This window comes from Helianthus annuus, chromosome 5, assembly GCF_002127325.2.
Source record: "Helianthus annuus cultivar XRQ/B chromosome 5, HanXRQr2.0-SUNRISE, whole genome shotgun sequence".
Classification (NCBI taxonomy): Eukaryota; Viridiplantae; Streptophyta; class Magnoliopsida; order Asterales; family Asteraceae; genus Helianthus; species Helianthus annuus.
In genome coordinates, this window is record NC_035437.2 from 155964126 (window position 1) to 156108304 (window position 144179).

Genomic DNA, 144179 nt, shown 5'->3' on the forward strand with positions numbered 1-144179 from the left:
AAATGGGCATTGAGCATTCTGTTGGGCTGTAATGGGCTCCGATGGGCCACCCACGCACACACACTTATTAGATAACATGTTATATGGGGTCGCACGAGTCTTATGTGGGTCACTAACTTAGTCGTCGCACACATTCTGGTATCGAAGAATTTAATGTTATGTGGTTTGTATAAATGGAATCATTAGGTTAATCCGCGTATGAACTGAATACATGATAAGGGAATACTTGATGGTGCTAAGCTGATGTGTTAACTGATTGTGACTTGAATTACATGTGTGTCTTACATGTACAATAAATCGTGTAATATGTTAAATGTATGTGACTCGGTGTTCATTATGTGACTACGTGATAATTGATGCAAAGTGATACTTGTGTGGTTTGAAACGTGGCTAGATAGAATGAGATTCTAACTGTTAGTGGTGACCACAATAGGAACTAATTAATCAACTCGGAACACGTAACGTATTCTACCGAGCACTCTAAGGTGAGTTCACTGCACTTTTCTCAAGCATGCGTCCCGGTGGTTTGGGACAACTGGTAAACATTTGGAAGGGAAACATTGGGTAAATAACTTAATCGGTTTTGGTTATTGCCTGGAGGGCAATGGGGGTGATTAGTTGATAGCGCTATTAGGTGGGAAACCTCACACCGGGCCGTAAGGACGGGCGTGAACTAATTATCTGGGTATGGCTATGGTTGTTAGAGGCACACTCCTCGGATACATATGGGCACTCTCCCTAGGGTATCTAACGAAGGCAACATAGCAAACGGTCGTTAAGGGGTACCCACTCCCCGGATACTTATGGGCACACTCCCTAGGGTATCTAACATGAGCAACATCGAAACATCAACTATCATAACAACAAACAACATAACGTCTTGTAAACTGTTTTACTCACATGACTGGTAACACAACTTGGTAAACAAACACAAACCTTGAACTCACCAGCGTTGTCTGATACACTTGTTGCATGCTCGCAGGTCGTTAGGTATCTTGGATTTGGGGAACTTGCTGTCTGGAGTAGCTGGAGTGGTCATGGGTCGACAGGAAGGATTTATGTGACTGATTTCTTGATACTATACTTTGGTTTTGAAACAGTTTAATTTCGTTTACTAATTGCTTCCGCTGAACTTATTGATTTTCGTTTAAAACTTGTTGAAGATGTTTTCATTAATAATGGGGATTTTATTTATAACTTGTATGGGTTCAATGTAATTGATGGCTCGTTGTTGGTATGTCACACGCCTAACAGGGACACTCCCTATGTGGTAATTTGGGGGTGTGACATAAAATTTATAAGGTTGAAGGAGAAAATCACATGTGACATTATTTAGAATATTTTATTATAAGTTAGATAGATTCAAAAATTATATTACAAAAAGTCAGAACCATCACGTCTTAAAAGACTCATATTCTTGTAACTCTTAAAGTACAAAGTCGGTGGTATATTTGCCACATGTCCCCTTCAGTTTAAAGAATTTTACTTTTAAACTTTTTATTATTACTTTGTATTTACACACTTTCAATTTTGAAAATTATAATTTTAATCCTAGACTATTGTTTCATTTTACAATTTTATAACTACTTTAATAATTTGCATTTTTAACCCATACACTATTACTTCATTTTACATTCTCTCAACCTTTGAAATTTACCTTTTTAACCCCCAAGTTTGAATTCCGACACCACCTTCTCAACTTTTAAACTTTGGATTTTTGTCCCTTGCACTGTTACTATATTTTTAACGGCACCACCCTCTCAATTTTAATCTTTGTGTTTGTACTCCTTTATTATTACCCCCTCAAGTTTTAAACTTTGTGTTTTTCTCCCTTTCAACTAATACTCCATTTTTAACGCCACCACCCCTCATGTTTTAAACGTTGCGTTTTTAGTCCTTGCATTATTACTCCATTTTTACCGCCACTACTCCGTCAAGTTTTAAACTTTACGTTTTTTTCTTTTTGTACTATTACTCCATTTTTACACCTCCACAACTTTGAAAATTTCATACGGTTAATGCATCACATAACGCTTATGGTTGCAAAAGACGCTAGGCTAGTGGCGGATCTACAAAAAACCTAAAGGGGCAACGTTTCTATAAAAAGGGGCAGCGAAATCGAAAAAACGTCAAATTTTTCCAAAATTTACACTAATTTTACACTACCGCCGAAGCGTCAAGGGGCAACGGGCGTTGCCCCTTGTTCTATGCTAGGTTCGCCCCTGCGCTAGGCGCTTCCTAGTCGGTCGATTGGGGAGTTGAGAGTACTCGGTCTACGCGGAGAGTACTCGGACATGTTAAATTATAAAGAAATTACTTTTTGGAGATTAAATATATGTCAAATAACACAAATTTACTAATATTTATAACAAAATACGTGAAAATGATATTCATTCTTTAATATGATAGGCATAAAAATTATGTTATAGTATCATTTAAGTCAAACTAGGCCCGAGTTGACCTACTAGATCCAATTCTGGCCAAGTTTGACCGCGTTTGACCGACTTCGAGTAATTAGGCGGAGTCAAAGAAAGTCGCCTCTGACCTACTAGATCCAATTATGGCCGAGGTTGACCGCTTTTGACCGACTCCGAGTAACTAGGCGGAGTCAAAGAAAGTCGACTCGGCAGCCTGCCTTGTAGCGACTACTCGGGGAGTACTCGGCCTTGGAAACCTTGTTTTACAACTATGCTTAGACTAATACATTAGATGTTTGCAATTTTCCCACGCCGCAACGCGGGTCTAATTGCTAGTTTTATACAAAAAACCAACACATTCTATTCATCTGATGGTCAACGAACCCTTTTGACCCGAAAGAAATCCATAGTCATGCCTTACGATTACAAGTTCCGGTCCAACGGGGGACGGGGGAAGTTGCATACGTTGTTTCTTTGCCATTTGCTACCTATTATTCTAGACTTTTTTGGTCAATTACAATAGTACCCTTTCAGCTACCAATTAAATCATTACCCCCATTGTAGTTTAACCTTAGTCCAGGGGCAAAAGTGTATTACAACAATCTATATATGACTTCTCTCCAAAGTCTGCGCAACAAGTCGCATTTGAAATTTGAATCACTCATTATTACAATTATTATTCACCAAAACTTAAGTTCTAGCAGATAAATCTTGAAGAAATTTAACAACAGTTGCAAAGGGATTGATGGAGAATTCTCGGAACTCGCTGATACCGAGCTTTCTCTACTCGTCTTCTTCGCTGAAAAGCGGATTTAATTTTGATCAGGGGATGGCTGATCAAGTGAAGTTGACTGATGGTTCGTCGTTTTCAGTTGCAGCATCTTCGGCTGTTGCGAAAAGAGGTTTTGTGGTGCAGGCTCCAAGTGAGCCCGGTGGTATTAAGATGTTCTCGCCGGCTTATTATGCGGCTTGTACAGCAGGTGGTACTTTGGCGTGTGGGATCACTCACACGGCGATCACTCCGTTGGATGTTGTGAAATGTAATATGCAGGTAAATATCATTCTCGCTCCCAGGGCAGGCCCGAAGGAGGGCAGGGTGGGTGACAACCCTCGCCCGCTCTCCCGGGCCTAAAATTTAAAAAGATATATATCTTTTAAAAATGGTTAATGCCCTTTAAGGGACATTTTTCGTTACATCAGCGTTATAATGTCCCATGTAATGATTAAAGTCTGAGGGCGTCACACATGGCCTAATAGTCCATGCATTCGTTATAATATTAATTTGTTTTGAAAGTAATCTCTTTGTTTATTTCTGCTTCCGCTCTACGTCAGTGTTATTTATCTATGTTTGATTTACAGATTGACCCTGCAAAGTACAAGAACATTTCATCTGGATTTGGGGTATTGCTCAAGGAGCAAGGACTCAAAGGTTTTTACAAGGGCTGGGCACCAACACTATTGGGTTATAGTGCACAGGGTGCTTCCAAATACGGGTTTTATGAGTATTTCAAGAAAACATACTCTGACATCGCTGGCCCCGAGTATGCTACCAAGTACAAGACTTTGATCTACCTTGCTGGTTCTGCATCGGCAGAAATTATCGCGGACGTTGCTCTTTGCCCGTTTGAGGCGGTTAAGATTCGTGTCCAAACGCAACCTGGATTTGCTAGAGGTTTGTCGGATGGTCTTCCAAAGATTATCAAGAATGAAGGTGTTGCAGGGTATGACATTGTTCACTTCATTAACTAATTTGAAAACTTTAAAAACCATATTTGTTTATAAAAAGATTCAGAGTTTGAGGATTAATTTTTCTAATACTTTCATATGTTTTACAGGCTCTACAAGGGGCTGGTTCCACTGTGGGGAAGACAAATTCCATGTGAGTTCATAATTATTGAATTTCATGATTAATTGTAGTTTATTATCGTTAGACCATGTGTAGTGGTTAAAGAAAATAATGCCCCCACCATGGGGCATTATTCGACACGTGTCATCCCAGTCAGCAGCATGGGGCGTTATTGCAAAAGTGACGTAGTGGGAATAATGCCCCTTCCAATCATTAAAAAGAATAATAAAAAAAACAAAAAAAAACAAACTATTTATCATTGGCCATGCCCCCACCTTGGACCCACTCCCATTTGCCACATGCACTCCCATTGGCCACATGCACTCCCAGTCAAACCTCAGTCAAACCCCATTCAGCGTTATGATAAAAACGCCAACTTCAAGTTTTTGAATTTCTTTTTTAAAAAACGCCCCATGTAATTGGGGGGGGGGGGGCGTTTTAGGGCGTTTTTTTTTTCAATTTTTTTTAAAAATCACGCCCCACTACGGGTGGTCTTAGCATCACATGGCACAAAACATATCGGTTCATGTCTCTTAGATTTTGTCTACATTTATGATTTTATCGATATAAACCAGTTATAAGTAGAGAATCGTCAGAATTGCATAACATGCTTGTAGGTAGTGTTGTCCAGGTATAATATGAGAGAAAAAGAGAGTAAGGTAAGCGGTTACAATAGAATATTCATTGTTTCAATATTGATACAATGAATAATATAATATTGACATATATTCTGATAGTTACATAAGTGTCTTATGTGTCACATTTTAAGCAATAGTTACACATGTTGATATGGTTTTAGCAGTTCTCTACTTCTAAGTGTTTCTATATTGAACAACCCTCTATGCATAAAGTCATGTATATTTATTGTTTGAGTGCCATTTTTGGTAATTAATGAACTCTATGTTGTTCAGATACAATGATGAAGTTTGCATCTTTTGAGACAATAGTGGAGATGATGTACAAACATGCGATCCCTACACCGAAAGAGCAATGCAGTCCAAGTTTTCAGCTTGGAGTGAGCTTTGCTGGTGGTTATTTGGCTGGTATATTATGCGCTGTTGTTTCTCACCCGGCGGATAACTTGGTCTCTTTCCTCAACAATGCTGAAGGTGCTACAGTTGGAGATGTGAGTATAAACCCTAAGTCTTAAACTTTAAACCCTCTAAAGGTGATCAATATTGAAAAAAATAGTTTTGACCCGTTATGTTATTTATGGGTCGTTTCTTATATGTTATCTCAAACGGGTAAAATATATAGAACTTTGAAGGTAACGGGTCAAATGGCATTTTAAGTTCATTAAACCTTCTAAAGTAATAGGAAATGAGGGGTATGGTTAGTAACCATACAAACTGTTACTTTCATATAAAAAGGATTTTTTATTTAACGGATATACGGTTGTTTATGTAAGTTATTCGCTAGCTATAACAATAAGTTGGTTAAATAATATATTGTTTGAATAAATATAACCACTATCGAAAAATATAACTTTGTAATCGTTTTGACACACAGATTATTTATTATAGAAAAACAAAAAACTTAAGGGCGTTTCGGATCAACCCAACTCAAAAGTTTCCATTTTGACCCGTTACCCAACCCTTCTACCCACTCAGTTTGCCACATCTAGTTCTACACCTCCATTGTGTATGCATATTTCATAACATGGTATGCAACCGTTTTGCAGGCTGTCAAGAAACTCGGTTTATGGGGTCTCTTCACGCGTGGGCTGCCTCTTCGTATAATCATGATTGGAAGTCTTACTGGAGTACAATGGGGTATCTATGATTCGTTTAAAGTCTACGTCGGGCTGTAAGTTTCCACCTTGACATATTTTTTTAGCATTACAATTACCTCAAATTTGTATATTTATATATTTTTTGTTGTTCTTTTAGGCCGACTACTGGTGGTGCTGCTCCTGTTGCTGCAAAGTAAACCATCATGAGTGATTATGCAAACATGTTACCAAATGTATCTGATTCTTAGGAGAGCAAATCTCCAACTTTTTTGTTGTCTTAGTGATTTTAGCTCATGCCATTATTAGACACTGATATTTGTTGCAAATAAGCACCTTGTGTGTGTTTTCAAATTCCAGTCCTTTTCTGTATCTTTTATTACTATTTGTATTTGTATTTCATTTTTAAATTCTTTTTGATAAAGTCTTGTAAGATTTGAAAAGATATCATATCCAAATTTTTGCATATTTTTGTGTTTCTATTGTAATTTGAAAGTAAATCTTCATTTTGCAACATTACATAGAGTGGTGGTTATGTGTGGGCGCTCGGGGGGCAAAAGTGCAATGATACTAACTTTAACGTTATTTTACTAATTTCGTGAAAATAACGTTAAAAGCGGCGGATGGTTAATCATGCATCATGTGGTGAACTCCAATTTGGTTTATCATTACATGAGACCGTAGCATAGTTACCTAAATCGCTAGGGTTACCACGATCCACGTATTGGATCGCGGTGTACCCAATCGCAGATCGTAAACGATCCGGAACGTCATGGTCCGGCGATCCGAGTTGAATCGGTACGGCGTTCCAGATTGATAAGGTCCGGCGCTCCGATTTGTTAAGGTTCGGCGCTCCGATTTGTTATGGTACGGCGAATTTGTTACTAAATGGAGTGTAAGGTCGCCGGATTTGGAGTGTAAAGGCTTGACTGCTGCAAGAAAAGTGATGAAGAAGAAGACCTAATCTATGCACGACGGAAGGAAAAGTTATTTAGAAAACCTAATTTTAGTCTATGTTGTGTTGTAATATGGGCCTTTCTTATAACTAAGCCCAATATTTTATTAAAGGGCCTAATTGCCTAAAACACAAATAAGTAAAGAGAAATTATGGAATAATAAATAAGTAAAGAGAAATTATGAAGTCTAAAAGCTATAATAATTAATATGGAAATTTATATTTTATCTAATTTTACGATGGAAATTTATATATTTATTTATTTATGATGGAAATTTATATTTTTATCTAATTTTGATTATAATATTTTATATGTTAAGTAATGATTTTGGTATATTGAACCATATTTCATGGTACACCGAACCGGTTCGTACCGAAATGACCCGACCCCCCTTCGTACCGAATACACCTAATCTAGCGAATCGCGTACCCGGTCCGCGTACCCGTACCGGAGCGTACCGCGATTTAGGTAACTATGGACCGTAGTTAGCGGTTCGACCCAAAATTTTCATCAAGCTTGACCAAGAACACCCCTATCATTTACTCCCCTAACAAAGAAAGAGCATTCCAGCGACTTCTTAAAATCTCATCCAGCCAGCAAACATACTCAAATGAAATCCAAAAATTCAAATCAATTCTTTATAATAATACTCGGATAATCCAGATTCTCTCTCCTAAACAATGAGATAAAAGGACTCATAAAACTTCTTTCACTAGACAGCCAAACAAAATTATTCATTCTAAGCCATAAAATGTTGCTACAAACTTAGAATATTAAACTAGAAGTATCAAAGCTAGCGTTGACATTGTTTAATACCTTCCAGAAGGGATGATTTCAGCGACAAGAAGGTTTAATCCTCTGCTTCTGAGCTTTTGGCTTCTTTAGGAGATGCGAAACTCCTGCTAAGCTTAGATCTTGTCCAGGGATCCAACGGTGGTCTTTGAGCGGGTTGTGGGGCCGGAGGTTTTGACTGTCGAAGCTCGTTTTCCCTGTCTATGAACCTGTTGGCAATTAACAACATTTCACAATAACAACTTTGTTTATGAAAGCACTATCATTCTTCATGAATTCAGAAAATTGCAAAAAGGAACTTACTCAATATATGCCATTGGTGCAGCATCACCAACTCTTATTCGAGTTCGAAGCACTCTTGTATACCCTCCTGCCCGATCTCTGCACCACCAATATATTGTTTAACCACGGTTAATATTGAGTAAAAAACTTAACCAAAGGAGAGGTTTAATCATTAATGTTCACTTGTATCGGTAAGCCAACTCGGTAAATAGTTTGTGAATAACATCATCTCCTCGCACAAAGGCAGCAGCACGCCTGGCAGCACAAAGTGTACCCTGTAAAAGTTACAAGACAGTAAGTAAATGAAACGACAACTATTCAAATTTTTCGAATTCTTCTATAAATAACGAAAGAATAATAAGCATATTAACAAGCTTATACTTCCCATTAAAGAAAGCACTGTAACTTTCATAAGTGTTGAAACTTCTGCATCATCCATGAGGTTCATGATGGAAAAAAATATGAAACGTATAAAAGGTTCCAAGCTAGACATACCTCTTTCCCAAGTTGCACCATGTTATCAGCAAGTCGTCGAACTTCTTTTGCCTATACCAATTAAAAAAAAGAGATGAGATATGTAACACACTATTTTTTAAAAGAGTAAGTTACAAAATGTTGATTTATAAATACGCCGGATCTTAAATTGCGCCAACGTGGGACATTAAAGAACGCCAAGTATCTATTTTGTATTAGCAATTTAGCATGCTTTACAGCTATGACTTTATTCAAATATAAGTATAAAGTTAACATGTGTATACAGAATTTGGATGTTTACGCTTAACAAATAACAATCAAGTAAAGTAATTTCCACTAGAAGATCATGAAAATCCATTTATTTACGCTGCAAACTAGCTGATAAAGAAAACAGTACATGAACCAAACACGAAGCTTTATAGTCTATAATTTATCTCACACTATGATAAACCAGTATCGATTCAACAATGCAACTTTACTAAAACAATAAAAGAAAAACCAATAAGCTAGTTCACCTTGGCAACAGTAGTTTCAATTCGTTCATGCTTCACCAGCTGAGAAACCATGGTCCTGCGAAAACACACACACACATTTAGCATTTTCTTCTTAGGTGGCATGCTGCAATGGTCGCTATATGCAAGATGAAAACGAAAATAAAAAACCTGAGCATGGATATTCGATGTCCGGTAGGACGATTGAGCTTCCTGAACTTCGTCATGATGCTCAAGTCTTTACAAGAATACGAATTGTAAAACACCTGCAATGTTGACCACACTAAGTTTGTGAGATTGAAAGTACTCGTCATGATGATAAGATTCAAAATTCAAAATTACATATTTCATGAACTAATTCCGTCCAAATTATAAACAAACATCACTTAATTTTGCAATCAAATGGAAGGATGAGATACAGAAATGTTGTACCTCAGTCAAAACCCTAACGGAAAAGTAAAACAAAATTAATCTCCGTAAGGGTGTTGTGTGTATGTGTGTGAGAAGAGTGATAACGGCAGGGAGGAGAATTACTAACCTGTGGAGATGATGCTAATCGTCGTTACTGGTGTGGGCGAGACGGCGGAGCCGATGCTAGGAGCAAGGTTTATAGAAACCTTCCTCAAGGTTGAATTAGTGACAGAAACTACCCTGTTGTTTTCAAAACTTACAAACTTGGCCCTTGTTTTTGTTTACTCTTGGCATCATTATAAGTGACATGCTTTAAAACCCAATGAATACCAAGTGTGCGTGTGTCTATATTAAAACCCTATGAATACGAAGTTTTTTTAAATTTGGAACTCAGTATCGGTGGATTATTGGTACTCTCCGGTACCTCACTGTTGTGGTTCCAACCGATAATCGATTGGCCAAAGAAACAAGACGGAAACCGGATAGAAATTAGAGAGAAACTTAGATCAATATTTTTCATTCATACTCCAAAATGAAAACGTACAGAAATATAAATAGATAAGTTGCATGCTACAATTCCTAAAAAGATGGACCCACTACTAACAAACTCTTAACTAATTTTGGTCAGTAACAAATACTACTTTTTCAACGGAAATGTGATGATAATGGTTGCTTCACAAGTAGGAATGGTTCACCCCATGCACAAAGCAAGAACATGGACCACGTGCCTTGACCACTTCAAGATGATTCAAAAACCAACTAAATTGATAGGCAAGTGGACACGTAACAATCCACCCCACTCGAACTCGCCTTGTCCTCAAGGCGAAACTTCGGATAGACCACGGTGGCCGCCATTCGAGTCGGACAATCACATATAAAGCGGTCTCACCATGACTCCATAATGGTCGCCACTCACGCTTTGCGGTGGAAGTCGGTTGTACCAGGGAGATAAAATTGTGGCCCGCAAATGATGTTGGTGTTGCAGCAATTTTTGATGCACCCGGTTCCGGTAACGACAAGGTTTTTGGTGCAACAGATTGTGGTAACGTGGCTCGTTTTGGTGCTGATATAGAAGGTGAAGAGGCCCTGTATGGTGGTGGTGTTTGCAGTTTTAGGGCGGATTTAGGTGCCGGTGTGGCTGAAGAAACTTGTCTTGGTGGTTGTGCGACAGCAGAAGTGGGTGATGGTGAAGTGTTTAGAGCTGGTTTTGGGGCTGCAAGTTGGTCGAAGGTGGTGAATTTTGTGGCTGGTATTATGGCTGTTGTCGTCGGCAATGGTTCGGGAGCGGGTGATGGTGGTACAGGAGCGGAAATTGGTGGTGGTTTAGAAAAAATGGGTGAGGTTGCCCATCTTCTAGACTCGTTTTTGAGAAGACCAATCATCTCAAAAAGCATCGACTCGATTCGATCCATCGACGCATTCCATTCACGAGCGTCCATGATTCACGGGTGGATCACGGTGGCTCTGATACCACTGTTGTGGTTCCAACCGATAATCGATTGGCCAAAGAAACAAGACGGAAACCGGATAGAAATTAGAGAGAAACTTAGATCAATATTTTTCATTCATACTCCAAAATGAAAACGTACAGAAATATAAATAGATAAGTTGCATGCTACAATTCCTAAAAAGATGGACCCACTACTAACAAACTCTTAACTAATTTTGGTCAGTAACAAATACTACTTTTTCAACGGAAATGTGATGATAATGGTTGCTTCACAAGTAGGAATGGTTCACCCCATGCACAAAGCAAGAACATGGACCACGTGCCTTGACCACTTCAAGATGATTCAAAAACCAACTAAATTGATAGGCAAGTGGACACGTAACACTCACACGTACATGACCCGATCTTAGTTTTTCAGTAGACTCCTAAATGAAGCCATATGCAAGTAATAAAATACATACTCCGATACATTCAAGGGTCGTTAAACTAGGGATTAATGTATACTCGAAAGTTTGAAATGGCGAAGAAGAATTGGTTGGTTTTAGCAATAGTAGCCACTCAACGAACCAGAGTGACGAGAGAAGTACCACGTGTATGGTCTTTTACTTTGCAAATGTTGCCATATCATGTATGTCATAGAAACAAAATACCGTAGCCTTATCATTGTGAGAATCAAACATATCACTTATCATTGTGTGAATCTAACATATCACTTGACATGACTAGTTATTTTTTGGGTTTTTATATTTTACTTAAATTGTAACTTTAATCATACTTGTAAAACAAGGTCTAGGAGGCCGAGTACTCCCTGAGTAATCGCTACAAGGTAGACTGTCGATGTCTGAATACTCTCCGCTTAATTTGAGTACTTCCCGAGTACTCTTCGCCCAGGCAGAGTACTTCCCGAGTACTTTTAACTCCGACTAGGAAGTGCCTACCGACTTTTGTGAACATGACTTTAGTTTTAAATAATTTTAGTATATTGGGTAGGGCTTAGTGTATGATAAGCTTTATATTGGAATTTAAATGAAAATAAACAAAGCATAACGGTGCATTCAAGTTTTTTATATACATTATCTTTACAAAGTCATAAAAAACAAAATGACATGTTACATAATATATAAAAATAAAATAAAGGCCGTCAAAACTCAATACATGTGTTTCGTTTTGTAAATTAGACTATCTCTAACGTCACCACCTTCTTCATCCCCGCTCGATGTCACATCCCCTTGCTCAACCCCTCCTCTTCCACGGGCTCCTCTTCTCTCTCCTCGCCCTCTCAAAACAATTCCACCCTTGTGTAAGTGTCTCTCCCGCATCTCCTTTGCCACTTCTGAACGGGACGACCCTTTTGGATTGATGCCTACTTAATGAAAATTTCCATCGTCGGAGGTAAGGCAAAAGAACGATGGAATAAAGAAAAAAATCAGTTTCCAATGCACTCTCTTGGGTTTGCTACAAGAATTGTTAAAGAAGAAATTGCAGTCTATTGTGATTTTTCTAATAAACAAAAACACTTAAAACATTTTAATAAAAACTGTTGTAAAAAACTTACTGAGTTACCACAATTATCTTTTGTCTGTGAACCAACAAGAGATAAAGGTTATTTCAAAAAGAAATATAAAAATAAATATAAAACAAAAACTAAAAAACTGAAGTAATAAACTTTAGTGAAAACGAAAAAGGTTTTGTATCAGATTATATGATTATCTCTGATCAACTAACAAAAATTAGCAAGCTTAAATTCAAGCTTGACACAAAACAAGTTTTTAATCAACCAAAAACTTTACAAAGTTTAGTTTCTAGAGCCTTTTCTAGAAAAAATAAAATACTTTTCATTTGTAATCAATATGTGTGTGAGTAGTCTCCTTGTTAGTCAAAATGACAACTCCATTTCTCGACAACTTACTACAACTTTGTCATCTATACTTTGGGTATGGCATCTTTGCCAAATTAAAAATTATGAACGACATTGTTTGTTCAAACTTACTACTGGGCTCCTCTTCTCTCTCCTCGCCCCCTCAAAACAATTCCACCCTTGTGTAAACCCCCCCCCCCCCCCCCCCCAGTCCCCCATCTCCTTTGTCACTTCTGAACGGACGACCCTTCTCCTTTTGCGTTGAAACAATATTAGGTGCAAATAGATAATCAGATTTTTATACCCTTGATTATGACCTATGGTCCTATTTTAGATCCTCATAAATTGAGAAAACTTAGGGGGCGAGTTATAATCTAAAACATACTTGAAGGGCGATAACTGTTACTTCCTCTCTAACTATAAAACCCCTGCTCTTTGCAAATCAGATCGAGAACACACATCACCCCCACTCCACGATTTCATACACCGACTGTATAGTAGCGCAACTCTACTTCAATCTCCGACGAACTAGGGTTTCAAATTCGTTCAAATTCACACTCAATCGAACTAACTGATCACAGATCTCAACAGATTATCAATCTAACAGACTCATAGATTATGAGGCTCTTACAATTCGCATTCATTGTCGCATTAGCATCTGGATTTGCAGCTATTTTCATATACATCAGTGGCGTTTCGGATCTAAGTATGTTTCCTGTTCATCTCTGTTAGTTTTGTTATGATTTGTTGAGTTTGTTTAGTTTGATTTGATGTTGTAATTGGTAATGTGAGTAGACAGGACGTTGAACGTTTCCGATGAAGAAACTGAAGCGTTGCAGTCGTTGCAAAGTGGATTTCAGAAGTGTGTGGTGAGCTTTTAGTGTGATTATACTGAATTTCTTATTGAGAACTTGTAATGGAATGCTTATGCTTATTAGTATAATGGTTAATGGAGTAGTTGCAAGTAGTTTATACGGTTATAAGTTGTTACATATGAACTTGTATGGAGGTCTGTAGAAAGTTGATTGGGAATTTACATTGTTTGTATAAGTTATTTTGTGAAGTCTTCAAGTCATGAAGACTGAAGAATAGAGGTGATCGGCTATGTGTTATGATAGATTGAGATGTAGATGTTTGTTTATTAATCAAGGAAATAGAACCATATGAAAGTTAAATAGCATGTACTTTAGTTATTTCAGAGGCTTGATTTTTTACACGTAGTTATCAAAGGCGCAAGGCGCTCTTAGTGTGCAAAGGGTGAGCCTAGGCGCAAGGTGCTTAAAAACGAGGGATCGAGATAAGCAAGGCTGATAGCATTAACGTACCAGGTTTTAGGGTTTTAGACGTGTTCTAGGCTTTTCTAGGGCTAGTTTAGGCCGGTTACAGGCCATTTTGGATGGCAGCAAAACCTTTTCCCTGCGCCTCGCTTTGCTTGAGGGCCTAGACGCGCACCCAAAGGGCTTTTGACAACATAGGTTTTACAGTCTACAAATAAATAGAATTGAGGTTAAAGCCCTAGTTCTAAAGGATACATGGTGTTCAACTGTTCATTCACTATATGTGTTGCCAACTCTTCCCATATCACACTCAGGGTTGTCATATATGATTAGAAGCTTATGTGGTAACTATTAGAAGAACAACAATGTCCCCTTATTTTGTTAGCTTTTGTGTTTACTTTGTTCAAATTGGTTCAGGCGGCAAATGGGTTAGGGCTGCAAGCTATCGGCGGCAGAGACTACTGCAAAGTTACACTACAATTTCCCAGTGACACCATCCCTAAATGGGTAGGTTTTTAGAAATTTTGAATGTTTGTTAATCTAATCTGATTAATGAATCTCCCAAATGCATAACTATTGCCTTACTTTTGGGCCTTGGCTAATAATGTACAAAGGGCTATATGGTTCATAATTAGTTTTTTTCTCTTCATGTTTATCTTCTACATATATCATTATATCTTTCTAATTGGTATCTTAATTGGTTGATCTTTGATAGAAAGACCCCAAGACTGGAAATGTGGAGGGCTTATCTTTCGAGTTTAATCTATGTGAAGCAGTTGCCACATGGGAGCAGGTTAGTCTCTGATGTGTACTCAGTTTTATTATTTTTTGGTCAATTTTAAAGCTTTCTCTTAGCAAAATCGAACCACACTAGTAAAATCCACACATGATGCCACCTCATCCAATACAAGAAAAACATAACACATGATGTTGATTCATCTGCTTTGAAATTGAATATGTCACCGATTGCCAGTTTACATTATACAATGACACTTTTACGTCATACTTAAGTTATCCAACATATATGGAAGTTTGTTAAGCCAAACGGCACAAACATACTTGAAAGTTGAAAGTTGATCTTTGGTATTAAGCAAAGATCAAGGTCCTGTATAAGTATTTGCATCATTGACCGGGACTTTAAAAGGAAACTGACATGAAGTTGTTTAGTTTTGTATTTTTTATATTTTTTCTTCCCAAATGTTCATCTTGTACTGTTATTTTTTATGATTCTTTGATTATTCATTACTCGAGCTGTCCAGGTTCGGAATAGTACAACCATTCTCACAAAGGAGTTTATTGATGCTTTACCTAATGGATGGACAGATTATGCATGGCGAAGGATTAATAAAGGATTACTTCTGTAAGTCTCCAAACCATTTGTAAAATACGCATGAAATTATGTGTTTGATGTTCTATCTTAAGCCGTGTCTGCCTTTAGTTCAGGATAAAGAATCATAATTGCCAATATAACATCTCTTGTTTAATCTCTACAAATGTCCAGTTTTTTTCTTTTTTGTAAAATTAGTCTTTCATATAGCTAATTACCAGCATGCATTGGTGCACTCCTACTGCAGTAACAACTGTGCAAATAAAACTCTTTGCATGGAGAAACTATCTTTGGTACTACCGGAAACACCACCATATGTCCCCCGCCAATTTGGCCGCTGTGCAGTAATTGGTAACTCTGGAGATCTGTTAAAAACAAAGTTTGGGAAGGAGATTGATGGTTATGATGCTGTTCTCAGGGAAAATGGTGCACCAATCGATGTATGTATCTATTACATTGAATTTTAGCGTATAGATTTTTTGGATGAAAAGAAATATTCTTCAAGATGGTGCATTAATCCAAATTTCAGTATATACTTATTAACCCCCCCTCTCATATTGCAATGCAGAATTACACAGAATATGTGGGTAAAAAGAGTACATTTCGCCTACTCAATAGGGGTTCTGCCAAAGCTTTGGATAAAGTTGCCGAGTTATATGGTATTTTATACTTGTAGCTTTACATGTGTATTGGTATAATTCCAGTATATTATTACTGGAAGCATACTAAGAGTTTCATATTTTTACAGAAACTGGGAAAGAGGTACTGATTGTTAAAACTACAATCCATGACATCATGAACAAAATGATTCGGGTGAGTACAATCTTTACATGGCACACCACTAGGATCTATAACTTTAAGTTTACAGTAAATGAAAGTTTTTTATGTATCCTTTGGGGTGACACATGATAATTATCTAAGTTAAATGATTAAAACAACCTTACCAATTTACATTATATATTTGAATTCTCCTTTTATCATTGATGGTTATTACACCTGTTAATTGAATGCTGCACTTGTCACAACCATTAATGAATGTCATGTACACCCTTAAAGTTTTAATAAGAACGTGGAGTAAACATATCTTTTTCAAATATTAATGTTAATCTCTCCTTGAATTTTTGAATTTGATTACTAAGAAGCTATTTTTTTGTTTGTTAAATCTACCCTTCCATATCCCTGATTTTCAAGTTCTGAATGTTGTATTGTAGGAAATTCCAATTCTCAATCCCGTATATCTCATGTTAGGTGCATCTTTTGGATCAGCTGCAAAGGGAACTGGGCTCAAGGCTCTTGAGTTTGCTCTGTCAATATGTGATACTGTTGACATGTATGGGTTTACTGTGGATCCAGGCTATAAAGAATGGTATACAATCTTCTTATAAACTTCTCTCCACTCGTTAGGCTTGTTTATAATAAGAAATTATTGGTTACCAACAATTGTGGTGCGGCATCTTGATCGTACGCCAATGCGCATGTACGATATAGATGATGCGGCGTGCTATATTACTTGCCTTGGGTTGTATTAACAGACTTAGTGATTTACTTCCTGCCATTTCTGGAACCATCCTAAATAGAGCGGTGAAATTGGTGGCTCTGGAAATGGGCCTAAATGGGTTATATTTTGGTAGAGTGAATTTCAAGTTTTGTCCTTTATCTTTAGGTCACTTTGCAAGTTTTGTCCTTTATGTTTAAATTTGACGAGTTTTGTCCTTTATGTTTAAAAATCAAGCACGTTTTACCCTTTATGTTTAAAAATCAAACACGTTTTGTCCTTTATGTTTAAAAAATCAAGCACGTTTTGTCCTTAAAAATCAAGCATATAGGACAAAACGTGCTTGATTTTTAAACATAAAGGACAAAACTCGTCAAATTTAAACATAAAGGACAAAACTTGCAAAGTGGCCTAAAGATAAAGGGCAAAACTTGAAATTCACTCTATTTGGTATGGGCTGGATCGGATTGATCAACAACACGTTAATGTCCAATTTGAATAAGACGAATAAAAAACTTCAGGGACTAAATCCATTGAGAAAAATTAATGACCTAAGAAATAAATCAGGAAAGTTGATTGGCTCATAAACCCAATTAGATTAAAATTTAAAGAGTAGAATGTCATTTTCATCCATGAGGTTTGGCCAGTTTTGCGACTTTCGTCCAAAGGTTTATTTTTTCGGCTTTTCGCATCTGGATTCAAAAGGTTTAAAATCTTGCCATTTTCATCCAGCTCGTTAACTGCATCCATTTTTTTCCCGTTAAGTCAGGGGTATTTCCGTCTTTTTGTTAACTTAAAAAACGCATATTTGGCCAAACCTTAGAGACGAAAATGGCATTTTATTCTAATCTAAATTTTGCATAAAATGATTTAGAAAGTTGTATGGGTTTTGACCCGTTTGACTCATTTTCTTTTGAACTATTTTTTTAGTTTCTCCCGTTTTAGAATAGAGCATAACCAAAATCAACTCATGCGTAAGTTAATGTGTCAAAAGTGCCACCTCTAATTCTAGAAATATTTTCGTTTTCGTGATACCAATGAATACAATGTCAGAAGTTATAGCAAGTATCTCTTATGAATGATCTTAGCAATGCTGCTTTTGCTTACAGGACAAGATATTTCTCTGAGTCTCGACAAGGTCATACCCCGTTGCAGGGTAGGGCTTACTACCAGATGATGGAGTGTTTAGGAGTAAGTTCTTATAATTCACCTACTCCTAGTTCTAGATTATTATATACTGCTTTTAGGAGATAAAGCTAGGGCTGCAAAGGAACCGAACGAATACAAACAAGAAATATTTGTGTTCACGAACTTGTTTGTGTTCGTTTGTTAAGGAAATATATATGTTCACGAAGTGTTCACGAACTGTTCATGAACACTTACTGGACGAGATTTTATGTTCGTGTTTGTTTGTTAATTTTAGGCAACGAACGCAAATGAAAGTTCGTGAACACAAATGGAAACATACAAACACAAACAAGTATTCATGAACAAAATATATAATACACTGATATTAAAAATTTTATTTGCCAGAAATTTGAAGTATTTTAAATAAAAAATAAATAATAGATACACTAATGAACTACCGAACACAAACAAACATAAATGAACACGTTCACGAACATGGATAAACAAACGCGACCTCTGTTCATGTTTGTTCATTTATTAAACGAACGAACACAAACGAACTTCCCACTGAACGGTTCACGAACTGTTCGCTGAACGTTCAGTTCGTTTGCAGCCCTAGATAAAGCCTTACCTTCCTCTAAAATAACTTTGAAATAACAGCCTGTGATTCTCCCAACCAAATTGTTATAAACATGATGAATGTGGAGATGCGGTTTTCCTTCTTGATTCTTGTGGATCTAGAATATATTTTTGCTTTTCTAGTAATATTATTGCTGCTTGTTAAAAGTCGTTTTTTTTTTCACTCTCGCCACGCTAATTTGTTGTTCCAATGTGTCATACAAGCTTATCAAAATCCATTCTCCGATGAGAGCTGACCCGAACCGTGTTGTCAAATGGGTGCCAAGCCAAAGTACGATCACTCTTGCTAGACTTGCGTCAGAGAAAATGCTGAGGTATGTATCATTTGCATCGTGTAATCGTGTAGTCTTTAGAATAATGATGTTAGTCTTTGAATAAAACGTTTTCAGAGGTTGTATTATGTATGCATTAAAAAAAATAGACTCATGGGACTAATAGAATTTGTTAATTCAGTGATTAGACATTGAATATTAGAATTTGTTCACCAAACACTAAATAAACACTTACAAAATGTAAATCCAGACTCCCCCAAACCCTCACCGACCCTAACATATTTGTTTGTCTAGAAGCAACTCATGTTTATCCCTTGCTTGTAAGTGGTATACTTCTGTGAAAATTAAGCTTGGCAAAATGGGCGGGTGGGTCAGTCATATATCGGTTAAATGGGTTTGGGTCAAACGGGTCGTTCTAAACATGTATCCATTTGGTTTGAATCAAAATAGGTTCTCACCAAAATGGACCCGGGTTGAAACATGTCGTTTCTGAAAAAAGAAAGGAGTAAAATGCCATTTTCGTCCTTGAGGTTTGGCTAGTTTTGCGACTTTCGTCCAAAGGTTTGTTTTTTCGGATCTGGATCCAAAAAGTTTGAAATCTTTTCATTCGGCTCCTTAACCCCATCTATTTTTCTCCGTTAAGCCAGGGGTATTTCCGTATTTTTGGTTAACTTAAAGGGCAATTCGGTCTTGTTCAGGGGTATTTGCTCTTTTTACATAAAGTGAAAAAGACCGAATTGCCCTTTTAGTTAGCAAAAAGACGGAAATACTCCTGACCTAACAGAGAACATTGGATGGAGTTAACAAGCTGGATGAAAATGGCAAGATTTCTAAACTTTAAGAATGCATCATAATTGCCTAGTGTAATGAGAATTTAAATGCACAATTCATAGTTTTCCGTAATCCAAACATGATGAAGTGATGCTTCATTACCGTAACAGGTGGGTTGGAGCAGGGTCCGATGATCCACTGGCATCTTGTTCCATCATCAAGAAGAAACTCCACAAAAGCCGATTTCCATCACTCAGAAAAGCTGCTATTGATCATCAAAAATACGTGAAAGAGACCACAATGTACCCTTTGGAGCATAGCGTTGGACACAGTCAACTCTGCACCGTGTCAAACAGCTGAACCAACGTTTATCATCACCTCCATATACAGAAACCGCAACACATCACCGACACTGTGGCTCAAGTTGATCGAGCATCTGCTACCAAATACCCATTTTTCAGTAGTGTAAGTTTCTCTATTTCATCATACTTCGGGGTGTTAGACATGTCGGGGCTGGCATGTTGGGGTTGACTTGAGCACTACCCGGTTAACCTTGAGTATTTATTTATTATTTTTTTCCATACAAATACTCTTGTCGATTTACAACAAAAGATATAAAAATACATAACGTAATTATGTTGAAAGTAAAGAACATGATGCTCATTTATCCTTTTATCATTTAAATTTTGGTATAAATTAGTAAATATTTCCATCCAGTTTTATGTTGATTGCAAACCATACAAGTGAATACCAGTACCGGTGCTTATAACTATTTAATAAATAGTATAACCGCGTATGTAGGTTTTTTTAGGTTAGCGAACTAAAGTTATTAGAGAAAAATATAATTACTAATAATTTAATTGGGTTAAAGACGTATATGGTTTATAGTCTAATGGTTGAAATTATTAAAAAAAGTACTATTTGATTAATAGTAAAATTCACTAACAATGTAAGTTTGGCATTTGTTACTATAATATTATAGTAATATCCATCAATTTAAGTTGTGACTTAAAACATATGTTTTTATTAACTTTACAAAATTAAACGTGTTGAACGATGAACATGCCAAATCAACTGGAACAAGACCTGCTACTCTGCTAGGCTAAAATGTTTTTTTTTTTTTTTTTTTTTCTCTGGATTCAAGCCAAAGCTAACCTGCCCTAGAATAAATTCAAACCTATGAATTTGTGTTGGTTCATGTGGTGTCAAAAATTCACACAACAACCGAATCATGCAATTTAGTTTCGGTTTTGTATTGCATTTTTCGGGTTGGCGTTTCTGACCATGCCAGGAGGCAGTTTCGGCTTCATTTAGCACTTGTAAAATATGTTTATTATTATTGATCTTTTCGTATGGAATCCAAACAATCAAAAGGTTCTAGCATCATTCGATTAACACCATGTACTTTCTTGTTCGGCCATAGGTTTAAGTTTGATTTAGTGTTGGAATGTTTCATGCCGCTACTAATCAGAGTATAGCGGGATCTTATATATTTATGAACTTTTTATTAGGGTCTAATTATATTATCAATTTATCATGGAGAGAACTGTGAGAAGATGAATTTATAGGAATTTCTTTTAAGATTCTATTATTTTTTTTTTCAAACGGGTTGAAGCGTTGAAGTGACTTAACATAGTGATAAAATAGGCATCAAGACCTTGTTCTGGTGTCCTATACATAACATTGTTTTGAGGAATTCGTGTTTAGAGTTGTATTTTTGTTCGCTCCCTTGAATGATAAGGTTTTGAAAACCTGATATATATCCCAGCAGTTAAAATATGACAATCATGTCAGGTTGGAAATATCGTTTATTTTGTTTATCAATAACTAAAAAGTGAAGTGATTTAGCTAACATAAAACCCTGAAAAGTACACCGAGTTCCCTTGTACAAAACAATCAAAACAATCCCTTATATACAACCAATCAAAACAAAACATGTGTAAATGTCGGCTAAATTTGTGATGGGGAGGAAATTTAGCCCTCGCTGGGGTATGGTGGGGCTTGGGTTAGGGCTTGGTTGACACGTGGAATGGGGTGGTAGACATGGGTTAAACCCACATTTAACACGGTATGGTGGGGCGGGGGTTTGGGGCGTGGGTTTTCGTGGGCTGACCCGCTGGGCTGACCCAATATTATTTAAAAAACATTTAATTTTTTTAATATTTTTAAATAAAGAAAATTATAAAAAAAAAATCCTAACTTTTATATTTGTTTTTTTATCTCTTCTCTCAACGCCAAGACTAGTTCTAACTCGTCACCTTGTAGGTGATCAATCGGCTGGGATAGAATTTTCAAATCATCCCGTCTTTGTTTCAGGGCATCTCTAGTTTCTTTGCTCCTTCGTATTTCGGTCCTTTGATGTTGGAATACGTTGAATGTATCCAACTTGCATGAAATGTCATCCAACTGGTCGCTGTATATTCCCCTACGCGAGGCAGAACTCCCAGCTGAAGGCGATGCCGTTTGTTTTTTAGCACGCCTTCTTGAGGCATTTCTTCCATGCTCAGGCCGGTTTGGGCTTGGCGAATCATCCAAAAGGTCCTCAAACTCTTGATCTCGTGCATCAGATTGGGCTTGGGACAAGGCCCTTGACCTTTTGGAAGACGAGTTACTTTCGCTACCAATGGGGATAGTCGCCCACTTCGGATGGAATTTACAAATCTCCCAACAATGCATGAAACGGAAGTCGGTCTTCATATTTGCTTTGAATGCGACCACTGCATTTGTCAAAATGTCGGCTTCGGTTTCACCACTTTTAGGGTTTTGCTTTGCTTTATTTAAAAACCCACTAAATTTTGTAAGTTGGGTGCTTATCTCGCTCCACTTTGAGGATAAGCTATCGTTTTCACGATAAGTCTCCTTACCCATTTCTTCATGGAATAGTCTACTAACCGATTCCCACAGGGCGGTTCGATGCTCAGGCCGAACTCTTGATCTCGTGCCGTTTGTTTTTGAGCACGCCTTCTTGAGCCATTTCTTCCATGCTCAGGCCGGTTTGGGCTTGGCGAATCATCCAAAAGGTCCTCAAACTCTTGATCTCGTGCATCAGATTGGGCTTGGGACGAGGCCCTTGACCTTTTGGAAGACGAGTTACTTTCGTTACCAATGGGGATAGTCGCCCACTTTGGATGGAATTTACAAATCTCCCAACAATGCATGAAACGGAAGTCGGTCTTCATATTTGCTTTGAATGCGACCACTGCATTTGTCAAAATGTCGGCTTCGGTTTCACCACTTTTAGGGTTTTGCTTTGCTTTATTTAAAAACCCACTAAATTTTGTAAGTTGGGTGCTTATCTCGCTCCACTTTGAGGATAAGCTATCGTTTTCACGATAAGTCTCCTTACCCATTTCTTCATGGAATAGTCAACTAACCGATTCCCACAGGGCGGTTCGATGTTACGAATTTCCTATTTTAATAAAAAAATATTAATATATTACAAACTCATATAAAAAATAACCATTCCATTAATATAAACAAAGGTTAAGAATACCTAAAATTGAATGTTGAGATTGTTCACACCAAGCCCTCGCCAATGCAACTTCTTCAGCATAGACCCATTTTTGTTGTTTTCGTTTGGCGGTTTCAACTATTTTATCCTCCTCGGTTTTTTTCTTATGACTTCTCTTTTTGATGGGTTTCGACGCGGAAGGACCATCATTGGGTGGTTGAGTTTCGGGAACGGATTCGTTTTGTGAAAGGTCGATGGAGGTTGGTGAAAGGTCGATGGGCGATTGTGAAAACGGGGTAGGTATTGAATCTTCGGTGTGTGGGAAGTTAGTAAACACACGATTCCCGATATACGATGCATAACTCGCCATGTCGGGCATAGGAGAGTGTATGAAAAATGGACGGGCTATTGGACGAGTGGGTGGTGGGCTAGGATTATTTTCTTGGAATCCATACGGGTTGTTCGGGTCATAAGGACGGTTGTAAGGATGCATTTTTTCGTTTTCTAGAAGGAGAATTGAAGATGTATAGAAGATGTGGTTGAGTGTGGTAAAAATTGAAAGAAAAATGTGAGTTTTATAGTGAAAAAAATGGAAGAAATTTTTTTTTTTTTAATATAGCCGTTGGCCAACGGCTAGCCCAACGGCTCTTTTCTTTTGGCCATTCACAAACCGCCATGTCACCTTGCTCCCCCGCCCCACGCCCGGCTTGAAACCCAAGCCCCAAGGGGCCACGCCCCAACCCAAGCCCACCCGGGGTGGTGCCTTGGGCGTTTTCCCCCAAACCCACGCCCCAACCCAAGCCCCATACCCCATGACCTAAGATCCCGCCTTTTGTCACTGGCTGAAATTTAACCCGTGTTTTTTTGACGTAGGCTTAAATTTAGCCCCTGCTTTTTGTTGGTTGCTTAAATTTAGCCCTCGCTTTGAGCGGTCAACTAAAGGAGGCCATGACACGTGTTTTGTATTGATTGGTTTTCTTATGGACCCTATTGTACATTTCATTGACTTTTTGTCGGTTGAATTCATGCCTTCTTAACTAGCTCTACTTAACCATCACTAGTACTTTAGTGGTGACTATAGGTATTTAAGTTCCACTTATGGTGGGTCCGGGTGAGTTTTCCCCTTCAGGTCTCAAGTTCGAGTCTAGGTGATAGGGGTTTCTCATTGAGGGGTTTAAATTGGGGATCTATTGTGCGAGGGAGCTCTCTAGCACGGACCCGGTTAAGACAACGTATGCTAGATCTCCCAACATTCGCGAATAATTCACACCTTTCAAAAAAAAAAAAAAACTAGCTCTACTTATGTGGCCTTTTTTACTGGTTATTTTTGCATGCCTACATTTAAAAAAAAAACTAAAAGTCAATGCCTAATTTGAAAAAACGAGAGCCCTCGTCAATCTCTCTTTTTCTTTCTGTTGTGCCTCATCATGTTGCCTTGTGCTTCCTTTGTTGTGTATGAATGTATGATTTTCTTGTGCATCCTGATCTTGTACCTTGTGCGATCTTGTACAATAAAGGGCAAAATTGTAATTTGAGTCGGTGACACTATAGCCACCGACCTTTTATTTTAAGAATATATAAATATGCGTTTGGTGATTTTTCCTTATGAAAACACCCTATCCGGTTACATAACTTATAACAAAAATACTTATAAAGATTTGGTGATATGAAATTAGTTTAGTCGGGTCTCTTAGATGAGCTATATTTAGACCACACGGTGTGGGCGTCGAAACCTGGCGTTGTTGTCAGTCCATGCCCACTTTTCCATCCCGTGCCCTGCGTTGTTAACGGCGTTGTCCACTGGGCGACAAGATTTCCACCAGTGTTGTACGTTTCTCCGCGTTGACGTGGCACGTGTTGATTCGACGTAGAGGCGAGCCGTTTTAACCCCAACGGTTACTTTCTAAAAATTAAAATTATTTACTTTCTAAAATTCAATTTTTACATCTATAAATACCACACACCACATCTTCACCCCACACCTAAACTTTTTATAAAACTCTACACTTCCACACCCAAAACCGACACAAGAAAACGACACCATACAAGTCGCCCTCATCAACTATCGGCATGAGGTTGGACGTGAATTCAGACACGTTTCGGAGTGGCAAATTATTAGGTTTTTTTTATATATAAATTATGTGTTTTTTAAATTTTATATTATGTTATGTTTATTTTGTGAGTTTTTAGTTTTTATTTTAATTTTATGTAATGTTTTTTTAATTTTAATGTTATGTAATGTTTATATATTAATGTTATTAGTTTAATTTCTAGTAATGTTTTTATAAAATTTAAATATATTTTACAAAATTTGAATTATAAAAAAATAATCAAAAAGGTTGTGCCACATGTTGGAAAACGCCTTGCATCAAACGCCGCGTGCCACAACTCCGGTTTAACCACCACGCCATGTTATGAGGTTCGGTCCCCGTAGTAATGCATTATGTCCCGTCTTCAAGCTCCACCACACCGTGTGTTCTTATTTTTGATAGATTACAAGTGGAATCATGGTCTGTATTATACTATTATGAAAAGATATGGCAGTTTGTTCTTAAGGTGATTGTCATTAATTTTTGGTTAATATACTACCCTAGGCGGTTCATCACACAACCAACTTTTTTTTTGAAAGGAAAACTTCATTAAGAAACACGCCTCCGACCCAAACGGGCAAAAAGCCAAACAACACACACCCTCGACCCAATCGGGCAAAGGGAAGAAAAAACAACTACAACATATACATAGGATGTTTACACCAATCACCCCATCTAATATAATTACATGACAATCTATTCTTCAACCAAGCAAACCCATTCGACTTAATCTCCCTCACTACCTCCTGCGGACTGCGTTTGATTTGATTGAAAACCATCTCGTTTCTTCCTTTCCAAATGCTCCAACACGAGATAATAACCAACCCTTGGATGATAATCTTAGCCTTCTTTCCAATTTGAGAATATTTGTGAATTTCCAGAATGTCTTTGAAATCGAAAATATAAATCGGGGGAATTTTGCACCAAAAACTAATCTCCGCCCAAACCCGAATCGCCACTGAACGCGCCGAAAAAAGATCTTCCACCGTTTCCTGAAACTCGTTACAAAACGGGCACATAACGGATGTAATATCCACATTCCTTCTTCTTAAGTTCACTCTCGTAGCAAGTCTGTCCAGATTACCTCTCCAAGCCACAATGTTGCATTTGATTGGCACCCATTTACACCAATCGAAATTAGGAAACTAACTATTTCCCCTTTCAGCAATCAAACATTTTTTAACAGCCTTCACCGAAAAACCATCTTTGCTATCTTCAGACCAGACCCACCCACCTGTCCTTAGAATTGTTGAGATTCACTTTGTTTAGGGTCTCCCTACATTCCTGCCACTCCTTTAGCTCTACGTCTGACTCAGGCAATCTAGACCATTTCCAATCAAAATCACCATTTCCCCTGTTCCTTTTTAGTCTATCTGCAACCCTGCAAGTTTTAAACAATTCCAACCCAAACAAGTGTGGCCATCTTTCAATAAAAGGAGTATCTCCTTCCCATGAGTCGATCCAGAACCTGATATCCTCCCCGTTCCGAACTTTACCCAAGACCAAATGATTTAAACCCTTCCCTTTGATTTTAATTTTATATATCGATTTAACAATGTTTTTCCAACACCCTCCCAGATTGCCGTTAAAAGGAATGTAACACTTCTAGTTTATTTTACCGTGACAAGCATCGATATTACTTTCCTTTATAAACTTTGATTTTCAACCATGTACCTCCATCCCCATTTAACCAAAAGGGCTTCATTAACTTCTTTGAGACGTCAAATACCCAACCCACCCTTTCTTGTAAACCACAAAGGATGAGCTCATGATTTGAAAAACTTGATTCGTTATCGTTACCAATTTTACAACGAATGATTGCAAAGAAACACAAAAGTCATGATGTACCTAACTAGTCTAGAGGTTGAAAATTTGATAATGAGTTTTCTTTTTGTTTTTATTTTAAAATGTAAACGTAGTTTATAAAAGTTATTGCATAAATAAAGTTTAACAATTAAACTTCCACTTTTATTTAATTAATCTATTATATTTATTTAATTAATTAAATTATATAAATTTGTAAAAACATTACTTGATTCCCAAAACATCCTCCTAAATTTCTTACTAGCCCTATAAACGTTTACCTAATCTAAGTCTATTTATTAAACAATATTCCATGAATTTCAATAGGATAACTCTTTGGGTTTTCCCACATCTCCACTACAACAAGTTTTGGTGTGTTTTGCTTGCTAACTCAGGTGAGTTTACATAGCCCTTTTTCATTTAAACTTTTGGGTGAAACATGTTACTTTTAATTATTTATGTTAACTTTTTATCTCTACACTTCTTGTCATAAACATAACTTTAGGAGCTTATAACTTAGTACAATCATTAACTTCGGCCAAACCCACTGTAGTAGATTATAGCGCTATAGGTCTAACAAACCCATACCCGTATAGATCTAGGGATGATTGAAACAGCAACATACACAAAGGTTAACTTTTCGCAGTTCCTTGTTTGATTGTGCACCCCAATTGACATGCTACTTACTTATTTTAGCAAACCTATGTATGCTCGCCAGCTTTTCGAAGTTGACCCCTTTATTTTTCCACATGTTTCAGGAAACAATGCATGATGATTACCAAAATATCACATCTAGGATGCTTTGGGACTTAGAATAATTTTAACTTGATCTAGTTATTTTGTTTATATTATTTGTTTTCTTATATGGATGATCTTTAAATTGATTAATAAAAATATCTAAATTATTTTTAGTTGATCATGAGCTATTGAGCAATCTATTTACGTGACGCTCCGATACTTCCGCCTTCGTTTGGGGTGTTACGTAGTTGAATTTATTAGTTGAAATTATTTCAAATATGTCTACATTCAAATTAATCAAATCACCACTTACAATAACCGTATTAATGTAATCAATATAACTTAAACCGGCCAGTTTAAATCACCACTTACAATAACCGTATTAATGTAATCAGTATAACTTAAACCGGCCAGTTTATATCAATAATTAGTTATAGTTTCAACTTTATCCTTAAAAACCGAACCGGTACATACTCACCCTATATATAACACATTTTCACTAGGATTAATTAAGTTGTCGCTATTTGTAGTTGCTTAATACTATTACAAGTGAACAAATGAAGATCGTGGTACGAGAATCGACCATGGTGATTCCAAAGGAGGAGACTCCAAAGATAAACCTATGGTGTTCTAACCTCGACCTAATGGTCCCAAACGTCCACACACAAACTGTCTATATCTATCGTCCCAATGGTGCTGCTAACTTCTTCGATACAAAACCGATGAAGGACGCTTTGAGCAAAGCTTTGGTCGCTTTTTACCCGGTGGGAGGCCGGTTAAAGGAAGACAAAAATGGTCGGATCGAGATTGATTGTCAAGGACAAGGCGTGTTGTTTGTAGAGGCGGAATCCGATGGTGTGATTGACGATTATGGTGATTTTGCACCTACACCTGAGCTCGCGAAACTTATTCCAACCGTAGATTACTCCCAAGGAATTGGATCATATCCGTTACTAGTCTTACAGGTAATTAAAAACGTGTCCATGCATGACACAAGTCTTATTTAATATGACTTCATTGTGGTGCACTGTTATGTCAATGAAAGCGGTTCAAAAGTATTCATACAGACCGGTTATGTAGCCGGTTCTCAATCCGGTTGTTTTGATTTTGTTATGAGAATAGTAACTCAAATATACAAACATTTTTGCATGTAAATTTGGGCAGGTTACTTTTTTCAAATGTGGGGGAGTTTCCCTAGGAGTCGGGATGCACCATTATGTCTGCGATGGGACATCCGCGTTGCACTTCATGAACACGTGGGCCGATATGGCTCGAGGTCTTGACCTCACTATATCTCCATTCATTGACCGGACCCTCCTTCGCGCTAGGGACCCACCACGACCAGTCTATGACCACATCGAGTACCACCTTGGTCGGCCAATGAAATTGCCACTCGAAGCCCAATCACAAGAAAAAGCAGTCTCGATTTTCAAGTTAACACGAGACCAACTCAATACGCTCAAAACAAAATTGAGGGAGGATGGCAGCCCAATCAACTATAGTTCCTTTGAAATGCTCTCAGGTCATGTTTGGAAGTGCGTGTGTAGAGCACGTGGCCTTCCTGTCGATCAGGAAACCAAGCTCTACTTTGCTGCTGATGGGCGGGCCCATCTTGAGCCCGCTCTACCAGCAGGTTATTTTGGAAATGTTATCTTCTCAAATAACGCCACATCAACAGTAGGCGAAATTCTATCGAATCCTAGTTGGTTCGCTGCCAGTAAAATCCGTGAGGCTGTCGTGAGGAGGACCAACGATTACCTAAGGTCAATAATCGACTACTTGGAACTTCAACCTAATATGTTGTCTTTGGCAGGTGCCACCATGGAGACTTATAAAAGTTCGAATGTTGCTATAACCACTTGGGCTTGGCTACCGATTCATGATGCTGACTTTGGATGGGGTCAACCGGTATTCATGGGGCCCGGTGGGGTTGGTATTGAAGGAATATCAACTGTGGTACCTAGTCCAATTAACGACGGGAGCTTGTCGATAGTCATATCGCTACAAGCTGAACAATTGAAGCTTTTCAAGAAGTTCCTCTATGATATATAACATGGTATATACTTGTTCTTCAAAACAACTACATGCTTTGGCTTGGTTTAGTTTAGTTTGAGCTGCCACTTTCTACCTCTTCCAAAAAGTAGGATGTGCAAGTTTGAATTGTGTGTGTATTGTGGTTGTTGAATAAAATACTATTTAACTTTACATGTGTTCATTTGGTTAACGTTCAATATTTTATGTTTAAGTGTCCTGTTTAAGGAGGGTATTGATAATTACAATTATATCTTTAATTGTAAAATCATGTCCTATATCTGGCCTAGTACTCATTAGGTACCGGATACACTAATTAGTTTGTTAAAAATACGCCTCATACATTTTCTTTCATTCCATTTTAGTTTTATATGGCTTTATTTTTTAACAATTACAACAAATTAAAATTAAAATATGATAAATTAGATACATATTGTTATAGATAAGACATCATGCATAACAGAGAAATTTCGTACGAAGTGTAGGAGACAATCATGATCACACATTTGTTTTTCTTAATTTAAGAAGGAAAAGGTATGATGGTCTTTTCTCCCTTTAACTAGTTTCCTCCTTGATTTTCAAACGACTATAATTTTTTCATATGTTAATATTTTTTTAAAGGAATATTGGATTTTAATAATCTCAACTATACGTCGTTGGCCACCAACAGTTCCAATTTCAAAATTAACCACTGGCAGTCCCAACTATTAACATATTGGCCTCCAATGGACCTTGAATAACAGAAACCTAACGCCGTTAGTCTCCGGTCGCCGGAAAAACATTTTTGGCCAGAAAAAGGTTCCTAAAGGTCCGATCTATGGTTACAAAGAGGTTTGGAACGAAAATGTTGAGTTTTTCTGGCCAAAAAGTTGAGTTTTCCAGCCAAAAAGAAGTTTCCCGGCGAAAAAGGAGATTTCTAGCGACCTCAATAATTGGGGCTTTTAATAGAAAAAGGTTCCTAAAGGTCTGTAATAAGGTTACAAAGAGGTTTTGGACGAAAATGTTGAGTTTTCCGGCTAAAAAGGGATTTTCCGGCCAAATACGTTTTTCCGGCGACCGGAGACTAATGGAGTTAGGGTTCTGTTAGTCAGAGTCCATTGGAGGCCAATATGTTAATAGTTATGAATGCCAGTGGATATTTTTGAAGTTGGGACTGTTGGCGGCCAACGACGAATATTTGGGATTATTAAAATCCAATACTCTTTTAAGTTACACTGTATTAACGAGCATTTCATTATCTTTTATTCGAGCAGCCTATTGCTATAGTGTTCTTAAAAATAATTTACAAGACTCTGAATATCCATTACGTGATTACGTGATTTTGAATATCCATTACCCATTACGTGATTTTGAATACCCGGTACATTACTACTTGATTTTTGAATACACATTACGTGATTACACATTCAACATAAATCATTACGCATTCAATGTAAATTTATTACGTGATTACACATTCAATATGATTTGTTATAACTAATGTCAATACAATTATGCTTCTTACGTGATTAAACATTCAATAATAAAAACTTGATTGTTTATGCTTTATTACGTGATTAAATCTCTAATATATGACATTATGTTGCTATTATAGGTTGGTTTGGCTAATGTTTTATATATAATTTATCCTTAATACGTGATTATATCTTAAAAATTAGGTATTCCATATCAAATATTATGTATTACATGTATTGTTTATATGTAATTACGTAATCACTCAGTAGGGTTTCACAAAAATATTATAATGAAATCACGTAATCACGAAATGGGTATTTAAAATCATGTAGTCATGTAATATACATATTCAACTATTGTTACGTAATTACGTAACCACTTAGTGGGGTTTCAAATAAAATACTATAATAAAATCAAGTAATTACGTAATGGGTACTCAAAATCACGCTGTCACTTACTAGGTATTCAAAATCACGTAATCACATAATGGGTTTTCAAATCCTTCAATTTTTTAAAGAAAAATATAGCAATAGGCTGCTCGAATTAAAAATAATGAAATGCTCGTTAATACTGTGTAATTTTTATAAAAAAAATATTAATGTATTAAAAAGTTATAGCCAGTTGAAAATCAAGGGGGAAGTGGGTTTATAAGTCAACAATATTTGATTTTCCCATTGTACCATTTTCCTCACTTGTTCCCTTGTTTGTTTTTAGTTAGGTCATGTGTAGTCATAAAGCCCTTTGGTGGAGGTTCTGCGACAAGTGACGAAAAAGTGCAAGAGAGGGCTTTATGAGTTTTTTTATCATAATAGGGTGTAGGGGTAAGGGGGTATATAACCCCTTCAATTATATATACATATGTATGTAAATAAGTGTGTGAGTGGGGGAAGAAGGGGCATGACGTGATATTTTTCGTGGAGAATCAAAATTTCTACCCAATAGCGTCGGCTGTAATGGTGTTACTAGGCGCTATAGGGTGCTATGACCATCTATGGAGCCATATCATGTGCCATTACGGAGGGACTTATGTGAATCAAGGGCCATTTAACCTCAACCACTGATCTTGCAAATCAAGGGCCAAACTTTTCCCTCCTACACTTCGTACACTTTTTTCCTCTTGTATAATAACCTTTCTCGTTATAACTATAAAATGTTTGAAATATCTAAAATATGTACATTTCATGATGTTATAAATCTCAAAATATAACTCATACTTTATCACATACAAATATAAATAATATCATCAGAATAGAAATCCTAAAAGAGAAGTTTATTTTTCACGTAAGAAGCTGCTAGAATGAAGCGTTACAGGTTAAGATAAAATAAAAAGTTTTCAGGTATATGGTTTGGGTTAGCGGATATATAATTTCGGTTAATCAAGCATGGTATAACCTAATCTCATACCCGCAAGATTTTTTTTCAACATATAATTGTATCATTGTTCTTCATAGCAGAGGCGGTCCTGTGGATTTAGGTGCTCCGGTTGAGCCAAACAAAAAAAGCCCCTTACCTTAAGGCCTTAACAAATTAAATAATGTAAACTATTTTTTTTTTTTTTAAGACTATTAAAGTTAAAGCAATAAACATAGAAATTAGCAAAATCATGGTATTAGAATAAGCGTATGACATACCATAATAGACTAATAGCTAATCACGAATCAACCTATCATATATGTCACTGTAAATCAAGAATCAACCTATCATATTTATATTTTTTTTTCACTTTGAACACGTTAGATACAAAAGAAAATCGTCTAAGTTTTACCAAACGATCATTCGCATCTATATATAATCAGGAATTTTTAAAATTTTGTGCCCCTTGAAGAAAACGTGCCCCGGCCAAGCGCCCACATTGCCCCTCCTTATAGCCTCTCCCCTGCTTCATAGCATAACATGAGGCGGTTAACATGTTAACATCATATCAACTTATCAAAGAAGCATATGATTAGGTAGCCTTGACAGAAGCCAAATCTATTCTCGTTTCACAAGTAAAAATAACATGAGCAAAATTCACATATAGTACAAGCTCATAAGTCAAACTGAATACATTTTCAAATTTAACACAAACCTTACACTTCGTTGGGAAAAAAATGAATTATTAACCAGCCATGCTAACTAGTTTAATACCCGTCCGGTGGACGGGTTACGTTGAACAACGTAACAAACAAAGGTAATCTATATTAAGTATATATAAATTTAAACAACATTACAACCAAAAGCACCATGTTTATCTATAAAAGGAAAGCGAACATCAACAGTTTACAACCACAAAATGTTAGAAAATAAAACTGATAAGAGTACTAAAACATGAAATGGTGTCATTTTAATGTAAAAGTAAACAGAAGGCAAAACATATGCATGGTAACACATGAGCGGAAAGTGTAATAGCATTCAAACATGGTTTACCGTCTCGTTCTTTTGGCTTTTGGATCGTCCTCTTTGACCGGGGGGGGGGGGTCTTTTCAACCCGCTGACTTGATGCCTGATGCCCAACCCTCAAGTTTGGTAAGGATGTAACAAACATTTGGTAAGGATGTTTATATTAAAAAAACTACGCTAAAAACTAAAAAAGGAAGAAGATTTGCTATGGGTCCGTATGAAACTGTCATAAGTAGTCAAAGCATGGGGAATGTTGGCAAACCTTTCGTTTCATGGAAAAGAGATATAAAAACATTATTTTCTATAGATGATCAATAATATGTTATGAATCCAAACAATGACTACCCAAAAAAGTAAATAAATTCAACGGCCACTTAACACAATGATTCTTATCTCGCTGCTAGTCGCCACATTTGTTTAAATGATTGGTTATAACGGGTCGTTTTTAGTGTGGCTTGAAACTTAAAACACATGCCGATATACTTTTCTAGATCCCAACTCCGCCATTTTGCCCAATTCTGCTTGAAACTACAATGGACCTCACAACCGTCCTCAATTAAATTATCTTTTGGGCCCACCTTTTGTTATTAACAATAGGCCCATATCCACATTAAGGGTGAACCGGGTGTTAGCGGGGATGGTGTGCGGTGAAGGTATTACCTCGCGGTAACACCGCCGCCATCTCCATTTTGTATACGGAAAACTCAAACACCCGGGGACTACACACTGTTTGTGTCATGTTGATTTTTTCAACCTCTTGACCCCTCAAATAGCAATGATTGGCTGGGAGTGGAGAGGGGAGCACACCTTACGTTTGAGTGCAAAATGGGAAGTGAAGAAAAGAGTTGACGTCGCATAGTGTGATTGGTCAGGGCGAAGAGGTGGCTATCCCCACGAGGGGAGCACCCCTTACACTCTAAGAAGTATCAATTTGCCCAAGAATAATGACCTACTTTCTAATTCTCCCCATCTAACAAATAAGCAGTCAAGTTAAACACCAAATTTGTTGTTGATTTGCCATCCTTCCGCTAGCCCAGTAATAATAATACCGGTGTCCCAATCACGCAAATAATGACAAATTGACTAACAAAAGTAGTATGGTCTCTCAGTTACATTTTAATTTTCTTTTTACAAAACTCAATCACAGACTGGTTTTGACTCAAGTTTACCGTAAACTTATAAACCAAAATTCCTATCGCTGAACATTAATGTGATTTAGAAATGTGTACCATATGCATTTCAAGTTGTACAAGAGCAAAAAACAACTATATCTTTTGTAGTATCTTTGTCATTTTTTGGTGATCTGCATAGCCATCGCAAAACCTGCATTAGTAACCACTGTCCTATGATCCTTATCTTCATGACCATGTGTTCCTTTCATATCTATCCAACTCATCTCAGACCCAAACCGGCATTTGCTCTCTTGACTTATATATTAGATTATTATTTAAATGTACTATACATCGCTTCTGTGCAAAAAAAAAAAAAAAAAACAAAAAAAGAATTCTCAATGTATAACAATGCCTTATCTTTTATTAGAAGACAAATTATATCCAGCACAATGCAAGTGTTAATTGAAAATGGAATTGGTCAAACATGTTGAAATTTGCTAAAAGCCTAATGCATACGACATTTTAAAGATTTAGAATTCAACAATTGTTAAATTATAGTTTCATAACCATAAGTAACACACTAAATATAAAAATAAAAGAAAAATAATGTCCAAAAAATAGTTTCATAGACTATACTATACTGAATCCAGCAAGCAAGAGAAAGAAAAGCTTACTTCTAGAATTCCAGACCATCAATTGAGTAGGGATCGACACATCAGCAAACTCTTGAAATTCAATACAAAACTTCCCACCTGACTGCACGTGCAGAACCCTAAAATTTGTTCCCCCATGATCCAACACATAACACACTCACACTCATGGACTAAAAATGACCTGTTTCAAACCAAAATCCATTTGACTCACTCATCTTCTCGCCTTTAGGCGTTTTGTATAGTAGTTAATGATGATTCTAATTAAATTTATAAAACATCTTAAATAATCTACATTCATTTTGTAATCATTATTAACGGATCAGTTATTTACAAAACAAATCTAGAAAATGGACAAGAGTGTTTATAGGCTAGTCCTTTTGAACCAAACTTAAAAATGACACATTTTAACTCAATCTTGTTTTGAGCCGTTAATCTGTTAGACCCGCCTACCTTGCTACCTTTAGGGGTTCTATAGATTATGATTATTGTAGTAAAATGTAAAACAAAAAATGGAGAAGGATAGCACATTGTCTTGAATTGCCTTGACTATCTTTTAATCATTTCTCTTGCAATTTCTACATTGGAGATAATGAAGTCACTTTAATCCTGGTAATCACAACAAAACAAATTCATAAGGGCATATAGAGGATATTTGGAATGAAAATGACGCACACTAATATGAACAGACAATCACCAATCAATTCATACTTCTAATTGTCTAGTAAGCGAATAATTATACTTCCGGCGCGACTGATATTAGTGCGACCGGATCGAATGAAAATGTCGGATCATGACAACAAACAAATGAAAACCTATTTACATTTTTGTGTGAATCAAGATCAACTAAGAAACATTAAGTGTTACTTGGTAAAATAAAAAAAAATAACAGAAAAATAGGTTATCTTGTTGCATCAAGATCAACTAAGAAACATTAAGTGTTCACAAGTGTTTATCATTTTAAAAACAGCCCGTTTTGACCACAAATTAGTATCATTTTTATGGTTTGTATAATGAGAAATCTAAATATTATGACCCCTTTTTTTAAGAAAAAGCAGTTGTAATGCTTGCAAAAGTTTATGTACAATGAAGTAAATATTCAGAAATAGTTTATGTAGTTAGTTTAGACACAATGTAATCTCTTCATTTCCAATAAACTTGTACTTACTTGCAGTCCCCATGCTTCTTCCAGTTCCTCCTGTGACACCAAACCATTTTGAAAGTCAAAAGTATGAGTTTAGATATTATGGTTAATTTAACAATTATAAACACAAAGGAACTTCTACAACTTACTAGCAACTCAAGTGCTTCCTTAATTTCTTATACCACCAATATTCGATCACTTCACTTTGAAACTCTAAACGATTCGGAAATGTAAAAAACAAAAACGTTTCCATCATACAGGTTATAGAAACACTTACAACAAACAGTATAGCCATCACGATTCATTCGATAACAATCCGTGATTAGAACCTTCCGACTGAATATGATCGCAGAGAGAAGTGATGTGACAATCGAGTGCCGGAAGTTCGCCGCTAGTGCGGCCGTCATCGGAGTGGTGGTGTGACGGTTGCCGGTCCATTCCCTTCGTTGCGGTGGTGGTTGTGCGATGATTGTCAGTGGTGATGGTTAGGGTTATCTATGATTAGAGTGAGAGTTCCAATTGGGATCAGAGTGATATATAAAGAAGTATAGAGGCAGAACGTGGGAGTGGGATTCGGAAGGGAGTGTGAAAACCGTTTGTAACCATAGACGTGGAGATCATGTGTAGAAAAAGGTGGAATAAACCACTTCCTCAGAAAACCGCAAGTAACCTCTCTAAACTGCTACAATAGTAGTTTTTTATGAGTTTAAATGGCTGAGATTAAATCTCAGCCAAATCCAATGGTCATAATTGATTTGAAAGTTGGTTACACTTAATGGGATCCATATATATATATAATTAATTTAGGATCATGATATTCACACACGCATCCTTATTTTCACACCTCTTGAAGCGTCGCGCTTTGGCCAACGCATGGCATTTAGGGTTCTTTTCCAGGCAAAAGGTGATGTGAGCTGATGTGACTTTGATACGAGGTTTGATTCGGTATGATGTTGTCAGCCGGGTCACGAGGAACCCTAAGCGCTCTTCGGCCCCAAATTCCGGTGCTTTTAAGAAGGCAGGCCATGCATTCGATATTTCATTCAAATTCCAAATTGCAAAAGTGTTTCAAATAAACACGTGTTTTGTTTTTTTAGTGGTGTTTCTTCAAAATACGATGTCGTGGTTTAGCAACTAGCTTTTCGGTGAATACTCTGACGAGTCCGTTGTTCCAGATTCTTACGAGGGGACCGCTATTTCTGACTCGTACGAGAAACCAATCTCGTCCAACATGAGGGAGGAGGAGGTTCTCTCTAGCATTCGTTATCGTGAAAATACGATGCAGCTGGGCTTGAATATCCCTGTGGAAGACTCATACGCACAACACGGCTATTCGAATTACGGATACAGAGGTGAACCATATCCTCAGGCTGAATATCCGTACGTTCAGCCGAACTATCTCGACCACGGTTATGGTGGTGAGCAGAGGTATGTACAACAAGACTATCCAGGACATGGTTACGGTGGTGAGTAGAGCTTTGTACAACAAGACTATCCGGACCAGGGAGATGGTGGTGAGCAGAACTTTGTACGTTAAGACTATCCAGACCAGGGAGACGGTGGTGAGCAAGAGGATCTGTTAGTCGATGAGGAAGGCTCTTACCCAATTATATTTTCATTTGAGACAAATCGGACCTTTTCGTCACGTGATGAGTTGGTGGATTGGGTACAGAGGACAGGAAAGGACAATGGTTACGTCATTGTGATTTAAAGGCCGAATAAAAGAGGAAATAATTTCAAGGTTTGGTTTCAATGCACTCTTTGTGGGGAGTATAAGAGTGTAGCTACAGTGAGGAAAACAAATAGCAAGAAAATAGGTGGCTTGTTTGAGTTGATAGGGTTTACGGAATCAAAGGGAAGTGTTTGGAGGTTAGAGGTGACGAACCCGAGGCACAACCACACTCCTATTGAAAACTTAGAGGGTCACGCTTATGCGAGAAGACTTTCTTCGGAGGATAAAAATTGATTGAGCAGCTGGCATAGCAAGATATTCCAAACCGTAGCATCTGGTAAACGTTGACGAAAAAAACCCGAATAAAAATATTATTCCGAAAGGTATACACAATGTCGTTCTGAAGATCAATGCCGGAAAGGGGGTCGGCGAATCTCCAATGCAATAACTCGAAAATCTTCTTGTCAAAAAAGATTTCACTTATTACATACGCGAAAATGAGACCACGAACGCGATTGAAGATATCTTCTTTGTCCACAAACTTTTATTTACTATGTGGTGTGCATTCCCGTATGTGCTGGTGCATATCATAGGTAGCAGCGCGGGAGGCTCCACAGAGGGTCCTACGTTACTGCTATCGCGCGCTCACTAAGGATCGTGCTTGAGAGTGACCGATCGTGCTTGAGAGTGACCCACTGCTGTCCCCAGCCATTCCATCGACTACATTAGGCCAGGCGTCAGTATCGAGCGTGCGTCAATACTGGCGCCTCTAGCTGTTCAGGTTGCGACTCGGTAGGCTCAGCTTGAGGCTTTGGGTCTAGCTCAGGCTCAGGATCAGGATCAGACTCAGCCTCTGCCTTCGCCTCCGGCTGATCACGTCATTGACGACGAGATCCCACCGCCGCCACGTCCGCACCCGTCGCAGTACCCACAACACGTCTATGCAGACCTGCCTCCTGCCGCGCATGCAGTTACTCGGGACTTAGATCGACGCCTCCAACGTTCTGAGCGATACCAGATGTGGATTATTGAGACGCTCATGGAGCTCCGGGCTCACGCGGGATTGCCGTCCCATCCACTGCCACCGTCCCCACCGCCAGAGGATCATTAGCTTTAGTTTGTTTTGTTTTTGTTTTGTATTAGACAATCAATTGTACTTTTGTTTTGTACGTACAAACTGATTTTATATATATTTATGCAGTTGATATTTTATTTACACGATGTTTGTTTAGATTGTTTGCGCTTATTTCATATGTCTCTTTCGCAACTTATTGTACGTTGTTTTAATTAAATGTGTTCGTGTAATTTAACAAAACAAAACCGGTTAACATTTATAAAAACAATGACATAAAGAAACGTATCTTATAAACAACTGTTATAAATCAACTATAACCGGTACACTCACGTTAAACGACTGTTATAAATCAACTCTAAATTATATACATTTTATAAAAATAAAACTCAAATCTATAACTTTTCAACAAAAAACACAACTAAATACAACCAAACAACAAACCAACACCCCACTTTTTCCACCCAAAACCCCATTTTTTCCATCAAAAAACAAACAGGCACACCTATGCGTTGCGCTTAAGTACAAGGTCAACACACAAGGCCTGACGGGTTCAGTACTTGTCTGTTGACTTTCCATCTAAGCACTACCAAAGCGCAGCGCATAGGTGTGTGCAAAAAGCCAACTAGCGTGTGTGAATAGCTAAGAACTTAATTTATCCATCACTCTGAAAAACAATAAAATAAAAGAAACAATTTTCCTTGTTTTTCATGCAAAGCCAACACCAAAAGCCGACAACTTCCTCTTTCTGTCTTTCATTTCCCAGTTGGCTCAAAGCATTTACTTTTTCGATTGTGAGCCTTAGGGGCTGTTTGGTAGCCTCTGAATGGTTATTAAGAGGCTACCTCTTAATCGAACCATTAAGAATTTTACCAATGAGAAGGTAGAAGAATGTGACATGTGATGATTTACAATTCAGAGGTTACCTCTTAACCATTCAGACTTGAGGTTACCTCTTATTCATTCAGAGGTTTTAAACCATTAAGAGGTAACATCTGAATGGTCATTAAGAGGCTACCAAAGAGCCCCTTACTCAACTTAATTATTGTTAACTCTATAAGGGTGGAGGGTATGGTTCAATGACTCTAGGGTGTTTGAGTCATTCTTTACCCAATAATAGCATGCCATGTCAACTCCCTATTTTACACTCAATCACTAGGTATGGTTCAAACACCCCTCAATTAAAAAAAAATTGATTGGTTATATCTCTCCTCTCTCTTTCCTCTTCTCTCATCGGTGACTATTCGCCGAAAAAAGGTGTCACCGAGATTGCCGAATCATTCACCGAAACCATACCGCCCTCCCTAACATTTATCTTCGGTGAACAGTGGTTCACCTGGTTTTCAGTTTCTTTTCTTATTTTATTTCCTAAGAATCCTATACCAGGCTCTCACCACCACACCCCTACCGCCTGGATAAGAGAGAAAGAGTTGACAGGAGAGAGTGAAAAGGGAGGGGCCGGCCTCGATTGTTCTGCGGTGGCGCGATGAAGGCGACACCATTGTACATCCGAGCGGTGGTGACGACGTTCGATGTTCGACGGTGTAATCGCCCATTGGTCAGCGTCAAAACAGCTCCCGAGGTGGAAGGAAGCCGAGAGATAAAAAAGAGAAAAGTTAATCAGGAAGAGAGAGAGAGGGAGAGAGAGAGAGAGAGAGAGAGAGAGAGAGAGAGAGAGAGAGACGGAGGAGGGAGGAGGATCTGCGACCTCTCCCTGCTGGATGGCAGCTTCCGACAGTGACCTCCACCATCGGCCTTCACCTGCAACAGCGCTAACGGAGATGTGTTCTTCTTTTGACCACCATTAGCTGCTACAGAAACAACGCAAGTATGCCTTCTGTTTTTCCTTTTTCGTCGCCGCAGTGAACCTTGATAACATGGGGATTATTATGGTTTTAGTGATTGATACTTTATTTTGTTGTGTGTTCGATAGTTTTGGCTACGAACTTATTGAATTCCGGTGTTTGAGACTTAGGGCATGTTTGGCTAACCTTATTTAAGTTAAAAAGGACTTTTGTGAAAAAGACTTATTGACTTATGACTTTTTAAAAATGAGTTTTAAAAAAAAAAGTGTTTGGATTAGCTTATGGGGTGAGAAAAGCCAATAAGTTAATAAGTTGTTTTTTAAAAAGTGTTTGACTTAGCTTATTGATGTAAAATGACTAAAAGAGACATTTTTTCGTATAAGGGTGTTAAAATAAGGGGTAATTTGATGTTTGAAAAGTTATAAGTTGATAAAGAAGTCACAACATGTTAACTTCTCAAAAACTCATTTTCCTTCTTTTCAAAAAGTCATTTTAAAAAGGACTTTTATGTTAGCCAAACACTAAAACTCCTTATTGGCTTTTTGATTAAGTGTAGGATCGTTTGTTGACCCGATGAGTCGATCAGAAGAGCACTTAGACTAGTTCAGAGGCGGAATTCATTGAATTAGTCTTCGTAAAGCTTGATTTCACTATTTAACTGTCTCCTTTATTGATCCGCTAACAAGTTACAAGATTATGGAGACAAATGGACAGAGCTTCGCCTTTTCACACACACATCCGTACTCCTAATGCTCACTTATGCTTGAACCGCTCATTGGGACCACTTATATAGAAGTTATGGGCCGCTCATATGGACATGTCCATATGAGCGATCCACATGACTACCATATAAGCGGTTCACTTATGATGACCACATAAGCGGTCCATCATCATGCACTAAAAGCGGTCCTAAACCTAAATGGACTAATAAGCGGTCCAATTACTTTAATTCTATACAAACTTTCCTCACTCTCCTATTCCTATACAATCAGCTCTGCCGTAAGACTCGAACGAAGATGTAGTCGACAGACAACTGCACCAACAGACTCCCCCTTGAATGTTGACGGAATCTTTAGTGAGAGTCTTCAATCATTTTCAGCTCTTCACTCTTGTTCGGTCTTCTTCAGGAACTCTGCCTGGAATTAACTCTTTTCTTTAGGAATTTCCTCCTGGAATCATATGCCTGGATCATTCTCTGGCTCTAACTTTCATCAGACTCCCCCTATCATCATGCTGGGATCTCTGTCTGGAAATCGTTATCACCATTGAAATCAACTCCTGGCTTTCTCCATTTCAGATCTTCTCTGGTTCTGATTTATCTCCTGGCTATCCGAAGCAACAGGATCAGAAACCTGCAAAACTTAACCACACTATCACAAACTAATACAATTTGCAATTCAACTTAATGAATCAGCAAATCATATAAGAAAAATTATGAAGATCAAACTGTTGATTAACATTAACCATAGTCATCAAGTTAATGAACCACTTTTGCATTTCAAATCTTCACAATCTAACATTTTTACTCAAACCAATCTGTCTGTTCATCAAGTTTAGCCTTTGAGATTTTGAAAATCAGCTCTTCACCATCAGTTGTCGAAAATCTTTTTGGATTTTTGAAAAATATAAAACATAAATGCAAAAACAGAAATTTAAATGCAAAACAACATATTTTTGTGAGTTTGTGCAAGAGGATCATATCAGTTTTTGAGACATAACACAAACACCGTTAAGCTTTTAATCGTTTTAAGTTCTAAACGATTCACGTTGATTGACGATATTGTTGTCCACTTAAGCTCAATCTAAAAACTTTCGAAATGCTTACCGATACGTTAAGGTATATTAATTATGCACTAAGTTCTTATGGACCCCACGATCTCAGCATATCCCCTCATCATGTAATACACTAACTCAAGTAACGCCTTTAAACTTTCATCAACTGTGATTTGTGCGAAAACAAAGCAGAATGTTTAAACATTAACAATCAGGTCGATACTTCCGTATACGCAGAGAAAGTCCAATGTTTAAACAAAATAAGAAAAATAAAACAAGTTGAAGTTGTTTAGGCTTTAACCACCAGGTCGATACTTCCGTATACGCAGAGGAGGTCCAAAGCTTAAACGAAACACCAAAGAAAATAAAGCAGAACGTTTAGGCAACAACATCCAGGTCGATACTCCCGTATACGCAGAGGATGTCCGATGCTTAAACAAAATAAAGAAATCAAACAAGTTTAAATCTTTGCAAAATGAAATGCACAATCACAGCGATTTTTCAGCAAAGTAGTGAAAGTTCACAAACTTAACCAGTTTTTATGTCTTTCGACAATCAGCGATTACTGAGTAGGCACACAGTCAAGAAGGACAAAACTAAGTACTATGCTTTCAACCATGTTTCCCACTAGAACTAGGCTTTTACATTTAAGTTTGTATCGTTATCGCAAACCTACTAGTCTAGCTGAGCCTATCATCACATCTTTAGTGAGATCGTTTATCACCTTTTGCATTACATTTCTTTAGCGTGCTGTGATAGTCCAACTGATTTACTATCATTTCCTCCTTTTTTGCAACAAAACTCATTTTTACAAATTTTCAATGTTTTTGACATTTTCAAATTTTCTAATTTTTAAAATTTTACTCCCCCTAAAATCAAAATATGTCTCAATTTTGATTTTCTGGGAAAATTTGAAACAAACTGTACAAAAAAATGACAACATGATGAGAATCACATCAATTCTCCATCCACCTGGCATAAACAATCAGAACTCCCCCTCACAACAAACTATTTTCCCATAATGATTTCAAAACACTTAAGTTTGTTTTAATCAGAATGGTTTTTCCGGAAAAATTAGTTTGTGTTCAAACCATTTGTAGATTCGGGGTTATCTCTTCATCTTGTTTTTCTTTTGACCATATATAGTAAATCAAGTACAACTTAATGTCCCTGATTTACCATTTGCAATCAAGCCATAAAGCTAATCACTTGTAGGAATGTTACGTCTACATCACCATTTTACCAATCAGGATGCCGATTCCTGCTTCGCACTTACCAACCTGGAAGCTCCGGCGTAGTCATTCAACCTGTAAAGTTTTAACAATTTTAAGAATTTTTCATACAAATTCATAATACATGAATGATGCCGATTCCTGATCCACGATTACAAACTTGGGATCTCCGGCAAGTTAGGTTTTTCATTTAAACAGATTCACCCAAGCCTGACGGTCCTTGGGTGATTTCGAATTCTTGTTCAACAATGATGGAAAATTTGCATCATTCATTGTTAAACCTGAATTCTCCTTTTTTACCTCAACCAATGGCTCCTCTGGTTTTACCATACCAGAATCATTGCCTGAAGGTGGCTTGTCTGACTTTGACCTGTCAGATTCATCGCCGACATTTGGCTCCTTTGTTTCCGAAGAAACAGATTCATCGCCAGGAAGTAAAAACTTCACTTTCTTCTTTTTCTTCTCCTCTTTTGTCCCCAGATTTGTATCTGATGAATTCTTTTTGCTTGTCTTTGCAACTGAGGAAGTAGATTCATCAGAACTGTTATTCTGTTTGTCTCGTGAACCCGAGGACAAAATCTTCTCGAGATACTCCCTCGCCTTCTTCCTTTTCTTCCTCAGTCTGTCTTTCTGCCCCTGTGAAAGCTTGACTTTCTTTTCTTGCTTTGACTTATCTTGAACTTTAGGTTTCAGAACCTTCTGTTCCTGGGGCTTGACTTTGACTGGAATTTTTGCCAACTTCTGAGACTTAGCCCTCAATCTTTCACTTGATCTCCTCGGGCAATCTTTGGCAATGTGACCTTTGATATTGCAATTAAAGCACCTTCTGGTCTCATACCTCCAATACTGGCAGTTAACAGCAATATGCCCCTGATAGCCGCAGCTGTAGCATACCCTGTTATCGTACCTATCACCATCATTGTACCAAACATTTAAGTCGTAACATTGTTTGGCCTGGTGATATTCTCTCCTCCAATTTGCTGGATTTGGCTTTGACGCACTGTGGTCCGACCTGCACCACTTATTACCAACAATTTTAGAATTTTCATTTTTTACTTTTTCTAATTTTTTCTTTTGATTGGACGATCGACCCGATGAACTTTTATTATCTTTTTGTTTCTGTTCCACTTTCTTCTTCAAAGGTTTCTGTTTAGAACATTCACCTTTTTCAGTCGATTGTAGAACAGTTTTCTGAAATTTTTCTTTTAAATTTAAAAACAGTTTTTGTTTTTCTTTTTTGATATTTTCATCATCAGGTGTTTCATCACAATCTTCAACTTTGACAGAGTCAAAGTTTGTGACACAGTCACTTATTGGAACTGAGTTAATTGGTTTTGGACAAGGAATATTCAGCTTGTCAGATGAATTCACAAAACCGATCAACTTTTTTTCAAGTTCATCAATCTTGATCCTCGAATTCTTAGCTTCTTCCTCAAGCTTAGATATTCTCTCAAGATGAGACTTGATTGAATTTTCATTTTCATTTTTCAAAATTTCAAGAACAGACTTTTCATTCGTCAGAAATTTTATCTGTTCCTGAAGCTTTGATTCATTTGTTTTCAGATTTTTGTTTTCCAATTTTATCCAGAAATCTTCATTTTCTGATGATTTCTGTTTGTTTTCAAAACCATTTATATTTTCTATCAAAACTTTGTTTTCTGAAGTCAAACTGCTCAAACCATCCAACAGTTTGTCATTATCAGCTTTCAACTTCTCACTATTTTCCTTCAGAATACGAATCTGTTTATCATCAGTCTGTTTCTCATTTCTCAACTTCTCGATCTCCAGTGCCAAACTTTCCGCATCTTTGACAAGTTTGTCATCGTCGGTCTTCAAGTTGTCACATTTGAAACACACTGAGGCAGAACTTGAAGAGTCATTCTTCACAGATTCTTTTTCTGTTTTCTGTCCTTCAGCTTTCTTTAACTCAGCAAATCTTTTGTCTTTCTCATCACATTCTTTGCAAGATTCGAAGCACTTTTCGCAAGGCTTAGCAACTTCAATTACTTTTTCAACTATTTTTTCAACTTCCACTAGTTTCTCGACTTCAACAATTTTCTCCACTACCTTTTCTACAGCTTCAGTTTTCGCCTTTTCATCAGCCAGTGACTTTGCTGCATCAAGCTCTCTCTGCAACCGAGCAATCTTCTTTTGATTCAGCATCTCAACTTTGTCTGCATAGAAAAAATTAAAACTGTTAGGATCAGTGCTTTTTCTGCATTTGTTGAGATACTCTTCCTCATCATCAGTATCAACATCACTTCCGAGATCTGGAAATATCGGAATTCTTTTCATGTTTTCAAAAATACTGTTCGGATAAACGGATGTCCAATAAGCAATCAAACAATCTGATCAACAAGCGAACTGAATGAGCAGACCGAAACTCAATCTACCGAAAGAACGATCCAGATTACTCAATCAAATAAGCGGTCCAAACAAGTTTGTCGAATAAGCGGTCCAAACAAACTGTCCAATAAGCGGTTCAAATCACTAATCCAAATAAGCGAATTCAACCGTTTGTATAAGCGGTCCAAGCTGTTCGTTCGAGCGATCTGAGCTTGTTCGTTCGAGCGGTTTGAGTTTGTTCGTTCAAGCGGTTTGAGCTTGTTCGGATGAGCGGTTTCAACTGTTCGTTCGAGCGGTTCCTGATGTACAAATTGACGATTCAAATATATCCGAATGGGCGGTCCAAGAACACTTCGACCGAATAAGCGGTTCTAAATCCGTCCGGATAAGCGGTTCAATCAATGTATGAATGAGCGATTCAGAACTGTCCGAATTAGCGGTCCAAGGTCATTCGAACGAACGGTCCACAATCAATTCCAATTTTAACCCACTTAAACTTCGAGTTTTGATTTGAAACTTTCCAGGGTTTGTCACAGTACTATTGCGTACAATCCCTGAGATTTTGAACAAATTTCGACCGTGAAATCTTATCGAACCAGAAAAGAAAGTGTAGAAGTGAGAATTTCAAGCGAAAATCGAGCTAAACGGCAAGAACTCTTCCTCCTGAGCTCTGATACCACATGTAGGATCGTTTGTTGACCCGATGAGTCGATCAGAAGAGCACTTAGACTAGTTCAGAGGCGGAATTCATTGAATTAGTCTTCGTAAAGCTTGATTTCACTATTTAACTGTCTCCTTTATTGATCCGCTAACAAGTTACAAGATTATGGAGACAAATGGACAGAGCTTCGCCTTTTCACACACACATCCGTACTCCTAATGCTCACTTATGCTTGAACCGCTCATTGGGACCACTTATATAGAAGTTATGGGCCGCTCATATGGACATGTCCATATGAGCGATCCACATGACTACCATATAAGCGGTTCACTTATGATGACCACATAAGCGGTCCATCATCATGCACTAAAAGCGGTCCTAAACCTAAATGGACTAATAAGCGGTCCAATTACTTTAATTCTATACAAACTTTCCTCACTCTCCTATTCCTATACAATCAGCTCTGCCGTAAGACTCGAACGAAGATGTAGTCGACAGACAACTGCACCAACATTAAGTCAATAAGTCAATAAGTTGGTTGGAAAAGCTTAGCCAAACATGCCCTTAACTGAAAAGAAAATAGAAACATAGTATCATGGGGTAGCCCTAATCTGCCATTTCTATTTCATTGTAATGATTTTGACTAAATTTAAAGATGTGAGTCAAAGATAGTATAGGATTTGTGATGTTTCTTGATTATTACATGATTTAAAATTTTAGCTAATTTTTTTAGGAATGCATTTGGTACCGGGTAGCGGTACGGAACCTTACCGGGTGGTATATTCTATACGGGTACCCACTTTCCCCGTTTTTTAGTACCGGTATTTATGGGTAAAACACCGGTAAGTGCCAGTGCCAGTACCAGTACCGAACCGGTATATTCGGTACCGATACCCACTATTCCCGTTTTTCGGTACCGAATGGTTACCGTGCTCATCCCTAAATTACCTTTTTTTCTATTTCTTTGTTTTATGTTTGCATTTATCATCTGCAACATCAGTTGTAAGCATATTGGTTATCGACACAGAATCTGTGTGAACAACACAGAGAGGCAGCGAACATAGATCTGTTATAGCATTTAACAGCAAGCATAGATCTGCCCTAGCATCAGTTTGATGAAGAAAGAGGACGTTTGTGAATTGTGATGGTAGTTCGATATGCGATGGTTGATCACGGTGAAAAGGACAAGCTTTAAGAATAAGAAAGCGAGATATGGGGTCCGGAAATGCAGATTTCACTCCGGGGGAGATCAACTGGGAAGAGAGGTTGTCGTTGCTTGGTTATCAGAGAAGATGAAGGATACCGTCTGTGCTTCTTTGGGCATGAAGGGTGGGTGTTGTTAAATTTGTCTAATTGGATCACTTTATAAAACTTATACGACTCAATAAGCTTTTCTTAACTAATCACATCAATGATGCAATATTGAAGCCACATATGACATCTAATATAGACTTTATGACGATTTAATTGCCTATGTTCATGACCTTTGTTTTAAATTAACATTTGTAGGGATAGATGAACTAATGAAGTGGAACTTTCGAAAGCATGATAAGGATCGACAAATGGCTAAGGAATTTTGCAGGTTTCTTCAGTAACTTTTACTACTTCTAGGTTGGTGTTTTGATAATTATTAGATTATGTTCATGCAATTGTGCTCCTTACGTGTTGGGTATTGTAGCGGCATTGAAATGCGAAAGTCTTTAACCGGGTAAACACTTTAATCATTAAAGTTGTGCAGGAGGTCAAGGAAGTTTCATACAAATGGATACAACAACGCTCAGAGTTCAATGGCACCACATGGAGTAGCTAGTGCACTTTTGATAGTTCATGTTGAAGTTATTTAGTTTGTTTCTTGTATGGTGATGAATTATGACATGCTAATGTTTTTAGTCTTCTAAGCATCTTTGTTTGGGGACTGGAAATTTGATTAAAAAAAAAAACGAATAGTGTTTTCTTTGGCCGTTAAAAAATGGTTATATTTCACTCCATTTATTCAGTCAAGCATTCCCAAGCACATACAAATATGTCATTACATCTTGATTATATGCTTTGTTGGAAGTTTATTAGTTAATGTTCTTCCTTTTTTTCCCTTTCCTAATATATTCAGGCTTTCCCACCATCAGGTCTAGAGTTTAATCAAAACCAAGTATTTTTTTTTGGTATCTTATCTTTTAGCGATTGATGTTACGGTTGCGGTACTGTGACGATTCCAACTGCTTATGAGAGAACATCGTTGCCATTATTTTACCCTAATGAAAACGGCAACTATTTTACCCCAATGGAAACGACATCGATGCTCACTTTTATGTTTTCCGGCAAGCCAAACCCAATAATGACCAAATTCCTGCAATGTTTGCGTACTCCCGCCGCGAAGCGCGGGGAAACACTAGTTTTGTACATTTTGCATTACTAGCCCAGTAACTCAGGCCCGTTTTTTATTGCACTAATTAATTTCAGCCTAAATACTCTCAAAGTATTTTTTTTTAACGGAACATACACCTCTATAATTTACTCCTACAATCCACCTATCACTTACTTTATGAAACTTGACCCGTGTCACTTTGATAGGAATAAATACCTAGTGCTACCAAGCAAAGAGACAATTATTTAGCTTGCTTTTATTTAGGAACTTGGAACACTATTTTCATCGCACTTTGTTCTCATTTCACCATAAATTCTCAACATGAATTAGTATCAAAACCAAAGAGGAATCGGAAAAAAACAATAAGAACTTGGCTAACAACCAAATTTTATTAATGTCAAGAGACTAACTCAAAACTTGACTTACAATCCGCATACCCTAAACAGGGTATTTATAGCTAAACAATACATCTATACTATATAATAAAAGAAACCGGTTTTGGAACACTTGTCATTCTCTCATTTAATTTATTAAAATTATTAACAATACTAAAAATAATAATATTAGATTTTGATGGAAATTCGGTTTTGTTATGGCAATTACTTATACGTATAATCTAATCTCATCATAATATAACAAAACAAAAAATGTTATTTCAGTTTTATTTTTTCGTTATTTGATGTCTATCATATCTCATGATGCTTAGAATTTAAATCCTTTTGTATTTTTTAGAATCTGAAAAATCTCAGAATAATATAATCTATCTGTACTATATAATGAAAGAAACATGTTTTGTGACACTTGTCATTCTCTCATTTAATTGATTAAAATTATTAATAATACTAAAAATAATAATATTTAATCTAAATTAATACAAATTATTATTAATAATAATATTTAATCAAATCTAAAATCTAATCTAATACAAATTTTTATTATCGATAATATTTAATCAAATCTAATAAGAATTCATACGAATTCCAAAGTTGATATTAACTTTCAAATAATTAAAAAAAAAATCCGCCTAACATCACAAATGTTTCTGTTAAATTCGATTAATTAATTTGTTCAACAATCACTATTATCTTTATCATTCAGTACGGTTAACCGATTTATCGTAATATAACCTCCCACCTATTCAATCATATGATTTTTCAATCTTATATTAACTAAATAAATAAAGATTAATATTCAATCTTATCTTACTTTAAATATAAAAAAAATCCGTTAGTTCAGATTAATATTCAATCTTATCATACTTTAAATATAAAAGAACCCGTTAATTTTTTTAAATATATTTTTTATTAGAGTTAATTACATAGTCCCTGTGGTTTGCACAAATTAACATCCTTAGGTACTAATAGTTTAAAATAACATTCTAGGGTATTAACTTTTCATTTAGTAACGTTTGGAGGTATTAACGTTATTTGTAGGTTTAAAATCCATTCTATTAGTACCTAAGTATGTTATTTTATGCAAACCACAGGGACTAACTATGTTAATACCCTAGAAGTTAATACCTCCAAACGTTACAAAACGAAAAGTTAATAACCTAGAAGGTGGTTTTAAACTATTAGTACCTAAGTATGTTATTTTGTGCAAACCACAGGGACTAACTATGTAGTTAACTCTTTTTATTATTTGGTATATAAAATCATAGGGTGAGAGTTGGCCACAAAGTCCATTTTTCCTACAAAGTGTACAAAGTCATAAAACACCATAATGTCAAACATAAAACACACTCAAAACCCACAAATAACACAGTGGAGGTTACTAAAACACCATATTTGTGGGTTTTGTGTCGTGTTTTGAATGATAAGGCTTTGATTATTGAATGACTAACATTAGTGTGTTTTATGTTTATTATCATATTGTGTTTTATATTCATAGTTGTACGATGGTGTTTTTGAAGTTTTTAAGGAATGTTAGGGTTTGGATATTGTGTGTTAGTGATCGTCACTATGTTATTTTTGGGTTTTGAGTGTGTTTTATGACTTAAATTGTGGTGTTTTAAGACTTTGTACACTTTGTAGGAAAAATGGACTTTGTAGCGGAACCCACCCTAAAATCATATTTATTCAACCCATGTAATACACGGGGGTTTTTAAAAATATAACTTTTTTTATTATTTGGTAAACAATGTTACATTTATTCAACCCGTGTAATACAATGGTTTTAAAGATATATTTTTTTATTATTTGGTATATAATATTACATTTATTCAACCCGTGCAATAAAGGAGGCTTTTAAAAAGATAATGTTTTATTATTTGGTATATAAAATTCATTTACTTAACCCGTGTAATACACGGGGTTATAACCTAGTATTATACTATAATTGGGATTGCTAAATAATAGGACAGGATAATTATAACTAAATGATTAAACCTAATCTCTTTATTGCTAACATCGTCTTGATTAATTTCCTAAGCTTTATTGCTTTGTTTTTATGCCGGTCAAAGTCTATATATGGAATGAGCCGAAGACCCAGTACGGAATAATAGGCTCAAATAACAAGTATTGCTTAATTGAGAAATGTTATCCAGATAAAACTTACTGTAAAATGATATGAAGGAAAGTAACGTAATTTCATAAATTAAATCATATTATACTAATATACCCATGAGTCAAACATAAATCGTGACAACACACAAGTAGCTACTCCAACATATTTATCACACGAGATGGCGAGTTTGCATACCCGTTATCCACCTCCTTAAGTAAACCCTAGGATCAATCCATACACCTCCTAATAGTCATATGTACCACACTTGTACTTAAGAGACGTGAACTGATTTCACCATCATGGGTGGTGCACATGTTGTCGATGCCGCAACAACATACTCGTGGGACACTCCACGAGAAGCGAAACTCAAGGTATCAGAGCACAAAAGTTCTTATATAATTCCATATAATAATAAATAGTAACAAATATTATGATAACAACATTAGGAACATGTGATAACAAATGCAACTAAACATAATCCTATCGCATGACATCTGAAGCTAAATCCAATATCATATTCAGAATAGGAAACGAACACACTAACAAATGAATCGATGTTTCATAGACGTGAAGAATTTCTAAAGATATATGAAATCAACGGTTTATAACAATTGAATATGAACACAAATAAGGAGTGGAGTTAAGGAGCCGTACCTTAAACAAGAGTGGAGTTAACAATCTACAAATATGTTATATTCGGTCAAAAGTTATGCTTAATACTTTCACGATTTGTTGGGTTTTTGCACTGTCAATTACTAATATGTGGTTTTTAAATACACATTTCAAGTCTTAAGATATTGTGTGCTTTTAATTTATTTGTAATTGTAATGATATTTTCTAATCGACAAACTTTTGAAATGAATATTTTATTATATTAAGTTTGTCAAAGCAAAATATTTGTAATGACATAAGAATTTATCCTATCCATGTAGCATTGGCATCATCCCCAGTGTCATCCATTCCATTTTTAGTTTGTTTCTAGAAAAGTAAATCTAGGTTGGCATATAACTAAATATGGGTCATATATGGATAAGATGGTTATACGACACATATGAGATAATAAATATGGGTCATATATGGATAAGATGGTTATGTGACTTATATGAGAGGATGTTTTACCCATTTCATACGGTATGTATGTTAATAGATTTAACAAAGAAATGACCAGGATCGTCTTAATTATTTTGGTGACCTAAAACAAAGTAAAAATTCGAGACCTTTAATAAAAAAAAAAAAAAAAAACAAACAAACAAACTTTTTGAAATGGCTCGTGACTAGCAAAATAAACTAAACAGTTTATTATTTTTTTTTTGTATTTTAATTTTTTTGTTTGTATTTATTATTATTATTATTTTGTATTGGTGGCCTACTCCATAATCCATATGCAGCTGGTGGTGCACAAAAAACCGAACCCGGAACCGGGTATTATAAAACCCGGGTTTTTGATACCCGAACCCGACCCTACCCATAGGGTAGGGGTTGGGTATGCATTTCTGTTATAAAACCCCAACCCGGAACCGGGTTTTTTTATACCTGTTTTCAACCCGGGTTTTACGAGTACCCGGTTTCAACCCGAACCCGGAACCGGCTTTTTTCAATACCCGTTCCGGCTTTCCCAATACCATGTTCAGATTTTTTCGTTTTTTTTTTGTGTTTTTTCGAGTTTTGTACCTTGTTAACGGCTATATAGCCGTTAGAAAGTGTATTATGATCATTTGTTTGGTTTACATTGTATCTCTATACCTTATAAAAGGGGTCTTTGATGACGAACAATAAACGAAGACGATCAAGTTATTCGAAGCTATCTATGTTCATCATCTTATTCAATCCAGTTCAGTGATTATTTAGGTGTCATGTATTTCTATGTTTTATGAAATAAAAAGGTTTTGCATTTTATATTTCTATGATTTATCCAAAAAAAAAAAAAAATACCCGAGGCATACCCGAACCAAACCCGATCCATACCCGACCCTACCCGAACCTAAAAATAGGGTACTATAATACCCGGGTATTAGAAAACCCGACCCGAACCCTACCTGAATCCGGGTATATAGGGTATACATTTTTTATATAAAACCCGGACCCGTCACGGGTATTGTCAATACCCGATTTTGTAGAACCCGGTCGTACCCGATTTGTGCACCACTATATGCAGCCCTGCAATATCAACAGACAATATCCATCGTAAATTTTGTAGCCCGGCCCAAATATCTTATGTTTTTCTTTAATAACCTGAAGGTCTTATTGATTTGGAGACCTACAGTCCAAGTCTCAAAATATTTGGGCTTGGGCCGCCCTGGAAATGACTAACGTGATACTAATATGATCTATATTGTCTCTGTCATCTGTTTTTGTTCACTTATACGGTCATTATGATGTGACATTGTTGATGGTGGTGTACTGATTACAACAACATTACCTTTTTTTATGAACAACAAATACACATCTCTAAGGGTGAACGGGGCATCATGCGGGGAGTGGGGCGGTGACCCAAGTCCTCGAGCGGGAACACCGCCGCCATCCCCGCGGTGAGTGAATTCGGTGACCAAGATCGGGGAGGGTTCACCGCGTGAGAGAGGAGAGAGAGAGGGGGGTGATTGGTTGTTAATGTGGGTCCACTCTTTTTCCACCAATCATATTTTTTTCTTCTTTTTTTATAAAAAAATAATTGTGTGAGTGGAGTGATGCCATCAAATTGAAGGTGTGAGGGGAGTTTAAGAGGAGAGTTGACGTGGCATAACCTGATTGGGTGTGTGTAAGAGGGGGGACTCCCCTAAAAGGGGAGTGTCCCGCTCACCCTAAAATCTACTAAAACAATTAACTGTTGCCCAACGTCACTGTCACATCACCACCTTCCTTCACCATCCACCCTACCATTCAACCTATGTTAGGGGTTATACGTAGTGGGGCGGTATGCCCGGAGATGGCGCCGGAAAAACGCCCCAAACACCAAAACTCTCGGCGCTATGAATGAAAAATGGGGGTGTGGCGTGATAATTATAGCGGCGTCATGTGTTTGTTTGTTTGAATTTTTTTATTTTTTTTATTTTTTTTATTTTTTCAGTTTGTTTGTTTGTTTGTTTGGAATGCTCTGTTTTTGATATTTTGTGTTGCAGTTATACGAAGAAGGAGGAAGACAAGGAAGAAGGAAGATTTTTAGGGTTTTTTTTTATGGGCTTTGGGCTGGGCTGGGCTCAACTCAAAAGGTATTGTTGTATTTTTTTATTTATTTATTTTCAGTTTTTTAATTTATTTTTCTGTTTTTATTTTTTTAAATTTTAGACTAACATTATATTTTTTTATTTTTTTAGCAAACAGTCAGTTTTTTAATTTATTTTTCAGTTTTTTGTTACTGTAATGTTTTTTTAAGTGTATTGTTTTTTTTAGTGTAATGTTTTTTTAATTTAATGAAATGAATTTTAATTTTATAAAGTTAGAAAATAATTATAAAAAAAATAGAAATTAATAATTGAGTAATGATTAGACGGGGGATTTATGACTACGGGCTTAAATGCATAACGCCCCATAACGCCCACCCGCACACGTGGCGCGCCACGTGTCGCATAACGCCCACAAAGGGGCGTTATGACTACGCATGGCCTTATATCCTTCATTCAACATTCAATATTTTTTTAACACAGACATGTATACAAATAATCTTTATTAATTTAAAAAAAAATATTCTGAATACAACTCGGTTTTTGTAAAATCCATTTACAAGGAAAAAAAATTATTTTGAATACAACTTAGTTTTCGTTAAATTTATATCGGAATATTTACAAAAAAAAAAAAGTAAATAAAATTGTGCATTTAGAAATTACATTTCTTGTCTCAATCTTAGTAATTTGATTTTGTGACAAGCTTGGTTCGTGTGTTCTGAATATAGTTTGTTTTCTATGCTAGATCCCTTCATGCGTGTTAGAAGTGCTACCCTAAACTGGTTTATTGGTTCGTGTGTTCTGAATATAGTTTGTTTTCTATGCTTGATCCCCTCATGTGTGTTAGAGGTGATACCTTAAACTGGTTTATAACCGAAACCTGACCCGAAGCAAAACCGGTTTGAACCTGATGGAGACCCAATCCGGTTCCAACCCAATTGTAACCCTCTTCTTTGAAACCGGTAAAAACCCTCTCAGACCTGCAGCCTGCCATTACGGTGACAAAGTGCAATTTAAGAACAATGTTTGGCCTACAGTCTCGCCTTCTTTACTCTTCTCTGTATGATGTAGTTCTTCTGACAAGAGTTAGGTTACTACCATCATTCATAAAGGTACAATAGCTTTTAAGTCATAAACACCATACTGCGGAGATAATGCAATTTTCAATTCATTAAGAGGGTAAGTAAACTCAATCTTATTAAAACGAGTAGCGAACTATAAACATAGGCTCCCCTTTTTTTTGTCGGATGTCATGAACACATACAAGTGTATGTGTTGAAACACTGATTAACACAAGGATAATCAATAGGGTTGTTTCGCTTATGGGGTTCAACCTCTTCTTCCACTCGTATTGATGGCTCAAGATCTGCAAAACAGTAAACACCGTTAGTCTCGTTAAGAGGGGGAAGGGGGTTTTCCCTCTTAACCAGGCTCCGGCGTGAGAATAAGTACTGTTCTGAGAGGAAATAAACAGTGTGTGTATAGAGTGAGTAAGGAGAGTAAAGATCCTGAACCTGAATGATGAATGGTCCTATTTATAGCCGGAGGGTGAAGAAGGGAGGAGCAGCTGTGCCAGCTGTGGGCGCGTGCCAGCTGTCCGACCAAGAGGAATATTCTCTTGTTCTGCTCTGTCACAGCAGGTGTAGTGGTACACGTGGCATTCTCACATTCGTCCACGCTGGATACCTCGTACTGGTGTTGTCGGCTCTGCTCCCTGATTCGTCGCAGGCCTACGTGGCGCTCTGCGAGTGGTGACACGTGTTGTCCTTTATGTCGGATAGAGCATCTTTGGTGACAGCTGCGAATCGTCTAGAAGTTTCTGGAAGCTTCTGGAGTGTTTCGCTGACATGGATGCCTTGTGTGCCCAAAAGTGGTGTGGTCCCTGCCATGTAGGCAGGGAATTGGGACCATACCTCTTCAAGTCCCCCAGTCCAGTATGCCTTCTAGTTGAGTTGATCGTCTAGGAGGGATTCTGGACTTATGAGAGTTGTGATTTCTATGCATCGCGCATAATTTGGTACATATAGGGTGGACCGAAATGGGTGCGTTGCGTGTGGATTTTGCCTTTTGCATCGGGTGGGCCAAATGGACGCATGGCGCATGGGTTTTGGCCCTTTTGAAAAAAGTGAGCCAAATGGACGCATGGCGTATGGGTTTTGGCCCTTTGAAAAAAGTGAGCCAAATGGACGAATGGCGCATGGGTTTTGGCCCTTTGAAAAAAGTGAGCCAAATGGACGCATGGCGCATGGGTTTTGGCCCTTTGAAAAAAGTGAGCCAAATGGACGCATGGCGCATGGGTTTTGGCCCTCTGAAAAAAGTGAGCCAAATGGACGCATGGCGCATGGGTTTTGGCCCTTTAAAAAAGTGAGCCAAATGGACGCATGGCGTATGGGTTTTGGCCCTTTGAAAAAAGTGAGCCAAATGGACGCATGGCGCATGGGTTTTGGCCCTTTGAAAAAAGTGAGCCAAATGGACGCATGGCGCATGTGTTTTGGCTCTTGGTGTTTCCTTCTGGTGGAAGTTTGGTGGTTATGGGGAAGTGTTTGGTGTGACCATCTGACATCCCTGTCTTATCGGAGGTGAACAGTTGCTTTTTCAGTGACTTTCTGTCACGTCAGCCGGCCTTGTCGCCCATGCTTCCCGAAAAAAGAGCCGACGTCTTCTCTCTCTTCTGACGTGTCAGTCATCTATTGGGTGCTTTTTCTGTGCTCTGCCGTTCCACTACCCATCGCATTAAATGCGATGGGTATAAATAAGAGGCGGTTACTCCTTTCTTCTCTCATTTTTGAATTCCAAGTGTGATTTTCTCTCTATCTTCTTCCTTTATTTTCCGTTTCTTCATATTTTCCTTGAGTTCTGATCTTCTTCCTCTTGGTAGTTACACCATGTCTGAGAAGAATCCTACCCAAAAGAAGAGAAAACACAGGGGAAGGGCCCCTCCTGGTCCGGATCAGGCTGTGATTGGATGGAAGGAGGAGGAGTTTCAAAATCTGGTAAGGGGTATGAACTTCCGCCCTGAATGGAGAGCTCAGTACCCTCCCCCCGGATCTACTGCTTTGGATGCCCCTCCGGGCTATATCACCTTATATGCAGCGTTTTTCCGGGAGGGTAGTTTCCGGTTACTGATAACGAAGTTTACTGCTGCTGTGCTAAGGGGTTATGGACTTCATATTTCTCAGATAAATGCGATTGGGCTTCCACGTATTACCCATTTTGAATACGTTTGTAGGGCTTATCGTATTGAGCCTACTTTTGAGATGTTTAACGTGTTCTATAGTGTTACCTACGCCAATGGTTTCTATTCTTTTCAAGCGAGAACGGGTGTTGCTCCGGTTTGCTCTGTGCCGTTAAAGAGTCTTCATGACTGGAAACAAAAATTTTTCTACATCCGCCGTGGTGTAATTCCGATAGATATGCCGTATAGGCATGTGAATCAAGGGATTCCGAAGGTGGATGTTATGGCGGATTTTGCTGCTCAGGATTGGTTTAAGAGGATAACCCAGAAGGCTACTGCTATTTCCCAACTGGATGAGATGGCCTTGGTTGGTGCTGGGATGAGTTTGTTGTGGGTGCCCAAGAATCCATTGGGTCAGCCCGTATACAGTTTCCAGGGTAAATGTATGTTTCTTTCTCTGGTTCTTACCGTTGAATTGTTCTCCCTTATGTTTATTATGTTTTCTCATTTACTTGCCTTATTGCAGTTGGCTATAGCTTGTTGAATGTCCTGGACCCTAAGGCGGCGGGTGCTATGGTTGAAGCTATCCAAGCGGAAGGGAACCCGACGTGGTTAGACCAGATCCGTGGTCGTTTTTTGCATCCAACAGATGAGAGCTTGAGTAGATATGTCGTCGAAGTTCTAGGTGAAGATGTGTTGAATGACCCTGTCGAGCCGGGTCGCGAAGAAGTCATTGTTCTTTCAAGTGAAAGTTCTGACCAAAACTTTGAAGATCTAACCTCTCGTTGCGCGCGTGCAGGTACCGTGCAGGGTCATGCTGTTGAACCCGTGCACGAGGTTGTTGGTGACGACGATGATGTAGAGGTGCCCTTTGATCCTTCTACTCAGTTAGAGTCGAGGAAAAAAGCGAGAACTGATAGGTCTGGAAGGAGAGAGGGAAAGCCTGAGGGTAAAGCTGTTGGTTCTTCTCGTAAGCGACCCTCTACTCATCCTTGTCTAGATTATGTGGTGGTTTCTGATACGTTGTCTGGCTTAGGGGTTGGTGAAAGGAGTCAACTGTCGGATCCTGATGACAGTGCTACTCTGACTGAGCACATGAAGAAAAAAGCCCTTGAGGATCACAAACGCAAGCTTGATGAGTAGTCCGCTGCTCTTCTTGCTGCTAAAAAGGCAAAACTTCACAAGGAAGCTCCCCCCGCACCTTCTGAGTCTGAGATTGACCTTGGTGTTTTTAGTGGGGGTCGTGGGGATTTGTTGGAGGAGCTTTATGCTGCATCTGCCCCTCCTACCGGTAATTTAGCTTCTATTTGTATATTGTTGTGTTTTTTTTTTTTGTTTTTTTTTGTTTTCTCGGGGTTGTTCTTGATTTATGTTCTATGACAGCATTCAAGATTAGTAAGAAGCCTCGTGCGGTAGATATTTCTCAAATTACTCCACCTACTTCTCCTCCGTCGAGGACAGTTGGTTTGACCCCTCCTCGTGATGATGTTGATGTGGACACGAGGGGTGGTGAGGGGTTTACTGAAGGTGTGGTTGAAGCAGGTGTTGCTACTGGAGGTGATGGCGGAGCTGATGGTGGAGTTGATAAGGGCAAAGGTATTGAAGTGGAGGGGGAGTCTAGTGAGACTACTCCACAACAAACCGTTTATACTAAGCGTCCCCCTGGTGGAGGTGGGGCTACTTCTGGCGTGGTGCGTAGCCCGCAGTTTGAGCATGACCCTGGTGATTCCTGGGGTAACCCGGTTTGTGATGACTTGCCACACGTTCCTCGGTGGAATCTTACTCAGGGTTCTCGGATGAGTGAGTTGGACAATTATCATGATTTCTTCTCTCTGTCTCTCCCTCCTGCGGAAAGAATGTTTCAAAAGAGGCGGAATCGATTTGAGCTGCTAGACGACCATGTTCATGCTGGAGTGAACTTCTTTGCCACCTCTCAGGAGATTTTACGCGAGTGGCGATTGATGGGTGAAGAGACCAGGGAGTTTGAGAATGCTAAAAGGTTGTTTTCGGAGGAGAGGGAAAAATTTAATGCAGAGAAGAAGGGTTTGCAATGGAGGGTATCGGATGCTAAACAGAAGCTTCAAGAGCAAAAACAGCTGAATGATCAGAGACAGAAGGATTGGAAAACCGCATGCGCGCGCACGAATGTTGAGATGCAATCTCAGCGTGATGCGATTGTGCGGTTGTCTGGAGAAAAAGCAGATCTTGCTGAAGAGGCGCAGCAGGCGCGTGTTGCATCTGAGAAGAAAGAGAAGGAGTATGTTAATCGGATTGATAAGCTGGAGGTTCTTGTTCAGCAAAAGGTGGCTGAATGTGAAACTGCACAGCGCCTTCTTGTTGAGAAGACTGCTAAAAGCCAAGCAGCAGAACTCCTTGCAGAAGAAACATCTGCTGACACCAGGTGGTTGCTTTCTTGTGGAGTGCCCTTGGTAATTTCTTTTGCTCTTTCTTGTTCTTTTGTTTTTGCGATTTTTATTTGATTGGCCTGTTTTATGCAGCTTGCTGATCGTATTCTGAATTCGACTGAGCTTGCCACGTACATGTTTGAATTGGGTCGAGCGGGTTATAATAGCGGTCGTAAGTTTGGGTATGCTGAAGGCAAGTCTGCAGCTATCAACAATGAGAAAGACTACCATTTTGAGTTGTATAAAGAGGATTGTGATGGTGCTTATGCTGCTAAGCGCAAGGACTTTTCAACCCTAGAGTTCGCGGCTGTCCGAGCGGCGCATAAGTTGTCTCAGAAACCGGATAGGGTTGCCTTGTTGAAGAAGGCTTTGGGAGAAGATGTTGATGCGGCAGGGGATGCTGGCCCCAGTCAGACTTGAACGGTGGATTCCGGCCTGTGTGCCGTGTATGGTCGTGAATCGGCCTGTAATGTTGGTTGTTTTAAGACAATTTAAATTTTGTTTACCTGTGGGTGTGTGTACCTGGGATTTTTGTGAACATTTTATCGCTTTTTTCTACGGTTATGCGAATTTTGTTATCGTCATAATATGTGCATGTTTAATTACTTTGATCAGGTGTCACGAATGAATGATGGCGCTGACAGGTGATGTTGTGTTATTACAACGTTTTTATTCTGTCGTTTAAGTATGTGCGCTTGTATGTGACATACGAAGTGATCGAGTTGCAGGTTATTGTGTGAGCTCAGCTGTGATCAGCCTTGGGAGCATTACAATGTTTAGTTACCTTGCTATCGATATTTTCGTGTTTATGTGGGCACGAAGTTATGTTTTGGCGTTTTGTAGGCTTTGGTTGTGTTTCTGACCCGGCTGTTCACTTGGTTGTGACGAGCCTTGGAGGTCTACAACGTTTCCTATGGTCGAGCCATTGATGTTTTCGTGTACGCCCAAAGTAATAAATGCAGTTGTGACAAGAAATTTGCATGAAAAGTATTAAAGTAAATGTGTTGGCTTTACGCCCTTTACGATTACATGGTTGTGTTACATGTAGCACTTTCGGAGTTGCTGGGCATTCCAGGTTCGTGGAACCTCTTTGTCGTTGATGGTGCGTAGTTTGTAGGCTCCTTTGCCGAGTACTGCATCGACTATGTATGGGCCTTTTCTGGATTTACCTTAAAACCATCTTTTGTGACTATGAAGCCCAAGAACTTCCCTTCTTCCATTCCGAATGAGCACTTTGCTGGGTTCAGCTTGATACTTACGCTGCGTAGCGTGTTGAATGTCTTCTGGATATTTGCCAGCATCGCGCTCTCCTCTTAGCTCATGATTACCAGATCATCCATGTACACTTCTATGTACTTACCGATGGCGTCACTGAATGTTTCGTTCATCAGCCTTTGGTATGTTGCGCCTGCATTTTTTAAGCCGAACGGCATCTTGGTGTAGCAATACAACCCTGTTGGTGTGCGGAATGCGGTTTTATCTTCGTCTTGAACGGCCATTTGAACTTGATGGTACCCCTTGTAGCAATCCAGAAAACATTTCCACCGGAATGTTGCCAAAGAATCGATTTTCTCGTCTATGTCTGGTAAAGCGTAGCAGTCACGGGGACATGCCTTGTTCAGATCCTTATAGTCGACACACATTCTCCAGCTTCCATTTGGTTTCTTTACCATTACTGGGCTTGCTACCCATGTTTGGTACCTGACTTCTCTGATGATTCCTGCGTTTAGCAAATCTAACACTTGTTCTTTCATGGCATCGTGTTTGACGTCGCCTAGGTGGCGTTTGGCATGCACCACTGGCTTTGCGTCTTCTGAGACATTTAGGCGGTGTTCTGCTTTGTGCCGTGGAACACCAACCATATCAGCCGGTGTCCAGGCGAACACGTCCATGTTTTCGTGCAGTAATTTCTTGAGCGCCGCGCGCGTCAGGTCGGACATAGCGGGCCCCAGAGTGACTGTTTGTTCTGGGTATGCGTTGTTCAATACCCATTTTTCTGCCTCTATGCGCGGTGCTGGCTTGCTTGCTTTGGCTGGTCTGATTTCGTCTGTTGCTAAAACTTCCTTACTTGCATATATCAGCGCAATGCCTGTTTTGGTGGTTAATCCAATAGCGGAATGTGGTGCAGAGCAGATCATACTGAAGTCTCCTTGGGATTCTCTTCCTAGGAGGATGTCATGTCTTGAGTGCGCCGGCAATACCATGAATGTGACTTCTTCAGTTCTTGAATTTCTCCCGTCTGAAAACAACATTGGGAATGATATTTGTCCTAGGGGAAAGACGGCTTCGTTGCAGAAACCAGTTAGTGGATAATCGACTGGCTCTAGGCGCGCCTTGTCCTCTTGATCAAATTGATTGAAGCACTGTTTATATATGATATCCGCGGTGCTCCCGGGATCAATGAAGATGTAATCTGTCTGGTAGTGGCCAATCACACCTGGAATGACTATTGGTCGCTTTTCTCTTGGACCCCCTCTAACAACTGGGAAAATAACTTGTTTCTCGCGCCATGAATCATCCTGCGCGCGCTTGTTGTAGTTTTTTCTAGGTCTTCGTGGACCTCCCTGTACCATGTGGGTTTCTAGCTTTCTGAGCTTCTTATTGTCTGGCCCTTCATCTCTTCTTTGTATCTGGCGGTAATCGCGCTTTCCGCCCTTGACTAAGTGAGTGAGCTTTCCGTCTCTTAGGGCTCTTTCGATTTCTTGCTTTAGGCTAAAGCAATCGTCGGTTAAATGGCCCGTATCTTTGTGGAATTCACAGAAGAGATTTGGGTCTTGACCCCTCTTGTTGCGCATCTGTAGGGGTGGTTTGAACTGATGATTTTCTGTAGCTAGGACTTCAGAAGGTGTTTTGGTCAGTGGAGTCCACTGCTTTTCTCTGTTTTCTCGCTTCACTTCCTTTCGATGGGCTATCTGGTTGATCGTATGGCGTGCATCTTCCCGTGGAGGGCTTCTTTCTCTGTGCCCAGAAGCCTTCCAGGGTTGATTTCTGCCCCTTTTGTTGTGTCGATCATTATGGTTATGCGCGCGCTGACGGTGGTCGTCACCGGTCAACTGCCTGTCTGTCTGCGCAATGGTTTTGGCTGCTTCTATGTAGGTTTCCCAATCTTTGGGTCCTCCGTCTCGCCCTTTGATTCTTTTAACCAAGTCGTCACACTTGACCGCCCTCATGAAGTGTGCGCGCATCATCTTTTCTGGTATATCTCCGATTTCTAAACATTCTTTGTTGTACCTTGTAATGAAATCTTCTACGCTTTCGTAGTCTTTTCTCCATATGTTTAAACAGTCGCCGGGGTCTCTGGCTTGTCTTCTCTGCTGAGAGAAGTGTGCTAGGAACTTCTCTCGGAAATCGACCCATGACTTGATTTTACCTGCTGGTAAATTGTCGAACCAAATGCGCGCTGCGCCGACGAATGTCTGAGTGAACAGGTGGCACCACGTTGGTAAGTTCTACCCACCTGTTGCTCCTGCCCCCTTAAAAACCTGGAGGTGATCATCTGGGTCCTTCAGCCCGTTGTATTTACCCACGTTGTGTGGTAATTTCGTTTTGTCAATGGCGGCGCAGGCGATTTCTCGGATGAATTTTGAATTTTCAGCCATGTCCTCAGGACGATAGCTCAAGGTGTAATCATGTTCTGCTTTTGGGTTGTACCCTGCGCGCTTGGTTGGTTTGTATGCTTCGTGTTCCGGATGGAGTCTGCTAAACACCGTGGACTCTTCCTTGTACGTTGGGTCGTCTTCTTCGTCGTCCCATTCTGTATTCATGTTGCGCGCGCCCAAACGGGTTTGGATCGGCCTTCGTTGTAGATTGGAGTTTTGCACGAAGTTGCTTTCTGTTTCAGCATACGTGTCGCGCGTGTCGTGCACGCTGGGTCTTCTTACATTTTGTACTGGTCCTTTTTCTGGACGTAAGTTCCACGCGTTTGTCTGCTGAGCCATGTGTGTACTCAGAGACCTCGGTTGTGGAGTTACGAATGCTGATTGGTTAGCCTGTGCTTGGAGCAGGGCTTGTTGTGCGCTGAGCTGCGTATAAACGAGGTTTATGGACGCCATTTGTTCGGCATACCAGGAAGCCAGAGTTTTTCCCTCGGGTAGCCCTAAAAGTGCAGAGTAGTTGAGTTGTGCTTGTTCCGATGGAGCAGAAGGGCCTGCTCCATGGCTTAGAGTCTGCATCGGCGGAGGTGTTTGGTGTAATATCCCCGTTGGAGTTTGGAAAGCAGCTCCGTTTGTGGTTTGAGTGATGATTCTTGCTGGTGTTTGGAAAGTGGGTCCAGTTGTGGTTTGGTTAACAGCCCTGGATGCACTTCCGAAGATGGGTGGAAAATCGTTGTTCAGCTGACCTTCTTGGATGGTCTCGTTCCTTTGACCCCTTTGGACGTGTGCCGTGTCCGAAACGAGTTCAAAGGAAGAAACTTCTCCATCGACTGGGTGTGAGTGATTTTGTTCTGCCATTTTCACGAGTGTTTTTTAGGAAAGAAAAGAGGTGAGAATGGTTTTGCAAAAAAGCGGATGGCGCCAATGTTGAAACACTGATTAACACAAGGATAATCAATAGGGTTGTTTCGCTTATGGGGTTCAACCTCTTCTTCCACTCGTATTGATGGCTCAAGATCTGCAAAACAGTAAACACCGTTAGTCTCGTTAAGAGGGGGAAGGGGGTTTTCCCTCTTAACCAGGCTCCGGCGTGAGAATAAGTACTGTTCTGAGAGGAAATAAACAGTGTGTGTATAGAGTGAGTAAGGAGAGTAAAGATCCTGAACCTGAATGATGAAGGGTCCTATTTATAGCCGGAGGGTGAAGAAGGGAGGAGCAGCTGTGCCAGCTGTGGGCGCGTGCCAGCTGTCCGACCAAGAGGAATTTTCTCTTGGTCTGCTCTGTCACAGCAGTGTGACACCCTCTAATTTCATGCTTGAAAGTTACAAAAACGACACATAATTTAATCACCAAAATTAAAAATTTGGGCATGACCCGTTCGCATTTTGAACAATCTCCCTGTTTATAATATATCAAAATACTCAAATAACGACACCTTCAGAAAAACATAAGGAAGACCTTAACATTTAAACTACCGTTTCAAAACATCAAGTTTAAGATACTTAAATATTCACAAACATCTAGTTAAAGTTCAAAACTTCAACACCACTAACTTTAACAAAAGCTTTTAACTAATAAGATTACTACAAAAGTTGCGGAAGCGCATCACGGTTGATCAAGGTGTGTTCGTATCCGAGCGACGCAATGACATTTATACTTGCGCTTTACCTACAATCATTCAATAAATTATATTAGTAAGGAATACATGATATTTTCATTCTTTTGCAATTTGTATTCACATTTCTACAAGATATCTTACCAATCATTCTTACTTCCTTTTCCAATTCATTCTAGTCTATTTGACATAACTATTTCTCATTCACCTCCATTAACCCGTTTAGTACAGATCATGGAGAAAACTTCCCCTAAATTCATTCTCATTCGAACCCGAACCGACCCATTCGACGTGGACCGATACGGACTCCTTCCTTCACTATCTCAATCGAAACAATGACTTTAATTTGAAAATCAATTATCAAAGGGACAAACTAATAAACTCACAACTAACATGTAAGTAACGAACTTACCTCGATCTTGTGCCTTTGTTTGTGATCCGGAACTAGCTCCTTCTTCTTTCGATCCTACACGTATTCGTTCTTATTTAGATCATAGTCCTTACATTCATAACCATACTTTCAAGTATCAATGCTACTCATATAACAATTGACAATACATTAACTTTCAACATACGAAACCATTCACTCATGATTTATTCAAGACTACTTAGATTATCATTGAGACATTTCATCAAACACCTAATGTGCGTACAACTTCTTAAGCCTTATGTACACATAGCTTATGCATAAATCCACTAGAATACATCATATTTCACATATTCAACCAATTTTGCTCAAATGTTCATTCTACACAATATAATCTACCAATTATACAATTATACCTGCAAATTACTCAACTAATCACATACACACTCATCATCATGCTAGAACAAGTGGGTTTTTCCCAAGTCTTTAGTAAATCAAATTTCAAGTACAAATACATCCTCTACATAATGATTCTAACTCGCATGCAACTTAATTTCATACTGATTTACAGATTGGTATAAACCCTAGTTCATCAACATGCATCAAAATTTGAGATTCTATCTTACCTTATGCTCAAAACTCTTGGATTAGACAATAGTTAAGCACAAACATTCGATTTATGACTAGAATCCTTCACAATCTTGCTGAATTTTGATGTTAATTGATGAGATTAGGGTCTCCCCTTGTTCTTGCCTCCTGGTCGCGACCCACATAACCCAGAGATACTGGGTTTTTGATTTTTTTATCTCATTACTTTCTAAATGTTACACTACCAACCCTCAAGCTAGGTTTATTAACCCTTATAACCCATTCCTTATTTTATAAACTTTCTTTAGGTTTTAATACAATTACCATAACTAATTATTTAATACTTTTAAATGTTAGAGTATCCTATTTTATAAATTATGGGATGTTACAAATCTACCCCCCTTAAAAGAGGTTTCGTCCCTGAAACCTTAATACGTACCAAAAAGAGACGGGTAGTGCTTTCGCATTTCATCTTCAGATTCCCAGGTTAGATCCGATCCTTTCTGATGCTGCCATTGCACTAAAACTTGTCGAATGGCCTTGTTTCGCATATATGTTATTTTGGAATCTTTGATAGCCACCGGCTTTTCAATATAATTCATTTTATCATCCAATTCAATATCATCAAGTGACACATGCGCTGTGTCGTCCGCGAGGCATCTCCTTAGTTGAGACACGTGAAACGTGTTATGGATTCCATTTAGAGCCGGGGGTAATTCCAACCGATATGCCACTTTTCCAACACGGGCCATTACTTTGAACGGTCCAATGTACCGGGGACCCAATTTTCCCCTTTTTCGGAACCGTATTATACCCTTCCATGGCGAGACCTTTAGGAACACTCGATCACCTTCTTGAAATTCAATAGGGCGCCTTCTCTTATCTGCATAAGCTTTTTGTCTGTCTTGCGCTGCCTTCAAACGAGCCCGTACTTGATCAATCTTTTCATTTGTTATTGCTACAACATCTTTAGGAGCAAGTTCTCGTTGCCCGATTTCTCCCCAACACACAGGGGTTCTACACTTTCTACCATACAACATTTCATATGGCGCCATTTTGATACTACTTTGATAACTGTTGTTGTACGCGAACTCCACCAACGGTAAATGGTTGTCCCAGTTACCCCCAAGATCTATGACACAAGCCCTCAACATATCTACTAACGTTTGTATAGTCCTTTCTGACTGTCCATCCGTTTGCGGATGGTATGCGGTACTTAGTCGCAAGCTTGTGCCCACATCTTCGTGAAATTTTCGCCAAAAACGAGACGTGAATCTTGTGTCACGATCCGACACAATAGACACGGGTACTCCGTGACGAGCAATTATTTCATTTATATAAATTTCTGCCAACTTTTCGGACGAAATAGTTTCTCGTATGGGTAAAAAGTGAGCACTCTTTGTAAGTCGGTCGACTATAACCCAAATAGCATCGTGACCTCGTTTCGTTCTGGGAAGCTTTGTAATGAGATCCATGGTTATGTCTTCCCACTTCCAAACTGGTATCTCTAAAGATTGCAATTTACCATATGGTTTTTGGTGCTCCGCCTTCACTTGGGAACATGTCAAGCACTTAGCCACGTACTTAACAATGTCACGTTTCATTCCAGGCCACCAATATCCTTTCTTTAAATCTTGATACATTTTTGCTGCTCCAGGGTGCACCGTATAGCGAGATTTGTGAGCCTCCTCTAGTAATAGTGACTTCACCTCGGATAACCAAGGTACCCAGATTCGGCCGTACCTGGTCATGATACCATCAGCATTCATTTTTAATTCTCCAATTAAGCCTTTCATTCTTTCCTTCTTCGGATCACTAGCATTTAAGGATTTTGTTTGCGCCTCTTTGATTGACTCCAAAAGTTTAGGGGTGACAGTCATTTTCATTGACTTGACTTGTATGGGTGGTGGGTATTCCTTCCGACTTAACGCATCTGCTACAACATTGGCCTTCCCCGGATGACAAAGGATTTCACAATCATAATCCTTAATTAATTCTAACCACCTTCGTTGTCTCATATTCAAGTCATTTTGTTCGAAGAAATACTTGAGACTTTTGTGATCCGAATATATGGTACATTTAGTTCCGTACAAATAATGTCGCCACAGTTTCAACGCGAATACTACTGCAGCCAACTCTAGATCGTGTGTTGGGTAGTTGCTTTCATGTGGTTTAAGCTGCCTTGAAGCGTAAGCTATCACTTTACCCTGTTGCATTAAAACAGCCCCCAAGCCCTGATGTGAAGCATCAGTGTATACTACTAAGTCTTCTGAACCCTCGGGTAAGGTTAGAGTTGGGGCGTCAGACAGCTTACTCTTTAAAGTCTGGAATGCTTTTTCTTGCTCAATTCCCCACACAAATTTCTCATTCTTCTTGGTTAGTTTGGTTAAAGGTAACAATATTTTGGAAAAATCCTGTATAAACCTTCGGTAATACCCAGCCAAACCCAGAAAACTCCTCACTTCACTCGGGTTCTTAGGAGGAACCCAGTTCATAACAGCCTCTCCTTTAGTTGGGTGTACCAAGACACCATCCTTATTAATGATGTGGCCAAGAAATTGCACCTCTCTAAGCCAGAAGGCACATTTGGAAAATTTTGCATAAAGCTTCTCTTTCCGAAGAATCTCTAATACTTCACGCAAATGATTTGCATGTTCGGCTCTACTACGAGAGTACACCAGGATGTCGTCTATACACATTATAACAGACTTATCTAACATGGGCCGACATACTCTATTCATCAGATCCATGAAAGCGGCCGGGGCGTTAGTCAGCCCGAATGGCATTACTAAAAACTCGTAATGCCCATATCGGGTCCTGAACGCAGTTTTCGCAACATCTTCTTCTCGTACCCGAAGTTGATGATACCCCGAACGCAAATCAATTTTTGAAAACCAACTTGCTCCTTGCAATTGGTCAAAAAGATCATCTATTCGAGGTAAAGGGTATTTATTTTTCACGGTCAACTTGTTCAAATCTCGATAATCTATACACATGCGCATCGTGCCGTCTTTCTTTTTCACAAAGAGTACCGGGGCTCCCCAAGGCGACACACTCGGGCGTACGAAACCCTTATCGAGTAATTCCTGTATCTGTGTCATTAGCTCTCGCATCTCAGTGGGAGCTAACCTATAGGGAGCTTTAGCCATGGGCTTGGCACCCGGGTTTAATTCGATTCGGAATTCCACCTCTCGCTCAGGTGGTAATCCCGGTAATTCATCCGGAAACACATCCGCATACTCATTCACCACTTCTACTTCTCCAAATTCAGGTACCTTCTGTCTTGTATCCACAACATAAGCCAAGTAGACCCTACCCTCATTTCTTGCGTACTTAACCGCTTCGACAATCGTGCACAGTTTTGTCTCTAGCTTTCTTTCTCCACGAATACTTATTCGAGCCCCACTAGGTGAGAATAGATGAATGACCTTCGCCTCGCATCGAATTTCCGCGTGATAGCGGGATAACCAATCCATCCCTACTACTACTTTAAATTCCCCCAAAGTCATAGGAATGAGATCTATTTCGAATTCTTCGCTTTCTATGGTGATCTTACAATTTTTACAAACTTCATACAACAAATAACTTTTGCTATCCGCTACTTCTACTTCTAAAGGTATGGGCATTCGTTCCTTTCTAAAGGAGGGGTAACACATAAGCTCATCTGATACGAAAGATTTACTAGCACCGGAATCGAATAACACATTCACGGGTATTTGGTTGATTAAGAAAATACCTGATACGACATTCGGTGAAACCTTGGCTTCCTCGGTAGTAATCTGAAACATTCTTCCCTGAGCCTTCTGATTTTCATTCTTCTTTTCATCTTTCTGCCCTTGTTGTTTAAGCTTCGGACATTCAGCTTTTACATGACCAGGAGTGAAGCAATTGAAACACGTCCTTACGGGACTAGGGCACTTAAAATAAGGATGTCCCTCCTGACCACAGTTGAAAACACCCCTTCTTTCCCATTAAACATTCTCCAGTGTGAAGCTTTCCACAAGTTTTGCATGGGGGAATACTACTTTTAGATCCTCCTTTACTTCTAGTGTCGTGTTGCTTAGGCTTCTTGGATGGATTCGTAGTTGATGGCTTTTCAGCAGGTCGTTTTTCTCCTCTTTCCACTTGTCGCTTCAGTTCTATCTCTCTATCCCGGGCTAAATTGATAAGTTCACCCAAAGTTTCACACTTCGAAGGGGTAATGAACTCCCTATACTCGGCCTTCAACATTCCATAATACCGATTTATCTTCATCCTTTCAGATTTGACGAAATCATCACAGAACTTCAACTTATCGTAGAATATGTTGGTAATTTCATCAATAGACTCATTCTGTTGGCGAAGATGCAAGAACTCATCTTGTATTCTATCAATTGCCGATTGTGGGCAATGATGTTTTAGGAACAACTCTTTGAATTCTTGCCATGTTAAGGTTTGGAGTCTTACTTCCCCTATCTCTTTACATTTAGTATCCCACCAATCTTTGGCTTGTTGCTGAAGCTGACCCGTAGCAAACATTACTTGATCTTCTTTCTCACATCGACTACGCACAAATACAGCTTCAACGTTTGCTATCCATCTTTGACACTTTATCGGATCCACCTCCCCTTTATATGAAAAGGGATTACATGCCATAAAATCCTTATATGTACACCTTCGTTCCTTACTTTTAGTCCTGGATCCTTCAATCATTTCCTTTAACTCCTCAATCTTGCTAGCCATCATCTCATCAACAACCCCCAAGACTCGGCTCTCGACTTCTTGAGCTAACTTGGGGAGGTTGGCATTCATCACTTTTTCTGCCGCTTCCATCATCTTATTATTGAGTGCCTCTTGACGGGCTATTTCAGCATCATCTACATTACTTGTGTCCGTCATCTACATAAAACATTCATTCTATATATTAAAATTCCCTTTTTATACATCCCTCTTGACTCGTACATACTCATTCTATCATATACTTCGTTCTGTTTATAATTCATACTTTACACGTTATCATCTTCGATGATAATGTCGTATTGTTAGACCATTTTCATATCAAGTCATACCTTCTTTCTTATTAAACAATTTCCTTCTACCTTCTTGGTATGAAATGACCTTAATAAAGGATTACAAGGCCTTAGAAACTAATTAAAACAACCCCATAATAATATCAACAACATAAAAAGAATTGCCAGCTTTTGGGTCCCTGGCGGGCCGCGTAGGCCCATGCTTAAACTTACGCGGGGCGCCTGATAGTCACCGTAAGCTACGGTGACCACCGTAGCTTACGGTGCTGATTTATTCTTTACGGTGTCTCGCTTTTGTCTTACGGCAACCCCATTTTCGCCCAGTACCTACCGTAGCTTACGGTGGCCACCGTAAGCTACGGTAGTGCCCAGCAAAATTTTCCCAAAACTTCATATTTTCGACCATTCCGAACCGTTTTCGTGTACGGTTTCAATTCTACTAACCCCTAGGTATTCTAATACACCATTTATTACTATTACTATATTCAAAACTCTTTCTAACACCTTATAACTTGTAACATTAATTACTATAAAGCTTTCTTAAAAGTTTTACCTCTATTTGCGTCTCGGAGCGAACACACCCATTCTTGCGAGCTTTCGGTTTGAGTTCGGGCACTACATTGTGTTCGAATCCCTTAAACCTAGGCTCTGATACCAACTTGTGACACCCTCTAATTTCATGCTTGAAAGTTACAAAAACGACACATAATTTAATCACCAAAATTAAAAATTTGGGCATGACCCGTTCGCATTTTGAACAATCTCCCTGTTTATAATATATCAAAATACTCAAATAACGACACCTTCAGAAAAACGTAAGGAAGACCTTAACATTTAAACTACCGTTTCAAAACATCAAGTTTAAGATACTTAAATATTCACAAACATCTAGTTAAAGTTCAAAACTTCAACACCACTAACTTTAACAAAAGCTTTTAACTAATAAGATTACTACAAAAGTTGCGGAAGCGCATCACGGTTGATCAAGGTGTGTTCGTATCCGAGCGACGCAATGACATTTATACTTGCGCTTTACCTACAATCATTCAATAAATTATATTAGTAAGGAATACATGATATTTTCATTCTTTTGCAATTTGTATTCACATTTCTACAAGATATCTTACCAATCATTCTTACTTCCTTTTCCAATTCATTCTAGTCTATTTGACATAACTATTTCTCATTCACCTCCATTAACCCGTTTAGTACAGATCATGGAGAAAACTTCCCCTAAATTCATTCTCATTCGAACCCGAACCGACCCATTCGACATGGACCGATACGGACTCCTTCCTTCACTATCTCAATCGAAACAATGACTTTAATTTGAAAATCAATTATCAAAGGGACAAACTAATAAACTCACAACTAACATGTAAGTAACGAACTTACCTCGATCTTGTGCCTTTGTTTGTGATCCGGAACTAGCTCCTTCTTCTTTCGATCCTACACGTATTCGTTCTTATTTAGATCATAGTCCTTACATTCATAACCATACTTTCAAGTATCAATGCTACTCATATAACAATTGACAATACATTAACTTTCAACATACGAAACCATTCACTCATGATTTATTCAAGACTACTTAGATTATCATTGAGACATTTCATCAAACACCTAATGTGCGTACAACTTCTTAAGCCTTATGTACACATAGCTTATGCATAAATCCACTAGAATACATCATATTTCACATATTCAACCAATTTTGCTCAAATGTTCATTCTACACAATATAATCTACCAATTATACAATTATACCTGAAAATTACTCAACTAATCACATACACACTCATCATCATGCTAGAACAATTGGGTTTTTCCCAAGTCTTTAGTAAATCAAATTTCAAGTACAATACATCCTCTACATAATGATTCTAACTCGCATGCAACTTAATTTCATACTGATTTACAGATTGGTATAAACCCTAGTTCATCAACATGCATCAAAATTTGAGATTCTATCTTACCTTATGCTCAAAACTCTTGGATTAGACAATAGTTAAGCACAAACATTCGATTTATGACTAGAATCCTTCACAATCTTGCTGAATTTTGATGTTAATTGATGAGATTAGGGTCTCCCCTTGTTCTTGCCTCCTGGTCGCGACCCACATAACCCAGAGATACTGGGTTTTTGATTTTTTTATCTCATTACTTTCTAAATGTTACACTACCAACCCTCAAGCTAGGTTTATTAACCCTTATAACCCATTCCTTATTTTATAAACTTTCTTTAGGTTTTAATACAATTACCATAACTAATTATTTAATACTTTTAAATGTTAGAGTATCCTATTTTATAAATTATGGGATGTTACAAGCAGGTGTAGTGGTACACGTGGCATTCTCACATTCGTCCACGCTGGATACCTCGTACTGGTGTTGTCGGCTCTGCTCCCTGATTCGTCGCAGGCCTACGTGGCGCTCTGCGAGTGGTGACACGTGTTGTCCTTTATGTCGGATAGAGCATCTTTGGTGACAGCTGCGAATCGTCTAGAAGTTTCTGGAAGCTTCTGGAGTGTTTCGCTGACATGGATGCCTTGTGTGCCCAAAAGTGGTGTGGTCCCTGCCATGTAGGCAGGGAATTGGGACCATACCTCTTCAGTATGACAAACACCAGTTGTGGTCTCACCTTCTAACAAGTTGAGATTATTGCATAACAGTACACCACTCACATACGTAGCTAGTCTATATGTAACACCCCGCATTGTTTACTAAAATATTATATTTTAAATAAAATGTTCTTTTGCAGCGGAAACTCCCAGACATTTGTTTAATCATAAAACCATTAAAAAACGTTTTATTTATCATAAAATATGGGTGTTACTTATCGTTCATAGCAACAAAATCATAAACGAACCTTTATACACAATTAATAAATAAACAGATCATCTAAATCTGTCACGTCTTGTCAAAGTTTCTCTACCCATTCCTCACCAGTTTCATGTCTAAGAATCTTAACTAACCTGAAAATGGTACACATCGATTTTCAAAAACAAGTGTCAGCTTTTTAAGGCTGAGTAAGAAAGGATAAATCATAAAAACAAGTAACATATCGTTAATTCATCAAAACATTCGTTTCATGTGATTGCAAGTTATGATCCAGACACCGCAATATAATCAAGTAAAGAATCCTAAGATCATGTCTATCGTCTTAAGCAATATTATCTAATTTACCTTTTCATCTTATCGCAGCCTAAAAAAGTTGACACTTGTTTTTGGAAATCGATGTGTACCATTTTCAGGTTAGTTAAAATTTATGTCTGTTCACTTTACCTATTTGAATAAAACAGAAATAAGGACCTTCAAAATTCCCATGTAATGATCTTCTCAAGTTCAATGTACATATATCTAGATTGATCACTATAAAATGTCTAATGATATATTTTAAAATCACATCAACTAAGGCTTCTAGATGCCATCAATTTGATCCCCATAAAAGATTAATGTTTTAGATGCCATCAATTTGGCCGTCTCGGCTTAGAGAAATGTGAAACAAGAGCCCATAGCAAATTGCTTTCGACACTGTAAAATTCGTTCAGCTAATCCAACCGGCTCAAATGATTTAAACGATGTAAATCCTAGAGAAAACATTCGTGAGCTTGAGAACTTGATTACAGGAATGCATTATCGGCACAAAATGGATGTGAATGAGTTGTTGGATTATCCAGGTGAAAATAATGAATGTTACGAGATTCAAAACATTGAAGAAATTATGGCGGATACCGTTCAAAATCCGGTTGATGATGATTCAGTACCTTTGGAACCGGTCATTCGGAAAGAAGCATTGCAAGCGGAAACAACTCTTCACAACTTTTTGTTGCAATACGAGACTACAGTGCGTCAACTCTTAAGTGCATTGGGGAGATTTAAAGATGAACTCAATATAGATTTGAAGTTCACAAAAAAAAAAAAAACAAGTGACTATAGATTCATTTTTTACTAGACAATCCTAGAATTTTGAAATATTTTAATAATTATTATCTTATAGTTTCTATGGGACCAATATATTTACATTGTGATTTAAAAAAATATTATCTTATTATTTTATCGATTGAGATCCAATTTTATACTGGTCCTAGATTACTTGGACCAGACAAATTATTAATTTTATCGAGTTTATTAATTTGTCTAGTATTAAGTTAGAGAGGTTATACTATATTTAATAAGAAAACACCACATATAAATAGAAAGTTGAAACCACCTTCGCTAGCTCGCCTCATTTCATCAACTTTTTCTCTGTTATTTACATTTGATCAATATTTAATATTATAACTAACAGATGAAGATCATGGTACGAGAATCGACTATGGTGATTCCTGCTGAGGAGTCTCCGAACATAAACCTATGGAACTCTAACCTCGATCTAACGGTCCCGAATGTTCACACACCAACTGTGTATTTTTATAGGCGTCCCAACGGTGTTGCTAACTTCTTTGATACAAAACTGATGAAGGACACTTTGAGCAGAGCTTTGGTTCCTTTTTACCCGATGGGAGGCCGGTTTAAGGTTGACGAAAATGGTCGGATCGAGATTGATTGTCGAGGACAAGGCGTGTTGTTTGTTGAAGCGGATTCTGACGGTGTGATTGATGATTTAGGTGATTTTGCGCCTACGCCGAAGGGAGAGAAACTTATCCCGGCTGTGGATTACTCTCGAGGAATCGAATCATATCCGTTACTGGTCTTACAGGTAAAAAATCATTTGGAGTAGGCGGTGGTCGCTAGTTCGATCCTTGAACTGAGCGGGTTTTATCTCACCACCAGGGGTGGACCTAGGTAGAGGGTTAGGTGGGCGGGCGCACCCCATGAAAAAAAATTAGTGTATTTTATAGAGCAAAATATCGATCGCACCCCTTGAAAATTTGGTTAAACCCTCGTTCGCACCCCCATAAAATATTTCCTAGGTCCGCCACTGAGTCACCGCACTGACATGCCTTCGGGTGAGTGTTCACGGGCTTCGGCCCTAGGTGAGGGTTTTCACCGGTTCGAAGGCGAGTGTATCCCGATGTGGTGAATTTTACTAACAACCCATTTGGATGATTCGTTGGCCATTAATAAAAACAAGTTAGAAGTATGTGCTAAGTGCTGACTGATTAATGTTTTTATAAGACTATCCACTATTACAACTTGAGCCAATCCAATCTTTTATTAAAAATTTAATTTATCTCTCTTACAATCACACCGTTAGAATCCGCTTCAACAAACAACAGAGCTTTGATCGCGTTTTGGTCCTGTCAACCAGACAAAAGATTGACCGGGTGTCTGGTTGACAAGACCAAAACACGGCCAAAGCTCGGCGTTTTGGTCCGGTCAACAGACCCGTCAGACACCCGTCAGTCTTTGTCTGGTTGACCGGACCAAAACGCCGCGTTTTGACCACAACTCGACACTGTAGGGTGTGCATATAAGATAAAAAAGCTCTTTTTAGACTGACTATCTACACACTAAGTGTGCAAATAGTCTCTCGCTAGTCTAATTGAACCTATCATGGAATCTGTCGCTTTGCTGGTCAACCGTCAGACCTGTCAGGTCAGCTTCGAAAAGCGGATAACGTTACATAATATATAAATAAAAATATATGCGTAAATAATAATTTAGATCAAATTTGAAGGTAGTTTATCTTTTGGTGTTGACTGCAATGCTGACGAAATATAAAACCTTAGGATAAATAAAATATGGACGCCGAGATAAATGAATCAATAAATGATATTTTGAAAAAATAAAGTTCCTAAAAAAATGAAAGTTACGAGAATCAGGTCCAACCACTTACTCGGTTTGATGGTTCCATTTTGAGAATATTGTTGCTAACTCAACATTTTTGTACGTAAATTTGAGCAGGTTACTTTCTTCAAATGTGGAGGAGTTTCCCTAGGAGTTGGGATGCACCATTTCCTCTGCGACGGGATATCTGCGTCGCACTTCATGAACACATGGGCCGACATGGCCCGTGGCCTTGACCTCATCATGCCTCCCTTCATAGACCGGACCCTCCTTCGGGCTCGGGACCCGCCACAACCAATCTATGACCACATCGAATACCACCTCGGTCGGTCAATGAAATTATCACTCGAAGCCCAACCACATGAAACAGTGGTCTCGATTTTCAAGTTAACACAAGACCAACTAATTGTGCTCAAAGCAAAATCAATGGAGGATGGCAACCCAATCAACTACAGTACGTTTGAGATTGTCTCAAGTCACGTTTGGAAATGCGTGTGTAGAGCTCGATGTCTTCCTGATGACCAGGAAACAAAGCTCTACTTTGTTATTGATGGGCGGGCTCGTCTTGAGCCCGCTCTACCACCAGGGTATTTTGGGAATGTTATTTTCTCAATTAATGCCACTTCAGTGGCAGGTGAAATTGTATCAAACCCAAGTTGGTACGCCGCTAGTTTAATCCACGAGGCAGTAGTCAAGAGGACCAATGATTACCTAAAGTCAATAATCGACTACTTGGAATTTCAGCCTGATTTGTTGTCTTTGGTTGGTGACACCGTAGAGACTTATAAGAGCTCGAATCTTGCTATAACCACTTGGGCTAGGCTCCCGTTTCATGACGTTGACTTTGGATGGGGGCGACCAATATTCATGGGGCCCGGTGGGGTCAACGTGGAAGGAATCGCAACCATGTTACCGAGCCCGATCAACGATGGGAGCTTGTCAATAGTCATTACCCTACAAGTTGACCAGATGAAGCTTTTCAAGAAGTTCTTGTATGATATATAACATGATAAATACGTGTTTGTCAAGGCAAATCCATGGATTTGGGTGTAGTAGTTTAGGGCACGTGTGAGTGGCCACTTTCTACCTCTTTCAAGTGGGATGTACAAGTTTTAATTGGGTGTATATTGTGGTTGTTGAATAAAATACTATTGGCTTATTGTATGTATGTATTTCTTTGGTTAATGGTCACTATTTTATGTTCTGAGTGTTTCGTTAACCTTGATTATCCGTGTGTTACACGGGTTATTCAAAGTAAATTATATTATTTAACAATGTTGACATAAACTTTGAAACGAAAGAAACATTCTGTTACTTATGTAAATGTTAAATTACTATCAACTGAAAAAAAAAATGAATACGAAAAAATCACAAGTTGTTAAAGATTTATTTATACAATTAATTATAACTATATATGCATTATACAATCAATAATTTATGGGTTTGTGTTCTACTTGATGAGACTATTGCAACACGCTAAATGTGTGGACATAAGATAAATGAGATATCAATGCTCGAAATAGTAAGTTTGACATGGAACTTGAAAGTAGAAAATGGATAAAAATGTTTCCCACATACTCGCATAGATGGTTGAACAAACCTTGGATATGTATAAGTGATAGTGAAGTGATTCAATAAAAGCTATAAACAATCAAACACAAGATCTATGAAATAATCGGTTCATAGTGTCATTGACTCATAAGAAATTGGTTACAAAAATGAGATGGGAAATAGAAACGAATTACAGAAAGAAAGGAGATGAGAAATCAGATCGTTACACACTCGAGTACATTCTTCATTACCCTGTTCATTTCCCTTTCTTTTTCACGACCGCATCATGCCACTCACTTTGTTGGGCTATTGGACTGGCTGGTTACTTGGGCCTATGTTCATAACAGGTAGTCTTTTTGGAGATTGCTTCCTTAGCAAATAGGAACAAGTCATAAGCCGAAAGGGTGCACAACACGCCTCCACGCACACTCACTTGAATGTAGGGGATGGACGTAATGTGGCGATTTGGTGACACGCTACCCATCACTTTTTTGAAGGTTAGTTGAGCAGAAGCAACTCAAACTACCTAAACATATCATCCGTCTATGGACTAAATTAATCGATGTGAGTGGTTGGTTTGTAAAATCAATCGTGCAAGTAGTGTTCTGCAACATTTTCTCACTTACCAGAATGTTAGAACACAACTAGGTGCAGGTGTTCATGACACCCAGCGAAAAAAGGTGTTCATAACACAAAGGTTTCTGGTATCTGATTCTCCAACCCAAAACCATTACTGGTTTCAGTTCCACATGTTCATAAAGCGTTAAAAACGATCAAACCAAACCGTGAATACCATCTGTAGCCCAAATTCCAGTTATAAACTTGATACATATAAACATTATATACAAGAAACTAGATCAAGATTCTATTAAAAAAAGCATACAGGTATATACCGATATCTTGTTCTCCAACCACAACCATACGTGGTTCTAAAGGACTCGTGAATTTGCCCAACCCAAAATATAAAAAAACAAAATAAGTAAAAAAAAACCTCTACTCCACCTTTAGTCTGTTTTCTTCAAGTTCTGACTTACTGGGTTCAGCTGGAAAGTATTTAATGCCCACCATGTCTCCAACCGTACTTATAACCTGACAAGTACACTTTGTTAAGTATATAGAAAAATATGGGTCAACCGAAACTTAAAAGGAAAGAGGTCAAGTAGGTCAACCTAACTTGACCCATCATCCATCAACATATGCCCGTCTTGTTTGTGTGTTGGTGCCGCCTCGGTTTGAGGTTTGGCGTGTTGGTTAATGAAATTTACTTTTCAAAAAAAAATAAAAAAATCAACATATGCCCGTTTAGCCGCATCTAAACAGGCACATGCACAACATCTATTTAAGGCGAATAAAACAAAGAATGTAAAACAACAAACATAGATGAAATTGTGTAGGAAAGTATAAGCTTTACGCAAGTGCATTGCATTATATAACAGTTAGGTTGTTACCTCTAAGGCTTTGACCATGTCTTCCCGTGTATGAGCAGCAGAAATGCATATACGTGTTCTCGATAACAGTAGAGGACTCGCTGGGAAACCAACCATCACAACCGCAACCTGTTGTCATAAAATGAGATGTCAATTACAAATCATAACCTCCTTGCATAAACATAATGCAGTCGTTCACAAAATACAAAAAATATATATATATTTTTTAATATAAGAAAAACAAGAGAGTAAAATGCCATTTTCGTCCATGAGGTTTGGCCAGTTTTATGACATTCGTCCAAAGGTTTGTTTTTCCGTATCCGGGTCCAAAAGGTTTGAAATCTTGCCATTTTCATCCAGCTCGTTAACTCCATCCATTTTCTCGTTAAGTGAGGGCTATTTTCGTCTTTTTGTTAACTTAAAGGGCAATTCGGTCCTTTTCACTTTATGTAAAATGACCGAATACCCCTTAAAAGGACCGAATTGCCCTTTAAGTTAACAAAAAGACGAAAATAGCCCTACCTTAACGGAGAAAAATGGATGGAGTTAACGAGCCGGATGAAAATGGCAAGATTTCAAACCTTTTGGATCCAGATGCGGAAAAACAAACCTTTAGACGAATGAAAAAAAAATGGCATTTTACTCAAAACAAAAACAAAAAAAACATACATTCCGTTTGAGACACTCTCTTGAAAAGGCGGGGATTTTTCCAGGATTATAAAGCATTATAGGCATTATAGGCGAGTCATTATCCCCTAAAACCTCAAACCCCATTTTCAACAGTTCTGATCTAAAATAATTGCTGTTATCGCGAATTTGAGCAAGCTTCTGAGCACCTATTTGGAAAAAATAACAACAGATATAAACTAAGTCTGGTCAACGTTATCAAAATGCTGTTTAGAGAGTAAATTTATACCAATAAGAAATACGGACCTCGACTAGAGCCATCCTCTCCGGTAATAACCTTTATGGCAGATATTATTTGCTGAGCAGCAGGAGGTGATATGGATGTGGCATATAGATGAGCTGGACATGTATATTTTAGATATTGTATAAGTTCCTGTAATGCATATAGAAATGTCAAAACATATAAATCCACATCAGCAGTATCCACACCTAAAACAGACCTTGGATCCTGCTATATAACCACCACATGATCCGAATGATTTTGTGAAAGTTCCCATCATTATATCCACATCAGCAGTATCCACACCTAAAAGCTCACACACACCCCTTCCCGTTTTCCCGATTGCTCCAATACTGTGAGCTTCATCCAAATACACGTATGCCTGTTACATACATAACAAATTAAAAATCCCTATAATTACATGTGGGCAATAATGGTACAATTGAAGACACTTATCATTCAAACACACGAACGTTACTAGAAATAAGATTATGGGAAAAGAATAAAGTTTATAATTTTCAGAATCTTAAGTGAAAACGAAAATCCAGTTTTAACCAATGTTTTCAGAATCGGACCGGACTTCAAACCGGTCTCCTTACCAGTCCATTGGTCGGACCGGTCGAACCTGATGTAAGAACGGTGCGATGTCATAAATATTATAATTATAAATATGGTAAAGTTGAAAATTTTTAATAAAAATCCTGTTCAACTGGCCGCCGGTTCCCGGTCCAACCAGCCGGTTCGACTCAAAAGCGGTCTGATAGGCTGAACCGGACCGGTCAGACGCCTGGTTCCCGACCGGTCCAGTTTTCAAAACATTGGCTCTAACAACCATGATATAGAATGAACTTAATCCACACCATAAAACCGACTTCATTCCCGACAAAAAAATAAGAAAAAAATCATCACCTTATATTTTTTACATATTGAAACAATCTCGGGAAGCTTGCAAATTTCTCCTTCCATACTGTATATCCCCTCCACAACAACCATGATTTTCTTCCAAGGTCTATGTGTTCTCGGTTGACCATGGGCAATGTGTTCTCTCAATACATCCTCTAAATGCGAAGGTGCTACATATAGAAGTACGGTAGTCAATAATAAAATAAATAAAATGTGCAAGGATCTCAGCGGACAATCGAAAACAATCAAAAAAGAAAAATCCTAAATGAATTCAAACAACGTGATTAAACTTACTGTTATGTTGGAATACTCTGATTGTGGCGCCTGACCCTCGAGCACCATTTACTATAGAGTTATGGTTCAAAGAATCACTAATTATTAACCCTCCCTGTGGATATTTATAAAAAGTGAGAAATAAAACATGTTACTGGTATTAAATATTAATTTTTAAATAGCATGACATACTTTTCCAATCAAGACAGGAAGGATAGCGGAGTTAGTGACGTAACCCATTCCGGTAACCAAAGCAGCTGGTTTCCCGATAAAGTTAGCCACCGCCTCCTCCAATTCAGAATGTAGTGTTGTAGTTCCTGAATTTACAAAAAATAAATAAAGGTATTAGATCATGAGCTTAGATTCCATTCACATTCAGTTAAAAAATAGAGTAAAATGTCATTTTCGTCGCTGAGGTTTGGTCAGTTTTGCGACTTTCGTCCACAGGTTTGTTTTTTCGCGTCTGGTCTGGATTCAAAAGGTTTGAAATCTTGCTATTTTCATCCAGCTCGTTACTCCATCCATTTTTCTCCGTTAAGTCAGGGGTATTTTTGTCTTTTTACATATATTATTTTGTTTTTTATTTAGTAAGGGTATTTTGAATACTTGTACATTATGCTAAATGCTTGTACATAAAGTGAAAAAGACCAGATCGCCCTTAAAGTTAACAAAAAAGACGGAAATACCCATGACTTAACAGAGAAAAATGGATGGAGTTCACGAGCCGGATGAAAATGGCAAGACTTCAAACCTTTTGGATCCAGATGCGGAAAAACAAACCTTTGGACGAAAGTCGCAAAACTGGTCAAACCTCAACCCTCAGGGACAAAAATGGCATTTTACTCTAAAAAATATTCTAAATTGGATATGGATCTAGAAAACTACCTCCATCAGCACGAGAACTGCATGTGCTGGCAAAGTATTTCTTCAAACACTGAATAACACGGGGTGTGCAGTATTCATCTGCAGCAGCAAATCCAAGGTAGTTATATGATCCCAAGTTAAGGCACCTGCTTACTTTTGTAGTCCGCCTGCCAACACATGTAAATTTGCCAGTTTAGGACGACTGGACGAGTGTTGGGGACACCTTGTAGACTGAAATGGAATGTATTAAAAGTTTGTAACACGTTCTAACATTTGGATATTAAGGAGGAACCAAAGCATTATGCTAAATTTGAAATTTCAACTGCAAAGTCAGGATGCATATCCAAACACTCACTTGAGTGTCTTGTTATTATCATTGGAAACACGCTCCAGGACATCGAACCAAGCATCAGGAGGGCTCGATATAGGTCGTCCAAAACAATCCTACATGTACATATACATATTAAAAACAGAATTTAACATTTAAGCTAAGACATTCAAATGGGAATTAACGTTAAAATACAAGCACTCAAATAACTTAATTGAGCTTTAACAGAAAGGTTAACAGTAAGTTGAAGATGGTGAATTAGCTTTGACTTATCTGAATAGTACAAAGCAATGCTCATTCATTATATTAGTGCCTTTTGCTTTCACATTCAACTTTATGGACAAATCGTTATAGCATTAAAAGGTTGTTTGTGAGGTTTCCAAATTCCGAGTTTAATCAAGGCCTGAAGACAGTGGCCCTCATAGGGTTTTTGATGGATGACTGGATGCCAATGAAAACAGGGGTCTCTCGATTCCACATGTATTTTTCACCTTAAGTCACAAGGTTATGTTTCAAGTTGTTTGTAATATCATCAATGTACTTTAAGAATCACATCTTGCATCCTAGCAACTATACCACAATTGGATGATTGGAGATCCAGTATCAACACATGCTTGATCTTTGCCAAAAATGACAGTCCACATCGTCAAATAACCGACCAGTCCAAACCTACTGCTCGCACTAAAACAAATCCTTAACTGATACCATATTTGAAAATTAACACCATGGTTTTAAAAAACGGCTGAGGCGTGCGCCTCGAGGCGCGCCTCAAGGCGAAACGCCTAAAAAGCGACTCTTAGGCGCGCCTCAGGGGGTTTCTAGTGTACGTGCGCCTCAGAGAGGGCTGAGGCGCTAAAAAGGCTGCGCCTTAGGGGGTTTCTGATATTTGTTTTTGATGTTATTGAATTTTTATGTCAATTTCAAGCAATTTATGTCTTTTTTATGTGTGTTTTTGATGATTTTGATGAATTTAGTTAGTATTATTATTTTTATAAGATATACAATTTTATATTTATTTTTTTTAATTCCATCTCGGGCTTACGCCTTGGTTTGCCTCGAGGCTTACGCCTCGTGAGGTGAAGGGTAAACGCCTTGAAACTCGTTTCCGTTTTTTTAAACCTTGATTAACACCTAGCAACTATAACTTATAAGTTAAGCAATTAGCACTTTCATATAAACTGGTTGACTAAAATTCACAGAGGCAAGCTTAAGTGTACACTAAAATATCCACACTCTGAGCTTCTATTGTGTGATTTCCATCTCAGTATTTACAACTCAATTTGCATACAAACAAGAATTATTTCTGTACGTGTACACGTATACTCATAAATCGGGGTGCAGACGAGCCGAGCTAATCGCGAGCTACTCAAGCTCGTCTCAAAAAAAAAAGCTCGAAACGAGCTGAGCTTAGCCCTAGCCTGAAAAAGCTTGTTTGGGAAACGAGTCCAGGCCTGAGCTTCACTTATCGAGCTCAAGCCGGCTCGCAAGCCTAATCGAGCTTGTTATTTATATAATTTATAAATTTATAAATAAATATATATTTAAATAATAATGATTACTATTTATTAAATTATGAAAAAATAACTACATTATATATAAAATAATACTTATAATTAATAAACAATAAACGAGTTGAGCTACCTACGAGCCAAGCTCAGGCTTTCATAAGTTATACGAGCTCGAGCCTAGTCAAGCATGGGCTTGTTTGCACCTATACTCATAATCGAGCATATTAACATGTCATTTATTCAGCAAACAATAAGCATAAACAAACAAACAACCAACTGAAAACTACTATACCTACCTGAATTCGACGATACAGTCGGCGAATATAAAAATCTTCAAGCCCTAGGCAGATAGGCGCATAGCCCTAACAAGACACAGCATAATACATAATCATTATACTAATAAATATACAAAGAAACAAGAAGAGTTTTGAGCGAAAAATAAAAAGAGAATAGAGAAAAGTACGTGGAGATTGTTATCTTTGGACCAATCGAAGAGATTACGGAAGAAATCACGCAATTGACCGAAAGCGAAGAGTAATCCGTAACTGAAGTAGGTTGTTAAGGCGGTTATATAGGGGATTTTGATCATTTTGACCGGTGGTGATCGGAGATCGGAACCCTAGTTAGATAGAGAGAAGAAGTGATAACTGGATAGGAAGAAGAAGAAGTGGAATTTCTGCTCAGGATTTGCTGATGATATTGCAATATCATCAGCAAATCCTGATCATGATATTGTTATTATACAAAATCATGATATTGTTATTATAGAATATACTTCGTATCAAGACTAAAACAATATTCATTGTACGGAAAGAGTATTATTTATTCATTTATTTATTTATTTTTTTGACTGCAAACTTGTTCACTATATAGAATTTCTGACCTTTTGATGAGTGGTGGCTATGATGGCGTGAGGGGAAGAACTCCATAAAAGCCCGTGATTTTGAGGGGCACTTGATTTATAAAAAAAAGTCCGATATATATGTTAAATTTTTTAAATAGTAAATACATAACAATTCAAATAATGACACATTTACAAATCATTTTTATGGTTTAGAATTTAGACCACTTAATATTAGTTTTATTGAGTCCAATACCAATTCGATTTAAAAAAAAATTATAATAATGAAACATTACGAAATAACACATTTTTTTGAGTTCGAACATGATATAGAGACGTTTTTGCTTTTGCTTTTGATGTCCTAAATTTTCCATATCTTTACTTAGGTTTACAAAGAACAGAATATCGTTAAAACCCTAACATAATCTCCTTACGTGTGTGTTTTATTGCTAGAAAAGAAGTTAATTAAAAAACCCCTCCCTGAGGTTAAACTAGTGGCATAAACTATCATCTAACTTTGCAAATTTATATACCTGGCCATTGAGTTGTATTTCTCGTTTTAGATACAAGGCTAAAACTTAGATGTAAAAACAGAAAATTTATAATATATCAATTTACAACATATTAGTGCAAATGGTGTTGTAAGTGTGGCTTTAGTTGTGGTTTATGCTATTTTTAGTTGTATCCTTTCTTGGTTGTTTGTACATGTTTGTAGTGCTAGACATTATGTGAGTTTTATAAATTAATATATGATTGTTATTTTAAATTAAAAATGGTAATTATGTGAGATGATAGAAAATTTGTGAAGTAAAACATGAACTTTCTAATAATTTGCGTGTTATTTTCTATAGTTTTATAAATTATAAGACTTAATACCGTAATCAATATTATATAGTGAACCTAATCGATTTCAACTGAATTTCCCCGCGTAATAAACCATTTTCCGCCACCGTAATGAACTCAATACCATAATGAACCTATTTGATTTCAATCGAATTTCCCGCATGTAATAAACCAGTTTCCACTACCGTAACGAACTGAATCGATTTCAACCGAATTTCCCACGCGTAATAAAACGAGTGTCCGCCGCGACGCGTGGGAGTATACCACTAGTTAGATTCATTTAAATTCACACAAGAACTACATAATGTTGTTATTAGGACTCGGTTTGATACATTGATGTTAACTCATAAAGGTTTATCACACACACACACGTATATATACACACCTGGTGTTGTTTTTTTAGATTGAAACTGACCGGCGGTTTTAGGAACGGTTTGGATTTAAAACCGGTTTAAGTTGGTTTTGAGGTTCACAGAGCCAAACCGGTGCGGGTTCAACGTTTTTAATCAATTTGGGACTAGTTGCGGGAAAACGTGGTTTAGATACCGGTTCGGGTCGGCTTGGGTTACCAGTTTCAGTTCTCGAACCGATTTTTTTGTCAACTCTAATTGTATGGGCCAAAAGAGGGGCCAATTTTCCTTTTTAGTATTGTTTATTTTTAGCCCAATAACTTATTATGTGTATTGGATTGGCCCCCTTGTAGCTTAATTTTGATACGTTGATGTTGGTAGACTGGTAGTACATGATTTTTCACAAAACTTTATTGTAAAAATAATTTATTTTATTAGATTGGTATTCTATTTATTCCAAAACATATATAACTAAATTTTAATATGAAAACAATGGTTATTTTGAAGAATACAATGTTTACAACAGAAGACATGGTTATTTTAAAAGAGTGCTTCTAGGTGGGCATGAAATATCAAAGTGTTGATGGGTAAGTCCATGTTCCAAACAACGACTTTCAAGCCCATGTTCCCGCAAACCTGTCAACATTCTGATTGTCTCTGAACATCGCTGTTATGAACCAAGACATCCAAAAGTCGCCGTTTCAGTTATATACTTTCAATCAAAGTCGTTGTTTGATACTTATACCTTCAGAAAGTCGCTGATTCAAACAGATATGTATAAGAAAGTCGCTGTTTTGAACATATATGTATAAGAATGTCGCTGTTTTGAAGATAAATGTATAAGAATGTCGCTGTTTTCTTCCAATACATTGCAGAATGTCGCTGTTTCAAATTAGTACAAATCCATGGCAGTGTAGTCTAGTATTGTATTTTATTGGTTTGTGTAATAATTAAAATTTGAGTTGAAAAACACTATACCTTCATTTATAACGTGTATGCTTAAAATTATAAAGATAAACTCCATCCATTGGAACGCTTGGGCGATTTCTAAAAGCGAGTTTCTTACATGGAGGGCATCTATGGGTAAACTCCCTTCTAAAGTAGAGCTGAGTAACAAAGGTGTATCTCTTCCGAATGTGACCTGCGACCGTTGCGGTTATGGCGTAGAAGACAACAACCACACTTTTATAAACTGCATTCTGGCGAGAGCGATCTGGTGGAACATCTTCGTAAACTGCATTCTGGCGAGAGCGATCTGGTGGAACATCTTCGTTTGGGTTAAGAGTCTCTATGCCGCCTAATATCGAATAAGTCCCACGCCTGATTGAAGTGTTAGAGACTGCCCCGGGTCCAAAACAATGGAGGAAAATGATCAATGTCATTATGAAGGCGTCTTTTTGGCGAATTTGGCACGCGAGAAACCAGAAGGTCTTTGAAGGAAAGTTCGTCCGAGTTCAAGAAACTGTGGAGCAGATTAAGGAAGAATCCTTTTTGTGGTTAAAGAACCGCTCTAAACTCCCAGCTACGTCTTGGGACAAGTGGTTAGAATTTGACGTGTCGAACCTGTTATAATTGTTTTTTGCTTTCTCCGTTTTGTATCGATAAAAGAAATTATAAGATAAACAATATACGTGCAATTGTTTTCTAACAAAAATAATTTTAAAAAATGTAAATTAAAAATAAATAACTGGTTCCATGCCCTATAAACAGTACCACCCACAATTCCCATTAGTCCGTTCCTAAATCAAAGCATTACCAATAAATATGGGTGGTAGTTATAATCCAAGTGGTGTAGCCGGAACGTCGAACCGTGTTCGATCTTTCGATCGGTGTTCTATGCCTTCTCCGTCAAACAATCCACCTGTTGCAGTTTACCATCCTCCACCTGAAGCAGTCTACCCTCCTCCACCGGCAACAGTCAACCTGACAACAGCTAGGCCATGACGATCACCGCGTCTAAATCCCAATCTTTTTAACGCTTCACCACCGCGGTTTTATGATTGGGATGGAACCACAGACGAGGAGTGGAACCTAGACTATGACGAATGCATGGCTCAACTCGAATTGCATCGACTTCGACTAGGATACGGTCAAACAAACTCCAGTACAACCCCCCCCCCCCCAACCCCTCGTCCAACACAAGTCGTACCCAGCTGGGCTGAAGGGTAAGAAACTGACCCAAGTGAAGAATACGATCACCAATCCGTGAGCAAACATCCCCTCCAACTCCCGACTATGGACACATACCTCGGGATTATAGGTCAGACGACTGTGACAGCGAACGAAGTGTGTCATCTCCGCAGGGCGGATGGAATGATTGGGACAACATGTATCAGGGCTATTGTGTGTGTGTGTGTGTGTGTTTTGAACCGCTAATTTCTTTAATCCCTTGTTGTCTGTGGGACTTGAATCCAAAACCTTCCCCTTCTCAATTTTGGTGTTTTTAAAGGCTTTGCCTTTGCCAATGGACCACCACCCCATTAGTTGAAAATGTACGCTTAATTAAGTGTTTATAATATTTCCAATGCTAGGTTTGCGTACTGCTTTATTTAAGTTTGTGTAATATTATAATATAATATAACTAGGTATATGTAATAGTTTGAGTTGGAGCCGTTCAAAAAAAAATTGTTTGAGTTGGAGGTTTTAAATTTTAAGCATTTTTTTTAATTTTTCAGAAGTAATATTATAATTAGGTCCATGTGACAATTAATTTTTCAACCCACAACATATTGGGCTTCACCAAATCCCTAGGGTCCTTATCAATATAAATACCTTCCGGATTAGTTTCAACTCAAGCCAAAATTCAACAACCAAAACTTCTCCCAACCAATTCCCTTTCTTACCATAGATTCTTTTCAGGCATACCTTGTTAGATTATACTAGGGTGATGTGTTTTCATATGTAAACGGGATTGTTTAGCATGACCAATCCATGCTAATAACCACATTCATTATGCGACATAAAAATGTCTTATCACGAATTGCTTGATTCAATTTGTAATTATATTCAACCATTTATATATATATATATTGTTAAAATAAGTAGCACATGTTAATTCATGTTGCAACATATTTTGTTACTTGTTATAAAGTTGTTATAATGTTCTAACTGATATTGTGAGATGTATGCAGCACTTTATATTCTTGAAGGGCTAAGTTGTAATATTCTGAAGGGTTAAGTGTACAACTGAAGACTTGAAGGTTGATACTTAAAATGAAGATATTTTTGATATAAAAGGGGCTTCAACAGTGAACTCGTGTTACAATCTGGAAGTTTCTTTCTCTTTCATCTCTCAGGCGATTAGGGTTTGGTTGATTCAGATCATTTGAAGATCTGTGATGTTTGTGGTTGTTTGATCTCTTGTGAGATCTATTCTGTACTGTTGATTTGTATAGATCAACTGATATACATCAGTTGATCATCTTCTTTGTTGTATTATTTCAGATCTCATCATTCGTGAGATCTAGGGTTTCTGGGGGGTGTTTTCTGGTTTGGGAAATAATAAAAGTTTTGGTCACCTTTTGTCGCTATTTCTTTGTTGTTCTTGGTTTATTGTGATCATCATACCATTTTACATGGTATCAGAGCTTAAAGAAGCTCTTGATCTTGTTTGTTTTTCCGCTGTTTTTTTTATTATCTCTGATTATTGATTGATCTTGGGTTATTTTTTGAAGGTTTCTTATCTCAGAAACTGTTATCTTGTGAGTCATCATAGATCTGAAGATTTGGAAACCCTAAACTAGGGTTGTGGTGTTTGGTTGGAGATACCTGCTGCTATTGAAGATCCGTGTTGGTCTCTGTAACCCTAGAAGGATACAGAGCAAACTGACCGGGTATATTTGGTTTCTTGTCTTCTGGTCTGTAACTATAGCCCTAAGTGAAGGCTGTAGTTCTGATCCGCTTGGAGTTTATTGCACCCTCTGTAAGATTGTTTCATTCTGTCTTTAATTTTTTTGTTGTTGGTTGAATAGTTGAAGTCGGGGTAGTGAGGACCGGCACCATTGATTGATTGTTGTTATTGATTATCTGTATTTGTTTTTTTTTTTTTACTGATAGTTAGTGGCTTCTGAGTTAAGACATGTCCAGGCATCTGTGAGTGATGAACCTGGAATCTTGACACTGACTCAGTTTCGCCTGTGTGTGAGTGTATTATTGTTTGTTATTGTTTGTGACTGTTATCTTTTGGTATTTGTTCTGTGTTTTGTGTGTATTTGCTGATTCTTTGTGATTGTGTTCTTGATTGTTATCTGTTGATAACTGTTCTGTATTCTGTTTGTGTGTATTGATTGATTGACTGAAAATGACTGGTGGTATTGATACTGGTAGTACTTCTCAGACTTTAATTGGAAAATTAGATATAGGTGATCCATTATATCTGCATCCAAGTGATTCAAGTGCATTGACAATTGTTAATATCAAACTAAAAGGAACAGAAAATTATTCTGTATGGTCTAGTGCTATGAAACTGGCTTTAGAAGCAAAAAACAAATATGGTTTTATTGATGGAAAATGTGTTAGGTCTGAGAGTGACTCTGTGTTAGCTAGTCAGTGGGACAGGTGTAATTCAGTGGTACTTACTTGGTTATTAAACTCTATATCTGAGGAACTTTTCTTAGGACAAGTGTTTTCTAAGCTAGCTTCAGAGGTCTGGACTGATCTTAAAGAGTCATTTTATAGGGTTGATGGTTCTATTGTATATGATTTGTATAAAAGAATTAATAGTGTTTCACAAAATGGTACTTCAGTTGCTGAATATTATAATAAGCTTACAACTATGTGGAAACAATTTGATGCTATGTTGCATCTTCCTACATGCTCTTGTCAAGCTGCAAAAGATTTTAACGATTTTTCAACTTTAATAAAATTAATGCAGTTTTTAATGGGACTGGATGATGTTTATCAGTCAGTCAGAACAAATCTATTAACAAGAGAACCATTACCCTCTGTTAAAGTGGCTTTCTCTGTTGTTTCAAGAGAAGAGTCACATAGAATGTCTAGTACTGGGTCAAAGACTCAGAATGTGGCATTTGTGTCTAGAACAAATCAATCTTTTGATCAAAAGAAAAGATTTAATAAAGGCTCTAATTCAAATCTAAAATGCACACATTGTAATATGTTGGGACATACTGTGGATAGATGTTTTGAGATTATAGGTTATCCATATGGGTTTAAAAAAAGAAGTAATAATAACAATCAGTCTGGTAAGTCTAATGTGGCTAGTGGTAATAAAAGTAATGCTGTTAATAATGTTTCTTCATCTGTGGGTAGTTCTGGATTTCCTTTCACCTCTGAACAGATTGTAAAACTATTAAGTTTAGTTGGAGAAAAAAGTGTGTCAGATTCTCAGAATCCGAATGTAGGAGGTGAGTGTGTTAATATTTCAAACTTTGTTAGTTGTTCTAGCTCAGTTGGTTTTAATATGAATGGATGGATTGTTGATTCAGGGGCTAGTCAACATATGGTTAAAACAGACAAAGATTTAATAAATAGTGTTGTTGTTTCAGAGTTTAACATAATTGTTAGTCATCCTAATGGCACTAATGTTAAGGTCTTAAAAATTGGAGATTTAAAATTAACAAATGAGTTAATATTAAAAGATGTCTTCTATGTTCCAGGGTATAGTGTAAATCTGTTATCTGTGCATAGGTTATCAAAAGATAATAATGTCACTGTTATGTTTAATGAAACAAATTGTTTGTTACAGGATTCCAGTTCAAAGAAAATCCTGATGAGTGGTAGTCAAAATTGTGGCCTGTATTTTGTAGGCAATTCTGGTAATCTGTTTAATGCTTGTTTTAATAGTTCTGTTCAGTCTTTTACTTGGCATAGTAGGTTAGGACATCCTTCTGATCAGGTGTTAGCAGTATTAAAACAAAGTCTTAAAATTCATTCAAGTGAACATGGTCCATGTGATATTTGTCATAGGGCTAAACAAGTTAGGGTTCCTTTTCCTTTAAGTGAACACAAGTCAAGGGCTGTAGGAGATCTTATACACTTAGATGTATGGGGTCCTTATAGAGTAACAAGCTATGATAGTTATAAGTATTTTTTAACTATTGTTGATGATTTTTCTAGAGCAGTTTGGTGTTATTTTTTAACTAATAAAACTGAAGTTTTTGAAAACTTAAAGGTGTTTTATGAACTTGTGTTAACTCAGTTTAAAAAGAAAGTTAAAATCATTCGAAGTGATAATGGAACAGAGTTTGTAAACAGTCAAATGAATAGTTTCTTTAAAACCAATGGTATTTTGCATCAAACAACATGTTCCTATACACCACAACAGAATGGAGTAGTGGAAAGGAAACATAGACATTTGTTAAATACTGCTAGAGCCTTGATGTTTCAGGGTGGACTACCTTTAAGGTTTTGGTTTGATTGTGTTTTAACTGCTGTATATCTTATTAACAGGTTGCCATCATCTGTGTTAAATGGTAGAAGTCCTTTTGAAATGATGTTTAGTTTTAAACCCTCATTATCTCATCTTAGAAACTTTGGATGCTTGTGTTTTAGTATTATATTGCATGATTCAGACAAATTTTCTTTTAATGCTGAAAAATGTGTTTTTCTTGGTTATTCAAGTTTTTAAAAAAGGATATAAATTGTGGAGTTTGGATAATAAGAAAATATTTTTTTCAAGAGATGTTAAGTTCTATGAAAATGTCTATCCTTTTAAAATTAACAACCTATATAATCAAGAACTTACTGTAGATAATCAGCTGAATCATGTTAATTTTTTTGACAATGTTGTATCTGAAGTTTCTAACATACCCGATGATGAAGAGGGTACAAATGGTGCTCAAGATCCTATTGATGTGTGTCGGTGTGTTATATTTTAGATGTATATTTAAGCCCCTTTTTACACTTTTAGCCAAGTTTTAAATTTATAAAACACGATATTTACTAACACTAAACACACATATGGGCAAGTGCACCCATCGTGGACGTAGTATAGTGTTGGTAAGATACCGAGGTCGTCCAAGGACACAAGAGCTTTTAATACCGGTTTATCCTCAACGTCTAATCAAATCAAAAAGTGAGAAAAATGTTTTAAACTAAGAAAAATAAAAACTAACTAAATGCTGAAAAATAAAATAAAATAAAAACAGATAGACAAGATGAATCACTTGGATCCGACACGTGTGTTAGTATAACCTTTGATTATTTTCGCACTTTTGCACTTGTTTAAGAGATTATCTTAGTTATTGTAGTAGGCCCCTCTTTTGAAGGCGACGTTACCCTCAACCCAGTAGTTTGAGTCAGCAAGGATACAATCCTAAAGGGTCGGATTATTGAAAGATAATGAATTAAGTTATTAATGCAAATTGTGGTAGGCCCCGCTTTCGGCGGTGACGTTACCCTCGGCTAAGTAGTCTGAGTCAGCAGGGATACAGTCCTAAACAGCCGGGTTATAGTATTAATAGTAGTTAACTTATGAGGGGGTCAAAGAGTTTGGATCCCCGCCATCCAATACCTATGGGCATTGAAGGAGATCCTACTAAATTTGACCCAGGTCCCAAGCAGGACCTCTAAACGCTGAACAAGGGCAAGACCCTTACCAAACCGTTCCCTTAACCCCGACCAGGTAGCCAACATACCTCCATATAGACCGTGGAGATATGAATGGTGAAAATCTTTTATTTTATATAGACAGTAAAATAACGCCAAGACACCACGGACAAACGATGAGGAAAGATCACCTTCAACATAAGTAACTAGTTATTAAAGTCATTAATACAAAACCAAATAAAAAGTGCAAAAGATTAAAAATAAAAAGTATTATACTAAACACTTGTCTTCACCAAGTGATGTAAGAGACTTAGGCAAACATGGCCTTGATTGTCAAGAACTCTTACGATCAATCTTGGATCCCGAGACGACTCACACACTCTATGATGGACAATGGATGATGGTGGTGGATGATGGTGTTATGGTGGTGGTGGGTGGTGGATGAAGTGTGAGAGAGGTGGTGTGCCAAGGGATGAGATGGAATGAAGCCAAGCACCCCTATTTATAGGCTGAACAGAAGGCTGGGCACGGCCCCGTGTCCGCTGGACACGCCCCCATGCCCGTCTGACATTCTCTCTCTTCATTAATTGTAATTCGCAATTACAATTAATGCACCTGCTGTACTTTCACCACGCCCCCGTGTCCACTGGACACGGCCCCGTGGTGGGCAATGGAAGCTTCTACTGGTTTGTCTTTTCTGCTGCTTCTTGGGCACGGCCCCGTGTTTGCTGGACACGGGGCGTGTTCAGTCTTCTGTTTTCTCTTCTTTGCCTTGGGAGGTGCCGTTGAGGATCCGGGCAGTCTACTTTTATTCCTTTTCTTGTATTTATGCTAGAATTAGCTGTCTTTTTGCTTCTTTTGTGATTTTGAGCTCATTTCATCCTGAAAATACAAAAGGAAGACAAAAACACTCTTTTTCCAACATTAGTACTTAAAAAGGGTTAGTTTTATGCCTTAATTGATGTGATTTATATGTTGCATTTTACACACATCAAATACCCCCACACTTGAACTTTTGCTTGTCCTCAAGCAAAACTCTTTAAATGTGGCTTACACTCCCAAATGGAATAGGTAGAAGAGAAAGTTTTTAGCTTGTCCTAGAGTGTCGGGAATCCAAGGTCTTTGTAAGTTTTATTTTTATTTATTTACAATCCTATTCGTTATGATTTATTTTGAACGTTTCATAAGATAGATTACTTATTCGGGCATAGCACGCCTTATTAAAATTCCATTTATATATAAGTTCACATACCTCACGGGGGATCACTCAACACTCGGCCGAAGGTGTAATTTTTAGTGAATCACTCGAGAGCGGCATGGAACTTACGCCTTCCATAGGCTTGCCAAGCAATCAATCCTCCTCCTTTTTAACTTTTTACCTTTGTAAATATCAAGAGGACTTTTGGGGTGAAGGGTTAGGCTTGGGTTAAAGGTGGGTGGTTTGGGTTAGTGGTTAGTAAAAGGGCGAAAATCGTAAAAAGCGTCGGTTTTCGTTACATACCTTGTTTTTAGTGATTTTTTTTTATTTTGAAGTATTTCTCCAAACAAGCTTTTATATAGCTTTTGTTTGTTTTTCACTTCATCATCATTTTTTTTTCACATAAAAAGGCGAGTTTACGAAAAACCGAGCTTGTTACTAAAATAAAGGGTAAAAAAAATAAAAAGGGTTTTTGGTGGGTAAAAAGAGTTTTGGGGTAATGAAATGAAAGGTTTAGGCTCAAAGGGGCTATCTAGGGGGATTTTGGGTAGGTGGTAAAAAAAAAAAAGAAAAATAATGGTTTAGAAAGAAAAATATGGTTAGTCCTAATGCCTCCATCACTTACTTACTTGGGTTTAAGTTGGTAAGGACTGGGAATGTATCGTCGTGGCAAGTTCTAGAGTTGTAAGAACCAAGCGGCTATTCACACAAGAAACGAAAAATGAGCATTTAGTCTAAATATGTATATCTTTATGCTCAATAAAGGCTCAAAACTCACTTTTGTGGGAATGGGTTTTTAATGTGATCAAGTATATATAATCGAATTTTTAACTAGACTTGTTATGCCGTTTCGTAATTTTCTTATGTTGGTTCTTTGTTATCACGACGCTATCGGTTGTAAATTTGTAAAAATATAACCTTTTTAGAACTTGTTATTCCCAACTTAAACTAAGACAAGTAAATGATAAAAAAAAATGAAAAAGTTTTTGAAAAAATTAGGGGTGTTTAGCGGTTCCAATAGAGTTTTGTGTAAGGCTTGTATTTAGGATTTGCAAAATTCAAGGTTTTAGCATCCCCCCCACACTTAAATTACACATTGTCCTCAATGTGTCCAAAAATAAGGTTTTTGGTTGATTAGGATGTGTAAAAGTAAGTTAAAAAGCAAAGATTTATGTTACTGGCAGTCTGGACACGGCCCCGTGGTGACCGGGCACGGCCCCGTGGTCAAGTGCCAGTAACGAAAATTAAAGAATTAAAACAGAAGCCTGGACACGGGGGCGTGTCCGCTTAACACGACCCGTGTCCAGTTACCTGAACTGGGTGTTTTTCTGCAGGGGCTCAGCACGGGGGCGTGTTGGTTGGGCACGGCCCGTGTTGAGCCTTCTGTGATGGAGATTTGTGTCGGGTTGCTCTGTTCTTTGTGCATGGGTCCATTATTCTCGTTCCCCTTTTCATCCATTACCACCATGAGTGTGTTTTATTCGCTAAACAACCATAAATCTTAAAACCATCATAACATTGCAAACATAGAGAGATATTACATAAAGTTAGCCAAATAATTAGGGGATACATGAGGTTATCATAAGGGTTCTACTTATTTAGGAAAAGTTTCGGGAATAGCTTCCCGATGTAGTAACACTCTCTAGCCGACGGCTCCTCGGTTGTCGTTCAAAGCCATTCTTCTATCTCCCTTGGGAGGTAGAAGGTAGCTTCATTCTCTTCGGTGTCTTGAGGAGGAATGCTCACCGGGACTCCTTGCACCACCCTTGGTTGAGGCATTTGGTGCATGGTGTGCCATTCGGCCGGAATGATGACCTCGGGTACTACATTCCACGCTCTTTGGGTTATCACGGGAACCAAAGGCGGGGAAGCGAGAAGGTTTAACCTCTGGTGCAGGAGGTTTACTTCTCGAAGACAGCCCTCCAATCCTACCGTCAGATGATTAATACGGTCCACTAATGCTTCTTCTACTCCCGTCATTTCGTCTATGGCTTCCCTCAAAGCGTAAACGTAGTTTACTAGGGAATCTTCTGCCGTGGACGACCTTCTCCCATTTCGGTTATTTCGTGAAGATGATCCGCTATTCCTGCTGGCCATTTTCTGTGAAAGAAACCGAAGATAACTAAACTTTTGCAGAACAGTACCTTGAACACGGCCCCGTGCTCACTGAGCACGGCCCCGTGTTCAGTGGTCTGCAGGATTTTTGTCTAACGATTCTTGGGTTTTAAATTATTGTAACATTCTTTTACCGTGGTTTAAGCTTAGATAATTTAAAACAAAGTTATGGAACTAACTTTAAACAAGAATCCGTAGCCAAAAATCCTACAAACCTTACATAGAAGATTGGAATCATGGGGTTTCCAAACTTCTATGGAGGAGATGTTTGAAAAATTTTGGAAGAAGGAGAAATGAACAAAAGTGGAAAAGACAAGATGGTCCTTGGGAACCTTCTTTTAGCACTTACCTAGGATGGTATATGTGAAGATCCCAGGAATCTCTGCTTAGTGAAGTGGTCAAAAATGAGCAGGAATCAGGCTGCATTTAAAGAAAACGACAGCACACTGGACACGGCCCCGTGTCCGCTGGACACGGCCCCGTGTGCAGAGAAAATCCTGACACACTTTGTCCGTATTCTGACAAAAATCAGCAGAGAATCTTCTGAGTGAACACGGGGGCGTGTTGACCGGGCACGGCCCCGTGTTGGGAGGCTGTTTGTTGCTACTAAGGAGCTTATTTATATCGGGTGGTTCTTGATTTGTGGGAACAACCCCAAAGTGCCTAAGATACCTTAATTGTCCTATACTAAGGCGAGAACGCAAGAGGTTATCGGTGAGGGTAATTCCTATTTTCATTCTAGGTGGACAAGTCCAACCCTTTTCCGGGCTCTCGTTAAAGAAGGTGTATGCCGAATCACTCAGGTCTATGTATGCACCGAACGAAGTCGATGGGGAGTCCTTCACGGCACAATCGACACAGGAACGACTATCGTCCACGTCTTTTCTAGGTATGAAGGTATTTTCGGGAGCAACGAGGTTGTCGGAATGCGGTTCCAACATTTCCTCATGGTCATCATCTTGGGATGGATCTATAAAATCCTTCCTAAGTTCTTTTGACCAATTGAGAATTAGTTCTTCTAGTTGAAATAACTCGTCAAGGAGCATTTCTCCTAGAATATCTGGCTGGGCGCATTCGAGGGAGAGATAGTGCTTATTTTTACTTTCGCCCCTCTTAAGGTTACAAGGAATCGGTGGGTCTATATAGTGGGGCCTATAATTGAGAAAATAACATTTTAATTCCTCATGTTCGCCTCCACATAATCGACACCACATACCATAAGAGTGCCGAAAGTAAAAAGAATTACTATCACTCATGTTTGTGTCAGAAATTACCAACCGCCGGGATCTAACGGTTCTGTTTTCAGTAAGAGAATCTTGGGCACGGGGGCGTGTTGAGTGGACACGGCCCCGTGTTCAGCTTACTGTCTGACTTAGAACAGGATTGCCAGTTCCAATGATTGAGCACAGGGGCGTGTTCAGCAGGCACGACCCTGTGCTGAGCTCTGCAGAAGCTGAAAATCTACGAAAAATCCTAAAAATAAAAGAAAAAAATAAAAATATGATTAGGCCATTGATTCCTAACTTTCTTAAAATCCTTGTGTCCCCGGCAACGGCGCCAAAAACTTGATGTGTGTCGGTGTGTTATATTTTAGATGTATATTTAAGCCCCTTTTTACACTTTTAGCCAAGTTTTAAATTTATAAAACACGATATTTACTAACACTAAACACACATATGGGCAAGTGCACCCATCGTGGATGTAGTATAGTGTTGGTAAGATACCGAGGTCGTCCAAGGACACAAGAGCTTTTAATATCGGTTTATCCTCAACGTCTAATCAAATCAAAAAGTGAGAAAAATGTTTTAAACTAAGAAAAATAAAAACTAACTAAATGCTGAAAAATAAAATAAAATAAAAACAGATAGACAAGATGAATCACTTGGATCCGACACGTGTGTTAGTATAACCTTTGATTATTTTCGCACTTTTGCACTTGTTTAAGAGATTATCTTAGTTATTGTAGTAGGCCCCTCTTTTGAAGGCGACGTTACCCTCAACCCAGTAGTTTGAGTCAGCAAGGATACAATCCTAAAGGGTCGGATTATTGAAAGATAATGAATTAAGTTATTAATGCAAATTGTGGTAGGCCCCGCTTTCGGCGGTGACGTTACCCTCGGCTAAGTAGTCTGAGTCAGCAGGGATACAGTCCTAAACAGCCGGGTTATAGTATTAATAGTAGTTAACTTATGAGGGGGTCAAAGAGTTTGGATCCCCGCCATCCAATACCTATGGGCATTGAAGGAGATCCTACTAAATTTGACCCAGGTCCCAAGCAGGACCTCTAAACGCTGAACAAGGGCAAGACCCTTACCAAACCGTTCCCTTAACCCCCGACCAGGTAGCCAACATACCTCCATATAGACCGTGGAGATATGAATGGTGAAAATCTTTTATTTTATATAGACAGTAAAATAACGCCAAGACACCACGGACAAACGATGAGGAAAGATCACCTTCAACATAAGTAACTAGTTATTAAAGTCATTAATACAAAACCAAATAAAAAGTGCAAAAGATTAAAAATAAAAAGTATTATACTAAACACTTGTCTTCACCAAGTGATGTAAGAGACTTAGGCAAACATGGCCTTGATTGTCAAGAACTCTTACGATCAATCTTGGATCCCGAGACGACTCACACACTCTATGATGGACAATGGATGATGGTGGTGGATGATGGTGTTATGGTGGTGGTGGGTGGTGGATGAAGTGTGAGAGAGGTGGTGTGCCAAGGGATGAGATGGAATGAAACCAAGCACCCCTATTTATAGGCTGAACAGAAGGCTGGGCACGGCCCCGTGTCCGCTGGACACGCCCCCGTGCCCGTCTGACATTCTCTCTCTTCATTAATTGTAATTCGCAATTACAATTAATGCGCCTGCTGTACTTTCACCACGCCCCCGTGTCCGCTGGACACGGCCCCGTGGTGGGCAATGGAAGCTTCTACTGGTTTGTCTTTTCTGCTGCTTCTTGGGCACGGCCCCGTGTTCGCTGGACACGGGGCGTGTTCAGTCTTCTGTTTTCTCTTCTTTGCCTTGGGAGGTGCCGTTGAGGATCCGGGCAGTCTACTTTTATTCCTTTTCTTGTATTTATGCTAGAATTAGCTGTCTTTTTGCTTCTTTTGTGATTTTGAGCTCATTTCATCCTGAAAATACAAAAGAAAGACAAAAACACTCTTTTTCCAACATTAGTACTTAAAAAGGGTTAGTTTTATGCCTTAACTGATGTGATTTATATGTTGCATTTTACACACATCACCTATTAGTGATGATCAGCAACCATTGTCTCCCTCTACATCAGCCCCTGTATCAGGTGTTGAGATGACTCTGCAAATTGAACAGGAGGGCAGTAGTGGACATGATACAAATGAGAGGGCAGAGGACACTATAGTTTCAAATGTTGAGACCAACCAATCTGAGGGTAATACTAGTGTTAGAAAATCTTCTAGAAATATTGTTTTGCCTAGAAAATTTGGTGATTTTGTTGTTGAGGGTAAAGTTAAATATGGAGTTGAAAAAGTTGTTAATTATGCAAACTTGTCTTATGAAAATATGTGTTTTGTTGCTTCGTTGAATAAAGTAGTTGAACCTACCTGTTATAATGAAGCTGCTAAAAATGATAAGTGGGTTGATGCTATGAATAGTGAAATGGAAGCCTTATATAGAAATAATACTTGGGTATTAGTTGATCTTCCTAAAGATAGAAAACCAATAGGCTGTAAATGGGTCTATAAGGTAAAATATAAGGCTAATGGGGAAGTTGAAAGATATAAAGCTAGATTGGTTGCCAAAGGGTTTAACCAAAGAGAGGGGCTTGATTTTGGTGAAACTTTTTCACCAGTTGTTAAAATGACTACTGTTAGAATTGTGTTAAAGTTGGCTGTTAATAAACTATTGGCCATTGTATCAAATGGATGTTAATAATGCTTTTTTATATGGTACATTGTCTGAAGATCTTTTTATGACACAACCACAAGGCTATTGTTCAAAAGATGATAAAAAAGTGTGTAAACTAGTAAAATCATTGTATGGGCTTAAGCAAGCCCCAGGACAATGGAATGAAAAGTTAACTTCTGTGTTAACTGCTATGGGGTTTGTACAAAACATTTGTGATTATTTGTTGTTTGTGCTGTCAAAACAAAATGTGTTTGTTATTTTGCTTGTATATGTTGATGACATTGTCATCACTGGAAATAACAAGTTTGAAATAGAAAATGTTAAACAAAGATTAAGAGAAAGTTTTCATATTAAAGATCTTGGTTTGCTTAGGTATTTTCTAGGAATTGAAGTGTTATATACTGATGGTTGTATTTGTTTGTCTCAACGAAAGTACTGTCTTGAATTGCTAGATGAGTTTGGTTATTTGGGTTGCAAACCTGTTGCAACACCAATTGAGCAAAGTTTTTTGGTTACAAGCAAATGTAAAAGCGATCAAAAAACTTTACAAAATGTTAATGGTTTTCAAAGATTAGTAGGAAAACTGATATACTTGTCTTTAACTAGGCCTGATATCAGTTATGCTGTTCAGTTTTTAAGTCAATACATGCATAGTCCTACTCAAGTCCATCTTGATATAGCCTTAAGATTATTGAGATATTTAAAATTATCTCCTGGAAAAGGAGTTAATTTTAAAAAATCTCAAAATGTGGTTATAACTGGATTTGTGGACTCAGATTGGGCTAAATGCCTTAAGACTAGAAGGTTAGTTACTGGGTATGGCATTTTTTTGGGAGAAACACTTGTTTCTTGGAAAAGCAAAAACAAAATGTTGTCTCTAGGTCTACTGCAGAAGCTGAGTACCGAGCAATGTGCTCAGCTACCTGTGAAATTATGTGGATTATCAATGTTTTAACTGAGTTAAAGATTTCATGTAAGTTGCCTGTTAAACTGTACTGTGATAGCAAATCTGCTATTTCAATCTCTCAAAATCCTGTATTTCATGAGAGAACAAAGCATTTTGAATTGGATCTACATTTTTTAAGAGAAAAAATTGCTGCAGGTATTGTTGAGCCTGAAAAAGTCAGTACAGAAGTGCAGGTGGCTGATATATTCACAAAGGGTTTGAATGCAAACCAACATCAAACTCTTTGTGAAAACTTAGGTCTTTATGACATGTTTGCCACATGAATTATGGGGGCATGTTAAAATAAGTAGCACATGTTAATTCATGTTGCAACATATTTTGTTACTTGTTATAAAGTTGTTATAATGTTCTAACTGATATTGTGAGATGTATGCAGCACTTTATATTCTTGAAGGGCTAAGTTGTAATATTCTGAGGGGTTAAGTGTACAACTGAAGAGTTGAAGGTTGATACTTAAAATGAAGATATTTTTGATATAAAAGGGGCTTCAACAATGAACTCGTGTTACAATCTGGAAGTTTCTTTCTCTTTCATCTCTCAGGCGATTAGGGTTTGGTTGATTCAGATCATTTGAAGATCTGTGATGTTTGTGGTTGTTTGATCTCTTGTGAGATCTATTCTGTACTGTTGATTTGTATAGATCAACTGATATACATCAGTTGATCATCTTCTTTGTTGTATTGTTTCAGATCTCATCATTTGTGAGATATAGGGTTTCTGGGGGGGTGTTTTCTGGTTTGGGAAATAATAAAAGTTTTGGTCACCTTTTGTCGCTATTTCTTTGTTGTTCTTGGTTTATTGTGATCATCATACCATTTTACATATATATATATATATATATATATATATATATATATATATATATATATAGGGGTGGGCTCTATAAGAAACCCCATCTTTTTTAAAAAACTTTGGAAACTCTATGTGGTCCATTGATCTTGTTTCATCTTAATAGATTAAGGGTCATGATTTGTTTAGACAACTTTTAGCATTTAAAACATTAAAATACTCCATGTTGGTACAATTATAAGGGCATTTTGGGTAGTGAAGAATCACCTTTTGAATTGGAAAGTACTATCAGTGCAATCAAATCACCATAACACTCCTCATCTTTCTCTTACCTCTTTCTCTTTCTCATTTCTTCTACCCCAATCTTGAAGACAAACAAACATGAGAAACAACCACCATCAGCAACCATCTTCTCCAGGAGAAACAAACAACCAGCACCAGCAACCACCTCCTCCGGCGAAACTAACCGGGCTTCTTCTCCGACCCTCTCTCTCCTCAATAAACAACAACCACCAGCAACCACCTTCTCCAGCGAAACTCACCGGACTTCTTCTCCGGTGCTCTCTCTCCTCTCGGTCTAATTGCTCTTGGTAATTTACTATTTTCCAATTTGGTTCAATATGCTTTCAGTTATATTCATTTTCAATAGAAAACTTGGACCAAGATACTGTCGAAGAATCGAAGAACCAAGATCCTGTCAATAATAAGTAAGTTTTGATTTTTAATTGTCATTTACTTTGATTTTCGTTCTTCACAATTGGTTTTATTTTTTCCAGAATTAAGAATGTTGCCAAAAGATTAATTATTTTTCAATATCATTGATTATTGTTTCAAAAAAAAAAAAAAGAATGACGTTTATAGGTAATAAATTTCAATACTATTGATTTTAATTTGGTTTTCATTCTTCTGGTGTTTATAAATTTTGATTTTGATTCATGGATTACTTGTTTTGGTTTCAAACTCGTTTGATTTTGATCCATGGATTAGTTATTTTTGTGTTAAAAAAATGTGTTTGGTGGTTTGGGGATTTTGATCTGAACAGTAACTGTTTTTTTTTTGGTTGGTTTGGTTGCCTTGTTTGGTGCTTTTTGATCTGAATAGTAACTGTTTTTTGTTAGTTAGGTTGGTTTGTTTTGGGCTTTTGATCTGAATAGTAACTATTTTTGTGCGTTATAGTACAGAAACAGACCCATAACATGTGTTAATCCCTTGTTAGAATGATATATAACGTGTGTTGCTTTATAGAAACAGACCAATAAAGATATTCAATCGACAAGCTGGATGGATGTAGGCGACGTTAATGCGGGGACATGTGTTAAAAATAAAGATATTCAATTGGTCACATTTTTTTGGGAAGGAACTCTTCGTTCATTTATAACATGTGTTAGTGGTTCATGCTGTAACAGAACACCATGATGTAACCTGACATCTGTTCATGTATAACTTGTGTTAAGCCACTGTTAGAACGATATATAACGTGTGTTAACCTTGGTTACTAGTAATATGTAATGTGAGACTCTTATTATTTTATCTAGGACGTGTTGTTAAAAATGTTCCAGATGTTAATGAAAACAAATGTGAAAACAAACGCTGACATAAACGTAACACATGTTAATGAAAACAAATGTGACCTTACATGTACACTAACACATGTTAGTATCTGACCAACTATTGGGGGCAGTCATTTTTCCATCGTGCGATCCATTCGGCCTTAGAGAAACAAAAATGATATTTTTTGGATTCAACAACACGTACCAGTAACACATGAACCACCTAAGAATTTATACACACGTACCAGTAACACATGAACCACCAAATATCCTCTGGAAGTCATTGTCCATCGAAGGAAAAATTACTGCGTTTCATTTTATTTATTCCCAAGTTACCTATACATGTGTTACCATACATGGTCCGCTATTCATATTTCACGTTACCTGCCATCCTCCTGCTGTCTGTACATGTTAACACACGTTATACACATGAACCACTAACACAAGAGCCACCAACTATCCCCTGGTACTACTGGGGAAAGTCATTTTTCCATTGAAGGAACAAATACGGCGTTTCATTTTATTTATTCCCAAGCTACCTATAAATGTGTTACAATACGTGATCCGCTAATCATATTGCACATTTACATGCCATCCTCCTGCTGGCTGCACATGTTAACACACGTTATATTTCGTGTATATCGGGAACTTAATACATGTTAATGAAAACACGTATGTTACACACGTTATATTTTTGTTTGTGTGTACCATGTGCCATTCTCAAATGTTGCTCCTTTTGCACTCGTACTCAGTCATCCCCTACGTAATTTCGTCATTGTTGTACACTCAGCAAAATAGAAAACAAATGCAGGAATCTCTGTTTGGAAAACTACAAATAAAAGTTTTGTGTGTTTGTACCGTGTTGGCGCCATGGTTCAGGATGTTTGCTTTTGAACTACTGGTTTATTTAAATGTTATAAATATACCAATTAAATGACAACCATAGATCTAGTTAATAAAACATAATCAATGGTTGATCTTTGGCTTCATAGAATTTCACAATGATTTCGAATGTCAATCTAGTCAAATGAAATAAAATACATGGTCTACATTTATCCACATGGTCAAAGAAGTAATCATGTTCTTTTTGTCCTTTGTACATACTTTTTAAATTAACAAAGGTTAACACACGTTATATATCATTCTATCAGGGGCTTAACACATGTTATACATGAACACATGTCAGGTTACATGTAACACCTCGAAAAATTACGCCCAATAATGCATTGACACGTGTCATAGACTTTGGATATGTGAAAATATACTTTAGAGGGATTAAAGTTGACAAAAAGTGAAACTATGGAATATAAGGGTCCGAAGTGTCAACATTGGATAAATAGACTCTAAAATAACCCTACATAGTGTTTATAACCCTAAACGGATAAATCATGGATCATACGAAGCGGAAAATGCACGAAAGTGAGGAATTACAAACTACATGGGCTAAAAGTGTCAACATGTTGAATTTATACCTCTGAGTGATCTTTTGGCAGCCCCGAAGCTTTGTAATGATAAAATATACTCACTAGAATATGTGGTAAAAATTTCATGAAGTTTCGTTATCATATGAGAAAGTTATGGCCAAAACCGTACATAAAGGGTTAAAAGCGTCAACGTCGAATTTCATGACTTTTCGGGTGAGCGCAAAGTTAACCGAGGACTTTACCATGTTGGTAAAAGTCCCAAGGTCCTTAAAAATCAAGTTAGAGGGTCTAAGGATCAAGATAAACGGCCAAAACCTCGTAACCAAAGACCAGGGACCAAACTGCAACATTTAAACAAAATTTTGTGGATCTGCAAGCCCAGGCGGCCCGCCTGGGCACCCTTAAGCGGGCCGCGACCCACGCCCAGCTCCAGAAATTCACGAACAGCAGCTGTTGAGTCCGTTTTGTGAGTTGATGACAGCTTTCAGCACCTCCCAAACTCACCAATCAACTCTCATGCATGTAAGGACACTTGTGACTCTCTTACAACTCCTGAAACACCTTAAATTCAGATCAAAATCACCACAATTGAGGTCTTGAGTTAGTAACCAAGAACACTTGAGCTCTCAAAATTCACAAGGCAACTCCTGGAGCTTTTCTGGACGACAAGGCTGCTTAATAGTGATCTCTAAGCTTCACTAGGACTCTTGTAAGCACTCATAACCTTCTCTAATTCGTTCTAGCTTAGATTATTAGCCGAAAGTCAATCCGTCGTAACTCTAGTTTGACTTTTTGATTAAACGAAAATGGCTCAGTCATTTCTCAAATTGAAAGTACCTACAAGTTGGTATTTATGTGGGAAACAAACCCTCAAAAGGGTATTTTCTGATTCCCATTCTAAGCATGATTATTGTCGAGTCAAAGTTGTTCTTGAAAAGTCAACAGAATGCATTTATGCAAAATTTATCATAAATGGTAATGTAGATTACATGCAATCAGTTTGATCATCAAAATAACTTTATAATGAATGTAAGAATATGTTTTATCATGATCAACTCGACAATTTTTAGTATAATCCCGGATCGGAACCGAAAGTCTTATAAAATGACTTTTTCTTTGACTCTCGATTCGGATCCGTGCATGCATGTTTGAGATCTGCCTTAGAGCTTATTTTGGACCATTTTTATTTATGTGCAACTCTCTGAGATTTTAAGACTTGATTCAACTCTCGTCCGATTCATATGCATGTTATCGGTTTATGCTTAAATATGACTATTTTGCCCTTTTTGCTATAAAACGTGATTTTTGGAAAAATGAAAGAGTAGAAACCTTTATTACTGATTTATAAACTTGCACCTAAAATTTGATATCAGTTGGAGGTCCAGATTTAGAGTTATGTCCGATATCGTAAATCTAAAGCTTTATGTTAAATAAATGGCGTAATTAGCATATAACCTATTTAAGCCCACTTTTTGGTACCAAACTTTTTACCAAATGATGTTATATAATATTTTGGGATTTTTGAAGATTTTTATTTAATTTTTGGCTGATCGAATCATAGGTCTCTAGGTTTAATTCGGTTAATACCGGTTTTGACCTTTTAAGCCATAAAATGAGTTTTATAAATCCTTTTGACCCCAAACCTTTTTCTACTGATTTTATTTGTTAAATGAATTATTTTGAGCATTCTGGAAATGTAAAAATATCAGCTTTCTTTTGAAAACCCGTAAACGGCTCTAAATCGCCTCTTTAAGCGTTTTTAACGCATAGTAGGTACTATAACCATATTAAACGTATAAGGACTATACCTACTGATGTATTTAGCATATTTTTATATAATAACAGTAAGTATAAGTTTTTGAACTCAGGTTTCCAGTTTTGACCGTTTAAGCCTTTGTGAAATTACCAAAATACCCCTAAGGTGCATAGTTCGATTTTAAATGATAAGTTTTGTATATGGGTCATACCCTACTGTTATAATATGTCAAATTTAGTATATTTACTGTATAAATCAGACCTGTAACTCAGATTTCCAATTTAACTCTTTTATAATCTTTTAAATGACCAAAATGCCCTTATGAGGCGTAAATTGAGTTTATTTCCGTATGGGGCAAAATAGAAGTTATCTTACTGATATTATAACATATTTAAAGCATATTATCTCAGGGAACTTGCATATGACTCTTATGGTTACCCGTAACGCTCTTTTAGCGTTCGGTTCGGTTTATGTAACTAGTTTGCATAAATTGACCGAAACGGGTCAAACATTATCATTTTTGTCTCAAAATCCAGAATGTATTTAGCATACCCAAATTATACAAGTATTCAAACTTGTCGGGTCTAAATCACATTCTATCTGGTCTTCGCTTAATCGTGCGCTTGAACCGTATCGTCCTTAAAACTAACCGGTTTAAGCTTAGGCTTAAATAAAGACCCGTTAGGAATCTAATAGGTTATTATAAACCTTTGTTCCAGAATAGGAGACCCAGTAAAAGCTACCTCCACTTGCTAATTGTGATTCATACTTACCAAGGTAAATACTTTTTAACTTATTTTCCCTATACGGGCTTGGGGTACGGTATATAAAATACCGCTTGGTCCGGCATTGAATTCTTTAATCGAATAGTGGTTAAATTTATTGAGATGACGTTGTTTTGAAGGTGTTTTATTGCTTAAAGCCTTTGGGGGGTTAATGACCATGTCCCGGATATCCTTGGCATCATCTTACGAGATGGCCACGACCTGAGCACGGGGTGTAGGCGTACACCCGTCAGTGTATAACTCTATATTGTGGTGTGTCTATTAATCTTTAACCCGGTCTACGGATCGGGCTACTGAACGCGGAGTAACATGTAAATCCCTTACAAGATTATATTGTATAATTATCCCAAGTTATAAAAATATTTTATGCCATGTGCATTTAAATAAATTTTCAATCATTTTCAAAATGAGTCAGTTAAATTGTATTTACCAGTGTAAACTGACGTATTTTTCCCAAAAGGTTAAGTGCAGGTACTACACGTAATAGGCTGGCTGTCTTCTAGAGCGTCCACAATAAGTCTCGCAAGCTTGGATGACAATAAAACTGTTGAACAATATCTTATTTTATTTTTGATCCGCCTGTGGATCCGTTTCAACTACTAGTGATATTTAATATTACATTCTATTAAAGTTGAAATGAATCTATCTTTGCTTCCGCTGTGCATTTATACATTGTGTTGTTTGTCTATGATGATGCCAACTACGTCACTATACTCCCCACCGGGCCCACCGGTGACACGTGGAAATTAGGGGTGTGACAGGTTGGTATCAGAGCCAACTCTGAGTGAATTAAACACTAGCCTTTTGTGTTTAATCTCAGTTACACAATTGCACATTCCTCGATTCTCGAGTCTAGACAAAGAACTTAGGAAATATCTAAAATTTATTTTATTTTCTAACTTTGTCTTATATAATATGTTGTGCCACTTGTTTGATTTTTGACAGGCTCAAGATGCCGCCACGTGTAAGAGGAAGAGGAAGGGGACAAGGAGCATTCGCAACCTCACATGATCATGAAGCCAGCCCTTCGCATAGGCGAACGCCTTCAGGATCCCTTAACGCAGATGCTCGAAACCTTTGGAGATCTTTCGCTGAACCCGCCAGGCACTCAGTTTCACTGAGTACCTCACCTTCTGTCCCACACTCCTTTGGGCCTCATTCAGAAAATGAGCCTCACAACTCCCATCAATCCTACATACCTCTCCAAAACCACCAATCACCTTTTGATTACCCAGCACCTGTCTTTCAGGGCCTGTTCAACCCTGATGATTACTTGGGAGAACCAATGGGTCATAACCCACTTGGACCGGAAGACCACTTTCCGGGTGGCAACGAGATGGATATCGATGAGGATACCGATCCTTCCATGCCACCGTCCGGAACACCGAACCACCCCATCGAGATTTCAGATGGGTCACCGTTTGTGGGATCACCTTACCATGGTCCCGACAGTTATGAGGAGAGATTCAAGCAGCATGACTGGGTATTTACCCCTAGTTACCACAACTCCCCCTTACACCAGTCGCATCACAGCTCTCCATTGCACTCCCAGCAGCAGCCCCAGCAGCAGCCTCAGCAGCAGCAGAATCCTTCTGAGGGTTTCTGGCGCGACGTGGTCACACCGCCACCGCCACCACCTCCGGTTTTGCCTCCTCCGCCTCCGAGGCGAAGAGGAAGGAACGCTCGTATGTCCACACGAGGGGGAATACGCATCGGCACCCCTCCACATTCAGGTAGCAGCCGATACTCGCCACTGCATGAAGAACCAGAGATGGGAGAATCTTCACACCCTGTCTCAGAGGTAACATCTGCGCCAATCGCGCCACCACCACCACAGGATTTTGGGAATCCAATCCCCGCTTATACTAGCGCGGCCGCATATAACCCCTTCGAGCCGACTTTTCCCCCAGGTTATAACTATACAGAGGATCCCTACTGGGTAGCCGCGAACTACAACTCTCTCAATCCGGAGGGTACTTTTGGAGGTCCCTGGACTACGGGACAGTCGATCTATGGATACCCATCATATGGATATCAGCAGCCGCAGCCTCCTCAACCACCGCAATATCAGATGCCACCCCCGGCACCAATGATGTCGCCACCGCAAGTTCAAGAAATCCTTCAAGGGATAAATGATGTGCGACGTGAATTGCGGCATGAATTGCGGGAAGATCGTCGGCATAATCGTGGGATGTTTAAGAATGGTGGATTTGATCAAGGGAAAAGGCAAGAATGACTACTAAATCCTTGTTTGCTAGTTATTTAATCATGTCCCTGCAAGGACATTTATTTCTGTACTCTGCCCCTGCGTGGGTATGTTTTTCCTTTCTGTTCTACCCCTGCGTGGGTATGTTGTTTCTGTTTAACCCCTGCGAGGGTTTGTTTGTTAGTTTAGCCCCTGCGTGGGTATGTTATTTGAGTAAAAGTCCCGTTTAGGGCAAACTTTTGTTAGTTAATTCTATTTGAAATGGTTAATTTAAGTTTTTCATTTTTAGATTATATGCATAAATATAAAATACGAATAAATGAAAAATAGCAATTTTTATTTTAATTTACCATTTTAATAATAAGAATCTTAAAAAAGGTAAAACCTAGCTTGAATGTCATATTAAAGACCTGGCCAATATGGTAGAACCTGTTAAAAAGATTCAATCTCTGTTAACATCTGTGAACATGTTAGCACTCTTGGCTAGTGTGACCCGCAAAATCACACATGTCACCCTTTTAATAAATTATCCAAAAATTTGTATTCTATATGTATCTGATTGTGACTTGATGCCTACGGGTTATGACTAATGTCATATAAAACAAAAAGGCAGCCGTGGTTTACAGACTCCCTGCCAAGCAAAGGATTTATTTGTTTTAATTATACAATCCTAATCCTATAAAAATCTGAATTCAAAATTTAGAAATTGTCCAAGTGACTAGGCCTATTGTGCCAATATATATATTTCATTCTAGGGTAAAGTTGCTAATAAAAAGTCCTGAATGAAATTAATTAAATTAACTAATATGGCTCTTATTACCATGGTTAATAAATCGTCAAGAACGATAATACTGTTAGGTTTCTAAATAGACCTTGTCCTTACTTTTATGTAGCACCTAAAACCACATGGCTAAGTCTAAAGAAGTAAACAGTCGCTCCGAGGAAGGACCAGATAACACTAGAATACATATAACTGGTGCGGAGCTGCAAGCATTAGTAGAAAATGCTGTTGCAAAAGCCATTGAAAGGCAATATAGTGAACCAAGTAGGACCCGAAGTAGGGCCCGGTCCGCGCCACATTCCAAGACCAAGGATCATTCTGAGGCTCATACCAAACCACTCTCTAAGAAGGATGCATCTAAGAAAGACGAGCCAAAGAAGAATGATGAGGATAATCACTCCTCCAACCACAGCAGTATCCCGAAAAAGGAGATCGAGCAGAAACATGAATCGCACAGAAAGTCCTGTACGTATAAATACTTCGTCTCATGTAAACCCAGAGACTTTACTGGGGAAAAGGGAGCGGTCGACTGCATGACCTGGTTAGACGAAATGGATACAGTTGTAGATATCAGCGGGTGTGCTGATCGAGATGTAGTGAAGTACGTATCCCAATCATTCAAAGGGGACGCACTGGCGTGGTGGAAATCTCTCTTACAAGCTGTCGGGAAGGCCACACTTTACAGTATGTCATGGGATCAGTTCGTAGCCCTTATTAAAGAGAATTTTTGCCCACAACACGAAGTTGAAAGGATCGAGTCAGACTTCGTATCTTTGGTGATGAAAAATCTAGACTGCCAGGCATACCTCACCACTTTCAATACTCTATCTCGAATGGTTCCATACCTGGTAACCCCAGAACCGAAAAGGATTGCCCGTTTTATTGGGGGTTGGCACCTCAGATTAAGGCAAGCGTTAAAGCATCGAGGCCTACAACGTTCAGATCAGTAACTGATCTATCTCTCTCTCTCACCCAGGATGTGGTCAGATTGAGAGCACTTAAGAACTCGGAAGAGAATAAGAGGAAACGTGAGGACGATACCTCACGGAAATCGGAGAAGAGACACCGAGGGAATAACGACCACAGGAAAGGGTCGGGATTTAAGAGAGAGTGGCAACAATCAGGGGACAAGCCCAAATGCAAAACCTGTAAGAAAAACCATTTTGGGAAGTGTCGCTTAGAGTCGAAATCGCAGTCCCTCACGAGACATTGTGGAATCTGCAAATCTAGGGATCATACGACCTTGAAGTGTAAGGGTCTGAAGGATGCAACATGTTACGGTTGCAACGAGAAGGGGCACATTAAGTCTAATTGCCCAAAGAACGCTAAGAAAACTGATGATGGAAAGAAGACCAATGCAAGAGTCTTCAAGATGGACGCTAAGGAAGCAGTTCAAGATGACAACGTTATTACAGGTACTTTTCTTGTAAATGATGTTTTTGCGAGAGTATTGTTTGACTCTGGAGCAGATAAGTCTTTTGTAGATAATAAATTCTGTGAGTTGTTAAAATTGCCTGTAAAGGCATTAAGTGTGAAGTATGAGGTGGAATTAGCTGATGGAACCATAGAAACCGCCTCAACCGTTTTAGATGGATGTGTTATATCCATTAGGAATCACTCTTTTCCATTATCCTTACTTCCCTTTAAGCTAGCCGGTTTTGATATAGTGATAGGTATGGATTGGTTGTCACACAACCAAGCCCAGATTGTGTGCAACAGGAAGCAAGTAGTAGTTAAAACTCCGTCCGGTGAGTCACTCACTATCCAAGGAGATACCCAGCATGGGTTGCCTGAGCAAGTGTCCATGCTCAAGGCATCCAGATGTCTACAGAAAGGTTGTGTCATTTACATGGCACAAGTTACTGTTGATGAGCCAAAGCCAAAGATTGAGGATATCCCTGTCATTTCGGAATACCCTGAAGTGTTTCCGGAAGAACTACCTGGCTTACCGCCGGATAGGCAAGTGGAGTTTCGAATTGACATCATTCCGGGTGCGGCGCCAGTAGCAAGAGCACCATATAGGTTGGCACCAACGGAGATGAAGGAGCTAAGGACGCAGTTGGACGATTTGTTAGCTAAAGGTTTTATTAGACCTAGCTCGTCTCCTTGGGGAGCGCCAATCTTGTTTGTCAAAAAGAAGGATGGATCGATGCGTCTGTGCATCGATTACCGTGAGCTTAATAAAGTCACTATCAAGAATAGATATCCATTGCCCAGGATCGACGACCTGTTCGATCAATTACAAGGGGCAAGCTACTTTTCCAAGATCGACTTGAGGTCAGGCTATCACCAGTTAAAGGTCAAGGATGAAGATGTGCACAAGACAGCGTTTAGGACTCGTTATGGACATTACGAGTTCCTAGTGATGCCTTTTGGGCTCACTAACGCACCAGCCGCATTCATGGATCTCATGAATCGCGTCTGCAAGCCTTATCTGGATAAATTCGTCATCGTCTTCATTGACGACATCCTTATCTACTCAAAGAACCAGGCTGACCACGAGAAACACCTTCGTTGTATTCTCAAACTTTTACATCATGAGAAGCTCTATGCCAAATTTTCAAAGTGCGAATTTTGGCTTCGAGAAGTCCAATTCCTTGGGCATGTGGTAAGTGAGCGTGGAATCCAAGTAGATCCCGCTAAGGTAGAAGCAGTTATGAATTGGCAAGAGCCAAAGACGCCTACCGAGATTCGCAGTTTTCTAGGATTAGCAGGATACTATAGGCGATTCATCGAGAATTTTTCAAGGATTGCTGCGCCCCTAACTTCGTTGACACGTAAGAAGATCAAGTTTGATTGGGGCCCTAAGCAGCAGGAATCCTTTGACGTTCTGAAGAAGAAGTTGAGCAATGCACCAGTGTTAACATTGCCCGATGGTATGGAAGAATTTGTGGTGTATTGCGATGCGTCACACACTGGCATGGGCTGTGTACTCATGCAGAGAGGCAAGGTCATTGCCTACGCTTCACGACAGCTAAAGGTGCACGAGAAAAACTACACCACCCACGACTTGGAACTGGGTGCCGTTGTATTTGCACTAAAACTATGGAGACACTACTTGTATGGGACCAAGTGTGTAATCTATTCGGATCACAAGAGCCTTCAACATTTGTTCAATCAGAAGGAATTGAACATGCGACAAAGACGATGGATGGAAACTTTAAATGATTACGACTGTGAGATAAGATACCATCCAGGCAAGGCAAATGTAGTTGCTGACGCCTTAAGCAGAAAAGAAAGAGTAAAGCCGATAAGGATCAATGCCAAGCGCATAGAAATAAGGAATAATTTGAACGAAAGGGTATTAGCGGCACAGAAGGAAGCTGTGTTGGAAGCTAACTATCCTGAAGAAAAGCTAGGAGTAACTGAGGAGCAGTTATCCTATGACAAGGATGGAATGTTAAGACTGAATGGGCGAATATGGGTTCCTGTTTATGGAGGACTTTGGGATGTTATCCTCCAGGAAGCCCACAGCTCCAAATATTCTGTTCATCCTGGAGCTGATAAGATGTACCAGGATCTAAAGGCAAACTACTGGTGGATTGGTTTGAAAAAGTCCGTAGCAGAGCATGTAGCTAAATGTTTGACTTGTGCTCAAGTCAAAGCTGAGCATCAGAAGCCGTCAGGTTTGCTTCAACAACCTGAAATTCCCACGTGGAAATGGGAAATGGTGACAATGGATTTCATCACCAAGTTGCCAAAGACGAGAAAGGGAAATGATACTATATGGGTCATAGTAGATAGACTGACGAAGTCAGCTCATTTTCTACCCATCAAGGAGACTTATAGCTCCGATATGTTAGCTCAATTATACGTTGATAAGATTGTAGCGCTGCATGGTATACCTGTATCTATTATCTCTGATAGAGATACTAGATATACGTCACATTTTTGGAAGAGTTTCCAACAATCTTTGGGCACTCGTTTGAATTTTAGTACGGCTTATCATCCACAGACTGATGGTCAGAGTGAGCGTACTATTCAAACTTTGGAAGACATGCTGCGTGCATGTGCCATCGATTTGGGTGGTAGTTGGGATAAGAACCTACCACTAATTGAATTCTCCTACAACAATAGCTACCACTCCAGCATAAAAGCTGCACCTTTTGAGGCCTTATACGGTAGAAAGTGTAGATCACCTATTTGTTGGGCAGAAGTTGGAGATGTCCAACTATCAGGACCAGAAATCGTTTTTGAGACGACAGACAAGATCGTTCAGATTCGCGATCGTTTGAAAGTTGCCAGAGATAGGCAGAAGAGTTATGCGGATCCAAAGCGCAAAGATTTTCACTTCGATGTAGGTGATAAAGTGTTGCTTAAAGTATCGCCCTGGAAGGGGGTGATGCGATTTGGTAAGAAAGGCAAGCTAAGCCCGAGATACATAGGACCTTTCGAGATTGTCGAACGTGTCGGGTCAGTTGCTTATAAGTTAAACTTGCCTGAAGAACTTAGCGCTATACATAATGTGTTCCACATCTGTAATCAGAAGAAGTGTTTCGCTGACGAATCACTGGTTATACCGCATACAGATATACACATAGATGAAAGCTTGAAGTTTGTGGAAAAACCATTGTCGATTGAGGATCGACAGGTGAAGAAGCTTCGAAGGAAGCATGTACCTATTGTTAAGGTCAAGTGGGATGCCCGTAGAGGTCCCGAATACACATGGGAAGTAGAATCTACAATGAAGGAAAAATACCCTCATTTGTTTCAGTAAATCTTGAGGTCGAGATTTCTTTTAAGGGGGTGAGGATGTAACACCTCGAAAAATTACGCCCAATAATGCATTGACACGTGTCATAGACTTTGGATATGTGAAAATATACTTTAGAGGGACTAAAGTTGACAAAAAGTGAAACTATGGAATATAAGGGTCCGAAGTGTCAACATTGGATAAATAGACTCTAAAATAACCCTACATAGTGTTTATAACCCTAAACGGATAAATCATGGATCATACGAAGCGGAAAATGCACGAAAGTGAGGAATTACAAACTACAGGGGCTAATAGTGTCAACATGTTGAATTTATACCTCTGAGTGATCTTTTGGCAGCCCCGAAGCTTTGTAATGATAAAATATACTCACTAGAATATGTGGTAAAAATTTCATGAAGTTTCGTTATCATATGAGAAAGTTATGGCCAAAACCGTACATAAAGGGTTAAAAGCGTCAACGTCGAATTTCATGACTTTTCGGGTGAGCGCAAAGTTAACCGAGGACTTTACCATGTTGGTAAAAGTCCCAAGGTCCTTAAAAATCAAGTTAGAGGGTCTAAGGATCAAGATAAACGGCCAAAACCTCGTAACCAAAGACCAGGGACCAAACTGCAACATTTAAACAAAATTTTGTGGATCTGCAAGCCCAGGCGGCCCGCCTGGGCACCCTTAAGCGGGCCGCGACCCACGCCCAGCTCCAGAAATTCACGAACAGCAGCTGTTGAGTCCGTTTTGTGAGTTGATGACAGCTTTCAGCACCTCCCAAACTCACCAATCAACTCTCATGCATGTAAGGACACTTGTGACTCTCTTACAACTCCTGAAACACCTTAAATTCAGATCAAAATCACCACAATTGAGGTCTTGAGTTAGTAACCAAGAACACTTGAGCTCTCAAAATTCACAAGGCAACTCCTGGAGCTTTTCTGGACGACAAGGCTGCTTAATAGTGATCTCTAAGCTTCACTAGGACTCTTGTAAGCACTCATAACCTTCTCTAATTCGTTCTAGCTTAGATTATTAGCCGAAAGTCAATCCGTCGTAACTCTAGTTTGACTTTTTGATTAAACGAAAATGGCTCAGTCATTTCTCAAATTGAAAGTACCTACAAGTTGGTATTTATGTGGGAAACAAACCCTCAAAAGGGTATTTTCTGATTCCCATTCTAAGCATGATTATTGTCGAGTCAAAGTTGTTCTTGAAAAGTCAACAGAATGCATTTATGCAAAATTTATCATAAATGGTAATGTAGATTACATGCAATCAGTTTGATCATCAAAATAACTTTATAATGAATGTAAGAATATGTTTTATCATGATCAACTCGACAATTTTTAGTATAATCCCGGATCGGAACCGAAAGTCTTATAAAATGACTTTTTCTTTGACTCTCGATTCGGATCCGTGCATGCATGTTTGAGATCTGCCTTAGAGCTTATTTTGGACCATTTTTATTTATGTGCAACTCTCTGAGATTTTAAGACTTGATTCAACTCTCGTCCGATTCATATGCATGTTACCGGTTTATGCTTAAATATGACTATTTTGCCCTTTTTGCTATAAAACGTGATTTTTGGAAAAATGAAAGAGTAGAAACCTTTATTACTGATTTATAAACTTGCACCGAAAATTTGATATCAGTTGGAGGTCCAGATTTAGAGTTATGTCCGATATCGTAAATCTAAAGCTTTATGTTAAATAAATGGCGTAATTAGCATATAACCTATTTAAGCCCACTTTTTGGTACCAAACTTTTTACCAACTGATGTTATATAATATTTTGGGATTTTTGAAGATTTTTATTTAATTTTTGGCTGATCGAATCATAGGTCTCTAGGTTTAATTCGGTTAATACCGGTTTTGACCTTTTAAGCCATAAAATGAGTTTTATAAATCCTTTTGACCCCAAACCTTTTTCTACTGATTTTATTTGTTAAATGAATTATTTTGAGCATTCTAGAAATGTAAAAATATCAGCTTTCTTTTGAAAACCCGTAAACGGCTCTAAATCGCCTCTTTAAGCGTTTTTAACGCATAGTAGGTACTATAACCATATTAAACGTATAAGGACTATACCTACTGATGTATTTAGCATATTTTTATATAATAACAGTAAGTATAAGTTTTTGAACTCAGGTTTCCAGTTTTGACCGTTTAAGCCCTTGTGAAATTACCAAAATACCCCTAAGGTGCATAGTTCGATTTTAAATGATAAGTTTTGTATATGGGTCATACCCTACTGTTATAATATGTCAAATTTAGTATATTTACTATATAAATCAGACCTGTAACTCAGATTTCCAATTTAACTCTTTTATAATCTTTTAAATGACCAAAATGCCCTTATGAGGCGTAAATTGAGTTTATTTCCGTATGGGGCAAAATAGAAGTTATCTTACTGATATTATAACATATTTAAAGCATATTATCTCAGGGAACTTGCATATGACTCTTATGGTTACCCGTAACGCTCTTTTAGCGTTCGGTTCGGTTTATGTAACTAGTTTGCATAAATTGACCGAAACGGGTCAAACATTATCATTTTTGTCTCAAAATCCAGAATGTATTTAGCATACCCAAATTATACAAGTATTCAAACTTGTCGGGTCTAAATCACATTCTATCTGGTTTTCGCTTAATCGTGCGCTTGAACCGTATCATCCTTAAAACTAACCGGTTTAAGCTTAGGCTTAAATAAAGACCCGTTAGGAATCTAATAGGTTATTATAAACCTTTGTTCCAGAATAGGAGACCCAGTAAAAGCTACCTCCACTTGCTAATTGTGATTCATACTTACCAAGGTAAATACTTTTTAACTTATTTTCCCTGTACGGGCTTGGGGTACGGTATATAAAATACCGCTTGGTCCGGCATTGAATTCTTTAATCGAATAGTGGTTAAATTTATTGAGATGACCTTGTTTTGAAGGTGTTTTATTGCTTAAAGCCTTTGGGGGGTTAATGACCATGTCCCGGATATCCTTGGCATCATCTTATGAGATGGCCACGACCTGAGCACGGGGTGTAGGCGTACACCCGTCAGTGTATAACTCTATATTGTGGTGTGTCTATTAATCTTTAACCCGGTCTACAGATCGGGCTACTGAACGCGGAGTAACATGTAAATCCCTTACAAGATTATATTGTATAATTATCCCAAGTTATAAAAATATTTTATGCCATGTGCATTTAAATAAATTTTCAATCATTTTCAAAATGAGTCAGTTAAATTGTATTTACCAGTGTAAACTGACGTATTTTTCCCAAAAGGTTAAGTGCAGGTACTACACGTAATAGGCTGGCTGTCTTCTAGAGCGTCCACAATAAGTCTCGCAAGCTTGGATGACAATAAAACTGTTGAACAATATCTTATTTTATTTTTGATCCGCCTGTGGATCCGTTTCAACTACTAGTGATATTTAATATTACATTCTATTAAAGTTGAAATGAATCTATCTTTGCTTCCGCTGTGCATTTATACATTGTGTTGTTTGTCTATGATGATGCCAACTACGTCACTATACTCCCCACCGGGCCCACCGGTGACACGTGGAAATTAAGGGTGTGACATTACATCATGGAGTTCTGTTACAACATGAACCACTAACATATGTTATAAATGAACGAAGAGTTCCTTCCCAAAAAATGTGACCTATTGAATATCTTTTTTTAACACATGCCCCCGCATTAGCGTCGCCTACATCCATCCAGCTTGTCGATTGAATATCTTTATTGGTCTGTTTCTGTAAATCAACACACGTTATATATCATTCTAACAGGGGATTAACACATGTTATGGGCCTGTTTCTGTACTATAACGCACAAAAACAGTTACTATTCAGATCAAAAGCCCAAAACAAAGCAACCTAACCAACAAAAAACAGTTACTATTCAGATCAAAAAGCACCAAACAAGGCAACCAAACCAACAAAAAAACAGTTACTGTTCAGATCAAAAATCCCCAAACCAACAAACACATATTTTTAACACAAAAATAACTAATCCATGGATCAAAATCAAACGAGTTTGAAACCAAAACAAGTAATCCATGAATCAAAATCAAAATTTATAAACATCAGAAGAATGAAAACCAAACTAAAATCAATAGTATTGAGATTTATTACCTATAAACGTCATTCTTTTTTTTTGAAACAATAATCAATGGTATTGAAAAATAATTAATCTTTTGCCAACATTCTTAATTCTGGAAAAAATAAAACCAATTGTGAAGAACGAAAATCAAAGTAAATGACAATTAAAAATCAAAACCAACTTATTATTGACAGGATCTTGATTCTTCGACAGTATCTTGGTTTTTCGATTTCTTTTAAGAAATTAACATGTAAAGTTGAATTAGGGGTGTAAAAAAGAAAAAAAAACCTCGAACCCATAAAAAAAAGGATGAAAAACCTTGATCATTCTTGTCCTCGGCAGTAGGGAACTCGTTGTGAATGACGTTCCCGTTAGTGGGGATCTTGAAATGGAGGTTTTGAAATGGTGGATCTTGAAACCGAAATGAAGTTCATGGAAATGGATCTTGGGTAGAACTTGAAACAGATATGAAGTTAATGGAAAATGGAGGTTTTGAAAGGGTGGATCTTGAAACACAGAGATGAAGTTAATGAAAAAATGGAGGTTTTGAATGGTGGATCTTGGGTTTTGAAAGTAGATTTGGATGTGATGGGTATTAATTATTGTCAAATCAAATAGGGGAAAATATCTAAGATAGATGTGAAAATACCATAATGCCCTCAAAGACAAAAAGAATATGATATTTACTATGGACACGTGGCAAAATCTAGACCATGCATTGGGTTTGCAAAGTTTTCTTAAATTCAAGGGTTTTTTATAGAGCATTGCCCTATATATATATATATATATATATAGGATGAGGATCATTATAGAACACTAACTATTGCGGGAACAAAAAGAACAACTCTAAAACACTAAATTTTGGGATTAAAAGTACATTTTTTTTAAATTTTATGTTTCTTACATTCATATTTGTATTATATATACATAAAAAAACCAAAGATTTTAACCTACACATTGTCTACATACATGTTGGTAATTTAACCTACACATAACCTACATATGTGTAGGTTATACAAAAAGTGAAAATTTTCCATGTTTTGTTTTGAATTCTAGTGTAAGAAACAATAAATCTTATAGTTGTAACATTTTCATTTACTTTTTGGGTTTTTAGGATAGAAATTATGGGTGATTCATTGTGTTCTGCGTGTTCTCGCAATATTTAGTGTTCTGCATAGAACCTTCCCCTATATATATATATATATATATATATATATATATATATATACACGCACACAAATATAGGGGAATAGTGCCAGACAGTGCCTGGCACTTCTCCATTAGCTTTAACAAATTACGATTTTAACCCAGTTTTGAATTACGATTTTACCTCCGGTTCAAAATTATGCTTTTGCCCCCATTTCAAATTTATAGTTACAATCTTGCCATCGTTGTAGCTTTTGATAAATTACGATCCACCCACCCCAGTTCAAAATTACAGTCTTGCCATCGTTTTCGGTTTTTTTTTTTTTTTTTTTTTTTTTTTTTTTTTTTTGCAAACCTATAGTAGCGTTTTGTTTTAGTTGGTTCATGGCAAATTATAGTATTACCCCCCCCCCCCAGTTTAATATTACAGTTTTCTCATCGTTTTAGATTTATTTTTTTTTTAACAAAACTCTGATAACGTTTTGTTTTATTTGGTGAAGAAATAGTTGGCGTAGTGCCCTGCAATGCGGGTGGGGAATTTATATTTATATATCCTACAAAAACCATGAGGGGGAATAGTGCCAGGCAGCTGGCTGGCACCCCTTCATTGGTCGATTCATTTTGTATTTAACTTTTAAACCTTCAGCTGTGCTAATACACGGGTTTAGCCCCTCTGTTTTTAAAAGGTTTTCTTTTTATTGGTTAACTTTGTTTATATTCGTGTTTAGTCCCTCTGCTTCAACTTTGTTAGTGTACATGTTTAGTCCCTCTACTTATTCTTTTAAGTAATTGATTGTCGATTTTTGTATTTTACTTTTAAACCTTCAACTTCGTTATTATACGAGTTTAGCCCCAATATTTTTAGAAAAAGCCTTTCTTTTTATTGGTTAACTTTGTTGATATGTGTGTTTAGTTCATTTGCTTTAACTTTTGGTAGTGTACATGTTTAGTCACTCTACTTTTATTCCTTTTAGTATTTCATATTTTAGTCTTTTCCTTTTGCTACCATAACGAATCAACCCGGGGGAATAATGACCGTTAGCTATTGGTGGACAACCGCTACTAATCTTGCACTTTAATAAAGTTACTTTATAATTCTTAAACTTTATTAAAACAAAAATTCTTTGACACACGTACTTTTGTTTACGTCTAATTTTTATTGATATCGTATTATGAATAGTATATAAAAGGTCTAATTTTTATTGATATCGTGTTATGAATAATATATAAAAGTAAACAAAACACATACATGCATATTATTAAACTAAGAAATATTTCGCTTACTGTCCCGCAACGCGTGCGGGGCATAATCTAATTAGGCCGTGGGGTATGTTGGGGCTTGGGTTTGGCTTGGGTTGGGGCATTTGTTGACACGTGGAATGGGAGCCCCCCACCACCAAAACCCACGCCCATGAGGTATGTTGGGGCTTGGGTTAGGGGCATGAGTTTGGTTTGGCCATTGAGAGCCCGCCATGTCACCTTACTAGCCTGCCCCACGCCTGGCTTTAAACCCACGCTAATGGGGCCACACCCAAACCCACACCCCAACCCAAGCCCCCGGAATAATAGCTTAGGCGTTTTCAGCCAACCCACGCCCCAACCCAAGCCTCATACCCCATGGTCTTATATCCAAAAATATGAACAATATGAACACCGTTTTAACCAATAGTCTAGATCGGTAACACATGTCATTCAAATTGTACTTGATAAAAGTCCTAACTCCCTTTCTATATGTTGTCCCTTTCTAGTTTTCACTTTACCTTTTTGAGTCAACACACCTTTAAGGTAATTTATTTCCCTCCAATATTCTTCATGGGTTTCTCATTTTTCTTATCGTAAATAAAAATTCTTAAAAGAGTTTAGCATGATATAATCATATTTTTATTAAAGCGATTTTTCCCTCTCTCTTAAAAATTGGGAGGGGAGGGGAGGGAGAGGGGGGGGGGGAGGGGGGGGGGGGGGTTTTCCAAACAAACATTCTGAGTATATAATCGCTTTAAGGTTAGCAGATGGTGTGTGGCTAAAAATTACACTAAGATTTTTAATAAATCCTCAAAAATTACAAATAAGCTTTTACACTATGACTCAGAGCGTGTCGTTAAATCTCTCAACGTCATTGCCCTAGTTCGGCACTATGACTAACCCGGTGTCATGGTTTTCGTCACAACATCACTCTTTTAATTTATTAACCCATGCATTACATAGGTTCGATATAATGCATATATATGTGAATATTTCTTATATCCAATCAAATCTTGAAAGTATTGACCGATTGTACATAATAATTTCATAGGTTTTCATGAGAACATAAAATTTCATGTCACAAACCTCCTAAAATTACAAAATATAAAAACAAAGGTATGGTTTTTGGGTTCAATTTCCGTAGATAGATGACATAATTAAAGAAATTCAGTGTTATCGAAAAAAATTGATTTTTTTTAAAGATGACGATGTCAAAAGTCATTATGCACAGGAGGGTTATTTTTTAAAGATGACCAATCAAAACTCACCAAAATCCACCCATCAATGGAACGTCACAATGTCACGACACCATTTGCCATCCACGCCGGTGAAGAAACCGTTGCCCTATCACCACGCCACCCCAAGGAGCGTTGTTCCTGACGTGGACGTGTTGCCATGTCACCACAACGCCCACCACTTCATGTGGTCTTAAAGGGGATGTTTTGGTTTCAAACATAGATGAAAGAGATAATTTAGAATTAGTGTCGTAAGAAGGTAACATTTACCATTTAAAAAGTAAGAAAATATTAACATGTAGCATTATTTGAAAACATTTATTATGATACAATTGTATTACGGAAAACAAATAAAAAAACAAATATTACATTTCCTTTCCTAAAAAATAAAATAAAATTATCATCCTAGTTTTTTTTTTATTAATTTGATTAAATAATGTGGTACCGAAAAGACTAAAAAGTTCTTCAATAATTTAAGGGAATATCTCACAGAATGGTAATCAAGTTTTAAGAGTGTTCTAATTAGGTCACTCATAAAAAAAATTGTTCTATTTAAGTCATTGAAGTTTATTTTATGTGCTAATCCTATATAAATGACCTGAATAGCAGGCAAACAATCATATATGGTAATTATTTAATTTTCATAAACATACTAAAACAAACTATCTACTATAATAAAAGAAACCAAGTTTTGGACACGTGTCATTCATTGAGGCCATCTATTCTATAGATAATGAATATCAATTAAACGATAATTATATAATTAAATTTAATATAAATTTAAACAATTCATATACGAGATAATATATATAATATTTTAAAATAAAGTAAATTACAAAAATCGTCATTTATGTTTGTCACGTATTGCAAACTGTGTCATTTGTTTTCAATAATTAGAGAAAATGTACTCAATGTTTGCAAACTCTTGCAAGTTATGTCCTTTAGCCCTAACTCAGTTAATTTAAATGATTTATTTATTTTGTTAAACTAAAATAGTTAAACTAAAACTCATATAATACTCGGGGTTTTAAAAATATAATCGTTTTTTATTATGTAGCATATAAAATTAGATTTATTCAATATATAATACATAGGATTTATAAAGATATAACTTTTTATTGTTTGGTATTTAAAATTACATGTGTTCAACCCGTATAACACAGCCTCCCGCTTTAGTCTCCCTAATGGTCGAACTTAGTCTCGCTCCTCAGCTCGACGAGGTTCTTAAAAATGTAACTTTTTTATTATTTAATATATAAAATTAAATTTACTCAACCCATACAATACACGGGGTTCTTAAAGATATAATTTTTTTTGTTATTTAATATATAAAATTACATTTATTCAACCAATGAAATAAACGGGATTTTTAAATATATATTGTTTTATTATTTGGTATATAAAATTACATTTACTCAATCCGTGTAATAAACGAGATTTTTAAAGATATATTTTTTATTATGTGGTATATAAAATTGCATTTATTCAACCCGTGTAATACACGGTGTTCTAACCTAGCCTAACTACTATAATAAAATAAACCAACTTTTGGACACGTGTCATCCATTGAAGGTATCCTCAAATCTATATTTATCAAAATAAATAAATAATAAATTAATATTAAATCTTATCATACTTTAATAAAATATTATCCTCAAATCTAAATTGTTAATTTAATATATTTTTAAAACAAATACCTCTCTTATCTACTTATCTTATATTAAATATATAAATAATAAATTTATATTAAATGTTATCCTAATTTATTAAAAATATAACTTTTTTTTATTATTTGGTATACAAAATTATGTTTATTTAACTCGTGTAAAACGCGAGGTTTTTAAGGATATAATTTTTTTTATTTGATAGATTTTTCAACCCGACTATACACGGGTTTTTTAAAGATACGATGTTTTTAGTATTTAATATACAAAATTACATTTATTTAAGATATAATTTTTTTTATTATTTTGTAGATTTTTCAACCCGACTATACACGGTTTTTTTAAAGATATGACGTTTTTAGTATTTAATATATAAAATTACATTTATTTAATCTGTGTAATACACATGGTTTTCAAATATATAACTCTTTTTTAGATCTATTCAACACGTGTAATATACGGGGTTTTTAAGGATACAATTTTTTATTTTTTGGTAGATTTATTCAACCCGATTATACACGGGTTTTTTTTTAAAATACGACGTTTTTAGTATTTAGTATACAAAATTACATTTATTTAAGATATAATTTTTTTATTATTTTGTAGATTTTTCAACCCGACTATACACGGGTTTTTTTAACGGAGTGACGTTTTTAGTATTTAATATACAAAATTACATTTATTTAATCTGTGTAATACACATGGTTTTTAAAGATATAACTCTTTTTTAGATCTATTCAACACGTGTAATATACGGGGTTTTTAAGGATGCAATTTTTTATTATTTGGTAGATTTATTCAACCCGATTGTACACGGGTTTTTTAAAGATACGACGTTTTTAGTATTTAGTATACAAAATTATATTTATTTAATCTGTGTAATACACATGGTTTTTAAAGATATAACTTTTTTATTATTTGATATACAAAATTATATTTATTTAACCCGTACAATATACAGGGTTCATAAAGATATATAACTTTTTATTATTTAATATATAAAATTACATTTATTCAACCCGTGTAATACACGGGATTCTAACCTAGTTAATTAACAAAAGAGACAAAATAATCAGATCAAAACGACACCTACAATTGTCGATTGATGTTCCATATTAAAAAACACCCAACATTGTTAACCTACCATTCTTGGGCATTGCATTGATATTGATGGAGCAATTAGTCTGCAAGTTTTAGAAATAAGAAAAGGGATTCTCAAAAGTAGGTAGCCAAAGTACTAATATATGGTTTGTTGTCATCAATTTGGAATTTTGGATGACGCAAAGTTGCAGGGATGATTAATAGGACGAAGGTTTTTATATGAGCATTTGGTTGTATTATTATTATTTAATTAATAAAGAATTATTTTTTTACCACGTCAGCATATATTAATATTATTATAATAAATAATAATAATACCTCAACAAATAAATATATATTTTTTCTTAATTTTTAAACTCTTTTTACAATTTTTTAAAAATTATTTTATAATTTTTTAATCCATGTAGGCCTTTATAAGTCATGTTAACATATTTATAAAGAATAAAAGAAAAACTTAAATAAATGTCATATAAGATGGATGACCTTCTATTTAAGTAAAACATATAGGATTGAAACATCAAAATGAATTTTAGTTACCTAATTGGAACAAAAAAAACTATGAGTGATCTAATTAGAACACTCATGAAACTTGGTTACTATTTAACAAAGTTACCCCATAATTTAATTGTTAAAATACTTGAACCTGGTTAATTTTTTTAAGCTATCTGAGTTGTTGATTAAAAGACATTATTCCAGATTTCAATACGATACTAATTTATGTTCTGTTGGACAAAATGACCACTTAGACTTTCATCTTTTTAAAGAAGACTCTTAAACGTGATTTTAGTTATTTTGGTTTGAGTTATTTTGTCAGTTTAGTTAAAAGGTTTTATTTTTTGTTTGTAAGTTTAAAAAGGTTTCACCGTTGTCATTTTAGTTCACTTGGTTAACTTCATCTATTATTTCTGTTAACGAGAAGGACAATTCGGTCATTTTATAAATTAAAATGACCGAATTGCCCTTCTTGTTAACAAAAAAAATGGATGAAGTTAACCCAGTGGACTAAAATGGCAACGTTGAAACCTTTTTAGACCCACATGTGAAAAATGAAACCTTTAGACTAATCTGTCAAAATGATCCAAACCACATGGACTAAAATAACATTTAACTCTTTTAAAGATGATAATTTCCCCATTTCGTCCTTCTATAAGTGCAAATGTGCAATATTAGTTACCAAGTGTAATTTGAGAAATCAATCTACTCTAACCATGGCCTAATTCCTTCAAAGAGTGCTCCCTCTACCAAAGAGGCCCCATGTGTAGTAAATGAAAATTTTGAGCATCAAGTAGCACTATGTTTATGTTGGTAGCTATATGCCCATTATGAATTATCTATTTTGATGATGTTAAAAATCTAAATATATACATCTTAAGATACATATATGTTTATAAAAATTGAATCCCTTTTGTTAAAACATTTAATAAACAAAATATACAGTAATCACAAAAGGGTCATGACGATGCCAAAGACACATCGTGGATCAAATGCGAAGTTATGTTTATTTAATACTCAACAATAGACAATGATGGGGTGGGATCTTTCATCTTTGAGTTTTTTTTTTTTTCTTTAAAAAAGGTAAGTAGACATTTTTACTATTAATTAAACATTTGCTACGTGATAATAATGATGAAAGACATTCTAAAGTTATAGAAGGTACACCAAAAAAAGTTAAATGAAACCTACAATATAAAAATATAACAAAAAGATATTCGTGTAATTTAGTTGAGTATCTTATATATTGACTTCATCAAAACACGTTTGGATTTATTATTTTTATTTATCTGGTATTTAAACGTAGTATATACGCGGCCCGGACTGTAAGTGGTGAGTGTGAGCAACGGCACAAGACCCAAACCTTTCGAGGACCCTAAAATTTTATTTTTATACCTCTACAACTATACATGCGTATAGGAGAATCTTGCATAAAAAATGTTAAAGAATGTTTTTTTGTCTTCATGTATGTGAGTCATATAACATTATACGACTCGTATACAATATTATACGACCCATATAATGTTATATGACTCAAATCTCATATAATGTATACGATCCATATAAAATGCTATACGACTGAAGATTTTCTTCATCTATACGAGTCGTATAACGTTATACGAGTCATATAGCATTATACAACCCAATATTGTCATGTCGGATTATTCTATACGTACCATATAACCCCTATACGACCCGTGTAAAGGTGTTGGTGCAGTTGTCTGTCGACTACATCTTAGTTCGAGTCTTAGGATAGGGCAGATCATATTGTGCACGAAATACGAGAAAATGAGGATTTGTATAGAAAATAGATAGATGGATCGCTCATTAGTCAAATAGGGAATGTGGATCGCTTGAGTGTCACATTGTGGATCGCTCGAGTGACAATTATGGTGGACCGCTCCAATGTTATGTGGGCCGCTTATTGGGCCTGTCCAATAAGCGGTCCCAAATGTCTATAAATAGTGGTTCCTATGAGCGATCCAAGTAGTCAAGTAGGTGTTTTCCAAGGTGTAAAGGCAAAGCCCTGTCCGATTGTCTCCACGAACTTGTAATCTGATATATAATCAATACAGGAGACGTTAAAGAGTGAAATCAAGCTTTACGAAGACTAATTCAATGAATTCCGCCTCTGGATTAGTCTAAGTGCTCTTCTGAACGACTCATCGGGTCAGCAAACGATCCTACAAGTGGTATCAGAGCTCAGGAGGAAGAGTTCTTACTGTTTAGCTCGATTTTCGCTCGAAATTCTCACTTCTACACCTTCTTTTTCTGATTCGAGAAGATTTCACGGTCGGAATTCGCTCAGTTTTTCACAAATTGTGCGCAATTGTGTTTAGACAAATCCTGGAAAGTTTGGTGTTGAAATTCAAAGAAATAGTGGGTCAAATTGATGTCCGAAATTGGATCGCTTTTCTGAACATTTTTGGACCGCTCGAAATTATATAGTTCTTGGACCGCCCGTTCGGACATAGTTGGACCGCTCATTCGATCAATTGACCTTGGATCGCTCCAAATTAGAAATTGTGAACCGTTCAAGTTAAATTGCTTGAACCGCTTATCCGATTAGTGTGTGAATCGCTCGTTCGAACAGTTCTGGAACCGCTCGAACGGACATCACTTGAACCGCTCGGACGGAAAATAGTTGATTCGCTCATTTGATCAAAGTGTATTTGGATCGCTGATTTGGATCGTCTGTATCGCTCATACAGTTGGACCGCTCCAACGACATTTGTTCGATCCGCTTATCTGAACATTGTTTGGATTTCTTTAAAGACAGTTGTTGGATTGTTGTGAAAAATGACGACGTTATTTGATGAAAAGGAAAATGATTTTGTTGGAAGGATAAATAATTTTGGGAGATATCGTACGAGGTCTTTTGATCAAGATGATAAACATATTTGGACTCTCCGACTTGAAAATTTTGCTTGTCAACAGAATGAGAGTTTGAAAGAGATGGAAAAAAGATTTGATTATATGATGGAGAAGTTAAAATCATTTGATATAAATTTGACAGATACTGAAAAGACAGCAAAGTTGGAGGCCGCTTTACCTGCCGAATGGAATGATGTTTTAAAGGAGTTAAAACAAAAACCTAAATTCTTGAAATTACATCCATCTGATTTCATCAGTAAACTTCAAAAACGTTACTATAAAAATTTTGATAAAAAGAAGATATTGATGAATAGAGTAAAAGAGAATCTAGAAAAACTGAATCTGGGAAATCTAGATAAAATCAATTTGGATGTAATTACTGAAATTGACAAGAGAATTTGTATATGTTTTGGTGCAAAACAAAACATGAGATATGATTATAAAAGAGGATGTTATATTGATGAAAATTTAAAACCTCTTGATTTTGTAAAAATTGTTTGTGCAGGTACGTACAAGAAAGAAACGAAGGATACTCTTAGGATTGAAGAATCTGTAGAGTTTGGATCTTCTAGTTCAACATCAGTGTGTTTAAAATGTGACAGCTTCAAGACTGATAATGACAAACTTGTCAAAGATGCGGAAAGTTTGACATTGGAAATCAAGAAGTTGAGAGAAGAGAAGCAGACTGATGAAAAACAGATTCTTATGGTTCAGAAAATTTGTGAGAAGTTGAAAGCTGAAAATGACAAACTGTTGGTTGGTTTGAACAGTTTGACATTTGAAAACAAGAATTTGAAAGAAAATGTAAAGGTTTTTGAAAACAAACAGAAATCGTCAGAAGATGAGGATTTCTGGATTAAGCTTGAAAACAAAAACCTGAAAGCCAGTGAATCAAAATTTCAGGAACAGATAAAAATTTTGGAAAATGAAAAAACTGTTCTTGAAAACTTGAAAAATGAAAATGAAAATTCAATCAAGTCTCATCTTGAAAGAATATCTCAGCTTGAAAGTGAAGCTGAGAATTCGAGGAACAGAATTGATGAACTTGAAAAGAAGTTGATCGGTTTTGTGACTTCATCTGACAAGTTGAATATTCCTTGTCCAAAACCAATCAATTCTGTTCCAATAAGTGACGATGTCACAAACTTTGGCAATGTCAAAGTTGAAGATTGTGATGAGAAATCTGATGATGTAAATGAAAAAATTGAAAAACAAAAATTATTTTTAAAATTAAAAGAAAAATTTCAGAAAACTGTTCTACAATCGACTGAAAAGGGTGAATGTTCTAAACAAAGACCTTTGAAGAAGAAAGTGGAACAGAAACAAAAAGATAATAAAAGTTCATCAGATCGATCATCCAATCAAAATAAAAAATTACAAAAAGTAAAAAATGAAAACTCAAAAAATGTTGGTAATAAGTGGTGCAGGTCGGACCACAGTGCTCAAAAGCTAAATCCAGCAGAGTTGAGGAAGGAGTATCACCAGGCCAAACAATGCTTTGATCTGAGCGTTTGGACTAAAAATGGTGATAGGTACGATAACAGAGTGTGTTACAGCTGCGGATATCACGGACACATTGCTGTTAACTGCCAGTATTGGAGTTATGAGACCAGGAGGTGCTTTAACTGCAACATCAAAGGTCACATTGCCAGAGATTGCCCAAGGAAATCTAGTGAAAGATTGAGGGTTAATTCTCAGAAAACGGCAAAGATTCCAGTCAAAGTCAAGCCCCAGGAACAGAAGGTTCTGAAACCTAAAGTTCAAGAAGAGTCAACTCAAGAAAAGAAAGTAAAACTTTCACAGGGGCAAAAAGACAGACTGAGGAAAAAGAGAAAGAAGGCGAGAGAATATCTCGAGAAGATTTTGTCCTCGGGTTCATCTGTTGGAAAGAATAAGAGTTCTGATGAATCAACTTCCTCGATTGCAAAGTCAAGCAAGACAGATTCATCAGATACAAATCTGAGGACAGAAAAAAGAGAGAAAAAGAAGAAAATGGTCGGCGATGAATCTGACAGGTCAAAGTCAGACAAGCCACCTGCAGGCAATGATTCTGGTATGGTAAAACCAGATGAGCCATTGGTTGAGGTAAAAAAGGGGAATTCAGGTTTAGCAATGGATGATGCAAATTTTCCACCATTGTTGAACAAGAATTCGAAATCACCCAAGGACCGTCAGGCTTGGGTGAATCTGTTTAAATGAAAAACCTGACTTGCCGGAGATCCCAAGATGGTATCGTGGATCATGAATCGGCACATTTCTTGAGAAATTTCACTTTGGTGATTTTTCGCTTTACATGTGGTAAATCAGGGACATTAATTTGTACTTGATTTTCTACAAGATGGTTTATGGTAAAACTGGGAATGATAAATCTTTAAAATGTTTTAAACAAGATGAAGAGATAACCCCGAACCTACAAATGGTTGGAACACAAACTAATTTTTTCCGGAAAAACCATTTTGATTAAAACAAACTTAAGTGTTTTGAAATCACTATGGGAAAATAGTTTGTTGTGAGGGGGAGTTCTGATTGTTTTTGCATGAGAATGGTGAATTGAGGTAATTCACATTATGTTGTCAAGTTTTCTGTATAGTTTGTTTTCAATTTTTCCTCGGAAAATCAAAATTGAAATATATTTTGATTTTAGGGGGAGTAAGAAAATTTTGAAAAATTTAAAAAAATTGAAAAATGAAAATGAGTTTTGTTGCAAAAAGAGGAGATGATAGTACATTGTGGTCTATCACAGCATGCTAGAGATTTGTAAAGTCAAAAATGTTTTTAAACGAGTCTTACTAACGATGTGTCAATAGGCTTCACACAGTTAGTAAATTGTATTCGAGATATAAACCTAAATTCAAACTTACTTAATTTGTGGGGAACACTACTTGGATATATAGGTAACCCCTGAAATCTCGTTTGAAAGGTTTCTTATTCTGAAATACTAGGTTCTTATACTCAAATGATGTCTGGGGTATTATTCCGGGACTTCTGCTGAACGGTAGTTCTGACCTAGTCCCTGGCTAATACTTGCTGTAATATGCTTGAAACATAGCATAAAGCCCTCAGCTGATTAGACAATAAAATTGATGATCAGTTGTTGTAGCTGAAAAGATCCTCTAAAGGGGACACACTGCTAAGTCGAAGCTGATATCTCTCTGCTGAACGGAAGTTCTGACCTGAGATCCCTCAGTCGTCTTCGCATTTTTCCCCTAATTTATATACAGATATCATTCGTAGTATACTTACCTGTAAATTAGAATACTGAGATCTGAATACGGGAGTATATTCAAGAGGTGGGACACACAAATAAGTTTAAGTGCTAAGACATTAAAAAAACATATCTTGAATCAATTGAAAACTTGTGTAGAAGTTTAAGTGGACAACAATACTGACAATCAGAAGTAAATTTGTTTTTAAACATTTGCTGATTAATAAGATCAACGGTGTTAGTGATATGTCTCAAAAACCGATATGATCCTCTTGCACAATCTCTCAAAAATAGTGTTCATTTCTGTATTTCATTAAATTCAAAAATCCAAAAATATTGTATTTTTGTTTGATATTTGAAAACTACAAAAAGATTTTCGACAACAGAATATGAAAAACTGATATTTAACATTTCACGTGCTAAACATGTTGAACTTGTGGTTTGGGAGAGAGTGTTAAATTGTGAAGATTTGAAATGCAAATTTGGTTCATTAACTTGATGAATAAGTTGAATGGTAACCTACAGTTTGATCTTCATAATTTTTCTTTTATGATTTGCTAATTCATTAAGTTGAATTGCAAATTGTATTGGTTTGTGATAGTGTGTTTGAGTTGTGCAGGTTTCTGATCCTGTTGCTACGGATAGCCAGGAGATACATCAGAACCAGAGAAGAGCTTGAACGGAGAAAGCCAGGAGTTGATTTCAATGGTGATAACGATTTCCAGGCAGAGATCCCAGCATGATGATAGGGGGAGTCTGATGAAGGTTAGATCCAGAGAAAGATCCAGGCATATGATTCCAGGAAGAAATTTCTGAGGAAGATTTGATTCCAGGCTGAGTTCCTGAAGAAGACCGAACAAGATTGAAGAGCTGTGAATGAATGAAGACTCTCACTGAAGATTCCGTCAACATTCAAGGGGGAGTCTGTTGGTGCAGTTGTCTGTCGACTACATCTTAGTTCGAGTCTTAGGATAGGGCAGATCATATTGTGCACGAAATACGAGAAAATGAGGATTTGTATAGAAAATAGATAGATGGATCGCTCATTAGTCAAATAGGGAATGTGGATCGCTTGAGTGTCACATTGTGGATCGCTCGAGTGACAATTATGGTGGACCGCTCCAATGTTATGTGGGCCGCTTATTGGGCCTGTCCAATAAGCGGTCCCAAATGTCTATAAATAGTGGTTCCTATGAGCGATCCAAGTAGTCAAGTAGGTGTTTTCCAAGGTGTAAAGGCAAAGCCATGTCCGATTGTCTCCACGAACTTGTAATCTGATATATAATTGTCACACCCCCAAGTTCCCTGAATTAATATGCTTAGAATATGATATTATATCAGGGAACTTGCATTTGAATCTTTTGGCTACCCGTATCGCCCTTTTCGCGTTCGGTTCGGTTTACGTAACTAGTTTGCGTAAATTGACCGAAACGGGTCAAACGATATCATTTTTACTTCAAAATCCAGAATGTATTTAGTATACCCATATTATACAAGTATTCAAACTTGTCGGGTCTAAATCACATTCTATCCGGTCTTTCGCTTAATCGTGCGTAAACCGTATCACTCCTAAAACTAACCGGTCAAAGCTTAAGCTTAAATAAAAGACCCGTTAGGAATCTAATAGGTTAATTATAAAACCTTTGTTCCAGATTAGGAAGCCCGGTAAAAGCTATCAACACTTATCGTTTGTGACTTATACTTGCTCAGGTAAATACATTTTGACTTATTTTCCCTATACGGGCTTGGGGTACGGTATTTAAAATACCGCTTGATCGGGCGCACAAGTCCTGCGCCCTATGGGTGTACAGTCTTGAATAGCTTGTGCGATTTCGTTTAAACAGTTTTGTCTTACTTAAAGGCTTTAGGGGGTTATTGACCATGTCCCGGATATCCTTGGCATTTTCTTACGAGATGGCCACGACCAGAGCACGGGGTGTAGGCGTACACCCGTCGTGTATAACTCTTTAATGTGGTGTGTCGATTAAATCTCTAGCCCGGACAGTAGATCCCGGGCCACCAGAGATATAAGTGCATGTAATTCGTTCACAAGTTTATATTATATAATTATCCCAAGTTAATAAAATATTTATGCCTTGTGCATTTAAATCAATTTTCAATCATTTACAAAATGAGTCAGTCGATTTGTATTTACCAGTGTAAACTGACGTATTTTTCCCAAAAGATTAAGTGCAGGTACTATACGGAAATAGGCTGGCTGTTTCCTAGAGAGCGTCCACAATAGTCTCGCAAACTCGGACGACATTTATCTGTTGAACTATTTATTTCTATTTTTATTTGATCCGCCTGTGGATCCATTTCAACGACTGTGATATTTATTATTGCACTTTAATTAAAGTTGAAATGTTTCTATTCTGCTTCCGCTGTGCATTATTATATTGTGTTGATTGTCTATGACGATGCCAACTACGTCACTGTACCCCACACCGGGCCCACCGGTGACACGTGGAAATTGGGGGTGTGACAGGTTGGTATCAGAGCCAACGCTGAGTGAATTAAACACTATCCTAACATGTTTAATCTCAGTTACACAATTGCACATTCCTCGATTTTCGAGTCTAGACAAAGAACTTAGGAAATGTTCAACATTTCGTTTAATTTATTTTTATTATTATGCATTGTCTTATATATATTGTTGTGCAACTTGTTTGATTTTTGACAGGATCACTATGCCGCCAAGAATGAGAGGTCGAGGAGGATTTGCTACTACCCACGACCATGAGGCAGGGCCCTCACATAGGCGAGCACCATCCGCCACGCACAACACAGCCGCCAACGACCTTTGGAGGTCTTTCGCCGAGCCTGCTAGACACTCGGTGTCCGCCAGCACTTCACCGTCTTTACCCCACTCGTTTGGGCCCCACTCGGAGAATGGGCCCCATGGTTCGCATGGATCATACATACCATTGCACCAGTCACCGCACCAGTATCCAGCGCCAGCCTACCAGGGTTTGTATAACCCTAATGCTTATGTGGAGGAGCCAGTGGGCCACAACCCACTCGGGCCGGAGGACCATTTTCCGGGAGGGCACGAGATGGACGTAGACGAGGATACGGACCCGTCGCTACCACCATCAGGTACGCCTAACCATCCGATTGAGATATCGGATGGGTCACCATACACAGGATCACCATTTAATGGTGTGGATAGTTACGAGGAGAGGTTTCGGCAGTATGATTGGTACCACACCCCTAGCCACAACTCTCCGATGCTTCAATCACTCCATGGTACCCCGATGCTCCAATCGCTCCATGGTTCACCGGTGCACTCGCAGCACCACTAGCAGCAGCTTCAACAGCAGCCGCCTCTACCGCAGGACCTATCTGAGGCCCTGTGGCGTGACGTGATCACTCCGTCACCACCGCCGCCACCAGTCTTACCTCCTCCGCCTCAGAGGCCAAGGAGGAACGCGCGCATGTCTACGCGCGGAGGGATTCGCATAGGCACCCCTCCACGTGTTAGTAGCAGCCGCTACACGTCTCTACCCGGGGAGTCTGAGACAGGGGAGTCTCAGCATCCCGTATCGGAGGTTACTTCTGTTCCGATCCCGCCTCTGCCGCCGCAGAATTTCGGGGAGCCGATTCCAGCCTTCGCCAGCTCAGCGCCATTCGACCCATTCGCCCAGCTCTATCCTCAGGGCTACGACTACACGGGAGACCCTTATTGGCAAGCTGCCAACTTCAGCTCACTCCCACATAGTGGTCCACTTGGAGACCCTTGGGCTGCTGGCCCATCTACTTTTGGTTACCCTCCGGGTTACCAGCAGCCACCGCAGCCGCAGCCTTACCAGCCGCCGCAGCCGCAGCACTACCAGCCACCACCACCGGCGCCTATGATGTCGCCGCCGCAGGTTCAGGAGATCCTGCAGGGGATTGATAGCATGCGACGCGAGTTTCAGCACAATATGCGAGAGGATCGCCGACGCACCAGTGGCATGTTTAAGAAGGTATTTGATTTGCTCAAGGGTAAGAGCAAGAAGGATCGTTGAATCCTTCGATTATCATTTCATGTACTCATGTCCCTGCGTGGACATTTATTCCAGTACTCTACCCCTGCGTGGGTATATCTATCTTTCTCTACCCCTGTGTGGGTATGTTATCCTGTTAACCCCTGCGTGGGTTTGTTTTATTTTATTTTGTTATTGTTGTACTTGTTTAGCCCCTGCGCGGGCATGTTATTCATGCTAGTTATGTTATTTCAAAGTCCCGTTTAGGGCATAGATGTACTCGTACTTTATTAAAATTTGAAATGGTTGATTTAAATTTCTTATTTAGTTATGTGCATGAATTTAACATTTAATAATGGAAAATATCAATTTTTATTTGATTTGCCATTTTATAAGAATCTTAGTAAGGTATAACCTAGCTTGAATGCCTTATTAACAGGCCTGGCCCTGATGGTAAAACCTGGTTGAAAAGATTCAACTCCCTGTTAACATCTGAGAACATGTTAACATTCTGGGCTAAGCGTGGTCTGTAGAATCACACGACCCACCTTTTAATAAATTATCTACAGATTATATCTGTATACAAGTCTATTAATGACTTGATACCTACGGGTTATGACTATGTCATATAGTGGCAGTTGTGGTCTATGACTCCCTGCCTAGTAAAGAATTATCTACAGATTATATCTGTATACAAGTCTATTAATGACTTGATACCTACGGGTTATGACTATGTCATATAGTGGCAGTTGTGGTCTATGACTCCCTGCCTAGTAAAGAATTATCTACAGATTATATCTGTACACAAGTCTATTAATGGCTTGATACCTACGGGTTATAACTATGTTATATAATGACAGTTGTGGTTTATGACTCTCTGTCTAGTAAAGGATTATTTGTTTAATTATACAATTTATAATCCTATAAAAATCTAAATTTATAATTTAGTGATTGTCCTTGTGACTAGGCCTATGGTGCCAATATATATATTTTCATTCCTTGATTGCTAATAAGAGCCTGAATGAAATTTATTAAATTAACTGCTAAGGTTTTTGATACCATGGTTAATAAATCGTCTAGGACGATAATACTGTTAGGTTCTAAATAAGACCTTGTCCTTTATTGTAGCTTAAAGCTACGATGGCCAAATCGGAAGAAACCAACAGTCATTCTGGGGAACGCTCAGATAATGCAAAGATTCACGTTACCGGTGCAGAATTGCAAGCACTGATTGATAATGCTGTCGCCAAGGCTATGGATAGGCAGTTCAAAGAATCTAGTGGTACTCAGAGTAGAACCCGCTCAGTGACGCATGTCAAGGCTAAGACTCATTCTGGGGCTCATAGTAAGCCGCCGTCTAAAAAGAGTGAGCCAAAGAAAGTTGAGGATGATAATCATTCCTCCAACCACAGCAGCGTCCCAAAGCAGGAGATTGAGCTGAAGCATGACACGTACAGCAGGTCCTGTACGTACAAGTATTTTGTATCCTGCAAGCCCAGAGATTTCACTGGGGAAAAGGGAGCCGTCGACTGCATGACGTGGATTGACGAGATGGACACTGTAGTTGATATCAGCGGTTGTGCTGATAGGGATGTCGTGAAGTACGTGTCCCAGTCATTCAAAGGAGATGCGTTAGCATGGTGGAAGTCACTCCTACAAGCTGCCGGTAAGGCCACACTGTACAGTTTGTCATGGGAACAGTTTGTGGCCCTGATTAAAGAGAACTTCTGTCCGCAGCACGAGGTCGAGCGAATTGAATCGGATTTTGTATCCTTAGTCATGAAGAACCTCGATTGTCAAGCGTATCTTACTACGTTCAACACGTTGTCTCGTTTAGTGCCTTACTTGGTGACCCCGGAGCCGCGTAGGATTGCTCGATTTATTGGGGGTCTGGCACCGGAGATAAAAGCAAGTGTCAAAGCTTCAAGACCTACAACATTTAGATCCGTAGCTGATCTATCCCTCTCCCTCACTCAAGACGTGGTAAGATTGAGAGCTATGAAGAGCTCTGAGGAGAACAAACGGAAACGTGAGGATGACACCTCACGAAGATCTGAAAAGCGACATAGAGGGAACAACGACCACAGGAAAGGGTCGGGGTCTAGGAGAAATGATCATCAGTCGGGTGAGAAACCCAGATGCAAGATCTGCAGGAGGCACCACTTTGGGAGGTGTCGGTTGGAAACGAAATTCCAGTCTTCGGAGAAGCGATGTGGAATCTGCAAGTCCACAGACCATAAAGCTGTGGATTGCAAAAAGATGAAAGATGCAACGTGTTTTGGTTGCAACGAAAAAGGTCACATCCGGCCCAACTGTCCAAAGTTTGCAAAGAAGGCCGAGGAAGGGAAGAAGACTAATGCGAGAGTCTTCATGATGGATGCAAAGGAAGCAGTCCTCGCTGATAACGTCATTACCGGTACGTTTCTTGTAAACGATATTTTTGCTAGAGTTTTGTTTGATTCGGGGGCTGATAAGTCGTTTGTAGATAATAAGTTTTGTAAACTGTTGAACCTTCCTGTTAAAACCTTAAGTGTGAAATATGAGGTGGAATTAGCCGATGGAACCATAGAAACCGCCTCAACTGTTCTAGATGGATGTGTATTATCCATTAGGAATCATTCTTTCCCGTTATCCTTGCTTCCCTTTAAGTTAGCTGGATTCGACATAGTAATAGGCATGGATTGGTTGTCAAGTAACCAAGCCCAGATTCTGTGCAATAGAAAGCAAGTAATAGTTAAGACTCCGTCTGGTGAGTCACTTACTATTCAAGGAGATACCCAGCATGGATTGCCCGAGCAAGTGTCCATGCTCAAAGCATCCAGATGCATGCAGAAGGGATGTGTCATTTATATGGCACAAGTTACCATAAATGAGCCGAAGCCGAAGATTGAAGATATTCCTGTTATCTCGGAATATCCTGAAGTGTTTCCTGAAGAACTACCCGGATTGCCACCGGATAGACAAGTAGAGTTTCGGATAGATATCATACCAGGTGCAGCACCTGTAGCAAGAGCACCATACAGATTGGCACCAACGGAGATGAAGGAGTTGAGGACGCAGTTGGATGAGCTTTTAGCTAAAGGTTTTATTAGACCTAGCTCGTCTCCTTGGGGAGCGCCAATCTTGTTCGTTAAAAAGAAGGACGGATCGATGCGTCTGTGCATCGATTACCGTGAGCTTAATAAGGTCACTATCAAGAATAGGTATCCGTTACCCAGGATCGACGATCTGTTCGATCAGTTGCAAGGGGCAAGTTATTTCTCCAAGATTGACCTGAGGTCGGGTTATCATCAGTTGAAGGTCAAGGAGGAAGACGTACACAAGACCGCGTTTAGGACTCGTTATGGACATTACGAGTTCCTAGTGATGCCGTTTGGGCTCACCAACGCACCAGCCGCATTCATGGATCTCATGAATCGCGTCTGCAAACCTTATTTAGATAAGTTCGTCATCGTCTTCATTGATGACATTCTTATCTACTCGAAGAACCAAGCTGATCATGAGAAACACCTTCGTTGTATTCTCAAACTTCTGTATCAAGAGAAGCTTTATGCCAAATTTTCGAAGTGTGAATTTTGGCTTCGAGAAGTCCAATTCCTTGGACATGTTGTAAGCGAGCGTGGTATCCAAGTAGATCCCGCTAAAGTTGAAGCAGTCATGAACTGGCAGGAGCCGAAGACTCCTACCGAGATTCGCAGTTTCCTCGGATTGGCAGGATATTATAGGAGATTCATCGAGAACTTCTCAAGGATTGCTGCGCCCCTAACTTCGTTGACCCGTAAGAAGATTAAGTTTGACTGGGGCCCTAAGCAGCAGGAATCCTTTGACATTCTGAAGCAGAAGCTGAGCAATGCGCCAGTGTTGACATTGCCCGATGGTATAGATGAATTTGTGGTGTACTGTGACGCATCACACACTGGCATGGGTTGCGTACTCATGCAGAAAGGCAAAGTCATTGCCTACGCTTCTCGCCAGCTAAAGGTGCACGAGAAGAACTACACCACCCACGATTTGGAATTGGGTGCGGTTGTATTTGCATTGAAGCTATGGAGACATTACTTGTATGGAACCAAGTGTATCATTTATTCGGATCACAAGAGTCTTCAGCATCTGTTCAATCAGAAGGAATTGAACATGCGTCAAAGGCGATGGATGGAAACCTTGAACGATTATGACTGTGAGATAAGATACCATCCAGGCAAGGCAAATGTGGTTGTCGACGCCTTAAGCAGAAAGGAAAGGGTTAAACCAATCAGGATCAATGCCAAGCGCATTGAAATAAGAAATAACTTGAATGAAAGGGTGTTAGCTGCACAGAAGGAAGCTGTGCTGGAAGCTAACTATCCTGCAGAAAAGTTGGGAGTAACTGAGGAGCAGTTATCCCACGACAAGGATGGAATGTTACGACTAAACGGACGAATATGGGTTCCAGTATATGGAGGACTTCGGAATGTTATCCTCCAGGAAGCCCACAGCTCTAAATACTCAGTTCATCCTGGAGCAGATAAGATGTACCAGGATTTGAAGTCAAACTACTGGTGGATTGGTTTGAAGAAGTCCGTGGCCGAGTATGTGGCCAAATGCTTGACTTGTGCGCAAGTCAAAGCTGAGCATCAGAAACCGTCAGGTCTGCTTCAGCAACCTGAAATTCCCAAGTGGAAATGGGAAATGGTGACAATGGATTTTATCACCAAGTTGCCGAAGACGAAAAAGGGAAATGATACCATATGGGTCATAGTAGACAGACTGACTAAGTCAGCCCATTTTCTACCCATCAAGGAGACGTATAGCTCAGATATGTTAGCTCAATTATACGTCGATAAGATAGTAGCGCTACATGGTATACCTATATCTATTATCTCTGATAGGGATACTAGATATACGTCACATTTTTGGAAAAGTTTCCAACAGTCGTTGGGCACTCGTTTGAATTTTAGTACGGCTTACCATCCTCAGACTGATGGTCAGAGTGAGCGTACTATTCAAACTCTGGAAGACATGCTCCGTGCATGTGCGATCGACTTGGGTGGTAGTTGGGATAAGCACCTACCACTGATTGAATTCTCCTACAACAATAGCTACCATTCCAGCATAAAGGCTGCGCCTTTTGAGGCCCTATACGGTAGGAAGTGTAGATCGCCCATTTGTTGGGCAGAAGTTGGAGATGTCCAGTTGTCTGGACCGGATATCGTCTTTGAGACGACAGACAAGATCGTTCAGATCCGTGATCGTTTGAAAGCTGCCAGGGATAGGCAGAAAAGTTATGCGGATCCTAAGCGCAAAGATTTTCACTTCGATGTAGGTGAAAAAGTGTTGCTTAAAGTATCACCTTGGAAAGGTGTAATGCGATTTGGAAAGAAAGGCAAGCTAAGCCCGAGATACATAGGACCTTTCGAGATAATCGAACGTGTCGGGGCAGTCGCTTACAAGTTAAACTTGCCTGAAGAGCTTAGTGCCATTCATAATGTGTTTCACATCTGTAATTTGAAGAAGTGTTTCGCTGACGACTCACTGGTTATACCGCATACAGATATACACATAGACGAAAGTCTAAAGTTTGTTGAAAAACCTTTGTCGATTGAGGATCGACAGGTAAAGAAGCTTCGAAGGAAGCAAGTGCCTATTGTTAAGGTCAAATGGGATGCCCGTAGAGGTCCCGAATACACGTGGGAAGTGGAATCCACGATGAAAGAAAAATATCCCCAATTGTTTGAATAAATCTCGGGGTCGAGATTTCTTTTAAGGGGGTGAGGATGTAACACCTCGAAAAATTTCGGCCAATAATGTCTTGACACGTGTCATAAGGTTCCGTTATGTGAAAACATACTTTAGAGGGACTAAAAGCGACAGACAGTGAAAACTATGGAACGTAAGGGTCAAAAGTGTCAACAATGGATAAATAGGCTCTATGATAACCCCACATAATGTTTATAACCTTTAACGGATGGTTCATGGATCATACGACGCGGAAATTGCCCAAAAGTGAAGTATTGTAAACTATAGGGGCCAAAAGTGTCAACATGTTTAAATTATACCTCTGAGTGAACTTTTGGCAGACCCGAAGCTTTGTATAGCTAAAATATACTCACTAGAATATGTGGTAAAAATTTCATGAAGTTTCGTCAACGTATGAGAA

At 38.0% G+C, this 144179-nt stretch overlaps 7 protein-coding genes and 3 long non-coding RNA genes across 14 annotated transcripts; 6 read left to right on the top strand and 4 right to left on the bottom strand.

Moving 5' to 3' along the window:
* The first annotated feature begins 2997 nt into the window (after positions 1-2997).
* Positions 2998-6416, top strand: LOC110941531 (mitochondrial phosphate carrier protein 3, mitochondrial). Its single transcript, XM_022183172.2, has 6 exons — positions 2998-3468; positions 3777-4138; positions 4253-4296; positions 5175-5389; positions 5945-6069; positions 6153-6416. The coding sequence occupies exons 1-6, from the start codon at positions 3163-3165 to the stop codon at positions 6190-6192; spliced, it is 1092 nt and encodes a 363-aa protein (XP_022038864.1). The 5' UTR covers positions 2998-3162; the 3' UTR covers positions 6193-6416.
* A 1143-nt stretch (positions 6417-7559) lies between these two features.
* On the bottom strand, positions 7560-9672 carry LOC110941530 (50S ribosomal protein L17). The gene is made up of 7 exons (XM_022183171.2): positions 9526-9672; positions 9159-9253; positions 9012-9066; positions 8518-8568; positions 8206-8297; positions 8044-8121; positions 7560-7949 (listed from the first exon to the last, which is right to left on the bottom strand). Exons 2-7 carry the CDS (start codon positions 9212-9214, stop codon positions 7799-7801), a joined length of 483 nt encoding a protein of 160 aa, XP_022038863.1. The 5' UTR covers positions 9215-9253; positions 9526-9672; the 3' UTR covers positions 7560-7798.
* A 3468-nt stretch (positions 9673-13140) lies between these two features.
* LOC110941529 (sialyltransferase-like protein 2) lies at positions 13141-20998 on the top strand. 2 transcript variants are annotated; one of them, XR_002594150.2, is made up of 13 exons: positions 13141-13412; positions 13502-13575; positions 14401-14490; positions 14699-14776; positions 15243-15343; positions 15558-15750; positions 15879-15969; positions 16059-16123; positions 16522-16676; positions 17915-17996; positions 18777-18886; positions 19786-20080; positions 20884-20998. XR_002594150.2 is itself a non-coding variant. In XM_022183170.2 (12 exons), exons 1-12 carry the CDS (start codon positions 13325-13327, stop codon positions 19973-19975), a joined length of 1317 nt encoding a protein of 438 aa, XP_022038862.1. In that variant the 5' UTR covers positions 13141-13324; the 3' UTR covers positions 19976-20293. The 2 variants fall into 2 exon arrangements, 1 of the variants encoding a protein (XP_022038862.1); XM_022183170.2 differs by lacking the exon at positions 20884-20998 and having other exon boundaries at positions 19786-20293.
* A 6250-nt stretch (positions 20999-27248) lies between these two features.
* On the top strand, positions 27249-29912 carry LOC110941528 (shikimate O-hydroxycinnamoyltransferase). The gene is made up of 3 exons (XM_022183169.2): positions 27249-27354; positions 28228-28662; positions 28862-29912. Exons 2-3 carry the CDS (start codon positions 28255-28257, stop codon positions 29747-29749), a joined length of 1296 nt encoding a protein of 431 aa, XP_022038861.1. The 5' UTR covers positions 27249-27354; positions 28228-28254; the 3' UTR covers positions 29750-29912.
* Positions 29913-34757: 4845 nt separating this feature from the next.
* On the bottom strand, positions 34758-37174 carry LOC110941527. Of its 3 annotated transcripts, none has more exons than XR_002594149.2 (3): positions 36618-37174; positions 36493-36522; positions 34758-35933 (listed from the first exon to the last, which is right to left on the bottom strand). It is a non-coding gene; the product is annotated as an uncharacterized LOC110941527 (long non-coding RNA). The 3 variants fall into 3 exon arrangements; XR_004893379.1 differs by having other exon boundaries at positions 36746-37173; XR_004893378.1 differs by having other exon boundaries at positions 36493-37174.
* A 28495-nt stretch (positions 37175-65669) lies between these two features.
* On the bottom strand, positions 65670-73926 carry LOC110939271. Its single transcript, XR_004893380.1, has 4 exons — positions 73782-73926; positions 73202-73255; positions 66255-66308; positions 65670-65895 (listed from the first exon to the last, which is right to left on the bottom strand). It is a non-coding gene; the product is annotated as an uncharacterized LOC110939271 (long non-coding RNA).
* Positions 73927-76070: 2144 nt separating this feature from the next.
* Positions 76071-78693, top strand: LOC110939269 (shikimate O-hydroxycinnamoyltransferase). The gene is made up of 2 exons (XM_022180998.2): positions 76071-76507; positions 77656-78693. The coding sequence occupies exons 1-2, from the start codon at positions 76097-76099 to the stop codon at positions 78541-78543; spliced, it is 1299 nt and encodes a 432-aa protein (XP_022036690.1). The 5' UTR covers positions 76071-76096; the 3' UTR covers positions 78544-78693.
* A 1159-nt stretch (positions 78694-79852) lies between these two features.
* On the bottom strand, positions 79853-86047 carry LOC110941526 (long chain base biosynthesis protein 2a). Of its 2 annotated transcripts, XM_022183166.2 has the most exons (12): positions 85763-86047; positions 85596-85661; positions 83819-83907; positions 83485-83630; positions 82792-82916; positions 82621-82714; positions 82333-82496; positions 81644-81805; positions 81450-81576; positions 81186-81352; positions 80538-80645; positions 79853-80178 (listed from the first exon to the last, which is right to left on the bottom strand). In XM_022183166.2, the coding sequence occupies exons 1-12, from the start codon at positions 85886-85888 to the stop codon at positions 80083-80085; spliced, it is 1470 nt and encodes a 489-aa protein (XP_022038858.1). In that variant the 5' UTR covers positions 85889-86047; the 3' UTR covers positions 79853-80082. The 2 variants fall into 2 exon arrangements, with proteins under 2 accessions (XP_022038858.1, XP_022038859.1); XM_022183167.2 differs by lacking the exons at positions 85596-85661; positions 85763-86047 and having other exon boundaries at positions 83735-83876.
* A 5586-nt stretch (positions 86048-91633) lies between these two features.
* On the top strand, positions 91634-102074 carry LOC110943757. The gene is made up of 6 exons (XM_022185491.1): positions 91634-92696; positions 92778-92956; positions 93038-93352; positions 93464-93575; positions 94090-94153; positions 101420-102074. Exons 1-6 carry the CDS (start codon positions 91634-91636, stop codon positions 102072-102074), a joined length of 2388 nt encoding a protein of 795 aa, XP_022041183.1.
* Positions 102075-104112: 2038 nt separating this feature from the next.
* LOC110939268 lies at positions 104113-105121 on the top strand. Its single transcript, XR_002592119.2, has 2 exons — positions 104113-104396; positions 105052-105121. It is a non-coding gene; the product is annotated as an uncharacterized LOC110939268 (long non-coding RNA).
* Positions 105122-144179: the final 39058 nt, after the last annotated feature.

Excerpts from the sequence above, each read along its gene's own strand:
- LOC110941531 (XM_022183172.2), top strand. The coding sequence starts at position 3,163 with ATGGAGAATTCTCGGAACTCGCTGATACCGAGCTTTCTCTACTCGTCT. Across the intron at positions 3,469-3,776 it reads TTGTGAAATGTAATATGCAG|ATTGACCCTGCAAAGTACAA; the intron begins GTAAATATCATT and ends TTTGATTTACAG. Across the intron at positions 6,070-6,152 it reads TTTAAAGTCTACGTCGGGCT|GCCGACTACTGGTGGTGCTG; the intron begins GTAAGTTTCCAC and ends TTGTTCTTTTAG.
- LOC110941530 (XM_022183171.2), bottom strand. The coding sequence starts at position 9,214 with ATGACGAAGTTCAGGAAGCTCAATCGTCCTACCGGACATCGAATATCC. Across the intron at positions 9,067-9,158 it reads CATCGAATATCCATGCTCAG|GACCATGGTTTCTCAGCTGG; the intron begins GTTTTTTATTTT and ends GTGTTTTCGCAG. Across the intron at positions 7,950-8,043 it reads GCACCAATGGCATATATTGA|GTTCATAGACAGGGAAAACG; the intron begins GTAAGTTCCTTT and ends AATTGCCAACAG.
- LOC110941529 (XM_022183170.2), top strand. The coding sequence starts at position 13,325 with ATGAGGCTCTTACAATTCGCATTCATTGTCGCATTAGCATCTGGATTT. Across the intron at positions 15,751-15,878 it reads AAAATGGTGCACCAATCGAT|AATTACACAGAATATGTGGG; the intron begins GTATGTATCTAT and ends ATTGCAATGCAG. Across the intron at positions 18,887-19,785 it reads GCGTCAGAGAAAATGCTGAG|GTGGGTTGGAGCAGGGTCCG; the intron begins GTATGTATCATT and ends TTACCGTAACAG.
- LOC110941528 (XM_022183169.2), top strand. The coding sequence starts at position 28,255 with ATGAAGATCGTGGTACGAGAATCGACCATGGTGATTCCAAAGGAGGAG. Across the intron at positions 28,663-28,861 it reads ATCCGTTACTAGTCTTACAG|GTTACTTTTTTCAAATGTGG; the intron begins GTAATTAAAAAC and ends AAATTTGGGCAG.
- LOC110939269 (XM_022180998.2), top strand. The coding sequence starts at position 76,097 with ATGAAGATCATGGTACGAGAATCGACTATGGTGATTCCTGCTGAGGAG. Across the intron at positions 76,508-77,655 it reads ATCCGTTACTGGTCTTACAG|GTTACTTTCTTCAAATGTGG; the intron begins GTAAAAAATCAT and ends AAATTTGAGCAG.
- LOC110941526 (XM_022183166.2), bottom strand. The coding sequence starts at position 85,888 with ATGATCAAAATCCCCTATATAACCGCCTTAACAACCTACTTCAGTTAC. Across the intron at positions 82,715-82,791 it reads TTCCTGTCTTGATTGGAAAA|GGAGGGTTAATAATTAGTGA; the intron begins GTATGTCATGCT and ends AAATATCCACAG. Across the intron at positions 81,353-81,449 it reads AGAGGATGGCTCTAGTCGAG|GTGCTCAGAAGCTTGCTCAA; the intron begins GTCCGTATTTCT and ends TTTTCCAAATAG.
- LOC110943757 (XM_022185491.1), top strand. The coding sequence starts at position 91,634 with ATGACTGGTGGTATTGATACTGGTAGTACTTCTCAGACTTTAATTGGA. Across the intron at positions 92,957-93,037 it reads TCTATGTTCCAGGGTATAGT|GATTCCAGTTCAAAGAAAAT; the intron begins GTAAATCTGTTA and ends TGTTTGTTACAG. Across the intron at positions 94,154-101,419 it reads GATCCTATTGATGTGTGTCG|TGATGATCAGCAACCATTGT; the intron begins GTGTGTTATATT and ends ATCACCTATTAG.